The sequence below is a fragment of the Neolamprologus multifasciatus genome, chromosome 20, assembly GCF_963576455.1.
Source record: "Neolamprologus multifasciatus chromosome 20, fNeoMul1.2, whole genome shotgun sequence".
NCBI lineage: Eukaryota > Metazoa > Chordata > Actinopteri > Cichliformes > Cichlidae > Neolamprologus > Neolamprologus multifasciatus.
The window spans coordinates 5606047-5712367 of NC_140458.1; the positions used below are offsets into that span (position 1 = coordinate 5606047).

Consider the following 106321-nt stretch of genomic DNA (forward strand, 5'->3'; position numbering starts at 1 on the left):
TAAAGAGCAGCTGAGATCAGCACTTTGTTGACTGTAATGATTGTTTATTTAGCAGCTCTATTCAGAAATGGAGAGTGGGTGTAATTTTCTTTCTTTGTGCAAGGTGTTTCTCCTTACTCTACATTTTTGTGCAGGTGTGGTTTTACAGGTAATTGCATACACTGTTTTCAGAATTTCAATCAATCAGTTTCCACTGATACAAACAGTTAGATGCTTGGAAAACACCGTTATCCTCGCTGGATGAAATTTTCATGAGAATATCCACACCGCTTCATGCCTGCAGACGATTAGCAAGAGAAACTGAACTCGGAAGAAACCAACATCAAAATCCTTTTCATCAAAAGATTTTGATGTTGGTTTCTTAAAGAAGTCCAGACGCTTTTTCTTTGCAAGCTCCTTTGACCAACATCAAAATCCTTTTCCTAGTAAAGCTAATCCTATTAAATTAACACATTATATTTAATCTGGTTCTTCTTTAGATGCTGTTACACTTACTGTCTTTTACATTTTAGGTGATTTTAACTTAACAAGCAGTATTAGTGTGTTAGTTAATGAGCTTTAGAGGTGCCACAGAGTGGATTTTGCAATCTTCAGTCAGTCTTAAACTAAGCAACTAGAAAGTATTAATGCAATTTTTTGAAGCTGCCCAAAGAAAATATGACAAATTTCCCTATGGAAGCAAAAATGGCTGTTTGCATGCAGCTGAAATGTGCCAGCACGATATAGAATTATCTTAAAGGACGGCTCGTTTCCAAATCAAATGTACAGATTTTGTCTCTTTTTATCCATTTAGATTTGGTGTGTCCCAGTTAGCTCAAGGATGAAAACATAACATTTTGTGAGCAATTTCATTTGGGAATTAATCTCTGTCTACCAAGCCGTACCTGCCAACCAACTGAAGCGTGAAGCTTGCAAACTTTACAGCTCCGGTGAGGGGATGGCATCCATGTTTACACGCCAACCGTCTCAGTTAGCAGAAGAAAGTCAGAGGAGGGCTTGTGACGCTGTAACAGGATGTAAACATTGTAAATTGATAGCTGTATTATGATTTTCAACTCTTGCTAGTTATTAAAAGTGATTTTACACTTTTACACTATAATAATATAACAGACAGACACACATATTCTTTGCCTTTAAGCATCGGCGTGAAAAATAATGTTGAACTTCCCAAATGTAGAGCGAAGGAGCCACATCATCACATCATCATGCTGAGCACCTTCTATTGGTTGGTGAATGTAGTTTTAGAATACCTGTGTCATAACTGAGTTATTCAAATGTATTTTTCTGCACAGGGCAAAGAGCCAACTAGCTTCATTACATTCAAAGAAGGCAGACATCTCAACAGCTTATAGGCCAAAGAAATAAAATCAAACGATATATTTGATTTAAACTCATCATCCAATGAAATGAAGCTGGGCTTCCATCTCTGCTGGGAGGAAACATTTTAAATTAGGGGGATGTTTTCAGAGTTCAGGCCCCGGGTATATAACAGTAATGTTTTCTCCTCAGTCAAAACAAAACTGATGATGTCACTCGTCATACAGTATGCTTGCTGCCACCCTCAGTACATTCTCCACTCCTCTGTCTTTTATGTCCCTCCCCACCCTCTTTCTTTCATTCTATTTTACATAAACTCTTATTCTTACACAATTTTCATCTTCGACTGAGAAATGGCTGACGGGTGATGAGAAAGAGGGAAAAGAGCACAATAACTTTATGTCTATTTGAGTTTCTATCATCATGTTGCCATAGCTACAGCTGCTATATAGATTGGTGTCCATACGAGCCTGGTTACTGTTTAACCTCCCCACCCACATTTGCCCAGATTAGGAAAATCAATAAGATAACAGCAGCAACACCGGCCTTACCTTGCACCAACAACACCCTTCTCGCACTACAGCACCCTGCGCCAGACTTCCACATTTTACACCTTATGGTGAGGGGAGAAAAATAGTGGATTTAAAACATATGCTCGGGAGGAAGGAGAGGACGACATGGTCAATGTAAACTCACAAGTCAGTTCAAGTATGGAACCATTTGGTGAGTACACACTTTTGCTTTTATCCGTGTGGCCGACTAGTTTAAAAAGAGGCTAAGCATGGCAGCTGCTTGCCTATTTTTTGCTTCTTGTTCAGTGTTTTTGTGCAGCAGCTGCTTGGCTCCAGAGCTCTGCTGGATCACAAGGGATTCAGGGTGCAAACATCACCACCATACATGTCTGTCTTTTTCACACGGCTGTAATCCAGGAGGTGTGTCAGAGATATGGAGGTCGTTAAAAAAAGGCCATGGGAGCTGGGCCTGATGGAGATGATGGTTCAGAGATATTGAGATGTAAGAGAGTGAGTGTGACAGGGCTCACAGGCTGATTTGAAACGATTTAAGCTTGCTCTGTTTGACAAGCTGTGCTCATGGACTGGATATTTTGTATGGAGTTCTTTCTGTAGAGTTACACTATCCATAAAAAGACGGACATTTTAACCTCACTACGACACTGTGACAAGCCTCTGCATTATTTTATGGCTGTTTTGAACCATCTCAAGAGAGGCCTTACTCGGCATCATCTCACACCAGCTGTCTGATGCAGCAGTTGGTGGGAGTTTCGTTTTTGCTTCTGTGGTCATTCAATAATAATTTGCATGTCACAACAGGGATGCAAATCCATTTAAATAAAGCTCTGGCCAAATGAGAAAAGAAAATATCCGCCCATTGTTTTAAGTCTGCCTTCGCTTGTTTATTCCTTCCCTCCTTGCTCCCCGTTTCTTCTCGTGCCACTATGCCAATTCGCTATATGTAGGCTATTTTTTCAGCGAAAGGAACAGTTACACAGAAAAGGTGAATTGTACAAAGGAAGGAGGTGATATTTTCATACATTTCAGTCCTAGTGACCACTGAAGTGAAAGTTAGTTCAGATAGTGAAAATAACTTCTCACATATGTGTCCAGCAGTATTTCAAGGTTGTCGCTGCCAGGCTTGCTTCTAGGACTTTGTAGCTGGCAAGCAAACCCCCTATGGGCTAGTTAACTGGGAATATACTAACACTAATCTCTCAAATGAGCACCCCATGCTTCTCAAAATTTTCTCTGCATTGGCCGGTTTACATCCAGCTCCATTTACCTTTCCATTTCAGTTAAGAGTGAAGCGACAGGGATAAGATTTCCAGGCTGCTATTTTAGTTGCTGACAGGAAAATATTTTTATTTAATTATATTTATAATTCATGTTTTGTGAGGGGGTTTTGTTACGGCATAAATCTCTAGATGATTTCATTTCATTATGACATCGTACATGCAGCATAAAGAGAAACTGTATAGAACGATGAGCATCATGATTTTGTTCAGTTATACAGTTTTGTTTGATGTGTTATTTTGTCAGTTAGAATTACAGTCACAGGTCATCATCATGCGTGACACACAGAAAGAAAGCTGCGCATTTTGTTGTCAGTGGTTGTATCGCACAAAGTCATGAGAATTTAAATCTACTGAGAAGTTAAGCAGGCTCACAGTCGTGTCCACAGCAAATGAATCCTGTTTCAGTAAAATCTGACCTTGATCTTGAGCACAGTTGAAGACACATTAGGTGACCGTAATATGGAAGTTCCACTGACACCCTGAAGGCTTCACACATCAGATGTGTAAAATTTGTGAGAATATTTTGTGCTTTAAAAATATTTTTTGGATTGAAGTCACACCGACCGCGTAATTTCACTGGACGAATTTGCAGCATTTATTTTTCTTCAGCTTTCTGAAACGATTCATCCTTCCTCAGATGTGGTCCCAACTCTGCAAGCAAGAGTTCAAACTGCCCCCCTGACATCCTGACATATGTATGAAAGCAGTTGTGATACAGCTTTAACTCCTGGTTCAAAGTATGAAATTCTCCGTGCTGCTGCTTTTTTCGGAGACTTGAATGAACCTAGAATCTTTGCTTCCTCCTTCTCCGGCTTTAGAAACAACAGGACCGGCTCATCGTGGCTTAATATCAACTTCTTTGTCCTCACATTTTCCTCAACAACACAGTGCATTCGGTGTGTGTGTGTGTTAGATGACAAGTTCAGAATCCGAAAATTCAGATTTTCATGTTGTTTTTATAATAACCTAATAACATAATACTACAGTTAACTGTGTTATCCTGTTAAATTTATACTGTTTATTAATGTTACAGACAGACAAGACCACATTAACATTACCATTTTATTATAGCCGCTAGTTGCTACCTGCAGGTAACTGCTAATACTTAAATGGCTCATGTTAATGCGGACAGTGGCAAAGTCAACACTTCAGATAACTGTTTAATACTTAAATGTTGTTAAAACGGGAGACTTACTGACCTCCCAACAGTCGTAATAACGACCAAGGCGTGAGTCTTTAAGATGCTTCATCGTGTTTGTAGTGCTACTGTTCATGTGTTCAGCTTCTAAGGGGGGAAAGGTTGTGCACCTGGGTACTTAGTGAAGGTGTGTGTCATCTGGAGCAGGTGAAGACGGCAGTGCTGGTATCAATGCTGTTGCAAATGCGAACTGAATGTGAAATGGGAATGTCTGAATAGGAACTTTTCTGACAACCCTATTCAATACATATGGTGCATATGGTATGTATGGTACCTGAAAAAAGGAAAGCAAGTATGATTGTGCTTTTAGAAGTTTGGTCACTTCTGACTTGACACACAGACTTATAGTTTGCTGCCTCAAAACTCACCAAATGTACATTAAACCCCAAGTTTTATTCAAAAAAAGTAAAAAAAAATACAGCACAGAGATCTTATATTTTACTTAAATTAAAATTTATGAATGTACATATTCTAAAGTTTCCACCAAGTCTCTAGTGACTAAGCAGCACAGACGGGCTGGGGAGGGGCTGAATTACTAAGAAATACAGTTTTAGTTTTCATATGATTTGTTGACAAAAGCAAAGCTACGAAAAGTGATTCTTTAAGCTACACCCTATCGAGTCAATGCAGACTATAATCTTGGTTGCTAATTTACAGAACTAGCAAACATTAAAAGCAGAAAACCTTTTATTTTTTCTTTTCTGTTGACTCTACTGACTTCTAATGAATACAATAATAAGCTTTTCTGAGAGGACTTGTTTACAGTATATGCTTGACAAATCTTCCAAAACCCAGACATTTATGTTATAAATACATTCTTTGGCAGTTGCGTAGTTTAAGCTTCTTTTTGGCCTAGCTCAGGTTAAACTATGCTTCTTTGTCCAAGCAAGCTACAAACCTCTGCTCATGTTACTTCTATTGCAAAACCGTATAATTCCACATCCTGAAAATAGCCTGCTTCCTACTGAGATTTTATCAAGATGATAAAATATATTATGATAAATTATGTCTTTTTTTAGCAGGTTACTTACTCCTTCACACTCAGCTGCGGGCACAAGCTGACAAACCTTCTTAGCAAGGTGACTTATAGCTCATAGAACACACATAGTTTGTGTCAGACACATGGGATTAATTGCTTAACGGTCGCAGCCTGGACAAACTCCCAAGCCCTGCAGAGGGGCAGAGACACTTGGTGAATGCAAACATGACAACAGCCGTTGAACAGACCCTCAGCAGATATCTGTTTGCCTAAAAAGCTGAAAGACTTGACAGCAGGGCACATTCTACATTAAACACATAAAGCTATACACACAAAATATTTTTCAAGGCACTCTTTTTTTGTCATCGTACTGGCATGTAGATGAGGATTTCTCATGATAAAGCCATCTTTTAAAAAAAAAAACAGTACTTCTAAACACTGACACATTGCAATGCAAAGGTTTAACCTTCTCGTAACTTCTGCATGAACTATAAACAAAGTAATGCTTACAAAGTTCAAATTTATACAATTATCAATTATTATTATTACAAATTGAATAATGAAACTTTCTGTTACAGGCAGAGGTTGTTACTGATAGGTTGCTAAAGAAGTAATTTTGTCCAAAAATGTGTTACATTTTTCAAAAGTTGGTGGCAGAACAGCCACTTTCGTTGCTTCAGTCGTGCATTTAATGTTTCAGGTGAAGCAATGTCATAAAATCTAGGTTATAAACAAGTCAAGTTCATTTACAGCTTTGTTGCAGCTCTGGATTGGATTATAAATATCATTGTAGATGGAGTTAGTATGGACAGGGAAATGCCATTTTTTGTTGCTTTTGGTGTTTATTGATGTGGCCATTGCTTTGGCAGCTTCAAGATAATGTTTCTAGGTCAAAAATGAACTTTTCTATGAAAAGTTTTAATACTGCAATGTGCAGCAGAGTTTGTAATTGTTCAATCTCTTGCAGTAAAATTAAAAAAAATTAGTACACTGAGGAGATGTCCTCCTAACAAAACAGGCTACTGGTAATTAACACTGTTGCCTCCTGGTTCAGCAACTGGCTGTGGCCTGTTTGAAGTTCAATTATTCTCTCTGTACCTGCATGGATTTCACCTGGGTCCTCTGGCTGCGTTAGCCTACTTCGAAAAGTGAAAGCAATCAGTGAGCTGGTGGAAAAGCAGCTACTGAAGAGTCAAATCGATATAATCCTATATAATTTAACTATGTCTAGAGCTAAAGAGCAAAGCTAAAATGAAGGAAACACTTAAAAAAAGAACAAATACAGAAACAGATGCATTTGCTGGTCAGTATTTATTTCAAAGTGAAAGTACTGTTTGAAGCAATCATTTTAACAGTTTATACATGTACAGCTAATGTACTCTCTCAAAACACTGGAAGATTAGTATTGTCTAGTATTGTAGCCACATTCCTATTAACAGTTACATCGAGTTACATCATATTGTTACAAACTGTTTTTCAAGTTCAAACCGTGTTACAATTTCTCTAGCTGATGGTCTCGCACATATTAACAAGAACCAGCCACTATTTAGATTATTGTGACATAAAAAAAAAATGAATACACAAAAACAAGAAATAGTTTATAGTATGTCCATAAATATGGTCAAAATAAGTGACCAAACCTGAACATTTGGCCCACTTGACTTGCCTGGGGGAAAAAATTATTAACATGTTTGCCTGTTTGCCCCTATAAAAACTCTCTGGCTGCACCTCTGTCCATTTTTATTTACATCTAGGCCTTCTCACTTGCAAATGTAGGGCTTTTACAGATACTCACACACTCTTAAAAATCAAAAATCATGCCTACTTTGCCCATGTGGTAAGACTGTCTGGAGGAATCAAACTAAATTACAGAAATTGAAGTGCTCTTGGTCAAATTATGGCATTCTGTCATTCAGACATGTGTCACTTTGACTTTAATGTTCCTCACAGCTTCAGTCAGACATAACCAAGAAATAACCTGCAGCATTTGCACATTATGTAATAAGTGCAAGATTTAACAGCACAAGAAGACTTATGAGGTCTGAGTCAGATTATGACTCAAATCACAGATAAAATCATTCAGCTATTACTGAGTTATTGTGGGCTTTCTCCATAAGGAGCCATAATGTGATGAAATGAAAAGCCCTTTTTAGCAAGGCTTATCTAATGTCCACTTTTGCCACCATGAAATATTTGTTTTCTTTTCCATTCCTTTTATCACTTTGATAAATCAGTTACCTCATTTTAAAACTTTGTGTTGATCTTTCCCTTTAGCTAGTTTGTAAGTGTTTTTCCTTATGCTGGGACATGACCCTTTGTATAGTGAAATAATATAAATAGCTGAAGCTTGTATTATGTTAAAGTTACATTAGTGGGTGAAGGAACCACTCAGCTAATGAAATGAAACTTAATCTGTGCTGACATCAAATGTGACATTTAACAAATCTCAGTGTGCCTCTTGGGTATTTAACAGAGGCAGAAAGCCCAATTAGCAACCTGTTTGGAGAGCAGGTATTACACACTGTTCTCTTGATACTAATAATCCGAGTGTTCAAGTCTCCAATCAAATCTCATTGTGACAGGCATTAGGGGATTATCCCCATGTGCCTTGGGCCCTTACAGTCGGCCTGGTGGCCCCAGCAAACAACACTATCCAGTAGCTGCTTTTCCTCCCAGCCTGCCTCAGCCTGGCCGGGCCTGGGAGAGGCGACGAGGCTCATGGGCCTTCACACAGCTGGTCGGCGCACTGTCAGAGCTCAGCTTTCCCAGGGATGTATGGCCAGGATGGAATCCTCCACTTTACCAACCCGGGTAAAGGTAAAAGACACATAAACTTAGTTGTAGTTAGTTGTTTTTTTTCCTGCTGTGTGTGTGTTAAAATATTTGAGGTAAAGGCCCTGGGAGATTGAAGACAGTACTGTGAAAATGAACACAATATTCTGTTGTACTGTGAGTTTACTGTTGCTCGAGGCTTTCAAAAGAAACATGCTGCAAAGCTGCTTTGACAAAAAAAAAGGTATTTTAATTCCTACCAGAGCTGCTTCTTTGAACATGTGTCACAATAAGTTGACTCTATCATGAATATTTTGGACGTTTCAGAGCTTCAACAGTTTGTGCATTAAACAACTACTGTAGTAAGAACCTGGTTAACAGAGAAGTGGATTTAAGTGTTGATTTGCTGAATGTCCACAAGATGGCAGTGATGAGCAATGATTTCATATTACCTGCTACTGATGGAAAGCAACAGCACTGACACAAACACTGGACTATAAGTAGAGGGCCTAGTGATGGAAAGAAGCAAACCATGCTTAACCACCACCTGGACTTCCTTCCAGTTTAACGTCAATTGAGAATTTTTCATTTAATTCTACATATGACTTCTTCTCTTCTCAATTTCAGATGGGAATACTGTACTTTCCACTTGACTGCATTTCACATAGTTTAGCAGATTCATTTAGCAAAATACCCGATGAGGTTACATTGTTTCCATATTTTATGCTGCTTTCCCTCTACTCCACTACACTTTCTATGGCACTACATTTATTTGCTAGTTGCAGTTACAGTTTAAGAAAACATGTAATGTATTATTATAGAATAAACTATGCTGATGCTAATTCCTGTGCACTTCATACAGTACTTTCACTTATAACAAGGTGAGTGCACTGTGCTATATTGTGACGCCTTGTTAAAAAGTAATTCTCCAGTGTACCATTCCAACAAACTGTTACCAAGTAATCCTCTACTGCACCATAGTAGCAATTTGTTACAAAGTATTTCTCCACCGTGGAGTGGCTACTTTTACTGAAATTAAAAAGCGGAGAATTTCCTCAAACATAACGAGAATGGAGTATTGTTTCACTTGGTGAGGGTACTGTTACTCCACACTTTCAGTACTTTGCTCACCACCCCTGACAGACCTGTTAAGGTGCTGCATAAATGAGAACATCAGGTCACCTCAGTGACAGACAGAAGGACTAAAATGAGAACATGAGTGAGAAAAATGAGCTCACCGAGTTAATTCGCTTAACAATAAAAAAATCTTTGACGTTACAGATGCTGTGATGATAACGTCTTACTAAATAAAGACAACACTCTGTGCGTACTGTGTTCATTACAATTCAAGTTAAGATGCTGGGCAAAAAGCACTCTTGACTTAACGTTGACAGGGCAGCGCTGAATACTTCACGTCTTGTTATTCGAGCTGTGTAGGTTAAATGTCTATTGATTTGCTGCTCACTGAAGGACCTATAGAGAACTAGAGAGATAAAGGTGCTCCGAGCAGAGCTGCTGACAGAGGGGATTGGAAAAGCAGTCAAAATGAATCTTCAGCAAAACAGGGTTAATTATTACAGACCCTTATCACATGCTGTGATTGATTTACGTAGTGCATAGGTCTTCATGTTTATTGATGTAATTGTTTACTTATTTAGTGCACAGGGGCTACTTGAGGTTTTCAGTCTGACTGACGTATAAACATGTTTTTGTCAATTTGTTTTTCTGTAAAGTGTGTCGCTTTCAGTTTTATACTTATAAAAGACGTAGCGAAAGGTTGAGTGGCCTAATAAATCTTTGAGATAAAGAAATACTGGTGGCCTAAGTTAATATCTGCAAAGAAATACACCTTAGTAAAGTGCCTTTAAACAGAAATACAGTGTGGTCTGCTAAGTGGGTAAAAGTCACAAAGAGAAACTGGAAAAGGGTACTGTAATATAATTTTCCATCAGCCTATCTAATTTATTAGCTAAATCTTTAACCTCTTATAATATCATGACACAACTAATAGACACTCTTGGTTTATCATTACATGAGAGCAAACAGTAATCATGAGGGCGATTTGATGACTTGCCTGCTTTTTCACTGAAAAGATTTTATTTCAGCCCTGGTGAAAATCACGTTCAGAAAGTTAACTTAAAAGTAAACTGAGAGTGGTTGTCAACATTAAATGATAAAACTTTGAAATCGTTTTAATTAACATAAAGACGGCTCTTTAAGGATTTCTTTGGCAATCCGATTTGTCATTTTAGCACAAAACTTTAAAAGCTGTGTAAATAAAGGTGACAAACTGGCTTTTAAGGCTTCGTGGGCCTCTGAGATCGCATTATCTGCTCTGTGTAAGTAGAATGCTAATATTTGACAGGAAAAAGGAAAAATAAGATATTTATATGAGCTTTGTCAAAGTAATTTCCACTACAGAGGCGGGAGTAACGCACAACACAATTTTACTGAATAAACATGCTCACATAAAACCATCAGAAAATGATGCAAGACAGTAATTCAATCTGCTTAAATGATAAATCTGCATTATTATAGGAACAGAATATTCCACTAGCCCAGAAAATATGATATTCCCCCACTCAACCACACGGGCTTGCATAAGCTGTGTTATTTGCAGATAGCTATCTGTTGACAAGGTCTTTGCCATGACACTCTACTCACCTATCTCCTCCATCTACTGCAGCAGGCTTTTTCTGCCGGCCTTAAATCTGCTGCAGCCAGCACATTGTTTCCTTCTGTTTTCCTCTTATCAACATCAACACATTCCTGGTTATGCCTTGCTTTTTCCACTAAGGTGAAGCTCTCTTTGAAAGAAGCAAAATAAGTCCCCGGAGAGTTTATATTCCACATCTTATTAACTCTTCCAGGCCACCACGTTCGTCTTTTTTCCTCCCAGCTGCTGGTTTCTGCATTTTGATTTTATTATGCTGCTTCCCTGCCGCCTGCCTTTGAGATCGGACTTGGGGAAATGAAATGTAGTCATTGAGGAGAAGGTACAAATAGGCAGCGGTTACAAATGGAGTTTGGTCAGTGGTCGGAGATTCCTATTCAGAAGATAGACAGGACTTTGTTCACAAACTGGAGTTTGAAATTTCAAAGGGGAGAATCACACATGTATTACATCAGGTCTCAGCGATCCTTTGACTTTTAGCCTCGGGGCAAGAGTTTGGGTGACTGATTATAAGACAGCTCAGTCTGGCCCATCACATTTTAACATGGCAGCCTCCCACTTCATTTAAAAGTCAAATGGCCATTGCCAGCTGAGCTGCAGCTTTTATCAAAATTCAGCTTCGGCTTAAGACTCTATTTATATTCTGTTCACTACATTAAAAAAAGAAAAATTTCCTCACTTATTTCACTTTATTTCATTATATTTTGTTATAAATAGCACTCAAACAATCCCTGCATTTGACTACTTTAAAAAACAAAGCAAGACAATCATCCTTTAACAGCATTTAATACAACCAGAGAAAAAGCTGCTACAAGACAAATAAATAAAAAAATCATTAATTGTATGCATATTCTGCCCCCATGTAGCTGAATCACACACTATTGACTTGCTGATAAGCTTAAGCTGACACATGTAAATGTGATTACTGTTGATGAATGACTGTTTTGAGTGGTTTTGTTAACTGTTGCATCACAATTGCCTAGTAAATCTGGTCCCGGCACATCAACACAACTCCGGTACTAAAGTACCAATAGAAACAAATGACAACAGTGGTGTGTTATTGTAACTGTCATTGTAGCCATATCTGGTCAGGATTTAATACACATGACATTCTGCTACATACTGAACCCAACTAGTAATGTTTAACTTGTTTATGGTTTTAAAATTTCCTATATTTAAAGAGGCAATAACATGGTAATAAAAACCTAATCAAAATCACATGTATAATCCAAGTTAGGCTTGTTGTCTTGGGAACCTGGTTGTGTAACAGCCTTAAGAATGAGATTTGTTGCCAAGTCTTCAAATATGTTAGCATCTCTACATAGAAAGGTACAATGTTAGCATGCTAACTCAATCACTGACTGCTTCGTGAGGTGTTTGGCAGTTCTTGCCATTTCATGTGAACATTATTGGAAAATGGAGTTGAGCAATTTGGAAAATAACTAGTAAAGTTATCATGTTATCACTGACTACACATCTCGCATTCTTGATTATATTTGAAATAGAAGTCACTGATTGTATTTTTGGGGGGTTCGAATTGTCATAAAGATTTTTTTTGAGTATTACAGCACCACAAGCATTATGACTTGACCCCGGGCTTTAAAGTTCTGGCACTTACCTGATAGTAGTTGTTTTGCATGCAGTACACATGCACACAAGTTTCCATTGCGGCTTATCTATGCTCCTAACATTGAGAAAAGAAAAAGAAAGTGAAAATTAAGCATACAATAAGTATTCAGTGGCTTGCACAACCACCTTTAGCAGCAATAGCTTAAAGTAATAATTTTCTGTATAACTATAATATATATAACTGCAGAAGTGTAGAAGAAGTTTGGCTCACCCTTTTTATAATGTTGCTTCATTGCTCTGTGCAGGAACTGGTTCACACTGCTCTCCTAAAGTCCTACCACAACATTTCAGTTAGGTTAAAGTCAGGATGGCAATACCTTGATTTCTTCTGTTTACAACAGGTGTACCTGCAATTACTGTCTCTATGCACAGGAGACCTCTAATTTGAATACTTTGGTATGCACAAGAATTCGTAGTAGGCTCAGTGTCTGCAAGGTGCCCAGATTCTGTGGCTCCAAATCAAATCATTACTACTACACCACTGTGTTTGACAGCTAGTATGAAATGTTTGTGATGATATGATGTGTTTTCACCAAATGTGTGTTCAGATGCAGCGTTGCTTTTACCTGCACAAGTACAGCTTCGAAACAAGCCACACTTGTTCAACATTTCCCTAACTGCACTGTCATGAACTGAGGCCTGCAGAGTCTGGGATGCTCTTGGTTTTTTGTAATTTCTCAGAACTCTACACAATCTGACCTTGGTGGTTTTGCTCCTATTTATAAAGGATCATATGAGTGCCCTGGAGAGGAAATGTAGCCAGTTTTAGCACAACAATTGCTGTCGGAGTTAAGTGACCTAGATTATTTGCAATAATCCTACAGGTCAGGTCAGTGCAATATTTTACTGTAAGCAGCCAACAGTATGTATTTTGAAGGCTCAGTGTAATAAAACAGCAATAAAACACACAATAACACATCTTCTTTTAACACGTGTGTTCTTATCACTTAACAACATACAACAAAGTCAGAAGAATGTTTCCAAACTACGGAAACATGACCATCTGAAGCATGTGAATGCACAGTTTCTTTACTGCATCACCATGCTAACTATAACAAAATACACAAACCAAAAAAAAGAAAAAACACTGGAAAAATAATACAAGTGTAAAACCCCCCAAATAATTACCTAAAAGATGTGTATTTATTCAAGTTCATGGAAACAATGAATTGTCATGCTGTATGACTTTATACTTCACTACATTAGCCTATAAACTTAGCCCCTTTTCCCATGTACACGCATATCTTGGTAAATATAGTTTTTCTATGTATATTGCCATTTTGAACCAGAAATGTAAGCTTTTGAAAAACTTTGTCCAGGTTTAAGATTTTCAGAAACTCATCATTGCACCTTCATTTCCTTGTTTACAGTCAGGCTGTTTACCATCGAATCATTTATTTTTGCAAACATTTCTATACAGTTCGGGTTATACCACCACCCGTTGCTGTGTTTGACATTGTTTTTGTGTTTTCATTTAGATCAGCGGTCCCCAACCCCCGGGCCTCGGACCGGTACCGGTCCGTGAGTCGTTTGGTACCGGACCGCGAGAGTTGAGGCTCAGGTGTGAAATGTATAGTTTTCAGGGTTTTTATCGGTTTTCAGCGTTATTTTGTTATCGTTTTTATCGTTTACTCGGTTTTCCTGGGTCTTTTCACGTGTGTTATGAATAAATCTTCTTTTTTTCGGTACCGGTACTAGTTTTATTTTGTTGTATTTATCCGCGACACCTTAAAGGCCGGTCCGTGAAAATATTGTCGGGCATAAACCGGTCTGTGGCGCAAAAAAGGTTGGAGACCGCTGATTTAGATGGACAAAGAAAAAAAGAAAGTGAAATTTACTATTTTAAAAATCCCATGTACATGTGGCTGTATCCAAGTATTTTCTAAATTAATAAATAAAATAACTAAACATTATTTTCAGGGACACGAAAACAAGGGCAGGAAATTTGTGTCCAGGAACACTGACACAATGAGCTGTTTTATCACAGCTATATAGCATTTTCTTACCACCAGTATTAATGAATAATGAATGATTTACTTCTTAGCATTAGACTGAATGACTGTATGAGCAATATGAAATAAAATTAGTAACACATCAGCATAGCTACCGGAGATGTTTTAACTAAACGCGTTAGCTGCTCCTCCTTATATTGCCGTCTTTATGCTACACTAAACAAGCTAAACTGACATTCACAGTCATATTAAACTATACCTTTAGAAAAATGTTGCCTAAGATGAGTTGTAGTCTTTAATTAATTAATTAATTTAATTATAGTGGCTACATTAGAATTTGACATCAGCAAGAACATGAGCTGCCCAGAGAGCCTATGTTGGCTGCACGTGTCAGTCCAGTTTGAGGAAATGTACAGTATGTTAAAACACCCCCCCCCCCCCCCCACACACACACAAATCACAGATAAGTCACGGAAGAATTTCAGCCTTTCTAACATATCAAAACAGTTTGTGGGTTTATGATTAAGAAAGCTATAACCATGCAGATTATATTTTATAGTCCCATATACGACTGTTCCTTGAGGAGTTCACAGAAATTTAAGATAGCAGCAATGATACAAGTACTTTAATGATAGGGGGAGATAAGATTTGCTGCAGTGACTCATTCAAAGCTCCACACTGATTCTCCAATCATCAGTTCTTCCCCCTCTCCCCACTCTTTGACTGCTTTGAAATAATCAGCACACTTCTTGAGCAAATATGGGCATTGCAGAAGAGCAGCATGGATCGAACATGAAGCAATGTTGTAATGGATGACCTCTGCACACACAAGTGAAAGAACATGCTCCAGTCTGATACAGAACAATCACCTGTGCACACTGTGGGAGTGTGCACAAAGCTGCTAATCATTTTTTGATAATTGGTCTATGTTAAGTTAATTGCATTGTTTATAGTGTCTAATTAGCATGAAAGCTTAACGTGAATGTAAATCTGTGACCTTTGCTGACATTCAGAAAAACAGTAGTTTAATCAGAACTTGATTGCTTCCATTTTCCTTTCTGATTGGCTCTTAGTAAGAGGGGGTTTTATTGATCATTAAGCAAATCATCTCTCAGTCACACACAGAAGCCTACAGGCATGGATGTTTGCCTGCATGAAGAAAAATAATTTTATGAGCCCACCGTATAATTTGAGTACATGATTAACAACTTCACCTACATGGGCTTTAGTGCTTTTGAGGTCCGTCTGAACCTGAGATCGTTGACCTATTGCTATGTACTAGGTACTTTTTCTGCAAATACAAGGCTCTTGTTTGCTGTGTGACTTGCAGGATGAGCCTGGATTTGCGCAAACACAAAAGTTATTTATGTAAACAATCAGATTCTGGGCATGAAAATCATTCATTGAGTGCACATGTGCCTAATGACCAATGCTGCATTATTTTCAGTTTAAAAGTGGCACATTTGCCTTCACATGTAATTTAAAGTGTAGTTACATTCAATGAAAACCGTTACATTATACAGTAAATATTTTTGTATATGAGGCTTAAATAAAATACTCATGAACAGTTTTTAAATTACCATCAACTTCTACTCATCTGGTGTTTACACTGTACAGGAAAACCATGAGATTTACTACACTTAGTGTTTAATGTATTTGCCCCCTTCTTGATTTCTTAGGTTTTGTGTATATGTCACAATCAAATGTTTCAGATCATTAACTAATGTTAATATTAGATCAAAAATAGCCTGACTAAATACAAAATGCAGTTTTAAGATGATGATTTCCTTTATTAAGATCCATGCAATGGAATTGTGTTTGGTTAACCTTTTGTTTGTTTTTGTTTGAAATGCTCTGGTGTTTCTTCGTGAAGCACTTTGTTTGTCTTGAAAGGTGCTATATAAACTAGATAGCGAAAATTTCCAAAGAAATTTTAAGTGTGCCTATGCTACTGCCGGATCAGTTGTCCGAAGACATCAGGATGTATGCGGTTTGAGCAAAAAACTGTTGAGTTTTAAGTAGAGAGTCATCAGCTGTAGGTAGGATATAAAGTGAAACTGCCAGAGTAATGACAGTGCAGAGTTGCAGAGGAGAGTTACATAAATGTTACTTACTTACTACTTATATCCACACATTCCTCCACATCACTGTGGAGGAATTTTGAACCATTAATTTTTGCAGAATTGTTGTAATTCAGCCACACTGGAGGGTGAACGGCCCGTTTAAGGTCATTTTAAAGCATCTCAATCAGATTTGGGACCAGATATTGACTCTGCTGGTTCAAAATTTTTTGGTAGAGTGTTTCAGATCATTGTCCTGCTGCATAACTCAAGCGTGCATGACCTTTCAGGTTTTCTGGTAAGCAGAAAGTATGGTTCCGACAGTTACAACAAGTCGTCCAGGTTCTTAAGCAGGAAAGCAGCCCCGACCATCACATCGTTGGTATGATGTTCTTTTATGAAAGTGTTAGTTTTACGCCTGATGTAACAGGACTCAAACTTTCCAGATCAGTCCAGATTCTCCCAAAAGTCTTGTGGTTCATCAAGATGTTTTTTGCCAAATGTGAGACGAGCCTTTGTGTTCCTTTTGGTCAGCAGCAGTTTTCTGCTTGAAGCTCTCCCATTGATGCCATTTCTGCCTGGTCTCTTTCTTATTGTTGAATCATGAATCCCGACCTTAACATGGAGAAGTGAATCCTGCAGGTTTTTGGGTTCTTTTGTGACCTCCTGGATGAGTCGTTGATGCTTTTCTTGGTAGGCCGGCCACTCACGGGAAGGTTCATCACTGTTCCAAGTTTTTTCCCTTTGTGGATAAAGGTTCTCACTGTGGTTCACTGGAGCCCCAGAGCCTTAGAAATGGCTTCGTAATACTTCTTCTATATTTATGGATCTAAAAAGAGAAATTATCTAGTAAACACTAATACTTTGTAAAATGCAAAAAAAAAAAAAAAAAAAAAAGATTTTCAAATGATTTAACTTATAACTTAAAAAACTGGACAAAATTAATATATCAAATGTTGAAACCTGACAAAAAAACAAAGCTTGCACTAGGCATAATTAATACTACGTATCATCACCTCTTTTAATAACTGTAAATAGAAAACAACTGAGGAGATTAATTGCTTTACTTTTTTAAATGAACTCCTTAACAGGTTCCTCTGTGTTAGTTTTTGCTTCATAATACATGTGGACTGCTGATTGGATAGTTTAGCATGGACTCTTTTACTGGGGAGACATGCTGCTGTAATGTGTGCAGACTGTGCTTTGGCATTGTATTGCTGTCATGAATAAGGCCTTTCCTGTAAGAGACAACTGGATAGGAGCAAAAGTTGGTGGCTTGGATGAAAGATTTCAATCTAGGCATCAAGCTGGCCTCTCTACTCTGTAACTCAGGTTTTGATTGAACTATTTCCACCCTCGGGGGCAGAGGGGGCCAGATGTTTGATTAACTCTGGTCACTGTTTACCTTTAAAAATCTCAGTTTCAGAATTGCGTATGTTTGTGCATTTCTAAAAGTTTCACTCTGTCTGCTCATGCTTTTTTTTTTATACCCACTTATGTTACCCACAACTAATAAATCTGTAAAACAAGCCGGTGTCACTTCACTGCATTTTATTGCATATTTTGTAGCATTAAATGTAAAATTTCTGTAAAGAATGATTAATTGACCCATCATTACTTTTTTTTATTTTTCTAAAAGGCTTCTTTAGGCTCCTCTGAGTCATCTACGCTGTCTCTCAGAGGAGCAGACGCCTTTACAACAAGCTTGGAGCTTTTGGAAAAGCCTCACGTGAACCTTGTATTATAGCAAACAATGACGGCTTTTACATAAAGGCATCATTTGTGCTTAAGCAAGTATTTCCCCGCTAATTATGGCAGAATTAACTCAGATTTCCAAGCAATGTAATACACATGGAAGTATGTTTGAATATGGTGGTTAATTTTATTTGATTGTGGTTATCAGTATTTTTCCTCTACTTTTTATCTCATTAAAGTACAGTGCAATTATTCAAGGTCAAGGTAATCAAGCTGGCTCTAAAGTTAAACTGCTTTATAAACAGTTAGGCGATATAATTAATTATCCTCTGTTTAAAATAATAATTAATAACTTCCGTAATATATTGATGTGGAAACTATGTCTGTTGTCATGGAGTGATTCCTGAATAAGCCTCAGTTAATATTAAATATCAAAAACAAAACCAGAGGAATGTTTTGATATTTTGTATTCTATCTGTGCAGAGGAGCATCCGTGAGGATCGGTGGGAAGCTTTGGACCTGGAGTCATACAAGCTTTCTGAATATTTAAGCAACAGAAGGCAGCCTCTGAGTGTTTTGGCTGACCTGCAGAGGGGAGACAAAGGGGGGCTGCTGAGCTAAAGGGCAAGAAAAAAGTTGTAATGTTTTTCCACAGTGGAGCAGAAATGTAAAGTAGCATCAAACAGAAATATTCAAGTGCTTTCAAAATTTGTAAAATTTAAAAAAAAAAATGGAATTAGTTACTTTCCGCCTTATTCCAGGTCTTTCTGCAGGCACTTTTGTTTGTACCAATATCCAAGCTTTAATTGGTGTGCATGTGATATGGGCATGCAAGGAAAGTGTCAGCCATAAAATGAATAGTTCAAAATGGTGTCAAATGATGTAGTAGGAGTGAACTGACATAGCTCAGGTTGAGGAAATGTTTATCCATTACTGACATGCAGCGATGGCAGATATCAAAGCTGTGCTATCTCTTAAAAAAAAACAACCCTGTGATTCACCAGTGAACACTCTGGTTAACCATCAACCGGACGGACACTCCACCTCTTCTCTGGTTAGTGGTATGAGGGAAGGAAGAGACGGACACCAGCTCTGCTGTCAGTCACTGTTCACCTCTCTAACACCAGTAGGTCCATACACCACTCAACTGGGCCAAGGAGCTGTCCTGTCACTGGGCGGAGCTAGACCCAGAAAGAAGGAGGGGGGTGTGCTGAGGTGTGTGGGGGTGTGAGAAAGGAAGGTGGAGAAGGAGGGGGGCACTACTTTCTTGGACAAGTCTTTCTGTCCCACTGTCAAGTAGTTGAGAATTTGTTGGCCTAAAGAACTAGCAGACATGGACATGGCAGACTACAGCGAAGCTCTGGACCCAGCCTATACCACGCTGGAGTTTGAAAACATGCAAGTGCTCCCCTTGGGTGCAGGTGAGTGTCATATATGCAGCTCTGCCTTTGAACTTTGAAACTTTTACTGATTTAAAACTTTGGTCAGGAGAGGAGAGCGCGAGTTCTGGTGTGAAGTGATAAAAGGGGTCATTTGTCCATCTGCTCCTGCTCGTAGAGAGATGATCCCGTTCAGTGGTCTTCTTTTATCACCTTGGGTGCGATAAAACATTAAGAGATTTTGATTTACGAGACTGTCGTATTCTCAGTGCACTTGGGTCATTTGGCCCGACCGATTTTAACCTGTTCCAGCTTGCACAGGGATGTGGTGTCAGACTGATTACAGGGGATTGATCTTCATTCGGTGATGAAGCGGTAGCTTTAGTATCATGATCACCCTTCTCTTGTTACAAACGGTCTGTTCCCACAGAGTCTAAACTGAGGAGAATGGATGTAGTTTTTGGATATGCGCTTACAGTGACACCAACCTATTTGTATATGCAGTCTCCCATGACATCTGGCTCTGATCCTGATTCTAAAATTTCCAAAGAAGCAAAAAAAAAGGAAGCCTAATGGGGACCTATCTCAGCACAAAACTTAAAAAAAAAATAATTTACACAATTATATTCTGTCATTAAACAAATATGTAAAAGTGACTCTCCAAGAACCAGCCTACCACTTTTATACATTGTACATTTCTTTAGCATGTGTCATGGCAAACTCTATGATAATCAGCTTTGTTCTGGTGACTGTGAGAGTGGCTTAAACAAAAACTGTCTCCAGTGATTGCCTTTCATAGGTAATCAAACCTACATCAATTGAGCTCTGTTGACGCTATCTGAGCTACTCAGGCTGCTAACAGATCCCTGCAGTTCTCTGGAGGGCTGCTTTTGATCAGCTGTCAATGGAGCTGATGAGCGTCTTCACTTCGGTCTTTCACGCCTAGAATTAAACCAACCTGGCAGTTCAAGTTTGCTGTCTGGCATATGATTAGAAATAAAGTCATATTTAAAAAACAAAACAAAAAAAAAGACGCTTCTTCGAGTTTCAGGTCATCTTGTTCCGGTGATTTAAAGCTAATCACCTAAAAGCCTGTTGGCCTGATGAGCCTTTTTTTTCCTCTCTCTCTCTCTCATGTCAGACTCCTCACCAGCTGAAAGCGCTAACATGAACGCCGCGAGCCACCTGGCTGCAGGCAGTTTGTGTGCCATATGTGGAGACAGAGCTACAGGTAAACACTACGGCGCCTCCAGCTGTGATGGCTGCAAGGGCTTCTTCAGACGCAGCGTCCGGAAAAACCACATGTATTCATGCAGGTGAGGGAAGCTCTTCAACTAAAAAATACTGCTACTGTTTGTGTGACAATGAAAAAGCAATGGACATCTAGCCAATGCAATTAATTCTCAGTTATGTGCCACTGTGTAGACAAGCAAAGATTGCTATCATTAAAAATGCAATCTTCTGATTACAGTCTTGTGATTAAATGTTGATGCATGCAATCATTACACACATATATATATATTCTTCATGCTTAAGCTACTTGAAAAAGAAAGCATCTGGAATTTTTACTTCATCTATTTCAATTTGCATCCAATTGCTTCACTTTGTATTGATTCCTTCATCAAGTTTCCTTTTTGTGATAGCACAAACAAACTTAATCCACTCACTTTTACAGGTTTAACAGACAATGCATTGTGGACAAAGACAAGAGAAATCAATGCAGGTACTGCCGACTGAAGAAGTGCTTCAGAGCTGGCATGAAGAAAGAAGGTAGATCACTTTTATCTCTTCACTAAACCAGTCAAAAAAGTCAATCTATGTGAATTTTTTAGTGTTAAAACAATAGAATCTGTTGCCTCACAAAACAAAAGAGAATTTAATCAGCAAATCACTACCAGAGCTTGAGCTGTCTCCACTAAATTGATATGACTTGTCTAAGTGTGTTGCAACACCCAGGAGGGGACTACTTTGTTAATGTTCACTCCACGGAGTGCTTAAGTCTCTGACCAGCTTATGCTGAGCAAACATTTCCAAGCAATAATAGCCATATACTGATAAACATGACAACCTTGGAAGACATATTTTTCTTTCAAATCACTTTGTGTTCCGTGTTTGTGCAACAAAGGAAATGAGAAAATTCAACACTTTTCTTGCATTTGCCAAAATATAACTGCATGAAAGTTCCACTTTTATCTTTTGCTTTGCAAATGCAACCTAAATCTTGCTGCCACATTATCAATCTGTGAATGTTCTTTTTTTTAGCTGTACAGAACGAACGAGACAGAATCAGCACCAGGAGATCCAGCTATGAAGACAGCAGTTTACCATCCATCAACGCACTCATCCAGGCAGACGTACTGTCAAGACAGGTAAGGTTTGGGGCTCATATCTACTGTAACTGTAACAAGACATCAAATGACTTCATAAATGCATTTTCCTGCGTAGATCACATCCCCTGCTCCTATACTCAATGGTGACATACGGACTAAAAAGATCGCCACCATCACAGATGTGTGTGAGTCCATGAAACAGCAGCTGTTGGTCTTAGTGGAGTGGGCCAAGTACATCCCAGCCTTCTGTGACCTCCCCTTGGATGACCAGGTGAGACCCATACACAGACAGAGTGCACACAGTGGTATAGACACTCTAGTCATTCATCAACCAGTATACTCAAAACCATAATGAGGGTTGAGGGACACGTGGCTGTGGGACTGTCACTGACTATGTTACTTAATCAAATAACACTGCAGTAAAAAAAAAAAGAAAAGAAAAGAGGAGAAAATAGTTTTCCAGTCTCTAAGGATGACGGGCTTTTTCATCACTCTCTCTTAAAATTTTCAACCAGAATGGTTAATGTGTTTTAATCCTCAGTTGGAACATGATGAGCTGGTTTTAATGTCACACTGCTTCTTGAAAAAAACAAACTGCAGAATCATTAACAGTGTGATCACCGAGCCTTAGTAACTGATTTGCTGATGCAGTGAGATGGCCTTCTTTGCCAATTTTAGTTCAACCAGTGAGGTTTATGCAAGGGGAGTTTAAAAAAACCCAGACAGAACTATATAATATAAACACGTATCACATAAAGGAGTTATTATTTCATAGCAAACTGTCTTTTAATTCACTTTCATTGCAGGTGGCATTGCTTCGAGCTCATGCAGGAGAACATCTCCTTCTCGGTGCTGCAAAGAGGTCCATGCTTTACAAAGACATCCTCTTATTAGGTAAAACTGACACACAAGGCAGTGTGATACCGCACTCATATTGCATGTAATCATGCTGTTTCCCTATTCCAATGGTGCATTTTCCCAAAATGTGTTTCTCCTGCAGGAAATGACCACATCATTCCCAGAAACTGCCCAGAGTTGGAGGTGGGCAGAGTAGCAGTGAGAATCCTGGATGAGCTGGTGCTTCCTTTCCAAGAGCTTCAGATAGATGACAATGAATATGCCTGCTTAAAAGCCATAGTTTTCTTTGACCCAGGTACCAGTGCTGACAAACATTTCAGATTCTTGAGCTTCTTTCCAAGCCAGTAACTTGAGTGAAAACTTGAAGAACTCAGCTAGACCACATTATATACAGATGTTGGTCATTAAAACATTTCTCTTTGCTAACATTTGCCCATAGATGCTAAAGGTCTGAGTGACCCTGGAAAGATCAAGCGGATGCGATACCAGGTCCAGGTGAGCCTGGAGGACTACATCAACGACAGGCAATATGACTCTCGAGGCCGTTTTGGAGAGCTTCTCCTGCTCCTGCCGACACTACAGAGCATCACTTGGCAAATGATTGAACAGATCCAGTTTGTGAAACTCTTCGGCATGGCCAAGATTGACAATCTGCTTCAAGAAATGCTTCTTGGAGGTGAGAAATGGTTGTCAGTACAGATAGATTTAGCAAACATTTACTACAGCATGAATTCTGAAACTGTAGGCATTGCATTAAGTGGACAGAACTGCATCAAAGCACTATTCAGTAATAAATTACGATTAACTGACAATTGTTGGGGTTTTTCTTCCAGGTTCTGCTAATGAAGCACCACATGCACCTCACTCTCTGCATCCTCACCTGGTTCAGGAGCACCTCAGCACCAATGTTATAGTGACCAGCAATATGCCAACGCCAATCCATAATGGTCAAATCTGTAAGCACAAAATACATTAATGCATGGCTACATTTAGGATTTGGTGTCTGCAATTAGCTTAAAACTGTCAGGGTTTTTTATTGCTACATATGGTAAAAACTTCAAGTCTAATGAAGGTGATCGCAATCATTAATCAGTTGTATTTTAATGAAGAGAGCCCATCAAATTTTCCTCACGCAGCTCCATGTGCAGCCAAGTCAGGTAGGTGGAAGGCCAAATAGGCTTGGCAAAATAATCCCCTAAATTGTTCACAGAAACTAATCTGGCTTATTTTGTAAAAGAAAACTTCTGTTATGCTTTCTGAGCATATTTAATGCTCCGACAAATTTCACAAAAGTGCTTATTCCTTATTGGAATCTTGTGTTACCCCCGCGTCATACTGTAAGATAATAAATATTCACCTGCTTGTGCTGCAGTTTCTCCACATTAGTAACTGCTCTCTCTGTGTTCTACTTTTCAGCCACTCCTGAAACCCCAATTCCATCTCCACCCGCTGCCTCCAGCTCAGAACATTATAAAATGGTTCAGGGGGTCATAGCCACTGTTCCCAAGCAGCCAACCTCCATCCCTCAACCAACTATTACAAAACAGGAGGCCATTTAACAACCCCTTAAATCTTTATTCCTTCAGTTTTTTTCTAATTAAACCAGGGTCTTTACATGTATGTTTATACACAATCAGCATTGAAGCTGTTAACTTGACTGGAACCCTAAAGTAGCTGAATACTGTATATATATATCTATAATAAAAATCTGCAGGTGTGGTCTTTACAGATTGATAGCCTGAGTTTTCAGGCATCACTTTGTACATGTATGCAGCTGCAGCTGAGCTTCATGGTTCAGTGAAGGCCGGATAAAACCATAAGCATTGTAATCTTCTAGGCTTACTGCCTTTCTGTAAGACTGACACTTAGAAGTACACTGCTGTGTATATTATAGCTCATTATTGGGTAACTTCAATTCCATTGTGTCCTATGCATGTCCTCGGTGTGTGCAGTAAGGCTTATGTTAGAAATGGCAAAGTAATCATGTCAGTATTTCATGAATGTTACAACAGGCCTTACACTGTCGTATATTTAGTGTTTAACTTTTTATTTTTTATTTTATGTTTCTTAACAATAAAATGAACTCGGAAAAAAAAGCTAAAGAAATTCCTCTAAAGAGTTCAGCTTTTCCTTCGAGTTGCTCTCAAATATTTTGTGGCAAAACTAAAATATATGGGGTTTGTTTTATACACTGGGATATGCATATTTACAGGAGTGAAATTTAAAGTTTTAAAATTTACTCCAGTATAACCAAGTTTGGCAGGCTGTATACACACAGACTTTTAAAAAGTCACAGGCAGACATGCTAAAGAAGTTTCCCAATAATATGTTGTGCTCGGTTTTAAAAGTATATTGTATGTATTTTTTTTGTTTGTTTGTTTTGTTTTGTTTAGTACTTTGTCATGGTTTAACTGATGGAATAAATTGTGCCTTTTAACCTGTACTGCCTTACAAAACCAGGTAATGTTTTGCCTTACAATGTGAAGTTGAGTTAATAAATCTTACGGTTTATTTTTACATTGCTTTTTCTGCTACGTATTTATACTACGGTCACAAGAGAAGTGGCCACCAAGGAATTCACTGCATTTGCATTACACATTCTTTCAAAGGTAAATGGGAAGTCTCTGGTGGAAAAATAAAATTAGGTCCAACGTGGCAGTGCTTTTTGGTCCCTGATAGACTACTGCAACTTCAGGCTGATAAGCTGCCATAAAATCATTACAGATAGCGCTGACTCCAGATAGAGAGATGCAGATATATTTGTGCACTGCATCTAGAAAACAATGAATGCTGTGTGTGCTATTGTTAAGCTCATTTTACTTTTTGCAATGGAAACAAAGCATTACATTCAAAACAAGTACAAAAATAGAAGTATTAGGAGGAGGATTACTTTTAATATTACTGCCCATAATGAGAGCATCAACAGGACCATTGGTGAGACATAACTATTGAGATTTCTAGGAAACAAAATTGTACTTTCTGGAGATTGTTGGCTCTCGCTGGGTGAAATCTGTTGCAAACAAGATCCTGCAACAAAAACATATTGATTGCTTTGGTTGCAAGCAGATTCCCACGGTTGCCTGTAATTTTTGCTAACTATGCAAAAAATTGTAGTACAACTTGTGAGTGGGATGCAAACTAGAAATTGAGACTTTTGCCTTCCAATTAAAAGTTGTTCATCAGCGATGTAGTCAACATGTTTTAGAAGGTGCAGCTTTTAACTCTGAAGGTGAATGGTCCTGGTTTCCAGTTTATACTGCACTTGCCACAGTTTCACCACAGCTCTAAGAGCAACTGGGCAATATTTGTAGACAACTCTGTCACTCCCATGAAAACTATGGGGGACCACAGCAATATGCTAGCAACCAAAGCAATCAGAAAGAGGTTTTTCCAACCAGCTAGGGAATACACATTTTTCCCTAGCAACAGGTGTGATGCTGGGGAAATATGAGAGTCACTGATTGGTCTCTAGACCTTTGACTAGGGGCTTTAGCAATTATTTTCCCAGCAACTGCTGGCGACCTCTTGCAACTGGTAGGGGAACACTGATTTTCCTCTCATGAACAGTGATTGCCAGATGGTCACCGGCTGGTCTCTAAGCTTGTCTGACTGGGGTATCATTCAATTGACTGTACACTGTCACCATTCCAAAGTGTCCAAAATGAAAGAAAAGCTAATGTCACATGGTTAGCAGTCACATATCTGCAACATCTCAAGTGCAGCTTTAAGGTGCTTGCGCTTTACTGAAGTCTTATGTTTGATGTTTTATGTTTAATGTTTTGATGCTTTCCACATCCACTCTATCACAATGCACATATTGTACTTTGTTCTCAAGACCCTTTAATTTTAAGTTTTAGTTACACTTTATTTTGCCAATTTTAAAATACACAAACATGATGTCAGTTAAACTACAGGCGTTTGTCTGGTTAGGAAGGCTGAACTGTTGTTAACTGTTGTCTAACTATTGTGTAAACTATTTTACTTGGATTTGTGCAAGTGAAAGTGATGACAAGTGCACTGGACAGGCAACAAAAAGCCAACATTCACAAATGACATGGTTTTACATGTGGTGGCCACAAACCATTTCTCTCGCCTTGTCACCATGAACATATTTATTTTTAAAAGAAATAAATGTTCTTGGTTCTCTCTTTAGCACAATACCTAACATATCCTGGATGTATATCACAATACATCATCGTTAAATTGGTTTGACACAAGTAGTGGACATTAGCCTAAAGCTCATATCCATATTTTCTTTCTTTTTCGCCCCCTTTAATTAGACATTTAGTCAATTGCTTGCATTTTTTAAAGAACAAAACACCAACCCCTTGTTGTATGATCAATCCTGTAGTGAAACGAATCCCAAATGTAAAATTTGTATTAAAAAAAATTGTATACCTACATAGCCTCCGAGACGACATGAAGCCTACAGTGGCAAGGAAGCAGCCGCGGAAACATGAAGGTAAATTCTGCCATCTACTGCTTTGAAATGCAATACGAGGATGGTCTAACCTGCGTACAAGTATGAGATCATTACGTTAGCCTACAGCTATAAAACCCCAGAGCTATAAAATTACCTCCCTGGTGCTTGAATCAAACAACAGTGTTTGAAAAGTGTGCGTTTCTGTTACTGTTGGATTTAGAGATGTGAGGTTCAGGTACCCAGGTGCGTGTTTATGTTAGTAAATCCTGAAACGAATTAGTTTGTAATTTGTTAAAATAAAAAAAAGCTGGATATTTCAAGATCGCGTTTGAATTTGAAACACAACAGTCTCACATAACAGTCACGCTATTAATTTTTTGACATATAGGTTTGCTTAATTTCCGATGAAACTTGAACGCAGCATCGGCATCAAAACAAAAGACGCACGATTCATCGGCGCAGTGCATCACGTGTTACAAAAGCACCAATGAGCTAACGCCGGCTCTGTACCCGGAAGAGGGATTTTCCTGACAGGTCCGTTGTGATTTTTTTGACAGTGGTTTTTGTAGCTTTGATCTTTGCGGATGTTTTCTCAATTTATATATCACTTACCAGCAGCCTTTTAGCACTCTATGTCTGTCATTGAAGGCTACCGTTAGACCCGTTTTCTGGTCAGTATTCAGTCATTATCCGGACATATGCTCTGTTTAGGCTCAGGCTGTATTAGCTGAGAATCTCTGGCGCTGTGACTCATTACTGAGTGAATGCATGCAGTGTTTGCAGTCTTGGGTAGTTACTGGAGAGCATCCCGCTGTTGTGTATCTGGGAACATCATGTTCCCACATCTATTGCTAAACTTAGTGAAATTGAGCTGCTTACTAAACTGCGCAGTTTGTGAGTGTACCTGACACTTACTCTAATGTTCAGGCACTTAACAGTTTTTATTTTGTGCTGCTGTACATTTACTGTGCAGAGGCAGCTTACTGGTACAAAATATGATAATGACGTTTAATTATTGATAATGAAGGTGTCAGGCCGTGGGGTATCGCTGCTCTTATTTGAAGTAAAGCTATGGTATTTAAAAGTTAATCCCCCTCACCCGTGCTTATTTCCCAACAGCTTCACCCAGTCATTCCATGGCCGATCAGCATGAGTCCATCGATCTCGGTGGTCCTACAGTGGACTCGTCAGCAGCTGCAGTGCACAGCTGGTTCCCCAGTCCTCCACCACCCATCTATTCCTGTACCCTGACCCCCGAACTGGTGGCCAAGGCACGTGAGGAGCTCCAAGAGAAGCCAGAATGGCGTCTACGGGACGTCCAAGCACTGAGGGACATGATACTTAAGGTAGGGCAGAACAATGATGCTTTACAAAGCAGAGGGCAAAAATTGGAAAGCTTTCGAGTAACATTCGACTGTACCTTTGGGAAGAATTTGAGAAGTGTGAGTAAGGAAATACAGGAAGGAATTTTCAGTATGAAATTTAAGTGTATTCATATATGCCAAAAATAGCCTACATGCAATTGGAAAAATAATCAGTGTTTGCAGCACTGGGGCCTAAATTTCACCTACAATCTATTGGTGTAAATTTTTTCTACACAGGAAAGTGATCCGTTTTACCTCCTCACTTTGAAATAGATCCTTTAGCACTAACATAGTGAATTTAAATCTCATTCATTACTTTTGGTACATCTGCAGTGTGTGGTTTATGCAAAATCTCAAGGCATCCCAGTGTGCCTCAGCTCGCCATTTGAGAACCACTGTGATAAAACTTAATATGGTACTCAAAAGGGGGTTGGGAAGCGCATCTGTAACCGGAAGGTCGCCAGTTCGATCCCAGGGCTCTCTGTCCTGGTCGTTGTGTCCTTGGGCAAGACACTTTACCCTACCGGCTACTGGTGGCTGGCCAGAGGGGCCGATGGCGCGATATGGCAGCCTCGCTTCTGTCAGTCTGCCTCAGGGCAGCTGTGGCTACAACTGTAGCTTGCCTCCACCAGTGTGTGAATGTGAGAGTGAATGAATAGTGGCATTGTAAAGCGCTTTGGGTGCCTTGAAAAGCGCTATATAAATCCAATCCATTATTATTATTTAAAAAAAGAAATGCAAGTTTTATATTGTGAAGTAGTTTTTAGTTCCAGTTGTTTGGTTTTAGTCAGTGGCGAGATTGGTGATTTGTTAATTTGTTTAACACAAATGAACTCACTTGTACAACCGAGAACTGGTTCAGTTTGCTGTATTCTCTTGCGAGTGGAATCAGTACACAATAAAACAGTGTATGCACAGCATTGTTATCAGTGGCACCATGCCACGACTGACTGACGTTGACTGGGGCCAGGCTTTTGGCATTCTGCATCCTGTTGCTGCAGCTTTGCGTGTCCCTGAGAGCATCTGATCTTATTGTTCTTGGTGAAATTCTGACCAGACTGAGGTACCGAGTTGAGGTGCTCCAACCTGAACTTATATTACTCCTGCAGCAGCGCCCTGCGGCTGTTTCAGCAGGACAGTGTCTGCTTGACATACGGCCTGACACTGTCAGAGTAGAACAGGCCTTTCTGGAACAGAAGCAGACCCAGACACTTCATTTGCCAGCTTGCCTCCTATTGAACTTGCCTGGGGCACACTGGGTCATTGTGTTCATCAGAGCCAGTAACCAGTTCACAGCTCCAGGCCACATTCATGCAGGAATAGAGAGCAATTCCTCAGCAACAGATCCTGACTCTTATCCGGTCCATTTGGAGATGGATAGCTGCCTGTGTTGCATCCAGAGGAGGTTATATCTCCCATAAAATAGCCTGTATATACATATATTATGGTCTTGGTCTATAAACTCTCCTTAAAACACAAACTTCCATTTGTTTTTAGTATAGTATATTAACTTTTAAAACCCTAAAAATATAAGGCTGATGTAATATTGTATTATTTGTGTTTTTGAACTTGGGAACAGCTGCCATAGCCATTACAATGGTACTTTAAGAACTTTGGCAGGTGTTTCTGTTTTTTTCTGAGGACAAATTTTGTCAGTGCTGTCCCAAATATATCACAAAGCTTTAGACGTTCAGATTTAAGGTTGTTCTTGAAGGTGGATGTGGGGGTCTGATTCCATGTTATGTCCCATTTCACATCCTTTATTATTTTTTTTAATGTATTTGTAACTCTCCTACATGACGTTTAGGAAAAAATACAGTGTGTGATTGCACTGTTCAATATTTCAATGACACTATGACCTGTGACAAATGAGTATGGATTTTAGCTGCACAGGTCCTATGTTTTTCTGCTATAGTGTTTTGATAGCATTAAAAAGCAGTGAATAAAGGTATTATTGAACAAGGCCAAATTTCAATTGTTTGTCAATTAAAATATTTTTTCTTATTTGTTGCATTTCAGCAGCACTGCGGTCCATGTGAATTGTCTTTGTTTTGTCTTGCAGACTTTTTTTTGACAGTGGTTGGAGTCTTAGTCTCATAGAAATATGATCTGTAGTTTTGTTATTTCCAGCAATGAGGTGGTCCACCTCTGAATTCTTTCTTTCCTCTTCAGCCTATAGCACAGTAGACTTAACTTAAAGTCCACACATTCCCACTGAAGGCTCAAAGTAAATTTATTATAAAATTTTTAATCGACGTAAATCATTTTAAAAATAAGGTTTAGGTTTTTTCCCCTAAAATGGTCTTACGTGTTCTTTATTAGTGAAGGAAAAGTCTCAAAGGTTTGGTCCTTCAGGTTCACTAAAAATAAACTGAAGTGCCCATGTTATCAGAATAAAGGATCACTTGTTCCAGCAAGTGAAATGATCCTTTTACTGGTAGCTAAACGGTGAATTTCTAATAGTTTAGAGTTTAGTAATAGCATTGACACATGGCAATAGGACAGATTTGTTTTGGGTTATTTTGAGGTGTTATTTTCAAGCAGTTACATTGATACAATTATTCTGACAACTTTTTAAAAGATTATTTTAACCAGATTCTTTTGTAATGATTTATTAGTTCCACTTATGCCAGCTGGGGATTGGTCCGATAGGTACAGTATGGGGTGAGCCCTCCCTTAGAGACAGGCTGAAAAGGAGCTAGTTGAGGTGGTTTGGACATCTGACCAGGCTGCCTCCCAGGTGCCTCTAAGTGGGGTTTTCCAGTCATATCCTTCTGGGAGAACACCCCAGGGTAGACCCAGGAGATGCTGGATTATCTCTTGGCTGGCTTTGGAAACACTCCTGTGCTCCCCTGGAAAAGTTAGAGGAAGTGGACAGGGAGGAGTAGTACTGGGCATCTCTGCTTAGACTGCCGCCAGTGAAACCCAGGCCTGGAGAAGTAGTAAAGAATGGACAGATGGATGCTAACCAGGCTTAATTTAGCCATTTTTCTCAGTCTTTTATTTTGTTTAGTCATAAGCTGTATTTTGTTTATTCTAGTTGTAGCCATTCATGACCTTCCCTCTTTTCTTTTTTTCTTCAGTTAACTTTTTTTTCCCTCTTGGCTCTGCAGGAACAGCCCAATCTCAGGACACGACTTGATGATGCCTTCCTGCTGCGCTTCCTGCGGGCCAGGAAGTTCGACTATGACCGTGCCCTGCAGCTGCTCCTCAATTACCATGCAGGACGTAAGGCTTGGCCAGAGGTGTTCCAGGACCTGAAGCCATCCACAGTGAAACACGTCCTCGACCTGGGCTTTCTCACAGTGCTGCCACGGCCGGACCCCAACGGAAGATACATCCTCTGTCTGCGCCCAGGTTGGTGTCGGCTTCATCGTCACTGGAAAATTCACACAATACTCGATTTATCTGACGCATTATTCGTTCGCTCACGATGCACGATTACTCACTTCTAACTTACTTGTTTTACAGGAAAATGGAAACCAAATGATTACCCATTTGTTGACAATGTTAGAGCGATTTATTTGACTCTGGAGAAGCTGATTCAGCCGGAGGAAACGCAGGTGAACGGCATTGTTATCTTAGCAGACTACACCGGAGTGGGCATGTCACAAGCATCCAATCCAGGGCCGTTCCTCGCCAAAAAAGTTGTGAGCATCCTCCAGGTATGACATCAAGAATCTAATGTTAGCAATAATGAGTATTATTTGATAAAGCCACTATCTGATGATGATATTTTTATGTCAGAGGGAATTAACTCTGCTAGTTTCACCCTGAGATGGTTACTTAATGAATCACTACCTCAAAATGATTCTTATTTCTGATGATATAGCAGTAAAAAATGGAATTAGTGCAACACTTGAGAAAAAAACTTGTCAGTCACAGCAGCTCCTGAACGCTGCCTGTGGTGTTTTGTCGTGACTGCAGTGTCTATTTACATAAGTACACAAAGCATGTGTGAATCATTTGACAAGGCCCAGCTGTGACTGTTTTCCCTTCTAATTCACAGGATGGGTTTCCGATCAGAATCAAGGCCGTTAACATAATTAATGAGCCGCGGATTTTCAAGGGGATCTTTGCTATAATTAAGCCGTTTCTCAAGGAGAAGATGGCAGAGAGGGTAACTATTCTTGTACTGTCTCTGACTCTTTTGTTTGGAACAAAGGCCCGCTTTGAATCGTGCCCCTCATTTTATTCTGTAGCCTGTGTTTCAAACTGTGTTTTCATCTGTGAAACTGAAAAGCTAAGCACGTTTGCTTTTCAGAGAAATAAACCAAAATGGTCAAACAGAACAACAATTTTTCAAAATGGTATGGTAAGCCTTGCGTTGTGTTCATTAAAACGCACAGTAACACATCTGTAATTAACACTGGGGTCAACAAAAACAAGCTGTAAATGCAACAGTGGCATATTATCCGTTTTTATGTTAATATATAAGTAAAAACAACAAAAAATCAGCAGGTACAGTCAAAATAAATAGATACTAGTTTGCAATATTTTGGATATAGTAAATGCACCTCTGTGTTCAAATGTGATTCTGTGCATGGCATTTAGTGGTCAGATTATTTCATTTTTGCTCACAAAAGTGTCTTCTTGGCATACAAAGGGTGGTCAGCAACACTTATCACATTTACACATGACCAGCCCCCTTTCCAAGTCTTCTTCTTGGGCATGTGCAGACAGCTTGCAGTGCGAGTGCCATTTTTAGTTTGCTCAGTGGATGCCCTTTTTTGACCACTTTCACTGTCACTGGTGAGTCTGAAAGTCTCCTTCTAGGACCATGCTGTTCTCAGACAAAATATCCTGAGTTTCCAAGCTCAAAAGCAGAATGTCAAGTGAGAAATGAGACCAGGAGCGTTCTCGTCATTTTTATTTCAACAGTGACTGGGTTGTGTGATGTCCTGAGGCGTTTGAGGGCGAACATCCAATGGAATCGACCTGTACCGTTGTGCGTGCCAGCACGTTATCCGGTGCCAACATAGAGCACATTAAAAACACAGGAGTTATTTTGGCCTGAACCAACACAATCTTCTCTCACCACCTGTCCTGCTTGCCAGATTTGGCTCACTGAAGCTTCTTACACTTCCAGAAAATGAGAGTCAAGTTAACACTGCAGGAGGCGCAGCGTGCATTGCAGATGCAGAAGTACAAAGGGACAGAAGTAGACTTCCTCTGAGGGATCTAAAAAAAATAAAAAAGCTGGGCTGAAAACAAACGAACAGAGGTGCACGAGAAGGTGTTCTTGAATGTGAGGTTGATTTTAATTCCTGAAGCTTTTTCATAAAACATCTCAAGTATGAAAATGGCAAAGGCGAGGCTTTGTAGGTGAAAGTTGAAGGCAGTTACCTGATAAATCTAAAATTACATTCATAACATCAAATATTAAAGCTGCAGGTCGCTGACATGTCTTTGTCGTCTTCTTACACAGTACATCCTCCACGGTTCGGACCTGCGCTCCCTGCACCGGAACATCCCCCGATCGGTCCTGCCAGAGGAATACGGCGGCACCGCGGGCCAGCTGGACATGAGTGCGTGGTCAAGACTGCTGCTGGACTGCGAGGAGGAATTTGTAGTGGAGTTCTGCCAGCCGGATCCACTAGAGGGCGTGGTGCTTCCAGAGTCCATGCTCTTTGAAGGAGAGCAGGCCAGCGGGCATGATGACGACACCTTCAGGGGGCTGCGCTCTCAGCTTTACTACTGTTACTGATGTTCGCTGTAGTCGCAGAGCTCCCATCGCTGAGAGGACATTTTCTGTTTCATTTAAGAAACACGTGTGTAGACTTTTACAGGGCAAGTTGCCAATATTATACATGATTTATTTTACTAAGTAAGCAGCACTTAGGTGGTATAGTCTACTGTTGTTCACATGTAGCCCAGCATTCAATCATTCATCTAAGGCAGCTCCAGGTACTGGTTAAGATGCTTTTTTTTCATACATTGATGCATGTTCAGCCAATATTGATGACCTCTAAGAACTGATTATCGGTGAGGTTTATAATATACGTTCACAACAGATTTTGCTTGCCATCCATCCATCTTTTTCTGCTTATCCGGGGCCGGGTCGCGAGCGCAGCAGCTTAAGCAGAGAAGCCCAGACCTTCCTCTCCCCATCCACCTCCTGGCATTTCCAGGCCAGCCAAGAGATATAATCTCTCCAGCGTGTCCTGGGTCTGCCCCGGGGCCTCCTCCTAGTAGGACATGCCCAGAACACCTCACCCAGGAGGCATCCTTGTCAGATGCCCGAACCACCTCAACTGTCTCCTTTTGATGTGGAGCAGCAGCGGCTCTACTCTGAGCCCCTCCCAGATGGCTGAACTTCTCACCCTATCTCTAAGGGAGACGCCAACCACCCTTCGGAGGAAGCCCATTTCTGCCACTTGTATCTGCGATCTTGTTCTTTCGGTCACTGCCCACAGCTCGTGACCATAGGTGAGGGTAGGGACGTAGATCAACCGGTAAATTGGGAGCTTTGCTTTTACACTCAGCTCCCTCTTCAGCACAACAGACCAGTACAGCATCTGCAGCCGCAGCACCAATCCGTCTGTCGATCTCCCGCTCCCTTCTCCCATCACTTGTGAACAAACCCCCAAGACACATAATCTCCTCCACTTGGGGCAGGAACTTGTCCCTGACCTGGAGTTCGGCACTCCATCCTTTTCTGGCTGAGGACCATTGCCTCAGATTTGGAGCTGCTGATTCTCATTCCCGCCGCTTCACACTCGGCTGCGAATCGTTCCAGTGCGAGCTGGAGGCCATCACCCGATGAAGGCAACAGAACCACATCATCTGCAAAAAGCAGAGATGATGATACCACCCAGGTGAAAACCCTCCGCCACTTGGCTACGCCTAGAAATTCTGTCCATAAAAATTATGTATAGAATCGGTGACAAAAGGGAGCCCATCACCCACTGGGAATGACTTATTGCCGGCTAGGCGAACCAAGCTCTTGCAACGGTTGTATAAGGATCAGTGTTGCTTGCCATTTCTCTAAAATCCTATTATAAGATCGGGGACCAAATCCACAGTCCTCCTTTTGTGTTTAGCTAGGGTGGTGCAGTGGTTAGCACTGTTTCACATTGGCAAAAGACTCTCCAGGTTCAAACCTTGTTTAATATTAAGGGGTTTAATATTCTCCCTGTGCATGTATTGCCAAAGTCAGTTGGAGCAATCGCCAACCCTCTCTGCAACCCTGCAACTCCTGTGAATTTGAAATGCAGTAAAGAAAGTGGTTGGATTGATACATTTAGTTGACAATTATAGTTTGTCTTCCAATGTTTCTCTCTTTAATTCATATTCCACATGGAGATATCATCCTCATATATGAACTTAAAAGCTTCAGGAGTCTTAGGCGGGGATGCTTTCTACAGTATTGAAATGGTCTGCTTCAGGTTTGTTCGCAGTACTAGAAATACTCCTGAAATACTATTTGATTTCAGCGAGCGTGCTGCCAGGTTAGAGCGTGCAGGCGGCAGCACACATGATGCCCACTCACAATTTTATCTGCATTATTCACACATTGCTGCAATCTGACATCACTTTTTGTACCAGGGAACTGGCAGTTTAAAGACCATCCAGTTTGCTATTAGCGTGCATCACACACAGTCTTAAGTCCCAGAAAAGCCCCACGCTGCAATGCATGTTTGAAAATGGCTTTTTTGATATTGGACCTTCACTGTTGAGTAGCACAGAAACGCTGCCTGGGGAGGAAAACGCTGTAACTCTTGAAGTCATCCTCTTATTTGGATGATTGAGCAATGAAGGCTCGTAGCCTCTCTGCATCATATGTAGACTTTGGATTTTGTCCTCAATCTTTGATAGCAGGCTCCCTACAGCAAGGGAAAAACTGCTTTCAGTGTACACGTTTTTACCAGTTTAACAGCATTTAGGTCTCTGCGTGCGCTACCATCTAGTACATTGCCTTAAATGATGTTGGATTTGGTTGACAATTTTGTGTGCACCAAAACTCATATTTGTTCTCATCAGGACTCGTCTTACATAAGATATACTTCATCGCTATAAAGGACAAGAGAAAGGACAATGTCATAGATTTACCCGAAAAAGATTTAGCCAAATATGTAACTCATAGAGTATTTCAGAGCCTTTGTTTAGCTGATGGTTACGTTTCCTGGCTTGACTCTTCTAAGAGGATTATCTTTTAAGTTCAGATAATCTGCCTTATGTTTTATTTTTTTGAAACCCGTTTGCCTGTGTTCCATCACACAGTCTTAACACAGGGCCGTTCCCGATCGCAGGGGTCACACGGGGAAATGTAGAACATCGAGGCCTGACTTTACAGACCTCCAGTTTGCCAAATTGTACACCAGGCCATGTACAGAAATGTGCAATAATGTTGCATCTGTTTTCTTGCGGTCAAGCTAACTCGCTTTTGTTCAGTCTTTTGTATTTTTATTTTAAGCATGTCTGACTATAAGCTGTGTTGTGTTGCAGGATATTTGTTGTTGTGAAGACAGTAAAGGAAAAGCCAAACAGAGAACATGCTATTTGTGTCTTTGTTTGTTATGTGGATGCTGTTGTTGGCATGCTGCAGGCTCTGGGGAAGTTGCGGGTATTTTCACAACATAATTGCATCTGTCTTGAGCTGAGTTTCCCATATTGGATTCATGGGTCTCCAAAGACGCCGCAAAAGCAGCGCTGGGAGAAGCATTCTGATCTTTTGCTTCGGTGCACTAACTTTAGGACAGTGAAGTACTCCATTGCTAGTAATCAGAAAAGAACATACAAAGTACTCATTTTTTTTCTCAGATTGCCATTACATTTACATTTATATTTTTGGAAAACTCTTAACATTTGAGAAGCATTTTGCAGTTTCCATTCGTCTAAATACATTTTTATCAAGTTGTCACATGATTTGTGCCAGACTGCTGGTCTTTCAATCTAATCTGTCATTCAGGCAGTGTTGGGAAGGTTACTTTTAAAATGTATTCCATTACAGAATACAGAATACATGCCCCAAAATGTATTCTGTAACGTATTCCGTTACGTTACTCAATGAGAGTAACGTATTCTGAATACTTTGGATTACTTAATATATTATCATGCTGTTTACAACTACATGAATGTACTATTGCTGTGATTTATTACTGTTACTGAAGGTCTGCAGCTCCGAACCGTAGTAAAGGGACCTCTGGCTAATACGGTGGGTTCGTGTCGGGCTCGTAGCTGAAAACTAGCTTTACTTTGTTGTCTGGGTCAACTTTGCTAGCGAGAGACAGAGAGAGGCGTTGAAAGGCTGCTCCAACGGAATTTATTGTTTTTGGAGGAAAACACGAACACGGTGTACAGTCGAGTCTTAATAGCTTACTTACAGCTGGGCTCGTCAGGCACTCTTCTTGGCTGCAGTGGTTATTATTATATTTACATGCTTCCAGCTCCCGTTTTTGCTCGATGACAGCTCGTACTTTGCCTTTTTCTCCCTCCCTCGCTCACAGACACATAACGGGTATGGCAGTCCATTCTCCCTGCAGCACGGACTACACTGCCTATGATGCTACATTCTTTAGAGCTATACCTGTAGCATTCTGCCTGTTAGCTTAGCACAACAACAACAAAAAGGCCTCTCTCACCCAGGAAACACGCAGAGAGAGAGCGTCACCCTGTAACCATGGCAACCGTAACGCTGCCGCCTGGAACAACAGAACGTAGCTGTCAAACAAAACCCAAACAGTCCTGACCCGCGACAATATGAAACAGGGAAGTACCGCGTGTAATCCATTTATTTCAACAAAGTAACTGTATTCTAAATACCACCTTTTTAAACGGTAACTGTAACGAAATACAGTTACTCATATTTTGTATTACGTAACGGCGGTACATGTATTCCGTTACTTCCCAACACTGCATTCAGGTGAGTGCTAGAGTCCCTGTATCTGTCCGGTGTTTCGACCTCCACGACCATGATGTTGATGGGCACAGTCCCAGTTTTTTTCCTTCGGAAGTCAGCCAACATCTCTGACATTCAGATGGAGGAGGTGATTTCATCCGGACCATTCAACAAAGTTCCTTACCAGATTCCTGTGCTCTGATTTCCACCCACCCTCAATACACCCAACCAATGCAGTGTTGTCAGAGTTATCTACCTGTTTCAGCATCCTGCACTTCCACAAGGCTGGTAAGCAAACTGAAGAGGATCGACACTGCATTGGTATCAGCTCAAAGTTGAAAATATTCAAAGTACAGTACTTTGGGTAAAGTTTACTATTAACTTTCTCTGAAACCTTACAGTTCATTGGGCTGTGAGCTGGAGGGGAAAGAGTGAGGGTAAACCAGAGTAAGAATCCAGTGAAATATTTGCGTCACCTCTTAAAGTTTGTTATAACATTAATTATATAGACAATATCAAAAATAGTAGTCAGAAAATATTTTTTAAAGTTATTATTATATACTTAAGTGTCGTGTAAGAACCATCAATTAATACATATATATATATTTAAAAAATCGAAGTGGATTGATTAGTAAAATAGTGACAAATGCCAGGATACAGAAGACTCTCGTGTTTCTAAGCCCGTCGGCACCCGTACCGTAATATGCGTAAGAACGGTGCAACAACATTGTAGGTGCGGCTGGGGGTGCGGCTAGCTTGACTATGACTTCGCATGTGAGGGCTCACTGAATTACTGCGAGAGATAGCTGAAGGATATTGACGACAGGCGGAGCAAAATGCTGTAGTCCAGCAGGGTTTATGTACACAGCACCGTTGCAAGAGTAATACTTCTAGAAACATACCACATCAATGAGTGGAAACTTACATCAAAGCACACTTGCACACTGTTTTTCAAACCAAAAAGGTTGAGATGTCAACCATATGGGCAGCAGCTGGGTCTAGATGGTTAGCAGTGAGTGAACTTTCAAAATAAAATACATATTACACATTTAAAATGGTACCTCAGAAGTAAACGCTACTTGTTCCTTACAGCAGCAAATGTAGTGCTATGAGTACATTTTTTTTTGGACATCCTGTTTAGCGACAGTAGAGCAACACTGAGGATGAAGATGGCATTTAAATATGCATTAGGCTACTGTACCATAACTGGTTCTTAATTTTTATTAGGTTAGTCTGGGATTTATAGATTTAGTTTATAGAATATATATGTATTTTAGACAATAATGAAATATATCTTTCAGTAAAGATTAAAATAACTTGTGGCTTGTGAGCCTGCTCGTTTGCTGCTGTACCTCTGCCATCTGGAACGAGAACACAGAACTCATTAATTTCTTCTCTCTTGTCTCTTTCATAAGATTTTAACTTTATTTTAACTCTGCACAACCCACACTGTTATTGTTGCTCTGCTGTTTCCATGACGCTGGTTTAGTGAGTGAGACAGTTAAAGGGGCACTGCACTGATTTTGCATATCATGCTCAGTTTAGTCGTTGAGAGATGTGAAAGCAGTTGGAGCTTTCAAAGGTTACAAAAAATATTTGAAGGTATTGTTTTTTTTATTGATTGTTGCGGATGGATTTGAGTCTCTTTCTGTTTTTAGGTTATTAAACTGCAGAGAAGTGTTGACTAAAAAGAAAACTGAGAATCTGGCAATAGTTTGACAACACTTTAGTGCTGAAGATATATCCACACCCCACTGGTTAGAAAAAATATTTTAGTTTTGCACACCTTAAATTTATTTTTAGTTCATTCCAAAAGCTAAAATACTATTTTCTATAGCTTATCACTTGTGCTTTTATTTCATCCATTACACCGGACCCATGACTAGGTTGTAATGCACCATAGTAATATATTTTTCTGTTATAGTTTTGCATTAAAATAAGTATACTTAAACAATGTCATACATAATTTCTGACTACCTGGACAGGACAACAAGCAATACTTGAGAAATGAGTGGAGATTCAGTTTTGATGGCCGAGCAAGAGCTATTTTTAAATATCCAAATGATTAGGAGCGACTGTAAGAATACTAATTTTTCTTAAATGCCATTTTAAGTTATTAATTTTAAACAAATTACAAAGAATTAATGAGGAAATTGCACAAATTTTGATCAGTTGGTCGAAAAACCAAAAAGAGTAGTAAGGGCTGGGACCACACCTGCATCCTAATTTTCATTTATTTGCTTGGGTATGTGGCTCAGATGCAAAGGTTTTATTAATACGCTGCAGCTGCATCATTGGGGAAGATGAAATTCAGTAATTTAACCGTTTGAGCCATTATGAAAGTGCAGTACTAAACTGGCCTGCAGAGTCATTTTAATTTCCTCGAACACCCAAAGTAGTGCCAGTTTATTAGGTGCTTAAAGGAAAACACATGCAATGCAGTGCACCGCTACCGCAGACTACATCACCCAAAACGATCAGATAAAAAAAAAAAATCAGCTGTCTCAACACCAAAAGCTGAAGCCGGGAATGTTTGTATGTCTACATGCACAATAACCTCTAGACAGTTTGCATCACTGATAATCCTTCCACGCAGTATTTACTTTAAGAAATAGCATGAAAAACATCTGGGGCTTTCCTAAATCTCATCCCATGAGGTGTCTGCTGGTTTGATGTGCAGCTAAATAAAGGTTGGGTGACATGAAAGCTAGAAGAACCCCCCCCCCCTCCTTTTATAAAAAGAGAGAGAGAGACGTCTAATCTGTGGGTGTTTTATCTTCGGAGCGCAGTGTGGTTTTGGCTCCAGCCCACAGGAGGAGTGGGAGCCTCCACAGGCTCGCTGTGATTGGCTCAGACACGACTAACTCCATTTTGGAAAACAGCTGTTTGAAGACACAACCTTTTCCCCGTTGTTTGCCGACAGTACCCTGAGAAGAAAAAAAATCACGCAGGTTTTCGCCACGCACTCTCTCTTCACCAGGGGCTGTGATTTTCATACACACCATCCTGCTTCACTTTCGGCCCACTTCGGCGCGCTGCGTTTTTTGTCCGACTGCCAGGAAACTTAACTGGAGATCCATGGTGTTAGATTTCCATTGTAACAAGTGGATAGCAGGAGGAGACCCGACCAAGGTTAGTGGCGCTCTTTGTATTGGCGATGTTGCTCTTATGGCTGCTGCTTTAAAATGTATTATTTATTGTTGGTTTGCGTGCGTAAAAAAAAACAAAACAAAGAACGCTCATGTTTGGAGTGACCAGCCGCAGGGAGCTGTGGAGTCACGAAGCGAGCCTTCTACATCATGTTAGGAAGGCATTTTCCAGCCAGCGCAGCGACCAGCGTTAGACAATACATCTTGATTTGCAGAGCTGTGCGTGTCCACTGTACACACACTGCATCCAAACGGTATGCACACGAACGCCTACTTCTACAAGGGCTTATTTTGTGTTGAGTTATCTTGCGGTTGTTAAAGATTTTCACATTTTTGTCTCGACAGAATGAGGCATTCAAGTGTGTCTATTATTCTGGCCGCCTGCGTGCTTTACATACACACACATATATGTGTGTGTGTGTACAGTTTAAAGGGCTGGCATCCACGTCCCTCCCACACATTAGCTGCTGCATTCAGTGTAGCTAATGACAGACAGGATTGCTGTTGAAAGCCTTCACCTCCTCGCTCATCAACTGGGCTATTTCTACTCTGTCAGTGCACCCAGATCACCCACCTCCCAGATCAACTTCGTCATCTATTTCCTTACTCAATCGAATAACGTGGGAGCGTTGACAGGAGGTTGCTTGCAAATAACCTGGCTGCTGAGTGGATTAGAAAAATCCCAGTCCAGTTTTTCTCCTTTTTTTTAAAAAAGATAGGAAAGAGAAAGCAGAGCTGCTTGGAGATGGTGCTCTCAAGCATCATCATCAGCATCCTGGTGGGGATCAGCTTGGGACCCCCCACTTGACAGTGTTGCTGGGCAAGTGCCAGTGTTACTGGGCATGGGCACTGGTGAAAATAAACACTGGCTTCTCGCCTGCCTGGGGTGGTTTGATTCACTGTCTACTGCGTGACTTTAAGTAAAAGTGCTCCCTGAGCCCGGTGCACAGTAATCCAGGCATAATAATAAACCATGGGTTGTGATTAAGTCAAAATAATACAGCACAACCAGTTGTTTTATTGTCAGAGCCCGAGTGGGTAAGCAGAGGAATGAGCTTAAACTGCAAAAGCAGTATTTGGGCTGCACTGATTTGTCCCTTTTTTCCTCAGGGGAACTGTTGCATATCACTACTGCATTTTCCAATTTTTGGAGAGATCGAATAGTAAAGTCGTGCATTATTCCTGTTTTAATGGATTAATAGTCATAAGTAAAGGCAATCATACTACAAGATAATGTGAAGAGAACCAAAAAATCTTAACATTTCAGGTTGCAGCCAGAGAATGTTTTACAGACAATTTCAAACTGTTTTATGTTGGGTAACGCTAGACACATACAAATAGTAATTATGAGATTTTTGCATTTAATTTAATGTTCCTTAAAAATATCACATCCCAAAGAACTGGGTCAGCTCAAGAGTTTAAGATTAAATCCTGCACAGTCTGTAGAGACTGATGTCGCATGTGGTTTTCTTTGGATCAGCCCTCTGCTGCTTCTTCTCCTCCCTTTGTACCAGCTAACCATACATGGTCTGTTATCTATCAAAAACGCCAAGGGGGCTGGAGAACAGCCAGAACAGAGAGTGCAGTGATGCTAGGAAACCCTGCGCTACTGGAAAGACACACATGCCCTGCTGACCTTGGACAGAGCCCTGCAGAGCTCCCGCATTTCAATCAAATTTACACACAAAAAAGGCATGTAGGAGAAAAGGCAGACCACTTCCCATTAGGATTACACGTCCTTGTAATTTGACTGTTAGAAAGACTTGTCCTGGGAGGCCTTTTAGTGGGTTACACATCTTCCAATTTGTGGCACGGGCTTTTCGGAAAGCAGTTAAATCATGAGTAATCAGGTCAGGCCGGTGCAGTTATGATTGTCTGCAGTGGTGTATGGCCAGAGCTTTCAGAACCATTCTGCTCCTTTAAAATATGCCAGTAGATAGAAATCATATCTGTTCTGCTGAGGGCTGCCAACTATAACATGATTAGCCCAAGAACATTTAGACTCCTATATCCCTGTGCTCAGCGCCCGATTAAGCACACATGGCATGGGGTGGGATGTGTGGCTGTTTCTGTCACTCTTTCCTTTTCTGACTGGACAGCTTTGTCGTATTCCACTTGTCCGAAGGTTAAACCAGTTTTCTTGAAGATTTTTTTTATTGTTTAGACATTATGTCTTTGTGGTGCTTTAAATGGAACTCTAAAGAAGTTACATTCAAGGCTTTCCTTTGCAGTAAGGACAGGACTCTGCTCTGTTTAGCTAAAGCATGTAATCTATTCTGTGATTTGGTTTAAAACGTCTGCCAGATGTCAGCCCACTGCCCAGAACCCTTCCTAACACGTTTAAGATAACAGGGACCACAAAAGCAACAGCCTGTATCTGAGTCCATAGCAGTGACTCAGTGTTTTAATACTAAGTGAACACAGTGCTCTTGGTCTATTTTTGTATGCTTCCCCCTGTATGATCACGTGTTTTAATGTGTACATATTTTGTGGGGATTTATCAGTTCAGCTGCGCTGACCTCGAACCACATTCTTTGCCCTGTGCACGGAGGCCATAAGTGACTCTGTTTATAGCTTCCTGGCTTCCCCATGAGGAGAAAATGAGCGCATCACTCTTTTGTGTCTTGTGTGACAAACAGGAAGATGCTTCTGCCGAAGATGTCTTCCTATTATTTTGTCCTTCCACATAATCAAAGCCAAATTTCTCCATTTTTTAAAATTGAAATTGAATTAATCACAGACTGTACCTCATATCTTGGGCCATGGGTTAATGATGTTTATGGACACAAATCCAGCATGTGTGCTTCAGATCAACACCCACATGGTTCATTCAATGTCATTTTCCTTTCCCATCACTGCTCTTTTCACATTGTCGTCTGTTGCCGAGCACTTCTGAAAGTCTTATCTTGCTGGCAGTGCTAAATGAAATCATTAATTATCTTGCTAATGTTTAACAATGATGGTGGAGACAGTGCCGATGATGGTTTACAGGTACATTTGATGACTCAAGCATAGATATGCTTTAAATAGCCACAGGGTGCATAATGGTCTCATAAAAGCTGTTATGGTGATGTTGGAAAACCTTGCCAATGAAGCATGGGCATAACAAAGCTGTTCACTGATGGGTCTAATGATGCCTTTTCAGTCTCAGAGATGCAAGAACTGGGGGGTGGTGGATGGGGCATTAAAAAAAAAAAGCCAATTGGAACATAAGTGGAAAATCACAGGACTTTGCTTTTTAGCTTTGCTTCCAGTCATGTGTGTTCAGCTCACCACTGCGCTGAGGTTTTCTTACTTCAGGGCCATTTCATCTAGAAGGTTTAAGGGCCAGTTATTATTGGTCTTTGTGCCAGTCATGTGACACATTTGTTTAGCAAGAGCTAGCAAACAAATGATTAAAGAACTAATATTTATGCCATGGCTGTTCCATTGGAGCACGAAGTCAACAGCGACTTGCAAAAGAGCAAAGGGCAAGATTAAAAAAAAGGACACCCACATCCTGCATTCATTACATATTTTTCCCTTTGCTTCCTTGTAGGGACACGTTAGAGTTTCACTACAAAATAAATGCAGCCAAATGCACCTCTGGAAGGAGCTTCAGATTACAACTTGTGTCTTTGGTTGTTGTCTTCTGTTTGGCACTGTCTTCTTTTGATCAAATCCCCAAACATGCATTTCAAAAGCAAAGATTTACATTATCGCCTTAAGTCTGCGGTGTCGAACATATGCTTTCAACAAGACTTGTGCTTTTGATGCGTAATTCTTTCTCAAGTTTACCTGGCGCTAAAAGCCTTAATTGGCATTATTAAAATTTGTTTTGCTTTCAATGTACAGGCAGACTTTCAGTTTATACAAAGGAACTGTTTGAAATCCAGCTGTCAAAAAGTTCATTTTATATCTGTCTGATACTTTAAGAGCTTTATAATTATTCATTAGGTGTACAGTAATTTAAATATTAACATTTTTCCTCATTGAATATGGTTTCAGTCAATTCCTGAGGGAAATCTCTGGTACTTCAGCGAAATGCTTTACAGATGTTCAGCAGCTGGCCCCTCAACACATCTGTCAGCTCTTTGGTGATGAGCAGTTGGTCTACTGTAGGTTTTTAGAGATTTTATTTTTTTAACTGAAAATAGCTGTAGTTGCCCAGAAAGAGAATCATGGGAGGGAACCAGAAATCGCTGTCAGTGACACCCCCCCTTCATAGTCATTGTTTTTACATTGCCATTTGATTTTTTTTTTAAATCTAAATTACAGCCACTTTAGGGCAATTAAAATATAATTTAAAAAGCAGTGCTCTATTCCAAAATCTGTTTTATCCTTTTCTATAAAACATTACTTCCTCAGAGTCACGAGGCATGTTGCGTCTTAAAATATGTAGTCAGACCATTTCTGACTAACAGAAGAACAGGAAGTGGACGCTTAAGAAATCACAACCACAAATGTACAAATCATCTCACAGCATTGCCACCGTTTGATGGTGTCTCTGGACTGCGATGGAGGCTGCGTCCTTAACCAGCTTCGCCAGCTTTACATGGCCTCGTTTTGCTGTTGGGCAAAAATGTCAATGATGAGTACTCGATGAGCCAACTGGCAGCTATTTTGCAGCATTATTTTTTAAAAGAGGGTCAATGGATCTGTTTTGTTAAACTGGGTCACTGCTGAAATGTACAGTAACAGCTCTGAAAACAAACTGTCCACAGTGCAATCAAACCGCATCCAGTCAGAGTGTGTCATACTCAAGAAGCTATTGGTGAAGCAATGTTTACGTGTCTTGTGGTTTTTCATTCCAACTGAAAATTGACTCCAACAACTGAGTCCAAAGCCTTGTAAACACTGGAAACCAGTGTGCTGGGATAGCCTGCACCTGTGCGCCTCTGTCTACCTGATACATGGCTAGAGGAAATGGTTTGATACTGCCTATCTGTTGCTATTAAAAGACCCAAAGCTATTCCCTAAAGTCTCTCAACTTCCAGACTAATGACATAGTTTGGCAGGGTCGCCTTTAAAACAACACATCTGTTTTTCAGCATTAAGCCTGTTGATTTAATGTAGCAAAGCTGAGTTACACCCTCTTACTTCAGCTATGTGGGCCTACAGCGCAGCAGCATCACAGATAGGTCTGAGGTGTTAAATAAACACAGTTTTAATCTGGTTGGAAGGGGACTTTTTAATCAAACCTTATTATGTAAATGGATTCCCATCCACGTGAACTGATGTGGAAGTAAAATTGATGCGTGTTTTTGGCCCAGCAGGTCGGTGGAACGATGATTTGATGAGAAACCCCCTTCATAGAAAAATGAAAATGTACTTTAATCATTTTAGATGGAGTGGCCTGTTTCAAATTCCATGTGATCGGAATAAAGTGCTGAAATCGTTGAACTGTTAAAATGGCGAGAAGGCAAAAATCCCCTAAAGTAAAAAGAACACCATGATCTTTGGATTTTGACAGGGAGTCAGAAGCTTGCTATCTGATTTATGCTTTTATTTGATCCACGTCAGTATTTCTAAGGCTCTGTTTGCTTTAAAATATTTTGTTGTTTCTGAAAAGGTTTTCATCCAAGTCCCCGAGGAGAGGAAACAATGAGTAATGTTGATAAGAGGCTACTCGGGAAAACGTGGAAGGGAATAAAAATAGTGATCCATTAATTAATGAACCCCATTGCCTATTGTTTGTTAGAATAAAACCAAATAAGATTAATTGCTTAATACGTAGATTAATGGCCTGTCAAAAAGCAGTATATGAGGCCTGACTAGTGTCAAACCTTTACCGACAACTGTGCAAGACATTTTGGGCAACAGGTGGTCAGTACAAAAAAATAAGTAAAGTTACATTTGCCACACCTTTTAGTTCCTCTCATACTTACTGATCTCCTCCTGGGCTGCCTGCTGTAGTTCCCTTCTTTCTGTTTCCTTAATCTGTGCTTTGGAGGCATTGTGCTACATTTGGCAAATGCAAACTCGGTTGTTAATGAAGGGTTAATATGTATTAAAATAAGGCAAAGAAAATTATATTAATAATAAAGGGACTGACACTTATAGTGGACGCTGTGCTGGACTTGCACTTGTGCTGTCTCTATGAATGCTGGGAAGATATCAGTCAGGTGTTGTGCTAATTATCCAAACAAGTCCAGACATCATGCACAAACTGACTCCATCATCTCTGGCTCCCCCTCCCTTTGCGGCTTGTCAGACAGACACACACACACACACACACACACACACACACACACACACACACACACACACACACACACACACACACACACACACACACACACACACACACACACACACACACACGCTGATGTGTTCTTTCACCTTGTTTGTTCCTCTGAATAGTCCACACAGAGAAAGCTTTTCCTGCTGGAGTGCCCACAGCATCAAACACCTGGTTCACTTAGGCGCACACTGTGACTTAATGAGTGTACTATGGTTTTGTCTGACACATTGTATTCTTGTGACTTTGTAATGCAAAATTTTCTGACTACAGCCGTAAACAATGAAAATTATGAAAAATGCGTAAGAGTTACGGGAGTTATGGACATTCTGTACGAGTTGGCTCCAGAGGGATAGCTCGAGAACAAATGTTTCTGACATGTGAATATTTGCGTGGACTTATGATCACGTAATTCTCTCTGTTGTCAGACAACCAACCTAACACGACATACAGTATTGATATTTTAAGTCGGACTAGCTTGCCTTTTTATAATTTAACAGAGGGCTTATGTTTGGCTGACTGTATTGGAATGTAATAGTATGTTTAATTTCATACAACCACGTAATTGCCTGGCTTTCACCAATAAAAGCAGGATAGAGGCGGAATGTTTTTTGTAACAGAGAAAATATTCTAAAATTTGCTGAACATTATTACTGTGAGACCACCAACTGGTACAAGGGCCCTCTTGAAACAGTTGCCAGTTATTCTGAAACTGTTACTTTTTTTCCATGAAAGAAGCACATTTTGAGAGATTAAATTTTCTCATACAAGTTTCAGAATTGGTTAAAAAATCTGGAAAAAAAGTCACTTTTTCACATTTAAAAAAAAGCTTCATCATAAAGCCACTACTATACTTTATTACTGTGATATTTACTCTACAGTTTAAAAACCCTTTTCTTTGTTTTGCTGTTTACAGGCATTGTAATACAAGAAATTCCATCCATACACTTTTATAGATGTACATCATACTTACATTGGTCAGTCTAATCTAAAGACCTACATGAAGCTCCTTTGTGAAGCTTTTAAGTTTATATTTTGATGTATGGTAATGGTGCCATGGCAAGTTTTGAAGTTTAAAGCTGATGTTGTTGCACTGCTGCATATTTTGCGCTACATCATATCACCTGCAGTAATACTGGTATATATTTGTACATGATGTAAAGTGTCATGAGTTTACCATCCCATTGCGCACATGACACGATCCCCTGCATCTCTGAGAGCGATGGCCTCCATTGTATCAGCCTCTGATGATGACCAAGTACCTAAAAAGAGGGCTTCTACAACAACGTCAAACAATGCAAGAAAGCTGTTCCTGCTAACGGTGGAAACAACAAACTTGTTTCGGCACCCGGGCAAAAAAAAGATGATCAGACCACGAAGGCAGCTGAGAAATACAAGCAGCTAGTCATGTGTGGCCCATAAATAAACAAATGGCTCCGCCAAGGATTGCTGGAGCACTCTCTAGTTACACTCCATATAACAGGAAGAGCAAACAGTGGGTTGAAATTACATGGTGGAAAAGGAGAACTTTAAGGAACTGTTTTAAAAAAACAAACAAAACACAACTCAACCCAAGATGCAATATCCTAAGAAGACAAAATTTTGAACCTTTTAATTTTATTATGTGACAGTATAGTGGAGGCTTATGAGTGTAGTGGCATACCTAACAAGCAAAAGATCCCCGGTTCAGTGCCAGGATGGGACACCAATTGCTTTGGGGGTTATGTCAGAAAAAGCATCCATTGTAAAAATCTGCGAAATCAGACAAGTGGAGCTACCCATGACGGCGAGCCCTTGTGAATAACAGAGCAGCCGAAAGTAGCTTTCATTGTGGAGGCTCCTGAATAGTTGGAAGGTTGTTACTTTAGTTATTGCAAGCACTTAAATTTATGTATAAAGACTGGCGATTGTAACTAAATTGCCTGAAAAAGACTTGGCCTGAGCCTCATAACAATCTCTCACACCGCTTGAATCTGCTACTGTGAATAATGCTGTAAGAGGGGGGGAAAAGGAGCTCCTTGGTGTTTTGTTCTTATTTGATGTGTGATGTGTCACTGTATATAATGCTAAGTCACTACTTAATGCTGCTCCTGCTGCTGCTGACACATTGTGCCTATAGATTCACTTTAAATGAAATCTGTCATCAGTAACAGTCGCTCATTAGAAAAGGATGGAAAAGTCACGTAATTGTGTTTGCAGTAATTGATGCTGCTGCCCGCAAGCTGCCATCACCAATAAAATCTTCTTTCGTATTATTTTTTCTGTATTGTCGTAAATATAATTATCACAAATTTCCTTGAAATATTGAAATATTGTATTTCCTTAAAGTATTGTATATCACTCGCCCATATGTAACTCTATATAATGCAGTTAAAACTCTGTTATTATGATATCATACCCTGTGATTTCTGGGCTCTGCTTTTTGGATGCCATGTGGGGTGGAGTGCTAAATTATAAGCTAGCACTAGCAAATTACATTCATAAACTTTACAGACGAATAAAGTACTGGAATTTCATTTACCAGAACTGAAGCACAACAAAAGGCACCAACACCACAAACACTGCTGAGAAGTTCAGTTTAGCGAACACAGGTGAGGCATCGATTGGCTGCATCTCCGTCTGTTAGGACATCTGTCAATAACTTCAGATTCCAGATGGATGGAAAAGAATTCACCCACCGTGAAGGGGAAAACTATACACTTTGACTATCAGTATTACCCATAAAGGCCAAAATGTTTTTGTACCAGGCTGTAAACATTCTTTTTAATGTTGTAAAGTTTGGAATTTTATCAAACTTTGCTCAATTTTGAAGCCACCCTCAAGTGGCCATTAGAAGAACTGCAATTTTTGGCACTCGAGTGTGTGTGTGTGTGTGGTTACTGCTCTACACACTGTAAAAACCAAAGCTTTTCTGTATACCATCATGAATGATATGGAGTAAGGTGCAATGACTGCCTCTGCTCTTTCCTTTCCTTTTTTTTGTATCGGCGTGTTTGCTCACGAGGAGGGTGACATATGTGCCTTTGTATCCCCGTCAACTCAGCAAATCGAATCACATGATGCCCACATCCTCCTAGACTTGTGGGAGAAAAGTGTGATGATGTAGTTGAGTGGAATTACTTGGCAAACCTCAGACGCAGCGGGGCTGTCGGAGGAGGTGAGAGGAGCGAATCGTTTTCTTCAAATTATTTCCAGTGCAGCATAAAGAGCAGCTGTGTTTGGTATAATCACATTTCTGGCTTTGGGACTGAGACGTGCCTGACTGTAAGTCGTTTTCTGGTTTTTGTTATTTTATAAGAGAGAGGATTAGTGGGTTGAGGGAGTTGCGGGTAAAATCCCTCTAACAGGTGGTGCATTAGGAAGTAGCCAATATATTGGTATAGTAGCCATTTATTCTGCTACAAACTGGACGAATGTCTGTGTGCAGCTCACGAGCAGGATGTATTGTGTGTCTCAAGTTCTCAAAAAAAAGTAATGAAAACATTGAAGCCTGTGAGGGATTCTGTCTTTGTTTTTAAAAGCACAATAAACATGGATGCATTCCTTTTCTGCTTCTCTCATCCTCCCTTTTTTTCCCTTTCGATAACCTCATGGATTTTCTCTCCTCATCTGCTTTCCATTCTCACCTCATCCTCATCATTTTCCTCTCACCCCCCCCCCCCACCTTCATCACCACCTACTCTCCAGTCCCCTCACCTACCACTTGTCCTTGCATCGTCCTCCACCGCACCGCCGCCGCCACCTCCTCCTCCTCGTTAGCTCAAGGGTCTTATTCAGCCTCCAGTGTGTGTGCAGAGAGTCTGGGAAAAGAGAGGGCACAAACAACACAGGCAAACAAACCACCTGCTTCCTGTTGAGGTCTCGTGTTGTTAAATGTGCGGACAGAAATAGAAATGGGCAACCTTGCAGCAGAATTAGAAAAGATGGAACGGACAGTGGGAGGAAAATCACAGACCTGCACCACGCTTAAACACCACGCTTCCCTGCATACCTTCTGGATTCCAGAGAAAGAAGGCTCAATCACACCTGAGGACGTATGGTAATGGAGTGACAGGAACTAATTGGAGCTAAAGAAAGTAATTGATTAATTGACTGACTTACAAAATTAATCTCCAGCTGAAGTGGCCCAAATCCAGTCTTCTTTGTGATTATCTTCCTCATACCGCACAGCAAGAGCTGTCTTTGCTTCCACCCACACTAAATCAAATTTGTTTTGACCAAAAATATTTATTCATAAGTTATGTCAAATACAAACAAAGAAGAAAATCTTGTCATCTTAGAAGAAAGACACAAAGATTTTTGCCTTGATTTAACAGCTGTAATCATCATCAAAGCTGCTGCTGATTCATTTCCTGAAAGTTGTTGATTTCCTAAGTGTTTCAGATTTCCAAACATTACATTAGCAGGCAGGGTGGCACGGTGGTTAGCACTGTTGCCGCACAGCAAGAAGGTCCTGAGTTCAATTCCAACATCAGGCCGGAGTCTTTCTGTGTGGAGTTTGCATGTTCTCCCTGTGTTTGTGTGGGTTCCCTCCGGGCACTCCGGCTTCCTCCCACCATCCAAAGACATGCAGTTTGTGGGGATAGGTTAATCGGATAATCCAAATTGTCACTAGGTGTGAATGTGCGAGTGAATGTGAGTGCGAATGGTTGTCTGTCCCTGTGTGTTGGCCCTGCGACAGACTGGCGACCTGTCCAGGGTGTACCCTGCCTCTCGCCCTATGACAGCTGGGATAGGCTCCAGCGCCCACCGCGACCCTGAAAAGGATAAGCGGAAGCGAATGGATGGACATTAGCAGGCATTTTCAGATTAAATTTGGTTAAATATTTCTTTTTCACACAGATTTACAGCTTTTCCGTCTATTATTGTAAAAATGAATATTTCCAAAATTTCAAGGAACCCAAGCGCATTGAGAGAAAAATGTCAGATCCTCACATTTAGGGAGATGAGAACAGCTGCTTGAATAAACAATTGTAACCGTGTAGTCCAAATATGTTTTATTTATTTAATTTTTTTTCAGAAAAAGGTATTAAAATCAACGGTGCAGTTAATTATTTTATCACTTGTTGTCATATTATTATCCTCTTGCTTAATAGATTAAAAAGTGATTAAAAAGAGAGGGACTTGACATTATCAAATTTTAAAAAACAAACAACCAAACTGACTTATTGTTAAAAGGGAACTGTTCTACTAAGAATAGTACTATTAATCCTTATTTTTTACTACACCAGGCCTTTGTGCAGCTCCTTAAATCAGCCACTGTACAAAAGCTGTTTTAGTTCCCTTCCCCCCTTCATTCAAGCCAACCTTCTTCTGATTGGCTGCCTGTCATACACGCAGGCACGTAGGTGGGGCTTCTGTGCTTACAGCCAAAACTGTGTGCTCCAGATGACCATATTAGGAATATTCCTTTCTATGACATCATGCAGATCTAAGGGTGTAAAAAAACTGTCTGAAACTGAACATTTAGAGCAGTCTGAAGCCTGAGCTTTTGGCTCACAATGTTTACTTGTAAATATGCTTATTATAAATGTTTAATGTGAGCATCCACCCCTGTAACGGAATATAAACAGCATGCATTTCGTTGGTTGGTTGACTGAACTGCAAAAACCTAATAATGTAACATTTCAGCGAATTTATTTTATTTTATTATTATTATTATTTTATTTTTTTTTTTTACAAAATTTTAACTAAATATTCTTTTCAGATATTTTTTAGATGGTATAACAAATCAAATCCCCATCGGAGCTGCTTTATATAGTCATGAATTATTTTGTCTTGTTAAGTAAACAAGACGGTAACTGTTCAGATGAGATGAGTTTCAGGGAGCAGTCGTCTCTTTTATTTGCTTTGATTGTATTAGATGAGAGTGCTGTCTGTGTTTGCTTCTGATAGTGATTCTTTATAAAATCGGTTTCTCCTGACACATTCGTTTTTGTGACAACACTGCCCGTGAACAGTCTCATGAAAGATGAGAATCTAAACGAACAGTTGCCGCAGCACTCTGAAACTGAGATGAGAGAATTTTTTCCCCTTGCTTAGAAAGGGGGCCAAAATCATGGCCTCATTTTACAGTCCGGCTGAAGCACCTGCTCCTGACTCAGCTATGAATCATGGTTGGCTGATGAGAATCAGTCACACCCATCCTATTGACACACACACACATACACACAAATACAAACCAGGGGAATCCCTATAGCCTGAGGCAGAAAATGCTGCTACAGCAGACTGTCTCATATATCTTGACGCTTCTCTCTACTGCCTGTGAAATACTCATTGATTACAGGTTATTTGGAGTACTGTGTTGTACATTTAATATCTCTGGTAACGTAACCTTTACTTACCTCCAGAGAGGCAAATGTGATCCCATTGTTTTCTTGTGGATGGGTATCATTTGACACAGCGATAGCATGATACACCGGCTCCCCCTCCTCTAAAACGAGTATCGATTGCCCCAGCTGTTGCTAAGTGAGCTGTGCTAACAGAAGAGGACACAGTCTATAGTAGAAGTATTGTCTGTCTCTTTAGTCTTGTTTATTATGTGGCCCTGCCATCTGCTCAGCAGATGAAATAACTGAGTAGATTAAAAAAAAAAATCTATTTAAGTTGGTGTGAGCACACTGACATTTTAATGCCGAGTTAGAGGAGATCTTTCTCCTTTAATTAGACATATTCAGCAAAAGCACATTATATAAAGGGTTTCCCTTTTCAGCAGTTGTTACCTTTTGAGCAGCAGTAATCAGTGTGGCTTATGTCTGATAAAATAAGTGGAAATCATGCAAGGCGTGTGATTACCTCAGAATGACGTTATAAATAAATGTGTAAAAGAATAGCTCAGCATTTTAGGAAACTGATTTAGTGCCTTTTCTGAGATGAAAAGTGTGCTCACTGTGAAGGAATAGTAAGGATTTGGTGCACAATCTGAAATGAAGTATGATGTAATGGTGGTCAGAAAACACTGAAAATGGCTAGCTGAAAGGGAATTCCACTTTACACATGTACTTGAGGACTGTGTATGAAAAGAGGATAAATAAAGTCCCTGCTCTAGTGGGAGCTCTGATAAATGTCCTCGTGCTGTGTCCCTTGAATCAACTTTGCTTCTGGTTGCAAATGGGCTCGTCTCTGTTCAGTACTAGAAACCTGAGGCTGTGTTAGTCACTAATGGCAGAAGGCATCAAAGGTTGCAGTGAAACAGCCAAAAACATTGCCATCCAGATCTTTTCCTAACCACTTGTCCTTTACGTCAATAGACAAGGGCATGAGGTCAGGACAAGAGGTAGAGGAAAATGCATAAACAAAGACAAAACTAATGCAAACCAAGTTGCATTAGAAGCATCGCTTCACTTCAGTATAGCTCGGTATTTTTATTTGTAGTGAACTTTTCTGATGTCATCAGGAGATTTGCACAAGGCAACAACTTCATAACAAGCAGAATAAAACGAAGCAATGCTGCATTGTTGTTCACATATACTGTAGGTTTACACAAATACGTTAAAGTTCAAAATGTATTTACATGTTAGCAAGTTGCACAACAAGATGCAAAACTCACCAGTAATTTACATGATTTGCGTCAATCGTCACTGGTTTGTTTCCATAAATGGTCAAATGGTGCGTCACATTGAATTGTGGCTCATCTTACAAGTGGCGCTCAAGTGTATCCTGTAGCGAAGGAAGCATGGAAGCACCTTTCCCTTATGTTTGGAGAATTCAACTATTTAATTAATATTTAAGGTCCCCGATTCCTCTGTTTAGTCAACTAGTCTATATAAAATGAAGTATTGTTTACACACACAGTGATCGATCATGTTTCTGTGACTACGAGGCACTGGCTTCTAAGAAAACCGAAGGGTTTAACCATACAAGTTTCAGAATGAGACCCAAAACTGCTGCAAGGGAGACTCAAACAGTGACTTCTGACTCTGAAGTCCATTTCTTATCTCACCAAGTGAACTGACCAGCACTGATTAGATATGTGTCCAGAGAGGCAATTCAATTCAGTTTTATTTATATAGCACCAAATCACAACAGCCAACTCACGGTGCTTTATATTGTAGGGTAAAGATCCTGTGGCAGAATATAGTGTTTTAGATTAAAACAACAAAAATAACCCTATAAAATCCTGTAATACTAGCCTGTGTAAGAGAGGTGGATGTTGTGTGGCTGTTCACAACCTTTCAGTTAGCAAATTAACGTTTCCTTTATTGCAATACTGTGAGAAATATTTCTTGCTGGATGTGTTTGTGGATACAACATCAATATCGGGCCAATCAATATGATGTCAACCATGTTTGTTGGAAAGTCAGCTAACGGTGTGTTCACACCGAACGCGATGGACGCGAACAAAAACGCCCCAAACGCCCCTAATTTGACGCGTGCACATTCGCGTCTCAACGCGTGTCCAAGAAAAATCCAACGCGCTTCAAAATATGATATTTTGACGCGCGTGAACCGGAAATGTGGGAGGGATGTGGGAGGAAGTTGTGCCAGACCGGTATCTTTGCAAGATGGCAGCTGTCGAGTTAGCGCTTGAAGAGAGAGTCTCCCTTCTCTATGTACTGTGGAGAGCAGAGCAGCGGCGTAAAAGACGCCCTCGCCGTACCTGGGTCCATCAGGTCCTCCAGAGGCGTGAGCAGTTTGGTGAGTTTCACCATTTGCTCCAGGAGCTGCGCCTGGATGACGGCCGATTTCAGCGATATCACCGTCTTTCACTCGGCCAGAGGACCTGCTTTCCCGCGTCGGTCCCAGAATCGCCCGCCTAGACACCAACTACAGGCGCTCAATCCCACCTGCAGAGCGCCTGTCCATCTGCCTGAGGTTAGTAAAAGTATTTAATATGGTAGTCCTTTATTGATACCTGTGCTAATATATGCTAAACTATCCATTTATACACTGCTAACGTGGATGTGCTATGCTAACAGTGAATGCTCGGTTTTTACTGAAAGCAAACTGTGGTACGGAGACGACTGTTTATAATATTTCTAGTGATACTCAGAAGGTCTCATCAAGTCCCGATTTAATTCGATTTATGCTGTTATCAGTGTTTGAATGATAGCATGGCTGTGGTGTCATATCAATGTATGCGCTCGGTGTTTGCTGATATCAAACTGTAGCATTAGGACCACTGAGTTAACCTTTGTAGTGATACTCACTCCTTTTTATTTAGACGGAGCGGAGAAGTGTGTGAAGGCAACTTGTGTTCTCCACAATTTTCTGCGCTGTGTGGACGAGAGAGGGGCACCTGCTGTGGTGGAGCCGTTGCAAGGCCTGGGTCGTATGGCAGCAAACAACTCCTCCAGAGAGGCTGTCCTGGTGAGGGAGAAATTCATGGCTCACTTCTCGGCGGAGGGAGCTGTGTCTTGGCAACCAAAGGAGTAACCTGTTTGAAGTCCGAGTGACTTCCCCACAACGGCTCTTTTAAGAGCCACCCACAAACCTCTAAAGAGTGTTCCTGTCCTTTTAATTTTTTCTTAATAAATGGAGCTCTACTCCAAAATAAACTAACCTATTTTTACTCTCTTAAGTAACTTGTCTTCACTATGTTCCTATATACAGTGTGGTGCACAAGTTTGGGAAACCTTATTAATAGTCATTATTTTCCTGTATGAATCGCTGTTACAATGAAAAATGTCACTTACATATATCATATAGGAGACACACACATTGATATACACTAAATATTTATTTCATTTCTCTTTTTTTGTGTTGCCAATTTATGCACCTGCTTGATTTAAACAGTTATTGCACACTTTCTGTAAACTGCATTTCACTTCTCAAATATCACTGTGTGTGTCTCCTATATGATATTTAACTGACTATTTTTATTGTGACAACCAGTGATTTGTACAAGAAAATAATTACTTTTCACAATGTTGCCCAAACTTTTGCATCCCACTGTATTAGTATGTTTTGTCATTAGTATAATATGAAATAAATTCTACTTGTGTCAAGTCGGGTGCCAATATTTGCTGTGTAGTAGAACAGAGACATTTTGTCATTATAAATGTTTATTTGAAAAAATATAAATTCATTAACAAAAACATTTATCATAAATATATGAAATGTAACTATTTACAGAGAGACAGGAATAAAAAGGACCCAGCTTGGAGTGGAAGAGCCTCAGGGAGAAGGAGGAGAAAAATAAGAACGTTGTTTCTGCCCTGGAGAGCTGCTGCCTCATCAGAAAACTACTGATCATTAGGGTCCAATGTTTCCAAATTTAACACAGCTGTGCTGTTTTCAAAAACTAATTTATAAATTTGAAATTTCACGAATTCTCGTGTCTGAGGCGGCATGCTCTCCAGAGCAGGAACAAGGCCGAGGAGGAAATGTTCAGTTGGAGACGGGCGTGGCCTCTTTAGGGACTCCAGGATGGCCAGCTCCACCGCAGATGGACCGTCCTGGGACCCGTCCCTCGCCCGCCTTCGAGCTGTCCTCCGCTGTGGGCCTGTAAAACACAGCACAAAACAACACAAAGTAATGAGAAGGCTGCTACTAGATTTTCATTTTCAAAATTGAAAAAAAAAAACAGGATATAAACTGATTGGTTGTAGATATTTAGTAAAGGTGATCACAAGGGAATCCAAGCAAGTAAAAAGCTGTCAGTGCTTGATGTTCATACCTGTGGGTGCAGCAGCAGGAGCTGAGGGACCAGGGACTGGAGAGCCAGGAGAAGAGACAGCTGAGGACTCTGCTGCATGATTACTTGACTCTATGAAGACAATATTAAATGTTAATATTATTATTAATGTTAATATAGGTTGAAGACAATAGTCATAGAGAATATTATATTATTATATACTTATATACTTATTATTATATACAGTGGTCTCTCATTTATTGCAGCACATGAACAGTAGTCACAGTTCTCACAAGTTGATTCTCAAAGTGCAAACCTTTGTCGATTTTAAAACGTAAAAGTATTATGCCGCGCTTTTTCTCCGTCTGCGGCGCCACTTTTGTGCGCCTTTTTTGCTCCCGGTGCAGGTGTCTATTTCCGAATGAGGGTCATAGTTATGAGTGTTTTTGTGCTGTTTTTTTCTATTGGACGTGATGGTTATCAAAACCAAACATGATAAGTTTGGCAAGCGCAGGAGACACGACACGGAGGAGATTTGTCATTTGGGCTGCAGAATGCAATGCGCATCGTTGAAAGCTGTATGGTGCAATAAAAAAAATCAGCGAAAAGGCGAGGCAGTGACGGATGAACAGCGGGACTACTGTATATTGTTTATTAATAAACAAAATATGTTCCTGTATGACAACACGCATAAATTAACTGCCTACATTAACTCAATGTAAACATACCTTCTGACTGACACTCCCCTGCTGCCTCTCCGGGCTGTCCCTGGTCCTCGGGGGAGAAGTTCTCCACGGTCCGCACCATATTACCGCTAGTCTCCCGCGGGGTGAGGAAGGGGTCCAGAAACCCCATGACCGCGAAGAACTTCCATTTTCTCCCCGATCCTGCTGCAGACCCACTCCTCTTCTCCTTCTCTGTCTTCTTCTCCTTATTATAAGTGTCCCTGAGGCTCTTCCACTTTCTCCTGCAGATGTCCTCTGAATAAACGCATTATCTTGTTAGCGGAAAGGTATTTGTACATCAGTGGGAAAATAGCGGGACAGTAGGCGGGCTTGCTAGCTTTGCGCGGGTTCATCGGGTCAGTCTGAAAATTAAAAAGAAGGAATGAACTTACCAGGTTGCCCGATCTCCTCACTTATGTGTCTCCAAGCTAGGTCCTTTTTATTCCTGTCTCGGTAAAAGTAGTAGCTAGCATCGTATAGCTCCGGGTGATTAGCCACGGCACTGATTAGCTTTTCCTCCATACTGAATGAAGAATGAAGGGCTTTGGCTGGATCTGCCCCTTTGACCTAGGTCAGAGCCACGTCACCAGGCCCCTGATTGGTTGTCGCGGCGCGATTTGACGCTGGAGTTCAGATTTTTCCAACTCGAGCGGTAGACGCGAAACGCGCGTATGCACAAAATGCAACACAAAAACTCACGCGCGTGGTTTTATTCGCGAGTCAAACGCGCCAGACGCGCTACACTGACGCGCGTTTCACGAGTTTTGGCGTTTTCGCGACGCAAATCTGCTTCCGAATTTTCGCGGGACCCGCAATCGCGCGTCATCGCGCTTTTCCATTGACTTTACATGTAAACCTGACGCTCTATTCGCGTCCATCGCGTTCGGTGTGAACACACCGTAAGTCAGCGGTCCCCAACCCCCGGGCCACGGACTGGTACCAGTCCATGAGTCGTTTGGTACCGGGCCACGAGAGTTGAGGCTTGGGTGTGATTTTCAGGGTTTTTATCATTATTTTTTTTATTGTTTTTTTTGCATTAACTCGGTTTCTCTGGGCCTTTTCCCATGCGCTGTAAATAAATCTTCTTTCTTTTGTACTAGTACTGTTTTTATTTTGTTGTTTTTATCCCTGACACCTTAAAGGCCGGTCCGTGAAAATACTGTCGGACATAAACCGGTCTGTGGCGCAAAAAAGGTTGGGGATCGCTGAGCTAACTGATCTGTTGTGTGGACATGCTGGCGTCTTGTGACCTCAACAACTAAGAAGGAAGAATGTTGAGTCATTACGTACCATCAGCCCACCTGAAACACTGATCCTGGCATCCTGGAGAACAAAATGAAGGAGACCTCATGTGCACACATACTTAACCACACAGGATGCCTGTAACGTTTCTGATTGATTTTTTTCTGACCACTAAGACTTGTGTTGGTTTAGTAACTCGCTGAAAGTCTGACCTTCTAATTCCCTGAAAGCCAGTGCAGCTTGAAGTTTCTCAGGCAGGGGAAGAAATGGTCGATCCGACTCCTGCTGAAAACAAATAGGGTCAGGTTTTTTTTCTTTTCTTTCTTTTTCTATTTTTTTTAAGACATAACAAACGGACAACTCTTATTCGCATACGCTTTTACTGAGCTTTGCTCTTGGGATAATACAGGGTGGGCCATTTATATGGATACACCGTAATAAAATGGGAATGGTTGGTGATATTAAAGTCCTGTTTGTGGCACATTAGTATATGTGAGGGGGCAAACTCCTCAAGATAGGTGGTGACCATGGTGGCCATTTAGAAGTCGGCCATCTTGGATACAACTTTTGTTTTTTCAATAGGAAGAGGGCCATGTGACACATTAAACTTATTGGTAATGTCACAAGAAAAACAATGGTGTGCTTGGTTTCAACGTAACTTTATTCTTTCATGAGTTATTTACAAGTTTCTGACCACTTATAAAATGTGTTCAATGTGCTGCCCATTGTGTTGGATTGTCAATGCAACCCTCTTCGCCCACTCTTCACACACTGATAGCAACACCGCAGGAGAAATGCCAGCACAGGCATCCAGTATCCGTAGTTTCAGGTGCTGCACATCTCGTATCTTCTCACCATAGACAATTTCCTTCAGATGACCCCAAAGATAAAAGTCTAAGGGGGTTCAAGTGCTACGCCGTGGGCTCTTGCTGAATGAAGCTACGACAGCCACTGATGTTTCTTCATTAGTGACAGTTTCTTGCATCTAATTTTGGCAAATCCAACACTGAACCAGTTTCACGAAACTTAGCAAGCAGTTTGCTAACTGTAGCATGGGAGATGGGTGGTCTCGTAGGGTGTCTTGCATTGAAATCTGCTGCAATGACCCGGTTACTGCGTTCACCAGATATCAACACAATTTCGATCCGCTCCTCACGTGTTAACCTCTTCAACATGTCAATGGCTGTGAACAAAGAGAAACGTGTAAATAACTCATGAAAGAATAAAGTTACGTTGAAACCAAGGACACCATTGTTTTTCTTGTGACATTACCAATAAGTGTGATGTGTCACATGGCCCTCTTCCTATTGAAAAAAAGTTGTATCCAAGATGGCCGACTTTTTTAAAAAAAATTTTATTTTATTTTTTTATCTTTATAGCATAGTGTGTTACCAATGGTGTTCTTGGTGACTGTGGTCCTAGCTGTCTTCAGATCATTAACAAGCTCCTCCTTTGTAGCTTTGGGCTGATCCACTACCTTTCTTATGATCATCTCATAATCATCAAGATGGCCGACTTCTAAATGGCCACCATGGTCACCACCCATCTTGAGGAGTTTGCCCCCTCACATATACTAATGTGCCACAAACAGGACTTTAATATCACCAACCATTCCCATATAAATGGCCCACCCTGTACAACTTCAGTGTTTTGTTTTTTCAGAATTACTTTAAAGATTCTACATGTCACCTGTCCAAGATACAAAACAAAGAGAAATGCTCCTTAAATGATAATCCTTAAAAATACAGTTGTTATAGTCTAAGTATGGTGGACGAGTTCAGTAATTTCACATTCAAACAAAAGAAACATCCAGACAGGCAACAGACTGTGGCTGGGGTGGACATCATCTATTAGTATCCTTTGGGTTTTTGGGCAGGCCCCAATATTACTGATGCTCAACTGAAGCTCGGTGATGACCGAGCCTTTCAGTCCTGGTCTGTGCAAATCTCATTCAAGTTTTGAATCTTTCCTGTATGAATTTGTCTGTGAAGGTTCTCAGTCATCCAGGTCATCGTAGTCAAAGGAGCTTGCAAAGAAAAGCGTCTGGACTTCTTTAAGTTACTTGATTGGGACCCACACCCAGTTCCACACCTTGGCTCAGGCGATTAGAGGATCATCAGGGGGTCCTTTTGTCCCTCTGTGGGGGGACACTCCCACTAGGTTTATATCTGGGACTCCCCACCATTTGACCTTAGAACTGAAGAAGCTTCTCGGATGAGATGTGAAACGTCTTCAAGTAACTTAAAGAAGTCCAGACGCTTTTCTTTGCAAGCTCCTTTGACTTTCCTGTATGAATGCCTCTCTAATGTGCAGACTGTATTTTTAGAGTCTAAAAAAACTCTTATAGCTGACTTGAGTTTAATAAACATGCTTGGGGAATTTTATTTAAATTCTAATCTAATTGATTTTAAATTAAATACAATACCACAAATCAATATGTTAGGGTAATAGGTGAATTGGTGATTCTAAGGTAGGTGTGAATATGAGCACAAATGGTCATCTGTGTCTGTTAGCCCTGCTATACACTGCTGATCTGTCCACGGTGCACCTCTTGTCCAATTGCAAGTGTAATATCCTGCAGGCCCAACGTAACCCTAAATCGGATAAGTGGAAGAAGATGGAATCTGCAGACAAGTTGACTAATCAAGAAAATAATCCGGAGTTGCAGCCTTACTTGCAATGTGCTGTGAAGCGTTTTTCGAAAACGCCTTTTCCTTTTTTCATGTCATTGTACAGGCAAAATGCTTCAGAGTAAAATCCTTAATTTGTAGCTCTTCTTAGAGGAATATGATGGTAGTCGGTGTGGGAGTTGGAGTCGTTTTTAATGGTGGATAACTCATTTTGGAGCAAAGCCATTCATATGTGTGTTTTTCTCCAGCACTGATCTCTCTTGAGTAACAAATGCTGGGAATTGATCTTTGAAGTGCTCAGACTTACAAAGTGGGGAACCACAACTTAGCTGCTCTTCTGCTTGCCTGCTGTGATAATCTGTCCGAGTGAGATTGATTTTTGATTTGGCTGAAGCTTTCTGAAGACGCAGCTCCTTTTTGTTTTATTCATAAGTTCACTCATGACTCTTCCACAGTAGCTGATGCTAATAGCCTTGGTCAGCCTTCTTATCTCCGGTTCCTCAGCTGATTCATAATGCCTTAAGGCGTAGGAGCTCAGTACGCTCATTTAGGATGGCAATTATATGAGAGTGGCAGTGATCATTCTCGGTATCTCCGCTCAGTGGAGAGGAGATGGAAAATTGCATTGAGTATCCAGTGTTATCAGTGATAATTCTGCATGTCTGACAGAGAAGATGGAGGCTTCTACTGTGACTTAATCGTAATCCTCTGATTTTAGTGCCGGTGTGAGAGAGAGAGAGGTGCTGAAAACCTCTTTACAGCAGCGTCTTATTGTCTCCTCAGCAGGGAAAGTTTTTCCCAGTGCACAAGTAAAAGGCTACTGAAGAGCAAACGCTAATGGGTTGCCAAGTTGCAATAGTCACTTCACCAGGGGAAATTAGGTCTTCCCACCCAGCCTGGGTCCTATAAGAAGAGGAAGGATATGGGGCACACATGCACACGAAGTTGAATGGACAGAGCTTTTATTTATTTATTTATGAGAGGAAGACCAAGGAGGAACAACAATGCTAATCCTGATGAGGAAATACAGCTCCTTTGTGTTTGGAGTGGGCTTGTTGTCAACCAAGCAGCTGCTGACATCATGTGAATAGACAGTGCCCAGACCACATTTCAAGGGGGCTGAGAGGCGGCGAGCAGGAGGGCAAAGAGCTGAGCACACTAGTGTTATGGTGCTCTCAGAGTGCAACGCTCTGCACTGGAGGGTGAACCGATTCTGGAGCGTTTGTCTTAAATACTTTGTGTCTGCGTGCAGGGACCTGAGAGGAGATGAAGCAACTCTGATTACTTTGGTAAGAGAGACAGCTTGACGTTAATTCCGTGTCACCTGTTTGTACGTAAATAAAACATAAAAAGTTTTAGTATGTGGAACTGCAAGCTAGTAAAGATTCAAATCAAGAAGATGTTTGTGGTTCTTTATAAATGTGGAAAAGTGACAAACTGGCAGAAATTGAAATGCTATATATTTAAAGCAGTTTGAACAGACTCAGCTTCTACATTAGAAGGATTGGCTTCTTTAATTGACTTATAATCACAGTAAACTGAATATTGTTGTGTTTTAGATAAAATGAAGTCTTCTCGCAGGCATCTGGGAAGCTCAGACTGGCATTGTGTTGTTAATATAATAATTATTGAGTTCTCTGTTGTAGCTTTCGTTTGGGTAATTATTTCCAAGATTAATCTTCGTTTGTTGGAGGGTTAAACAAATACACACAGAAAGATCATTTCGATGTCTTTGTACACCCTGACGTGTCCAGCGAGCAGTCGAAACCCCAAAACATTAATTTTACTGTTTTACAGTAAAATAAAAGCATCTAATTCTCACAAAAACAGTTGAACGTATTCCTCTGTTAAACGTTGCTAGATTGCAAATACATTTTCTGTCAGTCAACCAGCTGTTTAGTCAAACAATTCTTGTTAACATGATTCATTTGTTTGGATTTTATTAACTCTAAACCACCAGAAACAGGCCAATTTTAAGATGAGGCAGATGACTGTGATATGGAGAGTTTTTGCCTACTCAAGGACTTTTCAAAAACTAGTTGACTGAGTTGAAGTTGGACAGGCCCTAATGGATGTCAGAATCAGCAAAGAAGTTGGTCTTTGTGTGGGTTATTGCAGATAATACAAGCTTATTACACACAAATCAGGCTTAAAAGGCTCCGCTGGGACTGAAGTGAGCTCGCCTCTCTAATGGGCCCAGCATAAGTAACTGTGCTGACTCATATTCCCATAGTGATCTCAAAGGCTTTTGTTTCCAATACCTACATGCCCCAACCTCTCCGGTTACATGTTACCTCACCCGGTGTGGTCACCGTTCATGTTTAAACCTGTCAGAACCCTCTCTGTATACAGTTGATGTTGCTGTTGTACATGTTTTCTTCAGCATTTGCTTTCATTCACAATAGGCTACAGTGTATTGTGTGTGGGATAATACTGCAGGAATATGAATTTGAATTGGCGTGCTTCCCTGAAAGTGATTGCCTACATCAGAAACTGTTGACACATACAATGCAGAGCAGGAAAAAGAAGGGGAAAGTGAGGAGTTCAGCTCGTGAGCTGGGATGTGGCGATTTCCCTTGGAGTGTTGAGTTGTTATATTGTCTCAAGTGTATATACACACACACCTGTGACATTTGTCTGGTGGCAGTGTTTCCAGCTGCAGCAGTGTAGAGTTTCCCTCTGTGTACTTGCCCTGGGTTTTCGCATAAAGGCGCCTTTTTAATCAAACTAGGACATGCACTTTAAGAGCACCATAAGTCATAATTCCTGGAATTTAGTACTGTTGACATTTCCACATGAAAGCGGGGGATGAATCAAATCTGTGTGGAAGGTGGATTTGTTAAGCGTACTGTACAGTGTATCTTTAAAAGGCCATCTAGATATAAGGGGCAGGTCTGCTTATCTTCTGGACTTTTCATGTATCAGGCAAAAATGCCAAACAGTTGCTAGTTTCAACTTTGTAAACATGAAGGTTTGCTGCTGATTGGCATTTATTATAAGTTTAGGATGAACATGCTTTTGTTTTGGGGTCATGATTGAGCACTTTGAAGGCATCGCCTTTAAAGTAGGTTGGTTGCATGCAAGCAATCAAACAAGACCTGAAGTTAACTACTTTTAGAAGAAAGGTTCTTGATGTTCTTTTTTTAAGATGTATTTATTTTTTATACAATACCTTGCACCTTAGTAACTTTCCATATCCATTTGCATTATACAAAGTGCGTCATGTGAACAACAGCCGCAAGCTCCACTGCTTCAGTCAGTCGAACCAGCGCCACAAAAACAAGTTCATCATCGCAGTTGGTTGTGTGGATATCGGTAACGAGTGAGATGCACCACCATTAAACCGCTTCCATCACAGCTGAGACCAGACAGTCAGGCACAGAAGAGTGTAAACACCAGCTGAAGAGCAGAAGGCATCATCACCATCATCATCATCGTCATCCCTCCATGGAAACCTGTTAATAATCTCATGGTAGGATTTGATCCACATGTGCAAGGGAGGCAACTAATTAAACAAACAAATGGCAATTAAATGAGACTTCCATAAGCCATATAACAACAGGCAAACATAACAAACCGCACAAGTTTAGTCGTTGCTGCACTGAACACACAGTCAGTGTTCGCTGTTTGTTCGATAGATCTCCCATTAAAATCTTTCATTCTGTGTAGAAGTTGCGCTCATTAGGAGCATGCTTGAGTGATTGTTTTATAATGTGATGTGAAATTGTTGTCTTCATAGAGCAACAACTACAATTTAAAGAACCTGATATGCTGGTTTGTCTATTAGCTTTTCTTTTCTTTCTTTTTGCAGACGATTAGATGAGAGGCTAGATTGTCTCATGTTTGCTTTGGTGCATCTGCTCAACAGTCCAGAATATCACTCCTGATGTATTATAACATGTTGGTTTAATCACATTTTAAGAACAACAATTTGCATTTTTATGGGGAGCTTATGAGACAGCTGACAGCTGGAATACTCTCCCGTGAATCTGAATTGGATAAACGGTTAAGAAAATGGATGGGTGGTTATGAGACAGAGTGCTTCTTGGCTCTGAGTATTTTGTTAATTATGTCAGATCCACGCAAGCCGTTTTGCCCTGAGTTTACAACAAAACAAGCTAGCACGCATATATTTTTCACACATCGTCTTGGAATATTCATCGGAATAACAAACATTCTCTTAAGTAGCTGTAACAATAAAGAGTTTACAGTAAATTAGTGTCCCTTGATTTTATTAGCTACTAACAGCTCTTGGTGATAGCTTTTGGAGCTGTGCCCTGTGTTTTCATTTTGCATTGTCATTATGCCTCTATTGTGTAGGGTGTTTGCTCCATTGAAGGAAGTGGGAATTTTCCTTCAAAATTCCTCTCCCTGTAATTTGTCTTCCTTTTTTTCCAGTCAGCATTCAAAACCAAGAAGATATTCAGTTCATGCTCTATAAAACTGGAAACACTGCTACTTTGTTAAGCAATTCAATTTCAACAATTAAACTTATTTCATTTTTAAACGGGGTTAACTACACAGTACAACATGTGCCCAGTTGTGCACCTTTACCCAATAAACTACAATCTCAGGATAGGTTTGAATATTATGTCACTTACACAAATTTACCACAAGATTAAAACCACCTTCCTAAACACGCATATAGAAAAAGGTCAGGCTATTTCATAGGCTAGCCGTAACATGATAAAGCAAGGTGAAAGACCCCGCCCATGTGTTGTTCAGACCTTCTGTTTGTGAGGGGTATCCAATCAGAAGGAAGTATCCTGAAAGTGAAGGGGGATGGGCCTCAACAGCTTCAAACATTGGATGAGGTGATGTGTTGCATCAAGGTGATCGTGCGATACAATGTTTCTTTAGTAAAGTCCAAGAAAAGATTGAAGTAGCATAATAGTCCACTTTAAAGGGAATTCCTGGACCTGAAGTTTTCCATCAGAACATTACATTGCTACTAGATTATGTTATCCACTTTTTTCTTTATTGTGCGTGATTGATTAGCACTAGTATAATATCTCTTTGTGTCTTTGTTCAGTGTAATCCAGAAATAAAGGTGTGGGATTGAACGTGCTGAAAAGAAAAATCAGAAATTTCACAGATGTTTTCCTGCTAATATCAAGATTAATTGGCGGTTAATGAAAGCCTCGATTGTTCGCGCTCCAGGAAAAGGTGGTACTTTAGGTGTACTAATGAACCTGTGAGACACTGGTCTCCCACTGAGATTTTTAATCACTACTGACTGTATAGCTCGGCTATCTAGATGACAATCGTTCAGAGGATCACACCACCATCTGCTGTCGTGAATACAGAGTGGCTCTTGTGTTTGGTAGAAGCACTCAGGGAAATGCCAGTAGTCCAGAACTCAGTGACATTTTCAGAGGTACTGCTCTTACCTACGGGGGCTTACAGCCTGCCCTTCACTGCAGATTTCCCAGTCAGCATTGCCTACATCTGCAGCTGCTACTGACCTCTCAGTGAACGACCCTGGGTGCTTCCTTTTTGGCATGGTGCACACGCACTGTAAAAGAAAAGAGAACAATTGCGGGACCCTTTGAACGATATGAAAGGAATGTGAGTGAAAGAGTTTGGGAACAGACTGGCCCCAGGTCAGCGTGTCGTTTCTGCGTCTGCCAGCTCATTTTTATTCCCCTCTCACTCCTCATCTCGCCCTCAAGTCTGTTAAAGATTCATGGCTTTGCTGTTTAGCTCTTCAGTTGTGACTTAACAATGCTTTAACGGAGAGTTAAAGTCTGTAGATTTAGACATGTATGCTGCACATACAGAGCAGAGAGGTCTGTGCTCTCTGTGCTAGCCTGTGGGGGGACCTTCAGGGAATAAAGCTGTAGGAGAGCAGCAGCTGTGATGGCATTTGCAGGCAGTCTCTGGGTTTCCGTGGCCCCATGTTTGCATCAGAGGACTACTTTCTTATCTTTTCTATCACTTTCTTTTCTGGAGCAGTATTATTATTGTTCTTGTCTCTGAGGAATACTGACGCTGTAGTGTTTTAGTGGTTGGCGGTGTCCATGACCTAGTTAAGTATGGAGTGAGAACAGGAAGCAGAAGAGGAATAAAAAGCTAATGGGGGCTTGATTATCTTTTGTTTGTTTTGTTTTGCTGGGACTCTTTCTGGCCACATCCCTGCTGGTTTTTTTCTTAATGACTTTAGGTTTTTACCCTTGTTTTCCACATTGACTGGCACTCTCTCAAGCTTTCACCCTTTTCTTTCTTTTTTCTTTTGTAAGTACGTTTAATTAACTCTAGTCGACAGGCCCAACTGTTAGTGAGAGCCCCTTTCCCCAGTGTAATTAGGATGACCAATTAGCACAGATGTTAAGAGTGTCATTAATTGTATACCAAAATAGAAATTGCAATTACGAACACCTTCATTAATCTGTTTATTAATTTCCTCTTGGTGATCCCTCCACTGTAGAATTGTTTCTAAGTAGCTGCTTTTTTCTCCGTTTTGGTTATTCTTAGTGATTTTTCACTTACTTACCAGTATTTTACATGTCTTGTTGGCTATACCGAAGTAGAAATGCACAGGATAAAGTGAAAAAAGCACACCCACGGCTTTGAAAGGAGACAACACAGTGATTTATTTGCTTCTTGCAACACTTCCATAGCCGTCTGACACCCCCTCCTCCCTCTGGCAGGTGTAATGAGAGCGCTGGTCATGGGCAGATGATGGATGTGGAGACGTCGTATTCAGACTTCATCAACTGTGATCGCACAGGCCGCAGGAACGCAGTGCCCGACATCTCAGGGGAGGGGTCAGTAGTGACCAGCACCAGTGAACTTACCAAAGACATGGCAGAGATGGACCTGAAGGCTGCAGGTCAGTAAAGCCACATCAGAATGAATGTGTGTTATACAGTGTGAAAGCAAATCAGAGAAAATAAGCATATAGTTTTGCATATTATAAACAAAGAATTTGCTTGGCAAGATTTTAGACTGGCCGACAGTATAAAATCCAAAGACTGTATGTAAAAGATGGACATGACTTTGGCATTGCTCATTTGTTTGTGGAGCCTTAGCCAGTTGTTAACGCTACATAGATATCAGTTGTTTAGCAAGATTAATCTATTTATTTATTTGTTTGACAACATTAACCCTTTAAAGCCGGTCGGAGAGGACACGCTCCGTTTTGCGCAACTATTTTTAAATCCCGGTAGCACTGCAACCACGTAAGCTAGCGCAATAATTTTTTTTGCATATGAAACCGGAGGAGTTGTACTTAACATCTTATGCCATCAGCTTGTCCTCGGTCACAGTTTCCTTCCACATAAAGCTTTGCAAAAACTGCATAAAAAGCGCATGGGATCGACACGCTTTGCCGATCCCATGAGCTGTTTGTAACACTTCCTACGTCCATCGCATGTACTATCGCATGTCCGCCATGTCCTGCCCGGAACCGGAAGTGACGTCATTTTGCGGAAATGTAGGGTTTTTTTTTTTACCATCAGGGCCTTATGAGCCTATACTGGTGTTTTTAAAAGTTATGTTTGACTTTGACTTTCTGTGTCGTTTCTGGGATGCTTAGGACTCATATTGCACTGCTGGAAATAGTTTATTTTGATGCACATGCTGTTTTTTTTTTTTGCAAATGTGCATTATAATATTTATTTTCGTTTTCCCTGCAGTATATAAAAATTGGTGTATTTCAAAAATAAAACTATGAAGACACTTAAAATAAATTTCCTGTGGTGGGAAACTATTTTGTGCAACTTTTTTGTATTTACAGTTTTGAGGGATAAGCCTCTTAAATTTCTCTAACTAGAAATATATGTTAAAAAAAACAAAAACGATTTTCAATTTTTTTGTAGTTTATTGCACTTTTTTGCAATTTATGTAATTACTATGCACTTAATGCAGACATATTAAAATTTGGGCTGTAATGGTTGTATTGATGTATAGCAACTTGAAATGCTCCCAAAAATGGCTCTACAGCATGTAAAAATATAATATAAGCTCTGGCGGACTTGGTTCTATGGTAGGTCTTAAAGGGTTAAATGTAAGTTTCTTAATTTGGAACATAATGACAAAAAACCCCCCAAATAATAATATTTAAAAAAACAGCAATAGGTCCTTAGAAGGTCTTAAATCATTATAATACAGCTTCATATGAACAGTAACATATGACACATTGCATGTCATTATTTATTTAACAAAAACTGAGCCAAAATGCAGAATTGTGCATGAAGAACTACCGTAACTGTCCCTCATGATTCGATAGCCTGTAGAACCACTTTCAGAAGCAGCGACTTGAAATTTGATAAAGTGCAGGCATGCATGATCAAGTTTCAACTTGATTGCCAACGATGGCTGAACCTTTTTTCTTTTGTCTCGTCTGTCCAAAGCAAGTTGTTCCAGAAGTCTTGCGGTTTGTTCAGAAGCAATCTTGCAAACCTAAGATGCCATGTTCTTTTTATAGACAAGAGACTTTCTCCTGGCAACCCTTCCAAACAAACCGTACTTGTTCAGTCTATTTCTAATTGTACTGTCACGAACTTTAAGGCTCGTTGAGACCTGTCTGAAATGACTGAAATGGAATTCTTGGGGTTTTTTGTAATTTCTCCGAGCATTGCACAATCTGACCTTGGGGTTTTTTCACTGGGACATTTTTTTCTGCTGAATAATCTTTGTAGAATGATAGACGTATTCAAAGTGTTTGGATATGGCCTTACTGATGCACAGAAATAACTGCTTCTTTAAGATCATCATGTCTTTCTTTCTTGGCTTCTGTATTTTCATTTTTGTTATCTAATATTAATAAATCATAGCATGCTGTTTTTTATGCTGCTCATCTGAGGTTGTATTTTAATTATTAACTTATTTTAAAGGAATTTTTAAAATTATGTTCAGAGGTGTAAAACGAGTACGCATGAGACACAAGGTTAGAGTCTGTGGTTAGACCAGTTTGGGTATTTGGTTGACTGTAAGAAAGATTAATGGATGCAGATGAGACACCACTTAAATCATTTAAATGAAATATAGTCTAAAAGTAAAGAAAAGTCACATTTTCTCCATCCCTCTGTGATTACAGTCAGGCAAATAAAATAAAGACATGGCTTTAAATCTGAGAAGGAAAACTATTTTTGAGTCTGTTGGAGAACAGCAGTGAGAATGTTATAGAGGCCTGAGCTACATGAAGATTTCACACTACTAGAAGTCCTTTGTTTTATTGTTGTTTCTCACAGATATCTGTAAAATTCTTCCAGAATGGCACATTTAATCTGCCAAATCTTCTTTCTGTCAGACCGGAGCTGAAAGAACTGTTGTGATTTCTACTCTGAAAAAAAAAACCCAAAACGGTTTAACCACAATTCATCATCCTGAAGCTAGTTGAGAAGAATTCCTGCTTATCTGTGCACGCCTATTACTTCGATCTAAGCCAGATTAAAGTCTTATCTCTTTGACAAAACACCGCCTGTACTAGATGCACCAAAATATACCACAGAAACACAATTTCACTCAGTTTATGGTCTCGGTGAGATTTGATCGTTGTCTCAGTGTTAAATTAATTGTAACTGCAGCACAGTGACACATCATTGTGGCATCCTTCGGTCTTAGTCAAAGGTCTACTTTTTAAGAGGAAGGTGTCTTAATGTCAGTTGTGTGTTACACGGTTGTTCTTGCTGGTTTTGTTTTCAGTCAGACAGTTTTCCCATAAGTTGACAATTAAACGACCGAGATAAATCAAACCACAGGATGCTGATATTGTGAGACGAGTCAAATCATACTAACACTGGGCTGCTGAAGGAAGTTGTATTTCCTTCCTCAGGATTCTCTTACTACTTGGATTGCCGTGTGTCTTTTAGAGTTAAATTAAAAGTAGCTTTCACTTTTTTTTCTTCCTGACCTGGCAGGAGGAGACCCAGGGTCCTCCCCAGCCCCAGAGGCGGAGGGCTCCAACAGCCAAGCTGCCCAGGGAAGCGGAGGCCCATCCTAAGCTCAGCCAGAGACCGAAGGGAGGCAGAGAAATGTAGAGAGGAAGCAGGTGAAAGTAGAGAGACGTGGAGTAAGGAAATGGAGAGTGTTGGTATTGGTTCTCCTGACTGGACATGAGGACACTTTCGCTCACTGCCGGCCTGTTTGGAGCTTCAGGGGCTCCAAATGTTCGCCTTTTTATTGAATCCGATTGTACCGCGGGGAACAGAACAGAGTAGAACTGACAGCTGAGATGCTGCGCTTTTGCTTTACTCTGTTAGTTATTTATATTCCTGACGAGAGAAGAAAGCACAGAAACTTTGGATTAAGGTCTGCGGAGATGGACTGAGCTAAACAGAATTCGTTCATAACAACACTCGAAATGTTGCTCCAGCCTAATGTGGGACTGTCATGGAGGGGTATTCATTATCATCTGTTTGTCATTTTTCTTTCTATGTATGTGTGTGTGTTTGTGATCCTGGTGTTCAGTTTCACGGTCGAGTCTTTTCTTTATATATTTACCAACATAGTCCCCATTTTACTGTCGTGTATGGAAATTCATATTTATTGCTAAATGTTCAGTGATAACTTTGTGATAGCAATTTTCTTTGTGTAATAAAATACTTATGAATTACCGCAACGTTCGTATTTTATGTTTTCGTTGATAATTAACTATGTTTTGCAGGTTGCCGTACTTAAAATCTGAACCAGAGCAGGCACAGAAGTTGTGAAGGTGGTGACTCTTAGCCAATCCGGGATTAATGAGTTCGGGGTTAAGCTGCACCAGAACCATAAATAAAACTGAACGCTGCTTTTGTGTCTATTAGTGGCCACAGGAAGCTAATGTTTACATTTCCACATAGCTTGGCCCCTTACACCCATTTATCTCTTCATACAATAAAGAAACCTTTAGTTACAATATTTGGGGGTTACGAGGCTTTTGATAAATGATTAGATCACAGAGTTTACTTCATATTAATGATCCGGCTTCCTTTGAAAGATATTTAAAGTTACCGTTGATTTAAACTGTGACAGAAAATAAATGATGGCGAGCAGGAACATTTTATAGTAGCTTTTATTTTGTTTTCTTATAAATTCCATAAATGTGTTGGTTATAAATGGAAGTGCTTTTTTTATTTTTATTTTTTAATAAATACATACATCAAACAAGAGTAAAGAGAGTAATTATCAAATGCAAAACCATAGTCAGATGTTGTCTATCTAGGTAACGGTAGTGTGCCACCTAGTGTACACATGTAAGACTAAACTTTTGGTATTGAGCTGTGTTCGCCTGACGCGCCCTGCAGTTTTGCACATACAGGGGAAAAAGCACATGTCTCTAACACTGGATTACGATACTTCACCTGCAACTGAACAGTGGATATTCAAAGTGAACTATATTTTGCAGTTCTTAGCCTCCACTGCTTTCAGTTAACCATTCACGTCATGGTTTTCTTCAAACGTGAACGTTTAAGGTGTGAACCACAAATAACCTCCCCTATTTTTCCTTTTCCAGTCTGGTTATGTGTTAAACCTGTTACTTAAAAGTGTAATTGTGCATTCAATGCTTCCCTGATTCTCCTTACAACAAAAGGATGTAAACACAAGATGATAAATACAGGATGTATTAGAAAATCATCCGATTTCAAAAGGCTATTTTCTTTTAAACAATGGACATAGAAGCTTGCAGTAAAGTTTAAAATATATGGCTGAATATAAAATTTTACATACAAAACGTTCACAAGTGATCAATGTGTCGTACTCGGGCCACACATGTCTGTACGAGAGTCAAACTCCTCCCACACTTTTGCGAACGTGTCTGGAGTCAACGGCTGCAGAATTAAAGCACATTGAAATCGGATGATTCTTTTTGATTCACCTTGTATATTCTGATATAACACAATATGTTTCATTATATATTTTTGGACACAGCAGGGGATCCTGACTATGTCCAAAACAAGCACCCATAACTAACACATTAAAGCTATGCAAATACTAAGTATGATTAAAAAGAAATCTGGGATCCGGCCCATAAAAATGCAAAAAACCCCATATGTACATTTGGGTATTCTTCCTTTCAAGGTTATCTTCTTCTGCATCTCTTTACCACTTCCAGCACAGCTGCTGTTTTTAGACTCCTTCATAGACATCTCAGTCTGTCCCCTTGTCTTCCTACCATTGCAGTATATGCTCCTCCTACAGCTTCCGGTGTTTTCCTAAGCCAACTGAGAGACAATCTGGTGTTTCCTGAATCTGCCTGAACCACCTCAGTGAGATCTGGTCAATGCAAAAGAGTAGGTCCACCATGAATGACCTCCTCTCCCTGTCATTTAGAGTTAGCCCAGACACCTTCAATTAGACTTTCATTTTACGAGGCAGATGAAGCCACAGGGAGCCAATTCTGGTAACCAGGGCTGGTTTTGAGTGAAGATTTTGTGTTTTTTGTGTTAAAAAAAAATCTTCTGTGCCTTTAATGCCACGTGTGCCATCACAGCTGATGTTTTCTCTCTGTTGGAGGTCTGTGGTGAAAGTCACAAGCGTACACAATGGACCTTCTATGGAACAATATAAAAATAGCAGTGGTGCTGGAAGCGATCTAGAGATGAAGAAAAAAAAAAGCACAGCCAAATTTAAATTATGTATAGCAGGGGTCCCCAATCCCAGTCCACGAGGGCCGATGTCCCTGCAGGTGTTCGATGTGTCCTTGATCCATGAAAGCTGATTTAAATGGATAAATTACCTTCTCAACATGTCTTGAAGTTCTCCAGAGGCCTGGTAATGAACTAGTCATGCGATTCAGGTGTGTTGACCCAGGGTGGGATCTAAAACCTGCAGGACACCGGCCCTCGTGGACTGGGATTGGGGACCCCTGATGTATAGTTTCTGATTTTTGTGGTTTTTGTGCTTGCACCTTGTAATCAGATGCAATGTTGCTAAATACACAAACAGATGATATACAGGTATGTAAGATGAAGGATGCTACCCATTGGTAAACAGCATATCTGATGTAATATTCTGTGTATGTTGTTTGTTGGGTTACAAATGACTAAAAACATGTTCCACTGCATCACATGGAAGATTAAGGTCTCAGAGTGATTTGTCCCTGCTTTAGGTTTCTCCTCAAAATTGCTGGTCCAGGTTAAAAGGCAGTGGTCTGGATCATCCCATAGGCCTCACGGAGTGTTTTAAGCAGCTCTTCCTTTTCCTTGGCAGGTAGAAAGCTTGACTGTGCAGCGCAAATGTTCTGTAAGACACAAAAAGATAGATTTCACATTGAGCTGGGGAATTAACTTTTAGGGAATGGTTCAGGAATCTGGGAACACTCATCAACAGTAAGCAGTCAGCTAGAAGTTTCATACTCATGTATGTGCAGTGAATATAGAGGTACAGGAGAAAAACAGTGTCTTGTGCATCTTCAAATTCATATACAGATGTTATATGATAAATGCACAGAGAAATATATGGAGCTACTGAAGCATTAATCTTTAAAACACAATTTGCATTTGCTAGTTTTGCAATAAATGTCCTGAATCAGCAAAGATTGATGAAGACCGAAACGATGCAGAATGCTGCAGCTTACTGCTTAATGGCACTGTTGTGCTTTTGAATACTTATGCTTGCTTATCATATATAAAATTAAAAAACTAAATGTAACTCCACAATTGGTGACTTTGGACCAGAGTCTCCGTGAATCCTGATGCAATATGGCAGGAAAAGACACCTGTCATACTCCCAGTGATGACAGGCGTTCTCTTCTGTCACTGTTCCCGGTCAGGAAATAGTCTGGCAATTAATCCTCCAGTAAAATCAAAATGTGCCCTTTTTACATTATGTTAGTCTTTATTTAACCACAATGTTGCAATTACTGAGCTTTATAGCTCATATTCGTTACCTCTATAGAGCTATGCTAGCTGTTTCCTGGATGTAGCTTCACAATCTGCTATAAAGATTAAATGAGCATTGATCTAAGTTCGCTGTTGGAAAAAAGCCAATTAAAATGTCAGTGTCACCATCCTTTTAATGAGCTCTTGGAAAATTATTCCAAACCTGGTGGAACTTGGATGTGAAGCTCAATCGGTGCATTGGTTAAAATGCGTCTGAGGCTCTTCGGTGAACAGTGGATTATTTCTCCATGGAAGGTTTGGTCCCTGCTTCAATTAACGATGCAATATACCTTGCAATTACACCCCCTGCCTTCTTTTCAAACCATATTCAAATGAATTCTTCCTGTGAACTACTGCTATGACTATTCATGCATTTGATCTCACCAGTCGTTTGAATTCCTCCTCAGTGAATCCCATGTGTTGGTGTGCTGCCTGGTAGTCGTGATGCAGGTTGGCGTTAAAGATCAGAGGGTCATCTGTGTTCAGAGAGTAGTTAGCTTTGTCTTTCATGAACCTGCACGAAAGAAATAGCACGAAAATGAATAGATGCCCAAAGTTAGTTAATATTTAAATAAAATAATTGAATAATTTTTATAAAAAAAAACAAAAGAAACTGACGTGATGACGGGGTGTTTAGTGAAGTCTGGGTTGCAGGCACCTGTTAGCTTACTTGAAATAGGACACGTCTGCAATCAGAACAGCAAAGGCAAAACTGAGAGGCCAAAATATTCCAGTCTTTCTTTTTCTAATTCAATTCAATTTTATTTATATAGCGCCAAATCACAACAAAGGTCGCCTCAATGCTTCCCTGATTCTCCTTACAACAAAAGAATGTAAACACAAGATGAGGTGTTTCTAAAACACCTTTTTCACAGTAGACATTTTGACTTGTGGCAGGAAAAGCACACTTGGAATTAATGATGCCATAGATCCCTTAAGTGCCGCACTAAGGCATCAGAGACTACTCCAAGGTCCTTTCTCATTTTTCTAATCTGTACCTCCTTAACTCCTCAAAACTTCCTACTTGTGAAATCAATCTGAGTGTCCCATCTCAAAGGATGTCTTCATTCCTAAAATACATCTGAAGGACAGAGGAGAGAGGAACTTCTTGCAAGAGCTAAAATTGAGGATCCACAGCTGTATACTTTATAAAAGAGCCATGACATATAGCTGGTATATATGTAGCTGAAGCACTTTAAAGATAAGGTTTCTTTGTGTTCATATGTTGTTTCATTTATTTAAGATGATCAACTGCATGAAAAGGACACAAATATTGTGTCCTTGTCACATTCTGCCATGTTGTGAATTTATCTAAAGGCAGTAGGCCTAAATATATAAACCATCATCAACAGCTGACATCTGAGACCAGAAAATACAGCTGGAGACTACAGCAAAACAATAAACAGAGCTCTGTGAGAACGTCTGATTTTATAAAGTGTCTCTTCCACTTGCAGGAAAGGATGCAAGGAATTGACGAAGAGGCAAACATCAAATTCTCCACTAGGGGTCAGTGTATCACTGTCGCTAAGTAGATACTTAGTAGCCCTCCAGTCCACTTTATCAATGTAATTATCTAGTAGAACAATCTCATTTCCTGTCTGTAATGAGCAATATGATCAAAGAGCAAAGTACATTTAATAGATTAGATAACTTTGCGTATGATTCATGTTTATAATGAAAATGCTGAGAATTTCACACAGTTCTTTACCTCAAAGTGCATGTTTCGAGCCAGCAGTTTTTTGTACAGGTCCTTGTCCTCCAGAGTGCGGTAACCGTGTCCAACACGTTCAGCTTTCAGCACTTCCACAGCCTAAATTTGAAACAGAAATTCATAACATAGAGGTGAAAGGTTATAAAGTGCAGAAAATTGCACATGTCAGCAGTGGCTTCAAGCCATTTCTGGAGGCACATTCAGATGTTGTGTCATAGCTGAACTGTCAGTTTAAAGGATGGGTTCTTTAGAGAGCAGCCGTTTTATTTTAGTCAGACATAAAGTGGTTCTGCACTACAGAAGTTTGGATGGACATTAAAAAATAAGCACAGTATGTAAACCTATATTGGGTTCTTAAGTATACCCTTGTAGGCCCCACAGGAGTTTGAATGAACCATGCCGCTGCCAGTCAGCAGCAGCTGCGAAGGATGCAGTCCGTGTTACCAGGTAGATGTTTAGACAACATGACAGATGTGTGACCCACACTGAGCGTTTAAGGAAAGTTTGCTCTATTTAAATATCTTGTCTGCGCAGTAAGAATGTGCAAAGATCTAATTAGAGTGGGCAGGGTTTTGCACAATAACTTATAACGAGTTACTGCATGATTAGTGACAGCAGCTGTGACACTTTATTTCGACTGGTACTTCTACTTATTTTGAGCACTTTCTGCTACATCTCTCATTCACACAAATTCATGCAGTGCTTTTATCTATACCTCAATGCTTTTATCTAACATTCACACACACTCACACGACGGATGCATCAGGGACAACATAAGGTTCAGTATCACAGTAATCCAAGAAAACTGATCCCCTGACTTTCTGATTGATAGACAACCTGTTCCACCACATGAGCCGCAGTAAACCAACAGTCTACAGTTAGTGTTACATAATTTATTTCAGTTATACTCCAATGATAATGAACCAGCTATCGAAGAAGTTGTGCTAAAATTTGTCTGCTCTCTGCTGGAGGAAAGGGGCCCTCTCAGGGTTGGCCGTGGGTGTGCTTCACATGTTTGTGTTGTGTTGTTGGACCTTCACATATGTCCGTTGTTGTGTCGTCCTTTATCCATATATAGTATTTACTCAGTGTTAAATTGATTCTTTTACCAGGCTTCAAATGGGCAACACTAAATATAAAACGCTTATTTTATTCACACGCCTGCCCTTTTTGTTGTCACTGTGTGGCTTGATCGTTTAGTTTACAGGTATTTCAGTATATGCAAGCACTAACATGACTCCACCACCTCACTCAGAAATGTCTCATTGTTGAGCAATGGAGCAATTTAAAGGCACTCCAATTTGTTTTTACCCTAACCTTCAGCTGGGCTACAGCGGACATAGAGCTATGCTCTTCTTGTTTTCTCCAAAAGTTGACTCTGTTCATCTGGACGTAGCGTTTTCTGGGAGAAACGTTTTGTCACTCATCCAAGTGACTTCTTCAGTCTCAGCTGACTGCAGGTTTCCCCAATCTTATAAACAGTACATTTGCATAATGACTGAAACCAGCCCACTGAAGGAACAATGGGCTGTGAGGTCAGTTCCTTAATCTTAATTATGCAAATTCTCATGACCATTGATCAAACGCCACTGATCAATGGCCATGAGTACCATTCACAGAGAGTTGGGGAATGGCTGCAATCACAGCATTGTAAGATGGCGAAAGATGTGCCCTTAGGCCTCCTCCTCGATTCAGAGATGGTCTTTCCCTTTTCACGTAAATGGCCTCCTTGACTCCACGCTCAAACCAGCGTTCTTCCCTGTCCAGGATGTGTACATCCTCATCCTTGAAAGAGTGTAGCCATCTTACATGCTGTGATTGCAGCCATTCCCCAACTCTCTGTGAATGGTACTCATGGCCATTGATCAGTGGGCTTTGATCAATGGTCATGAGAATTTGCATAATTATGATTAAGGAACTGACCTCACAGCCCATTGTTCCTTCAGTGGGCTGGTTTCAGTCATTATGCAAATGTACTGTTTATAAGATTGGGGAAACCTGCAGTCAGCTGAGACTGAAGACGTCACTTGGATGAGTGACGAAACGTTTCTCCCACAAAACGCTACGTCCAGATGAACAGAATCAACTTTTGGAGATTTATTTTCCTGGATGATTGAGAATGCATCAAGACCTCTTCTTGTTTTATTTGGACCTCTGCCCTTAATTCTGTTGTTAACATGTGGCTTGACTGTTTTGTTTAAACATGCTTTTACGGACGGTTAAACAATCAGTGGGCTGCGCCAGCCTGTTCACAAATGTCTCAAGTTATTGTTGAACAGCTCACCTCCTTCACCACAGAGGCCGGCCCCACCTCGCCAGCATGAACTGTCCTGTGGACCCCACAGCGTACCGCTTCCTGGGAACAAAATCAATCATGAAACGCATCAGCAATCAAAGAGCTCAGCCAAACATTTGGTTTTCACATCTGTAATGTGTACCACTGGCTTGAGTGCCGCTTATAATGTAGACAGGTTCTTGTACACACTTATTCTGGCAGAAGTGAAAACTTTAATAAACGTTCCCCGAGTGGGTACACATTGAAATAAAAACTAATGTTTAATTTGTCATCGAAGTAAACTAAATATAGAGAAGCATTACTCTGGTGTGAACATCTGGTTTCATTTTAGCATCCACAACCTCTGGCACACCGAGTGTGTCGTGCTTAATCCGCTCATACTGCATGCATCTAATGATCACATATGAAGATAACCTTCAATATTAGGGAGGACTTTGTTCTGTCAGCTCTGGTACTCGTTAATAATTAACGTACAGTGTGGGGGCTTGTATATACGTTTCACAGCAGATAGTGATAAATACCGCTCGTCATAAAGAGATGTTAGAAAAACAATGTCTCTCTAAAGGAAAAACAAAGAGAATGACAAAAATGTAACAAATAAAATGTTTGCAATGAATACAATGTAAACTGTAGATTTACTTAATGCACATACAGTTGCACTGAAAGGTTTTCTGTGAATTATTCTAGTGCTTAACAATTGTACACCACGTATCTTCACTCAGAGTTTGAGACACAAAGTTTAAGTTATTTGGGGTTGTCTGAAATAAAAATTCTGTATACAGAGTTGGAAAATACAAACAAAACCCCTTATATTATGATGCCAGAAGTTTGTTGAAAGCGTTTGGTCAACATGAGCATTCTTAGGTACTTTTAACAAAATTTGGGTGTTATTAGTTGTACTAGATGTATTTGTATGAGTTTGTCAGTCCAGTGAGTGTGCCAGCTGTATTTAATCACGAGCATTAACGGAAATTTGAGAGGCCTTGGCCTCAAGAAGTTAGTCAGGTTTTTTTTCTGGATGTTGTGCAATGACTCCAATGAAAAAGAACAGCTCACAGAAATCACTGCAAGCCCAAACATTCATATCCAAGACGAGTGCATGCAACTTTCAGCTGCAACTGTGTTATTTACCTATCTATACACACATATACGCATGCAGGCTGTTTACCTTACACTGAATAACAGAAATGCTTCAGTCATTCAGATGGTATTGTACTTTCTGTTGATGCTTAATGCATAATGAGCCAGCCAACAAAATTCATGCAACATCTGCAGATGCTGCACTGGAATTGCACAACATGGTTTACAACTAGCTTATGAATTACTTTCATTGACACACAAGCTGAGGCAGTGACTGAAATAATTTTTTTTCATGCTCACAGATGAAAGTTCATGTAGTGTTTTCTTACTACTATTACTACATCCACACATAGTGTTTGGGGGGGGGGGGGGTATTAATATTAAAACAGCAGCTTAGTAAATGATTCAAGCATCCAGTGAGGACAAGTTTTAGGCTAAACTCATTATTTACTGCAATGTTTAACTGCACATGACTCAAAAAGACTTCAAGGGTTTGAAATTGTGATTCTTTCTGAGGTATCCATTAGTTATTAATAATTTCTAGTGTTATTTTGCCCCCAGACTTTTGTGTTTTCATGCCTTAGTCTTTGTTAGTTATTTGTGTTTTTAGATTCTTACTTTGAAGTTTTTATGATTTTCTTCTTTTGCCTCTGTAATCGTATGCCCTCATTTGTTTCACGTGTGTTTAATTGTTCCTACCTACTTCTCCTTTAAATGTTGTTTAAAGGTTGCTGCTGTGAAGTTCCCACTCTCTGGAGGAACTTCTCAGAAAAGCTCAAAATATTTGACGTAACTCATCACACCCAAATCATAATGTGTTTGAACTGCAGCCATCAGATGACACAGGATATGAAGGCACTGCTGTGCACATTTTCTGAATGTCTGTCTTTTTGTTTAGCCTTCCCTATTTATATTTTGTTTTATTTATTTTGTATATATAACGTTTATACCTTAAAGGGTATTGCACTTCATGTCTTAGTGTGCAATGCCAATAAAGAGATTCTGATTTCTAATCAGCACCAAGTGTGTTTTTCCTGCCTTTCCAATTCTTGTATTCTCTTTGTCAGATTTTTGCTACAGTTTCTCTCCTGTGCATCACTGACAGTAACAACAGAATACCAAAACAAACCACCACAGTCAGATCTCTTTAGGAGTATTTAGCTCTATTCTTATTGCTACTCTTTTGTTTTCATACTAAAAAAGTATGAAATACAAATTATGATATGATATGATACCTACCCATGCTGGTAATCATAACCCCTCCTGTCTTTCAGAATGTAATTAATGTAAAATTGATGTAATTAACTGATGTAAAATATCCAGCACTTCAGTGCATTAAGTGATTAATCTACTTCCTTCATTAAGGTCTGACAGGGGAAACTGATTACTTACTGTGGTGTTCCCAGAATTAATCAATACTGGCTGGCAGTAAAAGAAATTGGATTTTTCTGACAAGCTTCACTGCATAAGAGGAAATTGGTTTGGGGAAATTAGATTTTTCTCCCATATTTGCTGGATAGAGATATGCATCAATACATAAATTCTCTATATAGTGGTCTAATGCAGTAAATAAATACAACTTTCTCACTGAGAGAATTTACTCTGCGGCTGTATTTAGTTGCAGCATCAAAAGAAAACTAGGATTATGATAAAATACACAATCTAAATTACATTTTACTGCGTGCTCCTCTAAATATGCAACTAAAATTGGTGATAGTTAAAAGGGCAGAGAAAATCATAGCGATCAATTCTAAGGAGAGCGTCTTTATCATATATTGCAACCAGGGCCAATAGTTTGAGACATTTTACCTATAACCACGAGAAGAAAGCAAACTCAGGGCATTACCAAAGAAAAACAGATTATATGTCAATCCGTCCTACAGCTGTCAGGATATTTCAGCAGACCAGCAAATAGACTAACGATGTCCTAAAGCCCCCATTCTATAGAAGTTATACACCAATTAAATCCACAATGATTACATGCCCACAGTGATATTGCTAAAACATTAATGCAAAGTGTAAACATAACCACGATCACCCGCTTACTTAAGTGTCTGTGCATGCTCGAGCTTGCTATCTAGGAACTACGACCAAGGCTGTCAGGCATCTTATTAGGTAAATTGTTGTAAAACAAAAATATTGTACCAGCTGAAGTTTTTACCATATATTTCTGTCTTTATTCCAGTCTGACTTAGAAATACATTTACACCAAACCAATTTCTTAAAAAGTACTAAAAACATTTAAAATGTGCAAAAATGTTTACATCCGGTGGTGCTAGAGGAAAAGTCGGGGCATGACCAAAATAGCATCTGAGAAGCATTTTCTCCTAAATCTGTATGTAAGACATCTTACCCTGTAAGGGATAAACATCATCCGCTGACAGTGTTGCATTAAAATGCAGGTCAATAGAATTTATCCTTTGGGGGACCATTTATTTTAAGGTTCCCAAAGGATTTCATGGTAATGCATCCAACGGTTATGAATTTTGACTGTGGAAAATTACGACCCCACAAACGTCTCTCTCCGTGCAGCTGTAAAATAAAGCTTCCAATACTCTAAGGATGCCTGAAAGTTGATGATGCAAAAAAAAGCAGCTATATTTATCTGGCCGTAGCCACTCGGAGCATGACAGACTCTACGATGGTAAAGGTGTTTTTTTTTTAAAGGTATTGTAGTTATGCATTTCTTTTTAGATTTTACAACTGTAAAGGTATTTTTATGACCTCAAACATGACATAATACTTTATTGTTACAGCTGAAGTGGCTGAGGCTGGATTATATGGCATTGTTGTGAAACAAAGACAATTTAAAGTTCCTTCTGATGGATGATGTTTATCATACTGGTGTTTCAACAAGCTCACCTCATAGGCCTTCTTGTGGTCAGGATTGGCTTCACAGTTGAGAGACTCATCACCTGCCAAGTCAATGGCAACCACTCCCTCATCCTTATATTTCTTACACAGCTTCACAACATCCTTTGACCAGCCTGGAGAATTTAAAACATACATGTGTTACCAAACAGCTTGGTCCTGCTAACTGATAGCACACATGCTAAATGATACATAAATGTGACGACATGATTAATCTTCTTTTATGACAAGTTCAAGACAACTTTAATGAACATTCATGACTGTATTCACCTGGCTGATAATAACAGAGGTTTTGTTCTTAATGAAACAGTCTGTAAAGTCAATGTGAAACCAGTGCCAGCAACATGTGACCTTTGTAACCTTTGAACATACAAACGTGGTTGCTCCATGCTGATCTCCTGGTTTTATTATTATTGCAAAAACACTGTGGTGTCACTTTTCTTATCTAATATTCAGCACGAAAGCAATAAAGTGTTTCCTCAACTTGGCGCGTCACATCCTGTTATTACTTCACTGATATATATTCTACCATTACATAAATCCAAAGTTACATAAGGATGCACTGTAACATATTTAAGCATAAACTACTCTACCTGCATGCTACAGCTTGTAATGTATCTGTATTTGCTGTCTGAACCATAACAAATTCAGATGTCCCGTTCACAAAGTCACATATGAAAATAAAATGTAAACAGTTTCAGCCTGTTTTTGTGAGAGTTGTACTAGAAAATGCACGATGGCAGATATGACTTTCACTTGGCAGTTATACCGGAAACAGCTGCAGGAACGGAGCCGAGCAAAGGACACATGGCTACGATCAGTGCTGCTGCTAACGGTAACTGCTCATGTTACCTCAGTTAGAATTACTGATACAGCAGTTTGAAGTGTGTACTTGTGCAGATACTAGCAGCACTCGTTAGCCCTGTCCTGTGAAAGCTGTGGATCTCTAATGCTTTTTTTAAATATAATCCTTGATGTTTAATTGCCTCTAAATACAAGTAATATTGTTATTTTCTTTGATGGCCAAAAACCTCAACAAATGTTCAGTGATCAAATCCTTCTGAGGATTAATCCTAATTACTTTGGAACTATTTAATCAATAACCACTGAGAGAAAATACCAAAACCTGAGGCTTTCTCATTACCCTCAGATATCCATTTAAGTGCTAATTAGGGAACGCTTATCTATGGTCATCAGTTCCTCCATTTTCTTAACTGTTTATTAAACTCAGCCTATCTCAGCTGTCAAGGAGTGACAGAACACCCTGGACATGTCACTGGTTTATCACAGCTTGTGACAGATGTACAAAAATGAATAGTTTACAAACTGTGGGTCTCCTGTTTTACCTAAATACTACACCACAAAAACTGATGTTTTGAGTACCCCTGGTCTTTTTCAGACAGTAATGCCCATAACATCACCACACTTAATCACACGCTGTTCGTCACATGATTCTGGGACGTATAAATGATGGGTCACAGGATAGAGAGTATGTCTGCTGACACTGGGCCATGGATGAGGTAGATGATGCTGACACAGAGGGATGGACTACCATCTACACATACAGCTAATTTAGAATGACCAAATAACCTGACTGTGGGAAAAGTTAAGCACCTGAATCACCCAGTGAGGCCAATATATCAGCTGATATTAGCTACTTGCTGATGTATTAGTATTACTATTAATGACAGCCAATAAATCAAATAATAAAGCAAAGCAGACATGGGAACCACCGTTAGTTTGTCTGCCAGAAGGGAATTCTAGCTTCCTTGTGTGTAGCACACTTATATTGCACATTTAGTACACCACAAACTTAACAATCAGCTAACCAGACAGAGCCAAGCAGAATAAATAAGTAATCCAGGTCTTTTAAAAATATATTTACACTGCACTGTCATTTTTCTAAGATCTTTGTAAAACCTCGTAGACATCTACACAAATTTTAGGGAAACCTTTTAGGGAAATGGCTCATATATTCAATTTTTAAAATCACCAAATAGTGGCAAATCCACTATCGTTCAGGCTCTGAACGATAGTGGATTTGCCACATGCAAACTCCTCACAGAAAGGCTCCATCCACCTAGATGGTTGTCCTCAGAAACCTCTGGATGTGAGTGCAGTGCTAACTACTATATTACCGTGGTATCAGCTGAACTAACACAGTCACGTTAGCAATTTCATTTTATGAGCTCAAAGTGCTTTTGTCTAAAACAGTCCATCAGACATATATACAGTGCTTATCGGAGACCAACAATTTGTAGCATATTCATTTGAAAGAAATACGAAAGGTTTGCATATATACATAAATATATACAGTATAAATTAAGTTAGCATGTTGTGTTTCTCTGTGGCGCTTGTGTTTATTTTATTTTTATTTTCTAAAAACAATAACTGAGGCAGTGGCTAAGACAGAACACAGTACAGCAAGAAACCTTATCTCACGAGGTTGTGTGAGCAGACAGGAGCATGAACAGTTCATTACTTGGCATGTGGCGCATGCAGCATAGAATGGACCTGGCTTTGATTTTGCACTTTCTCTCCCCCTCGCGGAGGCCCTCGTTAACCAGTCTCACCACGTCATCTGGGCTCAGGTCGCCCCTGAGCAAAGACAACAAGAAACGTTCCAGTAAATGAATCAGAAGTTTATTTGATCCTTTATTTGAGCCGTGCAAACCAAATACTTACTTTTTCTGGTTCCATGGAATTGGCTTCACTCCAGTGTTAGCGAGAAGATGTGGGCTGTATCTAACTTCAACATAAATCACTCCTTCTTTGGCTTTGTCTTCAACAAACTCACGGGCGATCCTTTTAATGGCCTCTCGGTCTCCACTGAGAGAATTGAAACAGAAAAACACAGAACAAATTAAAATGCCCATTAGCTGTGATAAGCTTATCTCAATGATAAAAAAAAGCAAAACCACTGGCCACTCCTAACCAGCTATCTATACATTACTGTCTTTCACAATGCGCAGTATAAGCATTTCTAGGAGTTAGCTCAAGTGTTATTGATATGATCTGTGATACGGGACGTATTTTTTTGCTGATTGACTTATAATCTGTATTAGATTAAATTCGCTGACACTGACAACTATTCCATGTTGTGCATAATGATCCTCTCGGCTTTCTTCTACAATTTTCTTTCTTCTACGCCAAAGTGCTGCTCATAGGGGGTCATATGATTGTTGGGCTTTTCTCTGTATCTATGAAGCGCCTTGAGGCGACATTTGCTGTGATTTGGCGCTATATAAATAAAATTGAATTGAATTGAATTGAATTTAAAACCAGGTGAAATAAGCAAAACGTTTTTGTCATTTACACTGACATGTTAAATTATGTACAAATTCTTCCAAGTGATCTCACCTTATTGAAATTATGTTTAATACTTGGTGTTGACACACTGTAGGAGATCCAGTGCACATTGGAGAGGCATAAGTACAAGGACTTTAAGGACTTTAAGGACCCCAAAATGTTGAATTTCTGACACAATGTTAAAGGAATTTGTGTCTCTTCCTGGGATCAATCCAGGGGGTCTCATTTGTTAGGGGAATTTGTAAAACACTTTTTCTTTTCAGATGAAATAGTTTCATAATTTTATGCATGACAATACAATACTTTCATACTGGGCGATTACTGAGAGAATTACAGCTTTCCCTCTTTTCCAGCAGCAAATTTTCACTTGCACATTATGTGACTGCAAACAACGCTGCTTCCAGCATTTACAATAAAAGCGAAAGCCTCATCACTGCCAAGCTCATACAACAATTTGGCCTAAGCTCAACCCAGCCTAGCAGGTTCCCTGTGTTGTTGAAGCTGTCCTGGCTTTAAGCGCCTTGATTCAGAAGAGTCCATTCAGCACAACTGCATGAAGCATTCCAGACATTATACAGACCGTCATTGTTGAATTCTTTTATGGCCATTGAACATTTGAAGGCCTGTACTCGGTCTTTTTAAATGGTTGAGGCCAGTTACTGCGGGAACTAAATATAAGAGAGTGACACCGGTAAAGGAACCGAGAACAACTTCACTCTAATTTTAATTTGGCTGCTGAGGTGGAACTTGATCTCTGTAATGATGTGTTCCTCTTCTGTATGTCTGACATTTAAAATCAACCCCCTTGGTGCACAATTATATTGCATAATCCTGCCAGGTCAGCATCATCAGTCACAGCTATACCACACATCCTGATTTCAAAGACTTTGGATGCACTATGACTGTAGTAGCTACATTTGTGTGATAACAAACTGCTTAACTAGGCTATTAGTAACTCGTTCTTTGCACCCAGGGTCAGCTGATCAAGAGGGAAACACCTTAGCCAAGTATGCAACTGAAATGTGGCACTTACGCAATTACGTGCATATACTCGCTGAACTTTGCCAAGAAAGTAGTGAGGGTGCCAGGCTTTTCCACAATGATCCTCTTCTTCATCTCCTCCACAGTATTCACTGGCAGAGTTATACCACGCCTCCTAACATAGGACAAAAAAAAGGAAATAGAAAAATGTAAAAACTGCATTGAAATGTAACCATTTAATTTTACCCTTTATAAATGTTTTGTACTTTGTTTAAAAGAAATTTGGAACAGCAGTGATTTGTGTGACATAAACCACTAAAAATTTGAATAAAAACATTTGACTGTTTTGGTGACTGATATTCACCACTTCAATCCCGAGCCTTCAGAGATGGAGTATATTGCTATTTTGCCAAATCAAATGAGATGAGAACTACCTGACTAGGAACAAATGGTAGTAATTATTATAAAAAAATATAGCTTGTATATAAAGGAAGATTGTAGCCTCCCGAAATAAAATGTAAAGCCACTGCATAAGTGACTTAAACCTCCACTCTTTCAAACTGCCAGCAGAGTCGGCTCCTCTGGTTGAAATTTAAAGTTGTCAAAGTAGTTAAGATTCAGGACACGGCTACCTTGTGTGTTTGATGTCAGTGAGTATGGGCCTCTAACAATAAAGCTAAGAAATTACCAATTTTGCTCTGCACTTATTCTCTTGGAAAATAACACAACTACTGCTGTAGCATTTTTTTTCTTAAATGAATCTACACTAGGCATGACTGAGGCTCACATTGTTCAGAATTGACATGGACAGCATACACCTGCCAATGTTTTTGTAATACCCTTACATGCTGAAGAAGAAAAATGCCCACAAGCCACTGCAAAAACTACACTAGAAAGATGGCGACTAGAGAGCAGCTCTGACGCTAGTCGTGTCCAAATTCATGGGCTGCACCATATCCCAGAATTCATAGCGCGGCCCAGCCAAGCTCCAGTTTCCGGCAATGGCGGCCGCTACTAAGTTTTAAAATTACTCTTATTAATCTTTCTGGGCCACAAAATAAACTTTAAACATATTTTCAGGCGAGAATGTGGGTTAGCTCGTTGATAATTAAAAATGAACACAAAAAACGGAGAAAGATTTCGGGTCCATTTTCGATTTTCGTGAGATCGAGAAGGCTAGACCGTCCAATTCCATAGCCGTTTACTTCCGGCCTACCTGACCTCCTGAGGACCCGGCCCACGTAGACCGCGAAGGCCGGGTCCTCAGGAGGATGCAGCCCATGAATTTGGACACGACCAATAACTCCACCCTGACTCACTGATAAGAAAGGAAGTTACAGACAGGCATAAAAATACCTTTTGATGTTTTCCTCAAATACAAGTTACCTCTTTTTTGAGACAGCAGACAGTGACATGATGAAATCAACTATGCTCCATGTTTGCAACAGCTAAATGCTCACGCTAATATAATGCAATTAACATTATACCAGAGGTGGGCAACTCCAGGCCTCGAGGGGCGGTGTCCTGCAGGTTTTAAATGTGTCCTTGATCCAACACAGCTGATTCAAATGGCTAAATGACCTCCTCAACATGTCCTGAAGTTCTCCAGAGGCTTAGTAATGAACTAATCATGTGATTCAGGTGTGTTGAGCCAGGGTGATATCTAAAACCTGCAGGACACCGGCCCTGGAGGGCTGGAGTTGCTCACTCCTGCATTACACCGTGTAGTAATGTTAGAAGGCGACTCGACAACCATCCTAATTTCAGTCTGTGGCCTGTCAACAAAATATAATGTTACGATTTTAACTCAATGGTCTACCTTGACCATATCAGTGATTTGAAACTACTTTCTAATAAATTAGTTTATTTTCACCAATAAAAACGGTATCAAGAGTCAGTGATTTTGGTACCATGTAAAAAACATTCTGGCATCCTAGTTCACGCTCCATATTACAATTTCCCAAAGCATAATTCCTAATGGGCCAAATGCCTTTTGAAAATAAAGCCGGAGAATTTTCTTTGGCCTGTATCATCCATAATACCTGCCATGACAGTTAATATCTAAACGTCAATAATGAAAAACTAATACAATTTAAATATATTAACTCACTTGGCAACATCCATAATGGTCTGCACCCTGATGGCTCCATCCAGGTGCACATGCAGCTCAACCTGTGAATGAGAAAGTTTGTTACCAAATAAACTGATTATCAAAAATACTTCCACGCAGAAACCTGGTGGAGTTTATAGAAGACAAATATGATGTCAGTGGAGCAGCAAGCAAGAGCGGGGGTGTGTTGCAAGTCTGTGATTTGGCTGCAGCCCATCGTGAATGCAGTATGCATGACAGAGCAACAAGTGGTGAAAAGGCCAGCAGTGCCAAGGAAGGGTCACGATAAGTATTCTGGCTCTCCTTCCATCGCTGTGAGCGCTAATTTTTCCAACCAGATGACAAATGTTGAATCTCTGCCCCTCCCTTAACAGCTGAGACCTTGGTTGTCACAGCGAGGTTCAAATGAAAATGTTCCTACCACAGACATTTAATTCTAACCTCTGGTTAGAAGTGATGATGAGCAAAGAACTAGGCAAGGTTAGTGAAACTTGTTTCAATAAAAGTTTCATCTTTTTATTGCATTAATCAACTGATTAATATGCTTTAATCCGCTTCTGATTGAGCAGTGGGAACCGACACAGGACACTGTTTTTGCCAAAGCTTAAAATTAGAGAAACTTGGGACAGTTTAGGACATTATTTGAAGATGAGGTAGGGTGAAGGCAGAACACATGGTAACCACATGCACACATAATTAGCACTAATCTCACATTGGCTGTATTCTCATGTGCGCCTCTATCAGTGTTTACAAAGGTTTATGCTGCAGTGCACATGTAAAAAAAAAGCTCATGTTTTTATTGCTCTGAAGCAAGCAGGGCTCAGTGGGAAAAGCTGATGTACTCACTTTCATGCTCCAAAATCATCAAATTCTGACAGCTGGAATGTTTATTCACCCTTTTTTGCTTCTTTATAAATTGATATTTCACATTAAATAAATATTATAGAGAAAAGCGTCAGGCTCTGAAAAGACTTATTAAACCCTGACTTATTAAATCCACAAACAGTTGAATTTAGGAGCGCTGGGATTTCAGATGTCCTACTGGAAAATGCCAGATGTTGTGGGTTTGCATCTTTTACACCTGGAAAAGCCTGGCTTCATCTCATATGGTTCAAAGCATGTTTCCAAAATTAAAGGGAATTCAAAGGCTTGATGTCACTGGCACCTGTTAAATGATGGGTTTGGAAATATGGCAAATCTCTGTGCGGTTTTCTAAATAATTTTTCATATCAGAACTTTCAATAATAACAATGAATAGAAATGATTTAATTGGAGCTGTTAAAATACAGATTCTGCAATATCCTATCTGTAGCTCTGCACTTGACAGAAAGAGGCTTTATGCATTATTAAATGAAGTTATGTCAGTTAAGTGGAGCCACACAACCTTCTTATCATACTTCTGCCTAAGAACAAGCCTAAGCTGTGAGTAATGTTAAAAACAACATCAGCCCAATAGCTCCATTGCATCAAATGTTCTGAATTTGAGTGTGCTGCCATGCTGGCCTGTGAAACTTGTGACAGAGCCACGAAATCCCAATTTTATGGAAAGATTACAAAGTGTGTATTTGTCTATTGATCACTTTAGAAAAATTAGTAAAACTACTCAGTTTTCAGTAGCTCTGGTACTTTAAAGGCTCCAGATTAAAGTTCATAAATTAACTGAGTCAGAAAAATTAGCAACTATTAATACTTACAAGTTGCTTAAAGTGTTTCATATTATTAGCTTCCAGCTCTACAGATACAGCTTTATGTTTTTTTCTGTTTTATATTGTCATGCCAAAACATAATAAATAACAATATAACCACCAAATGCCATCATGTATTATATAAACATGAATACATATTTTCCTCTTTTTTGTATAGTAAGCATGACTTTGAAAGTTAGCATGAAGCTGAAAGTTTTTACATAAGAGTTGTGTTAGATAAATGTGCAGGTATTTCTGCTGCAATCATGGTGTCAGACTCCTCAGAGCAGGTGTGTCACCCATCAAAGAAGAAACTGAAAATCTAAAAAGTTTCAACCACTTAACTGCATAGAAATTCCCAAATATGAGATGAATTAAGTATTTCTCACTATGATGTTCAATGACACAACCTTGCACTTTTTGAAAAGACTGAAAAGACTTCAGAGTCCAGTAATATCCTATTGAAACACAACAACTTAGTAGAAAATTGCTAGTTGGAGCAAGATTTGCTTCTATTACACGAACTGTCTACACAGCTCCGTAGCTGCACCCTTTTTGGTGTGACAATGGTAACCTAAGAGCAGATGTTTCTATCCAAATGTTCACCACAGAAATATGTGTGCATCTTTGAAGTTGTTGATGTCCCTTGCCTACAACACCACACAAAAGCCGAGAACTTAATTACCTAGCCGAGCTGGGTAATCGAGTTCGTTCAGGGATTTCTTTCTTTCAGGAAAACGGCAGTTCCTCTAGTACATTGTGTGCCTTATACAAACCAGTGTCACAAACAAGCTGTTTGTGAAGTTGTTTTTTAAGAAAATGACCACGTATCTACTCTGTAATTGTTAGGCAATCCTAAAATAGGAAGTTTAAAAAAAAAAGTTTGGACAGGATTCCAGTTGGGTCCATTTTGAAGCAACATTTGACTTCTGTCATCGCACAAAACTTTGTTTCTACTTGTCTTAGCACGTTTAATGTGATGCAGCTGTGCAGCACTAAAACATAACAGAAGCTCAATGAGAGCACACTATTCAGTCTTACTGAAACTCTTTCACAGATTTCTGCTATTTTATAGATGAAGCAAATATTGTGTGATCAACAAAAATAATCAATCAGTGGTGATCATTTGCTACTTCGCATTACAGGATTGTACATTGAATATGTTTGGTTTAGAACAGGTGGTGTGATAAAATAAGACATGCACAGATGCACAATGTTTAGTGTATTTTTGTAATGATGTATGTATTTTGAGCCATTTCTTTAAGAAATGAATTATTACGTTAGCAGAGACCAGACCTAAGACAGCAAAGAAACCCGCTGACACTAGTCTGTCTGACCAAACTTCCTGAAAATTTAAGCACCAGTCTGCAGAAAAAGTAATGTCATAACAGTACTGTTCAACACGTATAGCTTATTCTTTGTTGACATTGGCTGTATTTCAGCTTTATGCCATTGGAGTTAAATATTAAAAATACATATGTCAGGTTGCCAAATATGACACTATGCATAGATTCAATTCTTGGACCCAGGAACATGAAGACAACATTTCTCCCATTTATTTTTTTCACTCTCATTTAGATGTGATGTGCAACTACTTAAACTTTAATCCAGATCCAGAACTTCTAGGTTGGGCCAAACATCTAATTAAACTCTTTTTGAGTAATCCAACTAAGCAACAGACAAACAAAACAAGTCATGTAGCCTCATGGGTGGAGTTAATTTGCTTAACAAACATAGTTTAGCAAACAAAACCCAATGATCACATACCGCACTAATCCTGAACTACAGCACTGTGATGCATTCCGCACATACAGTAAAACGTGTTTGGTGAACCGGTGACAGTTGTTGCTGCACAAAATGAGCTCTTCAACTGCATATTAGTGTGTAATGAGATTATCTCTTCCAGCAGCCACCGCACCCTGAGGTTAGGTTATCTCCATTTACAAAATTTTCACAAGCCAACATCACGTGACCTCAACACTGCATGGCAACAGAGCCCACATCTTATTCTCTGCCTCTAAGAAGAACAGGTACCAATATACACTTCATGCCCGTGTGCCTGATTTGCATGTCAAACTGTCTGACTAGTAAACGTTCATTTGACTGTTAAACTTTGGTATGGTCATCGGTTGTCAGTATCATTCCTTTAAAAGTATTATTGATAAGCAGTGTTGGGTAAGTTACTTTAAATTAGTAACTTAGTTACATTACTAGTTACTTCTATCAAAAGTAACTCAGTTACTTCAAGTTACTCGTTACTTTCAAAGTAACTAGTTACTAGGGAAAGTAACTTTGGTTTTACTCAGAATTCTCTTGTTAATGTGTTGCTTCCATAACTTTGCCAGTCTTCTAGTTTGCTTACTTGCCACAAGTGCACTGTGCCACCTACCAATAGAAAGGAAAAGATAATGTGCATATTTCCACGAGAGAAATCCCACGCCTGGACCGTCATTGACTGCTTCCATAATTCTAGCCTACGTCACAGCATCATGTGCGCCTTTTACATCCAACACAAAAACTGCAGTCGTGGTGCTTTGATTGTACTCAGAACTCGGAAATTCTGCCTTCTGAATAGGAAGATGTAGGTAACACCAGACTGCAGATGAGCTGCATACAGGGCTGGACTGGGACAGAAAATTGGCCCGGGCATTTTGACTAGAGACCGGCCCACCATTATAGGAAAAATCATAAAGCCTTTGAATGAAAACAAACGCTGTTGTGACAGTGATGTACACTGTCTTGATGGTATATATGCATCAATCTATCAATCGTTTGTTGTAAGATTCAGATAATTATTTTTTAAAAGCTAGATATTTTAAATGAGAATAAGAAAGAAAAGTATTTCCTTGTGCCCACCTATCCCTGTTAATGCCCTACCTGGCCCCCCTGGCAAAAACTTTGCTAGATCCGCCCCTGCACAGTTACCAGCTGTCAGCTACATAAAAAAAAAGGATCCTGGTGTTATTTGTCTCTCAGAAACAGTTCATAACTTCCCTTCAACTCATTCATGTCACCTAAAAGGTAAACCTGTTTCTCCATCACCTGTTCAGCTCTGATGATTCAGTAAGGACATCTTCTGGTTTCATCTTCATGTTTCCCTCTCACCAGATAACCAAACCGATATCACGACCAGCAGCTTTTTTGCAGCTGTGGCTCCAGCAAACATCAGCTGATACTAGAAATTAATATTAAATAAATTCTAACAACGGCTGCTCAAGCTTAAACGTGCTGCTGTTGTTTAACGCGACATCGGCTGGTTTCCTCTTTCTGGCGCAAAGTGGACGATAAACAAACAAGAGAGCCGATCAGCTGATCATTGATCAGTTTTTATGATTGAAGTAGAAACAGGAGAGGGGGGGGGGGGAGAGAATGAAAGAAGAAGATGAGAGGTGAAACGTCTTCAAGTAACTTAAAGAAGTCCAGACGCTTTTCTTTGCAAGCTCCTTTGACGAAAGAAGAAGAGTCAGCTGTGCAGCAAAGACACAGAATAACTCCAGCTTTGTGTCTTTTTCATTGTAGCTGAATTACGGGACAAACTGTTCCTTTTCACCTCAATAAGAAACGTGTAATATTTTCTCTGAATACCAGACGGGACGGTTGGCAATTCTAATAACTTATGAACAAAATAAAGTTCAACATCCCTAACATCATAGCACCCACCCAGCTGTATAGAAACTCTGTCATGCTAGCTAGTACGCAGTGCGGAAAAAGTCGGAATAACGAAAATAAACTCCACCTAAACTTGGTTTATATCTGACCCAGATAGACTGCAGGTCATAACTTCTTACCTGAAGTTCAGTTCACACTTGGACCGGCGGCCGCCTCGGGTCTCTTTTCCTTCTGCGTCCCCTTTCTCTCATCCACCTGCTGCCTCCACCACTTGCTAATGTTACTGAATCTGTGGAAGCTCCGCGATAGCCACCACACGAAGTAACGAGTAACGACCCTATCTAAATCCCAGTAACGACTAACGCGTTACTGATTTTGGCATAATAACTAGTTACCGTGCTCGTTACCACAATAATAACGTAGTTACTGTAACGCGTTACTTAATAACGCGTTAGTCCCAACACTGTTGATAAGCTATATTAGGAAAATAAGTTGTGTTTCGTTTGTTTATTATTCAGCGAGGATAGAATCCGGCGCATTGAGCCTTTTATGCCACATTAATTCATCACTTTTTAACTGCCACGATCAAGTTTTGAGACCTTCCCCAATTTCTTTGCTTTGCGGCAAAAGGGCATTGAAATGAAAGGTGCTGCACACGGCTCCTTTCATTCATACACCGGGTTTTGTCCGTTTAAAGGAGGGTAGCCAAATTTCAAACTCCAAGCAAGAAAAATAGTTTTTTCCGTGTTTGTGTGCAGGTATTACGACAGCAGGAAGGAAGTTGTTTTTTTTTTTAAAGTTAAACTTTATTTTATGTTTAATTTTTAAACCTTTTTTTTTAGTCCTTTTTTGTCGAGGGGCTTCTCACAATAGGGTTCCCAAACAGTGTCAAAGCAGGCGTACCGGGCGTAAAACCATGGAAAAATGAAAAAGAAACCGCTTGAATTATTAAAGCTCACACTACAGTGAGCCGGCTGAGCTGTGAACGTACCTTCGGCTTGCTGAATACTACTTGTTCAGATGAGCAATCGGCCATCGTAGAGAATGCGTTGTGGCTGAGCCTGCTGGTGTACAGAGAGCTGACGAGTGGAGAACCGAAGCTTATCGCCGCTCGCCTTGTTATTATATGCATGACTCAGGGGCACGCCTTTTTTCCCCTCCCAAATGCAAAAAGCAGCGCGAAGGGGTTGCTTCTGCTGGACTACAAAGTGAGAAGTGATGGTGTGCAGATCAGCAACAGGCTGTGCGCTTTAGTGTGCATTAAACATGCGTAGCCTTAACAACAGCGAGCTGAAGGATTAATGGCTCTGTTGTCTGTGGCAGCAGCTTTGCACCCATGTGATGGGAGCTTTGTAGCCATCTAATTGGCCTAATAATATGAAACCAGGTTATGAAACAGCGAATTCGTTTACATTTATTCAAATCTCTGATCACTGAGACCCCAGAAAAGAACAACAATCACAAACAAAAATATTAATTTTGTTGCAATAAACTTCACTTTGGAGCTTTTAAAAGAATCCGTTTACCTCAAAGGCCATTGGCCTACTTCAAATGCTTCAAATAGCTGCCCGTGGAAAGTGCACAACCTCCTAATCCCCACAACAGGTTAGACTCTTTTTCTGTCAGCATTAAAAGTGTTGAACTCAGACCTAAATTAAGGGCTGAAACCGGTGTAGTTTATCTTTAGGTTTTAGTTGGGAAACAATAATAATGACACCATATGGCAGTGGGAAGCATTATTTTTGTATTTTCAGATGTCATATCACAGAGATAAAATGCTTAGACTTTTAACCAGCTGGTCCCAGTTTCTCATACCACTTACAGAAAATGTAAAAAGCACATTCGCAGCTTTGGTTTCCATCGTCTGCAGCTATAAAGACATCGTGTTTCTCTTGAAATGTTTATCACTAACCTGCATCTCTGAGGCTGTTGTTATCGTGTTTAAAAACAACTTCACATAGATGCAGAATTACTGCAATGTCATTTCTGTCTGCAGAAAGCAGACAACTGGTTAACCAATCTATAAGTTATGCAATGCAGTGACGCAAAGAAGCTGTTTGCATAACTGTTTAACACATAACTGTAACTGATGCACTATTAAATAAAGTTAAATAAAATTTGAATAAAAGGTATGTGAATAAAAACCTCTGGATCAGATCACAGTTCGAGTCCATTTTGATCAACATTTGACTGCATGGAAGCCCCCGGGTCAGTAACACTGCAGCATCAAGCCTCTCTCTAATCTGTTGTTGGATGTTACACACAACATTACAACTGCTTGATGCCTCTGCTGTATCATGTATCATATAATTTGCTTCCTTTTGCATTTTTTTTTTTATATATAACTGAAAGAAATATACAACCGTTGCAGGAGCTTGGTTCGCATTGCCGGCAATAAGTCGGACTCGTTCCCGGTGGGTGATGGGCTCCGCCAGGGCTGCCCTTTGTCACCGGTTCTGTTCATAATTTTTATGGACAGGATTTCTAGGCGCAGCCAAGTGGCGGAGGGCTTTCGCTTTGGTGGCCTCAGGATCTCATCTCTGATTTTTGCGGATGATGTGGTTCTGTTGGCTTCGTCGGGTGAGGGCCTCCAGCTCGCACTGGAGCGGTTCGCAGCCGAGTGTGAAGCAGCGGGAATGAGGATCAGCACCTCCAAATCTGAGGCCATGGTTCTCAGCCGGAAAAGGGTGGAGTGCCCACTCTGGGTCGGGGATGAGGTCCTGCCCCAAGTGGAGGAGTTCAAGTATTTTGGGGTCTTGTTCGCGAGTGATGGGAGAAGGGAGCCGGAGATCGACAGACGGATTGGGGCTGCAGCTGCAGTAATGCAGACGCTGCACCGGTCTGTCGTGGTGAAGAGGGAGCTGAGTGTAAAAGCGAAGCTCTCAATTTACCGGTCGATCTACGTCCCTACCCTCACCTATGGCCACGAGCTGTGGGTAGTGACCGAAAGGACGAGATCGCGGATACAAGCGGCGGAAATGAGCTTCCTCCGAAGGGTGGCTGGCCTCTCCCTTAGAGGTGAGAAGTTCGGCCATCCGGGAGGGGCTCAGAGTAGAGCCGCTGCTGCTCCACGTCGAAAGGAGCCAGCTGAGGTGGTTTGGGCATCTGATAAGGATGCCCCCTGGGCGCCTCCTGGGTGAGGTGTTCCAGGCATGTCCCACCGGGAGGAGGCCCCGGGGCAGACCCAGGACACGCTGGAGAGATTATATCTCTCGGCTGGCCTGGGAACGCCTTGGTGTTCCCCCGGATGAGCTGGAGGAGGTGGCTGGGGAGAGGGAGGTCTGGGCCTCTTTGCTTAGGCTGCTGCCCCCGCGACCCGGCCCCGGATAAAGCGGATGAAGATGGATGGATGGATGAAAGAAATATATATTACTGCATGCAATATTACTGCATTATTCTACAATAAACATGCAATATTATTTGCATTTGGAAGGAAAACATTAAAGCTTTATTAAACACATTGTTTTCCGCCAATTTTAACGTAATATAATAATTAGTTGAATGAGATTTATAGAAACCTGCCTAAAGGAAAAACATCTCTGTGTGTATGGCAGAGGTGTGACATGTGAGCATTATAACAGGATGCGATGGTGAATTCTAGTGAAGAGGATCAACCTTATCACGTGAATTGTTATGTAAGAGTACAAAAACCTGTTTTTTAAATTTCAATAATATTTCTGCCTAATCAAAACTTTTTGTCATCTGCTTTGACAACACTTTATAAAAACCATACTTTCTTTTTTACACAAAGAACAGTTTGGTCCATGGGAATCTAAACAAACTGAGTACATCCTCTTTTAACTTGAGTCCAAACAGCTGTGAACTGGATGTCAAACATGCGTGCTATATTTTCAATCTGCTTTGGCAGCAGATTTTGCATTTTAACCAATGATGGCCTCCCCTGAAATCAGCCCAATCATCATTGCCAGTCACATGTGACCACTCTCCACTTAGTTTCTACTTTCAATCCACAGAAGCCTTCTGTTTGCTGACAAAAAAACACTAAAATGATTCATAATAATGACATTTCTGTATGAGCCCCTTGTTCTTTTTCTATTATAAATCATCAGCGTTTTTGTTGTTTAGTAATTCAGTTTTCTTTGCTGAGGTTTTGAATATCCTGCTTCCAATTAAATAGGCCAGAAGAATTTTATTTGTGAGGCCTAAAGCTGGAAAATTAGATTTGAGCAGCTCCAGAGTCCTTCTTTGTCCAGATAATCTGTCCGTCTTGCTGTGAGCAGTTTTCTCAAGAACCTTTTTATCACTGAAAACCAGTGGTGGAGGAAGTGGCTATCCTCGTCCTTTATGTAATACTTCAAGTAAAAATACTAATGCAACAAGTACTCAAAGCCATACACTAACAATGTTGCTTCATTAAAAACAACTGTAGAAATTGTACTTATTGATTTCATTTAAAAAAAAGGTTATACAGATATGTATTTAAGCAATACTGGAGTTACTTTGTTATATCCACCCGTGCTGAAGACAGTTTCTGTCTAAAGCCTCTTCAAGACCGAGCGTACACAGAGGTTCCTCTCTTCACTTCCTAGCATCAACAAGTGGTTGTAGCTCAGAGCAATCCTACAATTTTGCATCAACAAAGAATCCATTTTCAATTTAGAAAACATTCCACTGAGCCAGTGTGAAAAAATATCTGAGTGCCTCCCTTCACTCCTTTCCTCTTCCATAAATAAGTCTCCATTACATGTTTATTAGCATGTAAACAGTGCAGCATTTAATAAAGATAAGGAAGATTGTGCAAGAACTTGACTGACTCTTGGTCAACACAAGTCTGACATGTTAACTGTTAACAGCTGTTAGCTCATCTGCCCCATTAATGTAGAGACAATGGCATCATGTTTTAAAAAAGCTGCACTACAGATGTGAAACTATAAATCTGATGTGTCTTTAACAGAGAGTTTTTTCTAAGGCCTTACACACGAAGCTCTTTTTAGCGAGGTCGATTAGATAATGTTTTGAAAAGCCTTTTGTGCAGGCACAGGAGAAATGAGAGAAAAACATGCATGGTTGACAGTTCCCATTTCCTTTTTTATCTTGTTCATAAAAAACAGAGAAGTGTTTGTCTTAAAGAATAAACAAATATTCATATCGAAAGAAAGCGGCTACACATATCTTAAATATTTGCTTTTTGTTGCTCCTTGTAGGGTATCAAAAAGGACAAGTTTGCTTTGATGTTTGACAAATACAGTAATGTTGGAAATGGTACGTGTCACTTTAATCAATGAGATTCAGACATGCTATTGGCCAGGACCTCACTCAAAGAAGTTAGTTTGTGCAATCCAAGGTCTCTCCTTTCTTTCTTTCTTTCTTTCTTTCCTTCCTTCCTTCCTTCCTTCCTTCCTTCCTTCCTTCCTTCCTTCCTTCCTTCCTTCCTTCCTTCCTTCCTTCCTTCTTTCTTTCTTCCCTTCTTTCTTTCTTTCTTCCCTTCTTTCTTTCTTCCTTCCTTCCTTCCTTTCTTTCTTCCCTTCTTTCTTTCTTTCTTTCTTCCCTTCTTTCTTTCTTTCTTTCTTCCCTTCTTTCTTTCTTCCTTCCTTCCTTCCTTCCTTCCTTTTTACAGCTTACACAACCTTTTATTTATGGACAGCACCACGGACATGTTGTCAACAGGATACAGGTTTTGCCCCAAACTGTTCCCACAAAACAGCAGAGTCTGCAGTTGTCATAAATATCACTTTATGACTTTGCTTTAATCTTGCAATACATCACATATTCTCTGAATAACATGATAATTACTTACAGATGTGCTTGTGGCTTGCTGTTTCTAGTCATTTTGGAGAACATTTAGTTGCTTCTTTAGTTCAGTACAAACTGTTTCTGTTTAAATTGATTTTAAACAGAAACAGGTGGTTAAATCTTATCCAGTGTTTAGAACAGACAGACAATGGAAGAGAATCTGACAGATCAGCAGTGAACATTCACAGCTGGGCGTCACTTGGAAACAGACAGGATTTATACACTCATTAGTGCACGGCCAAAATCATTGTGACTGGACATGATGGCAAAGTCTGTGCAGCAGAGACTGGACAGGTGTTATAGCTGCTAATAGAAAGCCCAGCAAATTTCCAGCAGGTGGCAGTGAAACATAACCTAAAATGTTTACTCAAACCGAAGGTAGATTTACTTTCTACCATGTGGTGTTATATGCTTTTGCATATACTGGACATAAACTATGCAAACTACTTGGTAAATTTTCAAAAGGTCTTGTTCAGTGGTGGAGTTTTAGTCCTGCCATCAGGAAAGTGCTGCTTCTCATTGTGGTGATCTTGGGTTTTCAAAACTACACCAGGCTGTTCAACCCGAACAAAGTAGCACCAATAGGAAGGAGGGTGGGTGTTGTCTTTGGCACACATTTGATTTGCTGTTTGGGTTTCTCCTCCCACAAATATTCTCACATTCACAAATCTCACACGATGTTATGCAAAGGAAAGCTGCAAACATGACCAAATTCCTCAATGTGACAGGATATATTGATGAAAACATACATTTACATTTCATCTCCATGTCTTATGTTGCAGATGTTCAAAAGTATCACAAAAAATACAACCCTGATTGCAAAAAAATTGCAAAGATCATAAACCCATATTTTATTTACAATGAAGGGAAACAAAATGTTTACACTGAAATAATGAGAAAAATTTTTAAAGAAGGAAACAAGATCTTTTTAAGTTTGATGTCAGCAACACGGCAGGCCCATGTTTACCACTGTGCAGCATTCTCTTTTATTTTAACAAAAGTCTGTAAATGTCTGGGAACTGAGGAGACCAGCTGCTGGATTTTGGGAGAGAGATGTTGTTGTCTGATAGAGATGTCTTGCTGCTTTTCTTTGCATTTTTCATTTCGTAATTTGACAAAAGTTTTAAGATAAGATAACCTTTATTAGTCCCATGCGTGGAAAATGATCCAAGTGGACTCTTCTACTGCAAAGCCATGCAGTTGTATTGAATGCATTACACAAGACATGCCTGAAAAAATGTGAGCATATGTTGCTCACACCCAAAAAGACAAATTATTTTAAATTTCAGTTAACGCGACCACAAAAGTTGTCACATTCACATGTGGCTTCTTCTTTTCATGAAAGAGCTTTAACCTGCATTTTTGGATGGCACTGTGAACTTTGTTCATAGACACTGATGTCTGGAAGTGTCCCTGATGCCATGCACAGATTTCCATGACAGAATCGTGTCTGTTTTTAATACAGTGCAACTGGAGGACCCAGTGATCGTGGGCATGTGATACAGATTTTTGACCTTTTCCCTTGCAAACAGTGATTTCACCAGAAATCAATATTGTGGATATTATGTACTGTAGATTATTTGATATTTAAAGTCTGCTGTTCAAAACCCCACAGGACTGGCCGCTTTGATTGAAAATGTGGGAAGAGAGTTAAGCGCTCAGACTGTTCCTACTGAACGTATTATGGGAAAGATCTTGGAGGAGCTAACAGCTCTTAAACGGGAGATAAACCTGGACACCAGTGATGGATGCTAGAACAACTGTATAATTGATGCAGCGTGTTCGCTCCAAAACAACATATCCATCATCTTTCATTCGGCTACCCCCCACCCCGACTGCACCAGCTGGATGCTCTTGAAGGTTGAAGCCAACGAGAACAACAGCAATTCTTCCAAGAGATATGATAACGAGAACGAACTGTCTCTCTCGCCCGATCCCTCGAGGCCACCTGCGTAGGCTGCGGACTGTGGAGCTTCGCCTAATGGGTGAAAGGACACATTCTCAGGCTGAACACAGGACAGACATACTGACACGCACGCGCACATGTGCACTGATACTGACACGCCACACCATCACCATGATGTGATGACATTTGTGCTTTTTATGTGCTGGAGTATTTTGTATTCTCCTCATGTTGACTCCTTTTAGGGATCAGTATGAGCAGAAATTCTTTTTTTCTCCTGGTCTGACCTTTTGTTTTACAAATTTCTGTGTTTTTCCTTGCTACCTATCCTGACCTGTCTCCCCAATGTGATGTTTTGTATTGTATGTACGGTTGGCAAGGTCTGTCATCTCGGTGTGGGCAACTCCAACTGACAAATAAAGGCTCTCTCTCTCTCTTTGCAAGTTTACATTTAGGAACATTATTCTGAAACAGTCTGCATCTTCAGATCTTAGATGCATGAACCTCTGCCTATTGTTACGTCTGAGAACCTCAGCCTCTCTAAGATGCTCTTTTTATACCCAGTAATGATTCAGTAAAGGACTAGATGTTACAATCCAGGACAATGCTTTGCTTTTAATGGAGAAAATCTTGAGGGATGACTGTTATGAGGAAAGCAGCCCAGCAGCACACATCATTGTGTGCCTCAACTTTCGTTCTTTTACCCAAGCTAGCCTGCCATTTTTGCTAGTTAGGTTTAGGGATTAGAGATCTGATCTAAACTGTTAAAATTTGGGACACATCGTCAGTAGTGGACTTTAGATTCATCAGGTGTTTCGGCCATTATCACTAGACACCCTCATCCAAGGAGGCCCTGCCAGGGTTGATCAGGCCCCGGAGTGTGTCAATGGTTTATGTTAAAATAGTTTTTCTTCTTCTTTCTTGTTTAATTTTCTACAGTTTATTCTATCTATTCACTGCAGCTGAGAAATACCTCTTTAGCATTTATGGAGCCTCATTTCTTCAAAGGGACAGAAAAGGTGACAGAGAGGAGTGAGACAAGTAAGATAAGATAAGATAGGAGAAAGCAGAGAGGAGAGCTGGAAGGAGGTGCCCAATCTGGCTTCCCACACCTCCCTGCCGGATTGGGCTGTACGCTCCACCTCCTCACTGCCTCCCAGAAAAGTGAAGAAGAGCAGAGAAGAGAAGAGCGGAACATTTTTCATTCTTCTTTTTAGTTTTACTACCACGAGGCTAACTGCACAGTCCCCAGGAGGCCCTGAGACAGCTGTAGCAGTCAACCAGCAAAACTTCTAATGTTAAATATTTGTTGTCAGTTAACCAAATTAGTTGCAAAGTTTTGCTCCAACAGTTTCTTTGCAGCAGCCCTTATATTTCTAGCCTTTTTTTGCCCCATCCCAGCTTTTTGAGACACGATGCTGCCATCCAATTCAAAATAAGCTGTTTTTAATACAATGTCACAGTTTAAACACTTCATAAGTTTTCTATGTTCCATTGTAAAAAAAATATGGGTTTATCAGATTTGTAAATCATTGCCTTCTGTTTTCCCAGGAAGGAAAGCAGTTCTCAAAAACTGCAAAAAACCAAACCAAACCAAACAAAAAGGACCTACAGAGTCAAGTTCATGACAGTGAAACTACAAAAAGACAGAACAAGTATGACTTGTTTTGGAAGCATCACTGTTTAATGGGCACCTTAGTATAGTGGCAGAGACTTCATCTTGTCCTTACCATTGGGTGAGATGGGCAGACTTGTGGCTTTAGTCACTTCTGGCCATGTATTTAATTCAGTTAAGCTAACTTAACAAAAGTTGTCCCAATGTGGTTTTTTAATTGTAAGATAAAGACCATTCAACCTTAAGAAAGAACCTCACTGATAAGACAGTGAGCTAACATTTGTTAAATGTAAGAAGGAAAAGCTCAGTGGTCCGATTATTTTTCTGCCATAAAGCAAAGATGCTACATTGTCACTAGTTGGTGTTTTTGCAAATGATCAAATTATAACAACATGCAGAGCTGGCATTACATAATGTTTTTCTTAAGAAAAGACTTTGGGCTGAACCAGGCTCAGGGAGGGGCAGCCATCTGCAGTGCAGGGTGAGGGGAAAGTGCAGAGAGAAAAGATAAGTACAGAGAAACCACAAACAACACAGACCAAACCCAGTATAGTGACTAGACAAATGTGAATGACTTGATCCAAACAGAGGAATGACTCGGGTCATCAGCTTTATCAGAAAAAAAAAGTTTTACGCCTGAGCTTCAAAGTTAGACAATTTAACGCTGATAAGTTTGTGGTTTTGTGCATTTATCTCTGCATGTCCGGATAAGAGAAAGCTGATTTTTATCAGAGTCAAAAGATAAAGGGCAAACTGCTCACTCTGG

At 40.1% G+C, this 106321-nt stretch overlaps 5 protein-coding genes and 3 long non-coding RNA genes across 13 annotated transcripts; 4 read left to right on the forward strand and 4 right to left on the reverse strand.

The window, feature by feature from the left end:
• Nucleotides 1-1891: 1891 nt before the first annotated feature.
• Nucleotides 1892-25170, forward strand: hnf4a (hepatocyte nuclear factor 4, alpha). Of its 3 annotated transcripts, none has more exons than XM_085146250.1 (10): nucleotides 1892-2040; nucleotides 20607-20781; nucleotides 21141-21235; nucleotides 21728-21834; nucleotides 21911-22066; nucleotides 22602-22689; nucleotides 22796-22948; nucleotides 23093-23329; nucleotides 23487-23609; nucleotides 24070-25170. In XM_085146250.1, exons 1-10 carry the CDS (start codon nucleotides 1995-1997, stop codon nucleotides 24210-24212), a joined length of 1323 nt encoding a protein of 440 aa, XP_085002376.1. In that variant the 5' UTR covers nucleotides 1892-1994; the 3' UTR covers nucleotides 24213-25170. The 3 variants fall into 3 exon arrangements, with proteins under 3 accessions (XP_085002376.1, XP_085002374.1, XP_085002373.1); XM_085146248.1 differs by lacking the exon at nucleotides 1892-2040 and adding an exon at nucleotides 7668-8121; XM_085146247.1 differs by lacking the exon at nucleotides 1892-2040 and adding an exon at nucleotides 17454-19507.
• On the reverse strand, nucleotides 2811-17241 carry LOC146494215 (uncharacterized). The gene is made up of 2 exons (XR_014871582.1): nucleotides 16446-17241; nucleotides 2811-12653 (listed from the first exon to the last, which is right to left on the reverse strand). It is a non-coding gene; the product is annotated as an uncharacterized LOC146494215 (long non-coding RNA).
• Nucleotides 20072-27458, reverse strand: LOC146494216 (uncharacterized). Its single transcript, XR_014871584.1, has 2 exons — nucleotides 27052-27458; nucleotides 20072-23607 (listed from the first exon to the last, which is right to left on the reverse strand). It is a non-coding gene; the product is annotated as an uncharacterized LOC146494216 (long non-coding RNA).
• A 754-nt stretch (nucleotides 27459-28212) lies between these two features.
• ttpal (tocopherol (alpha) transfer protein-like) lies at nucleotides 28213-36934 on the forward strand. Its single transcript, XM_085146262.1, has 5 exons — nucleotides 28213-28422; nucleotides 31554-31797; nucleotides 31912-32105; nucleotides 32450-32560; nucleotides 33869-36934. The coding sequence occupies exons 1-5, from the start codon at nucleotides 28213-28215 to the stop codon at nucleotides 34145-34147; spliced, it is 1038 nt and encodes a 345-aa protein (XP_085002388.1). The 3' UTR covers nucleotides 34148-36934.
• Nucleotides 36935-41068: 4134 nt separating this feature from the next.
• pkig (protein kinase (cAMP-dependent, catalytic) inhibitor gamma) lies at nucleotides 41069-75176 on the forward strand. 4 transcript variants are annotated; one of them, XM_085146275.1, is made up of 3 exons: nucleotides 41069-41413; nucleotides 69474-69655; nucleotides 72687-75176. In XM_085146275.1, the coding sequence occupies exons 2-3, from the start codon at nucleotides 69502-69504 to the stop codon at nucleotides 72767-72769; spliced, it is 237 nt and encodes a 78-aa protein (XP_085002401.1). In that variant the 5' UTR covers nucleotides 41069-41413; nucleotides 69474-69501; the 3' UTR covers nucleotides 72770-75176. The 4 variants fall into 4 exon arrangements, with proteins under 4 accessions (XP_085002401.1, XP_085002403.1, XP_085002402.1 ...); XM_085146277.1 differs by lacking the exon at nucleotides 41069-41413 and adding an exon at nucleotides 41423-50914; XM_085146276.1 differs by lacking the exon at nucleotides 41069-41413 and adding an exon at nucleotides 61800-64112.
• On the reverse strand, nucleotides 57698-61476 carry LOC146494219 (uncharacterized). The gene is made up of 3 exons (XM_085146273.1): nucleotides 59344-61476; nucleotides 58955-59206; nucleotides 57698-58358 (listed from the first exon to the last, which is right to left on the reverse strand). Exons 1-3 carry the CDS (start codon nucleotides 59471-59473, stop codon nucleotides 58249-58251), a joined length of 492 nt encoding a protein of 163 aa, XP_085002399.1. The 5' UTR covers nucleotides 59474-61476; the 3' UTR covers nucleotides 57698-58248.
• Nucleotides 73805-97553, reverse strand: ada (adenosine deaminase). Its single transcript, XM_085146256.1, has 11 exons — nucleotides 97275-97553; nucleotides 90990-91051; nucleotides 88932-89054; nucleotides 87275-87418; nucleotides 87072-87187; nucleotides 84581-84705; nucleotides 80627-80698; nucleotides 78340-78441; nucleotides 77250-77317; nucleotides 77016-77145; nucleotides 73805-75991 (listed from the first exon to the last, which is right to left on the reverse strand). The coding sequence occupies exons 1-11, from the start codon at nucleotides 97413-97415 to the stop codon at nucleotides 75887-75889; spliced, it is 1188 nt and encodes a 395-aa protein (XP_085002382.1). The 5' UTR covers nucleotides 97416-97553; the 3' UTR covers nucleotides 73805-75886.
• On the forward strand, nucleotides 91962-97075 carry LOC146494221 (uncharacterized). Its single transcript, XR_014871583.1, has 2 exons — nucleotides 91962-94849; nucleotides 96767-97075. It is a non-coding gene; the product is annotated as an uncharacterized LOC146494221 (long non-coding RNA).
• Nucleotides 97554-106321: the final 8768 nt, after the last annotated feature.

Excerpts from the sequence above, each read along its gene's own strand:
- hnf4a (XM_085146247.1), top strand. The coding sequence starts at position 19,420 with ATGGACATGGCAGACTACAGCGAAGCTCTGGACCCAGCCTATACCACG. Across the intron at positions 22,067-22,601 it reads ACCTCCCCTTGGATGACCAG|GTGGCATTGCTTCGAGCTCA; the intron begins GTGAGACCCATA and ends CTTTCATTGCAG. Across the intron at positions 22,949-23,092 it reads CATAGTTTTCTTTGACCCAG|ATGCTAAAGGTCTGAGTGAC; the intron begins GTACCAGTGCTG and ends ATTTGCCCATAG.
- pkig (XM_085146275.1), top strand. The coding sequence starts at position 69,502 with ATGATGGATGTGGAGACGTCGTATTCAGACTTCATCAACTGTGATCGC. Across the intron at positions 69,656-72,686 it reads GATGGACCTGAAGGCTGCAG|GAGGAGACCCAGGGTCCTCC; the intron begins GTCAGTAAAGCC and ends CTGACCTGGCAG.
- ttpal (XM_085146262.1), top strand. The coding sequence starts at position 28,213 with ATGGCCGATCAGCATGAGTCCATCGATCTCGGTGGTCCTACAGTGGAC. Across the intron at positions 28,423-31,553 it reads TGAGGGACATGATACTTAAG|GAACAGCCCAATCTCAGGAC; the intron begins GTAGGGCAGAAC and ends TTGGCTCTGCAG. Across the intron at positions 32,106-32,449 it reads AAGTTGTGAGCATCCTCCAG|GATGGGTTTCCGATCAGAAT; the intron begins GTATGACATCAA and ends TCTAATTCACAG.
- ada (XM_085146256.1), bottom strand. The coding sequence starts at position 97,415 with ATGCATATAATAACAAGGCGAGCGGCGATAAGCTTCGGTTCTCCACTC. Across the intron at positions 87,188-87,274 it reads ATTCCATGGAACCAGAAAAA|GGGCGACCTGAGCCCAGATG; the intron begins GTAAGTATTTGG and ends GTCTTTGCTCAG. Across the intron at positions 77,146-77,249 it reads ACTAAACACCCCGTCATCAC|GTTCATGAAAGACAAAGCTA; the intron begins GTCAGTTTCTTT and ends TCTTTCGTGCAG.
- LOC146494219 (XM_085146273.1), bottom strand. The coding sequence starts at position 59,473 with ATGGAGGAAAAGCTAATCAGTGCCGTGGCTAATCACCCGGAGCTATAC. Across the intron at positions 59,207-59,343 it reads TGAGGAGATCGGGCAACCTG|AGGACATCTGCAGGAGAAAG; the intron begins GTAAGTTCATTC and ends GCGTTTATTCAG. Across the intron at positions 58,359-58,954 it reads AGGGGAGTGTCAGTCAGAAG|AGTCAAGTAATCATGCAGCA; the intron begins GTATGTTTACAT and ends TTGTCTTCATAG.